At 42.4% G+C, this 117892-nt stretch overlaps 1 protein-coding gene across 2 annotated transcripts; it reads right to left on the minus strand.

The window, feature by feature from the left end:
- Positions 1 to 26897: 26897 nt before the first annotated feature.
- Positions 26898 to 107904, minus strand: CERT1 (ceramide transporter 1). Of its 2 annotated transcripts, XM_056848412.1 has the most exons (18): positions 107768 to 107904; positions 99815 to 99949; positions 80138 to 80254; positions 69503 to 69610; positions 61215 to 61353; positions 58583 to 58660; positions 47233 to 47390; positions 43749 to 43841; positions 41281 to 41367; positions 40449 to 40541; positions 39873 to 39950; positions 35847 to 35942; positions 35125 to 35257; positions 34933 to 35003; positions 32012 to 32140; positions 31085 to 31214; positions 28981 to 29117; positions 26898 to 27024 (listed from the first exon to the last, which is right to left on the minus strand). In XM_056848412.1, the coding sequence occupies exons 1-17, from the start codon at positions 107861 to 107863 to the stop codon at positions 28990 to 28992; spliced, it is 1869 nt and encodes a 622-aa protein (XP_056704390.1). In that variant the 5' UTR covers positions 107864 to 107904; the 3' UTR covers positions 26898 to 27024; positions 28981 to 28989. The 2 variants fall into 2 exon arrangements, with proteins under 2 accessions (XP_056704390.1, XP_056704391.1); XM_056848413.1 differs by lacking the exon at positions 39873 to 39950.
- Between the last annotated feature and the right edge of the window lie 9988 nt (positions 107905 to 117892).

Here is a 117892-nt window from a genome sequence, read left to right on the forward strand (position 1 = left end):
TTCAAATATCTTGGAACGACAATCCAGGCATCTGGCTCCAAGCTGGCCCATAATACCTATGTTGCCAATTTAGGGGAAAGATCAGCCCGTTCAATAGTAAATTTTCTCCGGACCAAAGGGGCACACTATTCCAGCCGCCCTTAAACACTTTCAGGCGAAAACTCTAGCACAAATGTTCTATGGAACACGACTCTCCACCCTCATGTCTTTTCCCCATGGAACGAGTGCAATCCAAGTTTCTTAGAGCTGCCCTGCAATTGCCAAGATGTGTATCAAATGCTATGATACGTTTAGAAACTGGCATGATGAAGGTGGAGGCAAGGGTTGTCTTGTCCTCTCTTTATCTCTGGCTGAAAATTAATGTCAACCCCAAGGGTCTTCTTCCACTGATTCTTTGTGATACCTTTAGGTCAAAGTGGATAATAGCCATTGAAGACAAACTAAATAACCTGGGTTTTACCCCCCTAGCACTACTTCAGTTAGGGTGGGATCAAGCTAAGTCAACTATAAACCAAAGGGTTAAAGATATCGAGCGACAAGTAGATCTAGCAAGAGTGCCCCTATTTATGCCTCCCCCCCCCTCCAAATTTATCCTTGCACCGGCAGCCTATCTCCATTACTTAGAGACAAACAAATATAGGAGGGCTTTTACCTTGGCTAGGTGCGCAGCCTTACCCTCTGCTATGTTAGAGGAGAAATTCAAGAAGTTACCCAGGGCAGAGAGACTATGCCCCTGCAAATCCGGGGATTTAGAAACCATTGAACATGTTCTCCTGAACTGTAATTTTTACACTATACCCCGTTCTAAGTTTATTGAGCCCCTCATACTGAGAATGGGACCCAACAGGGAAAGATAAAAGATAGAAAAGCTCCTACAAGGAGATAATCCCTCAATCACCTCTCAGGTAGCAAAATTTTGTACGGCTGCAATGAAACTTCGTTGCCACAGAGTAGTCTCTTAGTCCAAATGGCAGATGTAACTTGGATGTTATTTATATTTTATTATTTTTATTATTTTAAGTGACTTAAGACTTGGACTGTAAACCTTTGTCGGTAAGACCATTTTAGTCCATGTATCTTAGATCTCAGAAGCTAAGCAGGGTCAGCCCTGGTTAGTATTTGGATGGGAGACCACCAAGGAAGTCCAGGGTTGCTGTGCAGAGGAAGGCACTGGCAAACCCCCTCTGTTAGTCTCTTGTCATGAAAACCCCCAAAAGGGGTCGCCATAAGTCGGCTGCGACTTCACGGCACTTTACACACACACACACATCTTGTTTTATCTGGCCAAGGGCTGCAAATAAACTACCCAGATGTGGGATTTTTGCTTTTAAATTGTACATGTCAAGAAAATGCTGTCCTCCCAGGTTTTAACAAATTTGTTACAAATAATCACAGCACCCTGGTGCAACTTAGTAACATCTTCTATACTCAGCGAGGTGGTATAAAGGGACTTAGTGAAAAATCCAAACACAACTCAGTTCCTTATCCCGCTCTCCTGTAAAGCTAATCCATTCAACAAACTATTATCTCCAACTGACCACTTTCAACAGTCAAAACTCAACTGTCAGTTCTTAACTGACTGCTTCCCAGGACTTAGGTCCTGTTGGTTGTTTGTGTGTTTATTTTATTGTATTTTTAGGACGCTCTTTCAGACTAGGTCTGGCTCAGAGCGGCTTAAAAAGGTAAAGGTAAAGGTCCCCTGTGCAAGCACCGGGTCATTCCTGACCCATGGGGTGACGTCACATCCCGACGTTTCCTAGGCAGACTTTGTTTGCGGGGTGGTTTGCCAGTGACTTCCCCAGTCGTCTTCCCTTTACCCCCAGCGAGCTGGGTACTCATTTGACCCACCTCAGAAGGATGGAAGGCTGAGTCAACCTTGAGCCGGCTACCTGAAACCAACTTCCGTCGGGATTGAACTCAGGTAGTGAGCAGAGCTTTTGACTGCAGTACTGCAGCTTAACACTGCGCCACGGGGCTCCTTCAGAGCAGCTTGCAACCATTTAAAACAAAACAGCCATAACTTACAATAAAATTCAACAGTGATAAAACTACATGCCTTCCATTTTAGTGGCAAAGATAACGTACTACCAAAGGGTACAATAACAACAAAACAAGACAATAGTGGAAAGCATTGCAGAGATGGGTAGGAGAAGCAGGGAAGGCCAGCCAGATGGAAACTGTCGCAGTCTTCAACCAGCCTGGTGGAACAGCTCAGTTTTACAGGCCCTGTGGAACTGTTTCAAGCCCCACAGGACCCAAACTTCATTGGGTATATCATTCCACCAGGCTGGGGTCAGAGCCAAGAAGGCCCTAGCGCTGGTCAAGGACAGCCAGATATTGTTGGAGCTCTGCTGTCATTGCCTTCTATGTTGCTGGGTGGGTTTTATTCCTCTGTTCACCACAGCTTCTGCAGGAAGTATCTGCCTTCCTACCAACTCTTCACCTTATTCTCCATTAATACCTAAATAAATAGCAACCTAGGTTGTGCAGTCAGATGTTCTCCACTTCATTATTAGCCTCTTATGGTGAGACCGAACATTTAAACAAGTGCCGTGGGTAGGAGGACCTAAGCTCTGCACAGGAATGGGTGTGTTTATTTTATGTATTTTAATTTCATTTATGCAGATGAACATGTACAGCAGAACACCATATAGTGGGGCTACATACCTATTTATGGTGATGGAGGAAATTTCCATATTTTAATGTTTTGTTTGCAGTGCTACAGACATCATCGGTTGAAACAAAACCAAAAAGGAGTCGTGGGGCATTTTAAAAACTAACAGGTTCACTGTACCATAAGCTTTTGTGGCCTAGCATCTCCATGTCCTCCGATGTATGAAGTTAACCCTCAGAAGGCAGTTATATGAACACACGTGAATATGGGGGATGGGGTGAGTGGGCATGTGAACTGTAGGGTTACATGGCCATGAAATGCAAGAGGTACAGTCTGCAACATTTCTTTGCAAAGCTCAAAAATATACCATAGTACCCCCCAGACATCAACTATGGAATGTAATGAACCTTCTGAGCTGTATCACACATTTGGTTCCTACTATGATTCTTGGCTGGCTCACACTGAGTATGTGTGCCCAGTAAAAATAATATTAGGATATCTGAATGAGTCTTCTTTGTAGGCAAGTGAGACACTCTATGGTTCCACAGTGTGTGTCCCATATTGAGCCAAATAATTAGTTTGAAATCTGCCTATATTGGACACTGGTTAATAACTCAGACGAGGTATGCAGTTGGTGGTGGTGGTGGGAAACCCGTGATCTCATTGCAACTGAGTGGTTTCTGTGTGACCCACAACCCTGTAAACTCATCACAGGTCAGTTTGAAGAATCAAGTCATATCACGTTTTGTAAACCAGCCTGATGTTGATATCCAGAATGGCTAGACTGAATGCTAACCCCTCTATGGTTATGCAAGGCAGAATTTTGAATATACCATGCCCAGAAAGGACCTGTCCTTGCTCTTCTGGCTCTATTGATTCATTAGCTCATGCCCTTTTGGAATGCCGCTTTTATGAAGAACTTAGATCACATTATATCTCTTCCCTTTTAACATATAAATCTAATGCCTCTGTGTCTGACATAATTCCCTTTTTATTAAGTGACAGGGATCCCAAGGCTACATTGTCAGTGGCAAGATTTATTTCAGTCCTCATATCCCTCAAACATTAGATTTAAAATCATGCTCCTCAAGATCAATGGATCAAGGCGCTTCTAAGGGATAAAGGATATCCAGAATGCCATTTTTAAGCACTATAGCTAACTCCTTTGCCCTGACCTGGATGGCCCAGGCTAGCCTGATCTCGTCAGATCTCAGAAGCTAAGCAGGGTCAGCCCTGGTTAGTATTTGGATGGGAGACCAACAAGGAATACCAGGGTTGCTGTACAGAGGAAGGCACTGGTGTAGTGCCTAAAAAAAAAAACCCTATCCAGATAGGTCAGATCAAAGGATAACGCACTGGAGATCAGGAGTTCGTTTTACAGCTATGCCGTTTAACGGTACCAATTTAAACCATACAAGCTGGGATCAAATTTCTCCAGCCGAGACCCCAGAGAGTCACACTGCAGAAAGAATGACACAGCTGTTTAGAATTGCCCAAGCTTTATAGTCTTCTAACAATGGATTTCAATACGATACAATACTAATTTTTCTCATGCTGTCATCCTTAACAATTCTGCATTAAGCCAGTTCTTTAGCTGAACATGAAGTTCTCGTTACCAAGATAACACACTAGCGAAGCAGGGATGTTGCGCATTAAGGAATGTTAGTGTATGTGCTTTATGCAGACTAAGTGAATTTGAAAGCAAGAGAAGATGGGGGGTGGTTCTTGACACGCGTTTATCTACATGGGTGTCACATCTAAAAGGGAGGATTCCTGCACCTGCTTATGTACGCAGGGACAGTTAATAGTGCCACAGGTAAAGTACCTTTATTGTGGGCACTTCACTGGCAAACCACCTCTGTTAGTCTCTTGCCATGAAAACCCCAAAAGGGGTTGTCATAAGTAGACTGCAACTTGAAGGCACTTTACACACACACACACACAGAGAGAGAGCTAACTCAGGCTTTTCAAAGTAGAATTCACTGAGCACCTCAGTGCATATCTCAATGATAGAACTTGACCCTAGGAATTTTCTGCGAGATATTAAGTATCTGTGGCTACTGAGGTTAATCTCCCAGCCCTGACTACTACTATTTCTGGGCAGTCCTGCTCCTTATTATCAACATAAGTTATCTTTCCTTACATATAGACCAGTCTTCTCTCTGGGTGGCCATGTAATTATCACAGGCAGGAAATAACACAACAGTTAATTCCAGTGTTTTGCTGCAGGTAGGGTGCTCTGATGTCAAGCCATATAATCTGATTTGCATGTGATATATTTTTCCTTCATAGATGCAGTTCAGATAGATAGTTGAGTAAGCATGCAATCAATACCTTCACAACTAGCTTCAGGATAACCTGCTATTAGAGGCCATGACTTCAGGTAAGTGGGTGTAACATTTGCATGTGATCGTAAATCAGCTCCTTTGTTTTTCCAAATAAAGCACTTCTCGTTCTGGGCTCTCCAGGCATCTTGAAACTGTGCGTTTTACCATCACGTGCCCAGGGAGGCAGGACTAAAAACTTCACTTCCTGTCTTCCTGGGTGGGAGCTCAACCCATATCCAGTTTCCGTCCTGCCTTGTACAGGGAAGCAGCTTCGCCAACAGGCTCCGCCATTGGAGTACCCTTTTACCCGGGATTTCTGATCCTTCACCTTCAGATCCCTTGGCTTCTTCACTTCCTCATTCCTCCCCAGTCTTTAAAAAAAAAAAAGAGAGAGAGAGAGAGAGAGAGAGAGAGAGAGAGAGAGAGAGAGAGAGAGAGAGAGAGAGACAGTCTCCCTCCTGCTTCTTTTACCGTTTCCCCCCCTTTCCCACTCCTCCGTCTTCGCTCCGGAGAGCAAGATGATGGACAAACAGGGTGACTTGGATGAGGAGCTCCTCTCCGAGGGGGAGAACAACCGAGTCCTCATCGCCTCGACAGGGCGGAGTCGCGAGAGGGATTCCAACGGCCGCCTTTGCGGTTCCACGGAATCGGGCACGGAGAGCCCAGGCGCCTCAAAACGGCGCGCGCCGCAGGTTCAGGCGTGGAGGCTTCTGGCGCCACAAAGAGAGCGCGCTCGGCCGAGCCGCTTGAAAATGGCGTCCACGGGTTCCCATGCAGCGGCGAGTCGAATGGCGGCAAGCCGGACGTGAGTACCCCGCCAGGGGAAGGCACGTTTTTCAAAAGCGGGGGGGGGGGGGGCGCATGTATGTTTATCCCAGACTCTGCTTTCCTGCGGGGAAGCCTTTAATTTGTTTACGGGGGTTATGGAAAAGCAGGCGCAGATGCTGCAGGCATTTAGCGATTCCCTCCCTCCTCTGTTCAGGTCCTTGGGGAAATTATCCCAGGATAGTGCTACAAGTTCAGATTCTGGGGACCCTCAAGGCAACCCTGCTGAGGACGCCCTGAAGACTAAGGGGTTAAGCTGGAACACAAAGGTGGCGAGGAAATCCTCCCGCACATTCCAGACTGGGGCTTCTCTGGAGGATGACTCATCCATGATGGCCGATTCTGAAGGGAAAAGCAGAGAAGAAGGGGATATTTGAGTCTGACGAGGAATATCCGGTGGTTTTGGAGGAACAACAGCCTCGCCTCTTTGAGGCAGAGGATTTTCAGAGCCTCCTGACAAAGGCCCTAGTGGCCCTAGATCTAAAAAAAGAGCTGGATCTGGCCCCAGTTGCTAAAAGCACTAAGAAAAAAAAGGTGATAAGGAATTTTTCCCAGATCGCAGCCCCTACAACTTACCATTCCTTTCCTGGAATACTTCGAAAACCAGATCAAAGCAGAATTAGACAACCCCCTGGCCAACAGACAGTTTCCAGCCAGCGTCAAGAGGCTTTATGCCATGAAACCTCAGGCTATGGAGCTTTTACAAGTACCTATCATTGATGCCCCAGTTGCGGCAGTCCACTCCCCGGACCTGCCTGCTGAGGATGGCATGGGCGACATAAGAGTCCCCATGGACAGGAAGGCCAAAAATTTGACCAGGAAAATCCATGACTCCTCGGCACTAGCCATTCAAGCTTCGCCCTCCACTTCAATCATGGCCAGAGCATCCATAGTTTGGATTAGAAAGATAGCTCAGCTGTATTCAGGCGAGAACCGCAGGGTTGTAGAGGGCCTTAATCGCCTCTCCAAAGTGGCGGCTTTCATGGCAGATGTGTCCTTTGACTCAATGACCTTTGCAGCCTGCGGCCTATCTTCCATCATAGCAGTGAGGAGGTCCCTGTGGTTGAGGCCTTGGCAGAATGAGTTCAAACCAAGTCACTTACCCTTTTCCTACCCCTTCAAAGGAGAGAAGTCGTTTGGGGATAGGCTAGAAAAGATCCTGGTCGAGGGCAAGGACAAGAAGAAGGTACTACCAAAGTCAGCTAGAAAGGACAGGAGACCCACCACTTCCTACCCTACCTTCAGGTCCTTCCACGCACTACCACGCTTCAGGCCTGACCAGCGTAGGGACAGCTGGAACAGCTCCAAGGGCTCCTTTCGCAGGGGGAGTGGAAAGTTTTCGTCCCCAACAGGGCCAATGGCATTTCCACCCCAAGGGAGACAAGTTCTCCAAGGGCAATAAACAATGACGCCAGACAACTGGCAGTGGGGGGGAGATTGCAGCCACAAGTGGGTCCCTCCCCACACAGACGTTTGGGTATCCCAAGTGGTCTCTGAGGGATATCGTATAGAGTTGTGAGCACACCAAAAAAGCAGATTCCTGAGGTCCGCCAGATCATTGAAAAGGGAAAAGCACCAAAGAACCCTGGCAGCCATAACCCGTCTCATGTCCATTCAGGCTATAGAAGCGGTTCCCTCTGCGGAGATTGGCAGTGGGACTTATTCAATCCTCTTTACAGTCCTAAAACGCAACAGGGACTGGAGGGCCATCCTGGACCTGAAGCTCCTGAATGGGGCTGTAAGGTACAGAAGGTTCAGGATGGAGATGTTGAAGTCCATCATAGAGGCCTTGCAGCCAGGGGACTTCATGACGTCCCTGGACCTGAAAGGGGCCTACCTGCATATCCTCATTCACCCGCTGCACAGGAAATTTCTCCCCCTTTGCTACGCTGGGAAACATTACCAATTCAGGCCCCACCATTCGGGTTGGGGTCCGCCCCACGAGTATTCACCAAGGTACTTATAACCTTAGTGGCCACCCTCAGGCAAGAGTTTTTTCCTTATCTGGGCGATATTTTGATCTGCTCCAGATCGGTGGTGGAAGCGGAGGCTCACATGCACAAGGTAGTACAGGTTCTGTCAGATCATGGCTTCCTGATAAATCTGGAGAAAAAGCCAGTTGACATCCACTCAGAGCCTACGCCACCTAGGGGTCATTTTACACACCAACAGAAATTTAGTCTTCCCACCCCCGGACAAGATCCAAAAGATCAGATCTGTCACCCTAACATTGCTAAGGGCGAAATCGGGAAAAGTAATGTTTCTAACCAAGTTGATGGGACTAATGGTGTCTTGCCTGAGTTGTGTTCCCTGAGCCAGGTTCCACTCGAGACCACTGCAGAGTCTTCTACAGCCTCACCAGCAGCTGATCGCCAAGAAGTTAAACGAGAGCCTAGTGCTGGATCAGAGCTTCCGGTCCAGCCTACAGTGGTGGCACAACCCAAGGAATCTCAGCAAGGGATTGGCCTTCCTGATGGAGGATCAGATCCAGATTCACACGGACGCCAGCATGGAGGGGTGGGGAGCGACATGCCAATCTCGCATATCCCAAGGAACTTGGTCAAGGTCAGAAAAAGGTCTTCACATAAACGTCCTTGAACTCAGAGCCATTCGCCTAGCCCTGATCCAGTTTCAAGATGCACTTCGCCATCGTCATGTCCTCGTGAGAACAGACAATGTGTCAGCCAAAGCACACATAAACAAGCAAGGAGGCTCCAGGTCGTCAAGGCTTCACAAGAAAGCAGTCCTGATATTCACCTGGGCAAAACAGAACCTCCGGTCCATCTCGACGGAACATGTCAGAGGAGTCCTAAATCTCCAAGCCGACTGGCTGAGCCGCCAGACATTCGACGAAGAGGAATGGACCCTCAACAAATCCATCTTTCTCCAAATCACAGAGAGATTCGGTCAGCCAAAGCTGTTTGCTTCAGGGGAGAATCATCTCCTCTCACGTTTTTTTCACGAGGTACTTTCATGCACAAGCAGAGAAAATAGATGCTCTGGTGTCCCCATGGCCCTCAGAGCTTCTCTTCGCCTTCCCACTTCTTCCCATCCTTCTGAAGGTAGTCAGAAAGATCAGGAAGGAGAGGGCAACAGTCATTCTGGTTGCTCCATTCTGGACAAGAAGGCCATGGTTTCCCAGTCTCAAGGAGCTGTCGATTCAGCAGGCTTGGGAACTGCCCCTGATACCAGACCTACTACCTCAGGGGCCCCTGCGTCATCGAGACCCTCAACGGCTGCGCTTGACTGCCTGGAAGTTGAACGGAACTGGCTCTTAGACCAGGGACATAGCACGGCGATTGTCAATACCATGATCGAGGCTAGAAAGCCATCCGCTAGAAGGATATACGGCCTGTTGTGGAAGGCCTTGGTTCTGTGGTGCAGAAGAAAGGATGTCGATCCCCTATTTCCTAGTGTTTCCGAGGTCCTGGAATTCTTGCAAGGGGAGGTGGAACAGGGACTGAAGGCAGATACTCTACGCAGGCAGGCAGCAGCTCTGTCTTCTGTCATTCCTTCCATCAACGGCATCGCACCCTCCAGGCACCCACACATTCAGACTTTCCTGAAGGGAGTGCTCCAGACCAGTCCTCCAACCATCCACCGTTTCCCTACGTGGCGTCTCAATGTGGTGATGGCTGCACTCACTAGACTGCACTCACTTTGAACCCATCAGAGAGATCCCACTGAAGATGCTAAGAATTTAACGAAATCAGTTTCAGGGGTTTCAGGGGACACCCTGTAGGGGACTATACCATCTCCTTCGCCCGTTAACTTGCTCTCAACAAAGAACGTGTGTTTCCTTATTTGTTCATGTGGATATGTTTCCTCTTATTTCCTTCTCACACTCTAATAATCCCGGGTAGTGTTGTTGCTTTTTTTTGCATTTACCTGTCTCCTTTAGCTCGGCGAGTCCGAAAACTGGATATGGGTGGAGCTCCCGCCCAGGAAGACAGGGCACGTGATGGTAAAACCCACAGTTGCAAGATGCCTTCGATCCCAGAACAGAAGGAGCCCTCACATAAGTAAACAAGGCTCCGTTTCATCAACACCAATAAAAACCTGTAAAAGAACTTTGCGGTTGTCTCTTCTGTCTGTTTCTCCCAGTATATACCAGATCCAGCAGATGAATTCCACAGTTGATTTCTTGGGATGTTCTTGATTTTGGCCTCACTTGACATTGGGAAAGTCACTAACTTTTAAAGTCCTCTAAGGGCCACCAATCTAGATGACATGTTGGCGATCCACCATCAGAGCTCCCCTCTCTTTCAACTAATACAAGTAGTAATTATGGTAAAGGTGGTTAAGATTGGGATTGTTGTGCTAGGTCAGTGGGTAGACTAATCCTATTCACTACGCCCTTTTTCTTATGTGAATTTGACTCTCAGAGTGCTATTTTGCCCCAATAAGGAATCATTAATTTTCCTGCAATCTCTCTTACTGTAAGGCATCTGTAAGGGTCTAGTTCACAATGGGAAAAGGGCATGAAGGGAATTAATGCCCCTCCACTAGAACTATGGTACTAATCCAAATCAGCCACCCTCCCTAGCTACTATTTGGAGACATATGAAAGAAAACTGGTGATCCAAGCAACGATTTCCAACTGGTTTTATCCTAAATTATCTAATGCATTGTCTGAACCATTTATGGAGCATTTTGACCCACTTACTGTGATGGATATTGACAGGATCTTGGGATCTGTGATGGTCACCACTTACACACTGAATCCCTAATCCTAGCTGCTGAAATTATATAAGGCACCTGTGGAGAATCAACCCTCACAAGAGGCTGCTCCCTTGTGAGGGAGGGAAAGCTCCTCAACCAACTCCTTTCCTTTTATCCCTTAGACGCTCCTTGATCAATTGATCTTGAGCAGCATATATCTAGTGTTGGAGGGATATAAGGATTGAAACAAATCTTGCTACTGACGATGTAGCCTTGGGGTCCCTATCACTTAGTAAAAAAGGCATTATGTCAGTCACAGAGGCATTGGATTTGTATATTAAAAGGGGGGAAATATAGTGCGATCGAAGTTCCACGTAAAAGCGGCATTCCAAAAGGGCATGGGCTAATAAGTCAATACAGCCAGAAGAGCAAGGGCAGATCCTGTCTGAGTATGGTATATTCAGAATTCTGCCCTGCATTACCATAGAAGGGTTAGCATTCAATCTAGCCAAGCAAAAAGCTCTACAGAGACGAGGTGTTGTCAGATAATATGTATAGGCAGGCAGACCACGTGGAGGGGGTATTCCGAAGAACTGGGATGAACAGACGCGACGAGCACGAAAAGTAGTGCTGTTATAATCAAGCTCTTTAATGCACTTTTTAATTTTGGTAAAAGCTTCAGTTTTCCCAAGATCCAATAACATATCCTGCGAGAAGCCCAACAACGACAGTTTCTCATCTAAGATTTTTTGCCATGAGGATTTAAAGGGGTCATGCTTCAGAGAAGCTAGGAGCCCCTCAGTGCTAAAGCACAGTTTAAGGTGGAGTTTAAAGGCGGCCAACCACGCCCTAGCTTCAAGTGACATTTGGCCAAACTCAGAACGAAGAGTAACGCCAGCAACGCATCAAGGGGCATTTAGGAGTTTTCGTAAGAACTGAAGCAGTGGACGATCTATAGATTCATTGATGACTGCTATCCAGATGGCAACACCAAAGAGGATAATTGGGGTAATTTTCAGGTTAAAAACCTGAATAGCCCCTGGAATATATTTGCCACCTTTGGTGTGAAAAAAGTTGACAATAGCCCCAACCCCAGGTTTAATTTTGTTGGACACTGCTTTTTGATGGGCATTCCAATTTGGGTTATGGGAAAACAGAATGCCAAGGTAAACAAACTCCTTGACTTGGTCAACCTCAAAGCCATCTAATACCCAGCGAAAAAGAGGCATTTTTCTCCTCTTAGTGAAGATCATAATCTTAGATTTATGATGGTTTATTTTAAGACCTTCCCTAGAGCAGTACTCAGAAAAGGTTTGCAAAGACCTTTTCAAACCAATTCTTGTGCAGGACAGGAGAACTGCATCGTCAGCATAGAGTAGAATTGGGGTGGGATGACTTGCAAGCTTTGGGGGGTGGCAAAACTCTGAGAAATTGGTTGCCATATCATTCAGGTATAGATTAAACAAGAGAGGAGCAAGGAGGCAACCTTGTCTAACTCCCTTGACCAGTTCAAAGGGCTCAGTTAGTTCTCCTTGGTTGCCACAGCGAACCTGAGCTGTGAGGTCAGTATGAAATTGCTGAATAAGCCATAGTAACCTCCTATCCATAGTAGGATGTGATAGTTTCAACCATAGCCTCTCCCTTGGGATGGTATCAAAAGCTCCCTTAAGATCCATAAAACCCGCATAAAGGGTGCCATTTTGGGGGGAGGAATATTTCTCGGCTAGATGGGAGAGCACAGTGGTCCGTGACAGACCAACCCCTTCTAAAGCCAAGGATGTCATTACTCTCAACCAAGTCCAACAGCCTCTTTAATAAGTAGGAGGAATACAATTTGCCTAAGCAAGACAAAAGGCTGATTGGACGATAACAGCTTGGGTCAGAGCGCTGACCCTTTTTAAAGACTGGGACGATAATAGTATGTCTCCAAGATTTTGGAATAGATCCTGATGCATTAATTATTGTAAATACAGGAGCAAGAATGTTGGCCCACCATTCGCTGTTGACTTTAAAAAGTTCGTAGGGAATTAGATCAGGACCTGGGGCTTTGCCTGAGCGTAGGCAATCAATGAGAGGTTTAATTTCCTTAGGAGACACATCTAGCCAGGAAATCAACAAAATAGAGGTATAAGTCCCTGGTTTTCCACAGAGTAGGAGAAGAGGCTCTTGAAGTAACCTACCCAGACCGATGACAGGATACATGCGGGGACTCTGGCATAGCCATTACTTAAAGAATTCAGAGTCCATCAGAAGGTTGAATTATCATTTTTGTTTATAGCTGTAAGCAAGCTCCTCCAATTTTTATATAGGGCCTCTTTTTCCCTCCAGTTTACCAAGTCCTTGTAGTTCTTTTTAATAGTTAACAATTCCTTCAATACTGAAATAGTATTGTTTCTTCTGAATTCTCTCTGTTTCCTGGTTATTGCTCGTTTGAGTAGTCTACACTCGCGGTTAAACCAAGAATTTCGTTTTTATAAAGCATGCAAGCTTGAGGGGATTTCTTTAGTAAATAAAGGTTTAAATAAATCAATTAATCTGAAAAAAAAACATTTAAGACAGTAGCTGCAGACTCTTGCTCAAGAAGGGCAGCTTTCAACGAAGTCACCTCCAAAAGCTGCATTTTGCCACACACCAAGGAATCAAGCGCAGGGCTCCAGTAAACACAAGCTAGGGCTTTTTGGGATTGGTGCAATATTTGATGGTAGGACGGTATTAAGTGTTGAACACATAATTGGTTGATCGAAAGAGAGATAGGGAGATGGTCACTGCCCATGTAATCGCAGACTTCCATATTACTGATTAGAGGTAAGAGATCTAATGAAACCAGAAAATAATCGATAACACTGGCACCATTTTGGCTAAAAAAAGTAAAATCTCCATTAGGGTCGATCCGCGATCGCCCATTTACTATTATTAGGTTCCTCTGAATAGCGAATTGGGCCAGACTTAAGCCGGAAGAATTAATTACCGAGTCCCTGGAAGTTCTAGTATACCATAGGGAACTCAGGAAAGATTAATCAAAATTCCCTATAAGATTTTGGAAGAGAGTATTATCATCCGGCCCTATTCGTGAGTTAAAATCACCAGCCATAAGAACTGGAGTAGTTGGATGGTTGTTTTTGATGTCATAAAATAGTTTTCCCAGACAGGCCCAGTTTCGTGCAGTATTATTTGATCTAGCAGGAGGAATAAAAACAGAAAATAAAATAAGTGAAGAAAAAGTCAGGTTTACTCTGCTAGCACCAACTCTTCAGCCAAAAGAAGGTCAATTGAGCTTATGCTTAAAGAAGTGGAGATAAAGCACGCTAGTCCTGCATGAGGGCGGCCCACAGAGCCTTTGATTGCTTTTTGGGTAAAAGAGGTAAAGCATGGGAGAAAGATCTCATTTGAGGCCCAAGTTTCCTGAACAAGATGGAGTCCAAGTGTAAACAAGAATGACTTAGTCCTTCATGGTTTAAGACAAAATAGTTGAGCTGCTTCTTTGCTGTCAGGGAATATATAATCTCTCCCTGCCCACCCCCTTGTGGGTCATCCTTCTCTTCCTCTTCAAAGGGAAAAGATATTCTCTATCCTTTGGTCATTTGAATACTGTATTCCTAGATGCAACTCTCTCACTGAGGTGTGAGTTGGTATCTCTTTGTTCTCCCCAGGCTATTTGCATATCAATGGAACAATTGTCCTGTGTCTGTGAGATTACTCATTCCCCTGTAGCTTTCCCTTTGCTGCCTGTTAGCCTGTAGAAATGCAATTTGGGGCACGTAAAGAGTATGGACATGATTATTGAAATTACAATTCTGGGATATAGGGCATTTCTTCACTGATCACATTAATGAGTCCTTGGTATTTATCATAAATCAATCACTGACACTGAGCGCCTTCCCTCTGCCACTCAAAGAGGTGGTTATCTCCTATTTTTTTAAAAAAACATCACTACAGAAAAATGGTGTAACAAATTATTGTCTGGTCTCTAATTTGCCCTTTCTGGGCACCAGGGGTGGACCGATTCTTGGATAACTCATCAGCTTTGGAGCCTTTTCAGTCTGGTCTCCGGCCGAGCTATGTGACTGAGATAGTGCTGTGGTTTTAGCTGATGATCTCCACCTACATGTAGACAAAGGCCATGCCTCTTTGTTGCTCCTACTGGATCTATCCGCATCCTTTGATGTCACGGACCATGCCATCTTGCTGAGGCATTTGGAAGCAGAAGCAGGTATCAGAGGATGTGACTTGGACTGATTGACTTCAAATTGTTCCTTATGAACCAGCCTCAACAGGTTGCTACTGGAGACCATTTGTCGTCACTATGAGATTGGTCCTGTGGGTATTCCACAAGGCACAGTCCTATCCTCCATGCCATTCAATCACTTTGTAAAGACCTTAGGAGGAATTATTTGTAGTTTTTAGTTGGATGTCATCAGTATGCCGACAACACCCCGCTCTATATCTCAGTATCCAAATCTGGTGATGCAGAAGAAGTCTTGAGCCATTTCCTGACTGGTGGTCAAATGGGTGAGAGTGAAGAAATTAAAACTGAATCCTGACAAAATAGATGTTATGTTGCTTGGGAAGGCTGAGGTCTTGAAGGACATTCTGCTTTCCACTTTTGACGGGGTCCAGCAGACCCTTGCTGACATGGTTAAGAGACTAAGGGCTATACCAGAAAAACAAGTTTATGCCGTTGCAAAAGAGAGAGAGAGAGAGAGAGAGAGAGAGAGAGAGAGAGAGAGAGAGAGAGAGAGAGAGAGAGAGAGAGAGAGAGAGAGAGAGAGAGAGAGAGAGAGAGAGAGAAAGGGAGAGAGAAAAGAAATGCTTTCTTCTAACTTAATGTAGCCTGGAAGATGATCTATTGAAGACTCCAGTTGGTATAGAATGCTGCAGCTCAGTTATTATCAGGAGCTATGTGGAGCATGCGTATTACCATCCATGCTGAACACACTCTGTTGGCTGGCCATCAGTTACCAAGTTCAGTTCAAGGTGCTGGCTATCACATGCAATGCCCTTCTTAGCTTCAGAACTTCTTATCTGCAGGACCACCTCTCCTCCAATGTTCTGCCATGACAGCTTCAATCATCTAAACAGGGCCCTCTGAGTGTGCCACCTTGCAAATGAACAAGATCAACAACCACCGTATACATGAATTATCTGATGTGGCACTCACATTGTGGAATGTCCTGCCTATGGAAGTTAGGATGCCCCCCACAGTTCTGTCATGCAGCAAATTACATAAAACAGAATAGTTCAAGATGGCATTTTTATAAAGGTAATAGGTTAATAGCAGCCTGACTGTCCCAAGCGCCTCAGAGCCTCTGCCATGGAAACTTGCTGGGTGACCTTGGGCCAGTCACACACTCTCAGCCTCAACCCTGGCAAGTATTTGAATGGGAGACCTCCAAGGAATACGGGGTTGTGACGCGGAGGCAGGCAATGGCAAACGACCTCTGAACATCTCTTGCCTTGACAACCCTACGGGGTTGGCATAAGTCATCTGTGACTTGATGGCAAAACAAAATTCCTAGCATGGAATTTGCTTTTTTTCAATACCATGGCACAGAGTGTTAAGCTGCAATACTGCAGTCCAAGCTCTGCTCATGACCTTAGTTCGATCCCGACGGATGTTGGTTTCAGGTTGCCGGCTCAAGGCTGACTCAGCCTTCCATCCTTCTGAGGTCAGTAAAATGAGTACCCAGCTTGCTGAGGGTAAAGGGGAAATGACTGGGGAAGGCACTGGCAAACCACACCGTAAACAAAGTCTGCCTAGTAAACGTCGGGATGTGACATCACCCCATGGGTCAGGAATTACCTGGTTCTTGCACAGGGGACCTTTACCTTTACACACACCAAGTTGGTATTTTCATTTTTTCACAGTTACTCTGATCTCTTTTTGGCTTGGCATTGCCGTACCATCAGTGATACGTGGATTTAGGATTCTTTGTCCTGACATGCATCATTTAATGTCATTTGCCATTCTATTGCCTACTCATGTAGCTTGGGAGAGATCTTTTGGGAACTATTTTTTCCCTGTCAACACAGCCCACTTATGGTGACCCCACAGGGTTTTCAAGGCAAAAGGTTTTCAGAGATGATTGCCATTGCTTGCTGTAGTTTAAATACACGTTAGATGTTACAAATTCATGCAATGGGAGTTTTGTACTCCCAGACATATGGGTCTATAAGTCACCCGTACAATTGTCTTGTCCTGAAGCTACCCTGGAGAGTTGCTATTGGCTCTACTACAAAATTATGTATCTTGCACAGCTACATGTTATTTTGGAAGACTGGGATGAAAGAGAGCTGATGTAGAATAGTAGCTAAGAGTATAAATGAGGCCATCCTGGTTTAAAGTCTGCCATGAACTCTCTAGATGTCCTTAGGCCAGCCACTCCCTCTCAGCTTCAGGGCTGTTACAAGTCAGTGTGTGAACAATGCAATGAACCACATGAAAGCACAGTACACACATTAAGTTTATTATTAAAATTTGAGGAGAAGGATGACATAACATTCCACAGAACTGATGTGAGTTATTATGAGTAATTGCCTTAAATGCAGCCATTCTTGGCATGCAGAAGGTCCCAGGTTCAATCCTTGGCATCTCCAGTTAAAAGGATCAGGAAAGAGGTGATGCAGAAGACCTCTGCTTGAGTCCCTGGAGAGTCACTGCTGGTTAGAGTAGACAATATTGACCTTGATGGACCAATGACCTAATTCAGTATAAGGCAGTATAAGGCAGCTTCATGCATTCAACTCACTACAACCAATTATTGTTCTTCCACAATTAGGAGTAGCAGACACCCACCAAATAGATTGTTGGCAATTTAACAATACGTTTCAACTGGGTACTGCTTTCATCTGTGCTGTGCATTGTGGTATAACATACCTGGCCCTGGGACATTGTGTCCTCTGGCCTCTCTTTGTAATAACTCCTCCAATCACCCGTTCTGCTTTTAGTGTTGGGTGTATATTGAATGCCTGACCTGGTTGGCCCAGGCTAGCCTGATCTCGTCAGATCTCAGAAGCTAAGCAGGGTCAGCCCTGGTGAGTATTTGGATGGGAGACCACCAAGGAATACCAGGGTTGCTGTGCAGAGGAAGGCACTGGCAAACCACCTCTGTTAGTCTCTTGCCATGAAAACCCCAAAAAGGGTCGCCATAAGTCAGCTGCGACTTGAAGGCACTTTACACACACACACACGTATATTGAATGTAACACTTCCTGCACCTGATGGCTCTGGCTCAAGAGTGTCAGAAGAAGACAGGGAAGAGTTTGGAAGGGGGAATCAGAACAAGATCTAGGCTGGGAGGTATCATGGGAAGGATCCAAACAAATTCTTAATTATATCACTGCTAGGACACAGCAAGGAGAGTCTGGGGGAGGGAGGGACCAGAATGCCAAGAGGCAGCATTCTGAACCTCCTCCCCAGCTCCTCATTGCATTCCAGAGGTGTGTGTGTGATGTAGAACACCATCTCTCAGCAGTGTTTGGTCTGGCCCCCTCTACATACACACGAGATGTCTCTGTTGGATCCCAGGCATTTGTGTTTGCAAGTCCTTGTGATCCAATGGATAAATTCCTTTTAGTTGCAAATGCATGGGGAGAAATTTGCCCATTGAATCCATCGCCTCACAAAGATAAGACATTCTTTAGGTGGACCTCAGGGGCTTTCAAATGAAAGTGCCTGGGATCCAACTGAAAAACTGCTCCCTACGCAAAAGATTTCTGTTGGATTCTAAGGGCTTGCAAATATATAGTCCATGGATGCAGAAGACACTTTGAGGCTCTAGTCTGTGTCTGAGCTCTCCTCAGCAGTCCTGTGGGCCACAACAGAGCCAGGTGCAATCATATGGCAATCAACTTACTCCAATCAAAATCCCTTTATGACCCACCTAACTCTTTGAGTTAGGCACATTTGTTCTAGACAGCACATGATGCTACAGGTTAGCAACAGTTTAGTAACATGAAATAGTACAAAAACATTCTTTGACTCATAGTCATTTACACATTTCTGTTAGGAAACAAGCACCTTAATGCTCACCTGTTCAGGATGAAGCTTGCCCCTCTCAGAGTGCCAAAAATACTCTCGCTCTCTCTAGGAAATCCCAAGGCCCACCTTGATCAAAACTCTTGGATAAGAGCAAAGATCAAAGAATTGTATTTGGCCCCTGTGTCTATTAAATCAGAAAACTATAAGTTGACAAGATACTTTGTGCTTTGAAGGGATCAGAAGTACAATTGCCAGAGGTGCCAAGATGCTAATCCTTCATAGAAACAACATGTTCTCTTCCTGGCCAATTACGTCAAATTCATTACTGTAGTTGTTCTGTGTATTATATAACAGTCTTGCAAGATGCAAAGCATTTAAGGCAATTACTAATATGTATATAAAATCAGAAGATATTACTAAATGAATCCAGAGATCTATCAGAGGGGCCACCAACACACAATCAATAAGTATGCGAGAAAGTTTCAGTCATGCCAGATCCACAGTCATGCCAGATCCACAGTCATGCCAGATCCACATGCCAGATCCAAGCAGACTACTCCTCAGAATCTATCTAGCAAAATGACAGAGGAAAAAGCATTTAACCTAGCCAAGAGAAAACCCTTTTGATACTTAGGAACGTTCACTCAATAAAAATAGGATGGAGGAGTCGAAGGGGGTGCAATGACCAAAAATCCCTCTACGAGCCCTAATAAGGGCCAGCTGGTGATGTAAAGCTTGTTTCAAGGGCAAGTCTAGCATCCTGAAGAACATGGACTCTATGATGAAGTATTCTTATGTAATCTTAAACTGGTAAATTAACAAGTAGTTGTTATACAGAACGGTTTCAGTGTGTGTACAACACTGCGGTTGGAAATATCTGCTGCATCCTGCAAATTATCATCTATCCTATACATCTTGAGACAGCAGTTTGGGAGTTTCTACAACAACTTAAGAGATACATGCAGGAAAGGATAGTGTATCCATATTTCCACAAATTATACAGTGGGGGAAGACACACACACACACACACACACACACACACACACACACACACAGAGAGAGAGAGAGAGAGAGAGAGAGAGAGAGAGAAAGTGCTGTACAGATGTAAAGGCTTTCTACCATTTGTGTTAATGCTTCAAAAGAACCACTGCAAAAGAAATTCCCATTTGAGATTGTATGAACCAGACCAGTTGCTTTGCAAAAACCTTTTGCTCTCAATCATACAGTGGGAAGCCTTTCAGATTATCTCAAACTCCGTTCTATAGCAACTGTGGAATATTCTCACCAGAGCTCAGAGAGCCAATCAGCTTTCTTTTCATCATTTCACACCAGCTCAAGCACAAACTGCTCTGCTTCCATTGGCTTTTCCGCATTCAGAGAGACACAAATTTCTAGGGCTGATATTTAATTTCTGCCCTCCTTTCGGCCAATAAGATTAACATTTGCAGGAGTAACATGCCTCGTAAGAGAATGCCACTGAATCATCACAAACTCTTTGGCTTTCTCTAGTAGGAAAGTATACAAAACGTCGTGCAACATTTCCCCAAGTCCCAATGAAAATGTCTTTCAGTTCAGCCACTTCTGCACTATTTGTGAGCATATGTGAAGACTTAACACAGTTTGAATGTTCAGGAAACTAGTTAAGCTTTTCCCCCAGTTGTGTTTAGTCTATACGACTGCTTAAATCAATCATAAAATACAGTGAAAAGTTAAAAACCCAGGTGAAAAAGAATCATAGTGGGAAAGGTATCTTTACACCAAGCTTTCCGTATGTTGGAGGTGAAATAGCAAAAGATCTCATGGGTGACAATTAAGTGCCTTGAGATGTAGCTAAGAGCATTTTCATAAGTGAATTGTGACTAAGGACCTTTTCATAAGTGAATTTATACTAGGTGTGCTAAAATCTCCATTCAAAATGTTGCTTCATCAAACCAGCTCAGTTTCTGTATGGAAAATCAATCCTACTGTTGATGCCAGTGTTAGACATGCTGCTCCCACCTCTGAGTTTTGAGAAGTACCATGGGTGAGCACTTACCCAAATGGGTTCCCTTTGGAGCACTGGTGATTTAGGATTTTTTTAATTTTGTAATGTACATACTTTAAAAAGGTAAAGGTCCCCTGTGCAAGCACCAGGTCATTCCTGACCCATGGGGTGACGTCACATCCCAACGTTTACTAGGCAGACTATGTTTTACGGGGTGGTTTGCCATTGCCTTCCCCAGTCATCTTCCCTTTACCTCCAGCAAGCTGGGTACTCATTTTACCGACCTCGGAAGGATGGAAGGCTGAGTCAACCTTGAGCTGGCTACCTGAAACCAACTTCCATCGGGATCGAACTCAGGTCGTGAGCAGAGCTTGGACTGCAGTACTGCAGCTTACCACTCTGCGCCACAGGGCTCTTGTGTACATACTTTAGTTACAAATATATAGGTAGAACACAACTGGAGGCGTACAGGGACCTCTACAGGACAGATTTGCCGCCTAGAGAGAGACTAGACAAGATTCTCTGCCTTCAAGGTGCACATCCCAGCATTACCTACCCCCAAACCTCCAAATTTCAGAGACTAACCAAGGCTTTCGCAGGAGCACTAGATAGACAGGAAACCAGGTAGTGCCCTCAAGAATTGGGAGTTAATTCATGGATTGTCTTCACAATAGTTCACTATGAATCTATGAATCAGGATTAAGCTGTAGTCCTGCAACAGATGAAACAAGAAGTGAAGAGGAACGAGGATTGTGATCTACACACCAACAATTATCTTTTCAACTCTATAAATAAGCATAATAATTTTGGTACATCTTACATAGGATATCATTATGGAGTCTCACTTTGAACTAGTTCAATGAAATGTTTTTTATATGCTTGGTCTCCAAAATGCTACATTTTCCAGTGAGGTTTAGCTTCAGATTACATTTTAAAAAGCAAGACTACCATCGTGGGGTAGTGGAAAAGAACATCTAACCTCCTGATAACACAATATTTAATATTGGGATCCCCTAATCCATTGAATAAAAACCCTGAACAAAAAACTACTGCTTAAGTATAAAATATGGTAGCTGTAAAACAATGTTCTAAAACCATTGTATAATAATGGTGCTCAAATGCTAAAACAATATAGCTGCCTATTTATGAAATAGTCAGCTGAGTATGCAAAACAGGTATTTATCTAACCATATACAAAGTGCTTTTGTTAACTTCTCCCAATAGCACTTTGCTGGCTGTAGAACAATATTAATCTATAAAATGTTTAAGTGCCCTGATGTTATTCAGTTGAGTATAAAACTGCCAATTAGTTTTTATAAAGTGCTTAAGTGCCTTAAATGTTCTCAACTGAAATAATTACTCAACCACTAATCAACTGTATCACAGCTTGCTTCATATACATAACTTCTCGTAAAAAAGAAAAGGACCTGGCACCTTCTGTCCCAAGGGCGGTGCTAAGGACATCCTTAGTTGCCATCCTTTGCTGCGCACCAGAAATGCAGCATCTGGCTTCCTTTGGTGATAACACAGGAGAGGGGAGGAGTCTTCTTCCTCTGGTTGGTGTGCCTAGGTATTTGTCCCTTCTTTCCCTTGTGGAAAAAAGGGCCACAGTCTATCAGGTCACCCAGCAGCGACAGGGACGCTTCAGTGGGCATGCTGTTTTCGGCCACCCCTCAATTTGGCCCAGGATATGGGTTAACAGAAACAGCATCACACTGGAGTGAAAGACAGAACTGTCCATGTGTACAATGTTGGTTTTTCCTTCCAGCTGTACCTTGTGTCCAACAGAATACATTTTTGGATACTGATTTTCAAGGGAGGCTTTTTTGGGGGTAGAAAAAGCTGCCACGGGGAAGCAGCAGCCACATACATATAATCCTGCCCTCAGTGAGCCTGATTTACAGCCTCCAATTTCTACAGTAATCTTGCATCTTCATGTGAACTCATTAAGTGGTCTCACAACACATTTGGCTTCAATTTTCCTTTTGTAAAATTTAAGTGACCTGTGCCGCTGGATGGTTGTGAGGACCAACCCGTACCAAACAGCTAGCTCAATACTCTGAAATTGTTAAGAACAGTTTAATTAGTATAAATGGCATCAAACATTTAATCCTTGGTAAACTATTTAGTGTAGGCCCTTCCTCCACTAAGACACATGCTTTGTATTTGATTAGCATTTTAATTACACACGAAGCAAGCACTTACCTTCTCTATGCAATCATCCTTGGGTACAACGGTATTGAGAAAAAGCTCTTTAGAAAATAGGAAACTTCATGTATGGATTTGCCTTTAATATTACCATTATTTTTACAATATGGCATTGATCTAAGATACATAAACTGCAGCTGACCAGGTCAGTGAAAACCAGCCTATATACAGAACGCTAGAATCTAGGAATGTGGTTGGAATAACTGGGACTGGAGCTGATGGTTATATCAGAGGAAACAGGAATTATTACACATTTTGAAAGTAAAGGCTCATAACCTGAAAAACAGATGTGTGATTCTGCAACATCATGGAGTATGTGTGTGTGTGTAGCGACAATTTGTCTTCAATTAAGGGATTTGACTACATCTCAGTGTATAGTTTTCACATAAACTGGGGTGCAGGAGTGAACTCTGAGTTCATGCTCTTGGGTGCTCCATTCTACCATGCATGGAATCTCACAGGTGACCCTGCATCTCACAGTCCCTGCATAAAACTCTTTCTTCAGGTGGATCACAAGAACATCTTTCTCATGAACCACCACACAGAGTTAACATGCCATGGCGAAGTATGGACCTGAAGACAGTTGCTAGCTCTATTAATCCAAATGCTAAACTGAATGCTTTATGAAATTTCATCAGATAACCTGGCAATGGTTGCTAATTTACATAAAGCTTGTTTCAATGTTTAAAAGCAGCAGCTTTTTAAAGCACACACACACACAAAACACATTAAGCAGCCTTATACAGAATCAGACCACTGGTCCATCAAGGTTAGTACTGTCCAGACTAGCATTGCCACTCTAGGATCTCAAACAGGGCCTCACATTACCTACTGCAGGAGATTGTAGGGATTGAACCTGAGACCTTCTGCATGCCAAGCAACTGCTCTACAACTGAGCCACAGTTCCTCCTTCAGGAAAACACTTGAGCATCATAAGTAAGTACAAACACATTAATTTGTTTGTAATATAGTTTAATACTTTTCCACTTTTAAATACTGGGTTTTTAATTTGTGATTGTAACATGGAAGAACCAAGTTCATTTAGTCTTTAAAAGTTAACAGGATCATAAAGCTATCATAGAACAGTCACACTCTACACACTCAAGGTACTCTAATATGATTCATATTTTGAGTATGTAGATGAATAGTGGCAACTCAAATACAGCTTTCATCTATACAACAGTTGACAAAAAGATTGGTGAAAGTCTGACTTGACAATTTGATTAAGGAGAACTAGTACAACTTCTGATGAACCAGCTCAGCCCAATAAGGTAACAGGTAACTTCTTACAAAGGTGAACAAGCATCCTCATTCAAAGAAACATATAAGGTTTAGACTGAAAATCTTCACATCATTAAAATAATTTTTAAAAAATCAGGTAGAATTTAACAGCCCTTGTTCCTAAACTTCTCCTTCCCCCTACTGAACAACAGGAGTAAAGTCCAGCATTTGATGGAAGTCATTTGAGGTGGTAACAGATTTAGGTTTTCAAGGCCACGGATGCTGAGGACAAAGTCACCTTCGGAGAAGGCTCTTGTAATGAGGTGATTTGAGGTGGCTGTCTCAAGTGGCAACTTTTGGGGATCAGCCATCTCCCATTGCACCAGCCACCTGCCTGCCACCCTGACCTGCCTCCATGCTTCCCCAGGCCTCTTTAAAAACAGTGTGGGCAAACAGTGCATATTCGTTTCAGAACACTCACAAGAATCCTCCTCCTGGGAGAATCTGGCCATTATCTCTAGTTGCCTGTTGCCAGCAAGGGGAAGTAATCTTGCAGGAGTCCAGGAAGCCCTAAAGGGGCTAATTTGCAGATTTTTAAAGAGAGGTAAAAACAGGCACTTTGCTACTATTTTTAAAGAGGATTGGGGCAACAAAGAGGAGGTTAATAGGATTTATTTTCTGGGACAGCAACAGTGAGGCAGGTGGGCAGTGGCAGAAAGGTGGGAGCTACTGTCATGGCTGCCTCAGGTGGTGAAAGACCTTGGAATTGCCACTGCTGTGCATCCCCTGATTATTTGGTTCACAAAATGTAAATGCAAACACAGTACTGGAACATCAGTCATTTCCAAAGGCAAAAAAAGAAAAGAAAAAAGAGGACATTGATAACTCATTCTGCTAGACAGGGAATGACCAAGATAAGAAAGCCAATGAAAAGGTAGGGAAGAAAAGTTCTGTTCTAGAAGAAAGGGCATAATGTTACCCAGCACATTCTGAACCGAGCTGTCAATTTCTTGGGGTGGGCCTTTATGCCTGGCTTTAGCTCTTGCCATATACCGAAGCCTCTGATGATTGATTGGGCAGGGCTAGCTCGAGGAAAGTGACATCACTCGTCTAAAAGTAAAATGTATTCTTTACAAATAGTCTCTTCAGTGTAATTTTTATTTACAGAATTGCAAAATACATCACATTTAGTGCAAATGCAACTAATGATATTAAGATTTATATATATATATATAATATACTGCTTTGTAAACTTTCCATCTCTTTGTAAAATAAAGCTATCCAATTAAATTAAAGTTTCTTGCATGTATCCATGATAGTTATCAGAAATGTTAAATTCGCATTTAGGGCTGGGCATTTTTTGTTGTTCAAGTTCCCATCAGTGGCTACGGTGAATGAACAGGGTTTTCTGTTTTTGTTTTAAACCAGTTGATTGTAAAAGATTAAACACATCTGAGGTATAACAAACTTTATATAAAATGCTTACTGGTGATATCGTCAAGAGGTCTAATTTTTCGTCTCATTTGCCTTACTAGCAATATCCCATAGGCACTTTTCTACATTTTCAAATCATGAACAGTTATTTTATAATAAGGCATATTCCATGCACACCATTTAAAGAAAGGCAAATAAAGGGGATTTAAAAAGTATGACATCTGTGTGCATGTATGTAAAAGTCAAGTGTTGTGCATACTTTAGTGTACTAGAGACACCCCAAACATTTGCTTCCACAGTCTGCCTGACCTCAAAGATTGTAATCTGCTGTATCTTCATTAAAAGTACCATCTTTGTTTTCAGGCATCAGCTGCTCTATACGAAATAAGACTTTACGCTTTCTTTCTAAAAATATATCCAAATCTTGTCTCTCTCATGATATATATACACACAAGCTGATTAACCAGCTAAAAAACCCCATCAATAATCTCCATTTAAAAGTACAACAAGCCAAGTGAGGCGTATTCCTTAACGGATTACCCATCTTTTCTAACAGTTCACCCCTCATGTTATTTCCTGGTATTAGAGACAAGTGGATATTTGAAAATTAAGTTCTTTCACAGCAACTAAGGGGAACTTTGCATTTAGGATGTACGGTTTTATTCACAACTCTGATAGTTCAGATCATTGGGGCAAATATTACATGTGTGAATGGTTTCATTTGTGAGCTTCATAGCACAGCTTTATTCAACAGAGAAAAAACTTGCAGGGTCAGGAGAAAAAGCATATTTACTCTCTAAGGCGGGGAATGTTATCTTATGTACTTCAATTTGCTTCAAATAAATATTACAGTGTAACTCCTTGTAGCTTCAGGAACACCCAAAAGCAGCCCCTGCTGCACGAAGACGGGCAAGTCATTGCGGTAGATTTTTTTCCCCTGGCAGTCATACCCTCTTGTGCAGCATCTAGTTAGAAATCTCTGGATCATGATCAATAACCAAATTTCTGTAGCACATATTACACAACTGAAAAATACAATAGAAATATAAAGATATCTGGAAAAAAAATAAAGCTTTTCACACTTTCTCCATCAGAACCAAAAGGTCTTCATAGGAGCAAGACCATAGAAAAGGCAAAGTCATAAAGATCTTGACAGCCCTCGCGTATGAAGAGATGCTTTACATAACAAGACGATTTTTTAAATCATAGAAACCAGCAGCAATGGACTATGATTATACAAAGCAAAAAACACAAAACCCTTCTGGAAGGACACTGAGTTTACTGTTAACCTGAAAAAAGTTACAACACACAGGTTTTTGTGCATATAAAGCACATACAGTATGCTATATGTGCATTGTCCTTTGTGCTTTTTAGACATACACAAAAACAAGAGCTGTGCAAGTATCTTATGAAGTTCCACAGTAAACAAAAGCTTTCAAATTATTCAAAAAGTTAAAGCAATAAACCAAGTTGGTGACCCAAAGTTGCATTTTTCTCATCTAAAGCAAGCAAAAAAAGAAAAAAGAAAAGAAAAAAGAGTAGAGCCATATACATGTATCAACACATGTATTTATAATTGCACACTGATTCAGCAAGGTGAGCTAGCAGAAGAAAAGAGAAAGTTCAGCTTCATGGCACTGCAGTATTTCTTCCGCTGAGTACAGAATCCAGGGTTTGGGCCATAAGACTGTAGATCCTACGTTCCAGCTTGGAGCATTCATTTTGGTTCATTTCTCCAACGTGGAATGTTCACACAGCCTCATTCCAATCACTAGGAAAAATCAAGGGGGGGGGGGAGAAGCTTCAGTCCTGACCATGAACTAGGGACACTGCATGAAGTTAGGCGTTAACAGGTTCTCAGGCGAGTGCCAAATTATGCGGCTGCACTGGCCAGCAAATCTTCATCAATAGTTGTGCTGGCTAGCAGAAAGGTCTACAAAAGTGTATTTTTCCTCCCTAACTTCATACTACTAATTCCACAGTTACAGGAGCAAGCCACTAGAATATCCTACAGGTCAAATCTTTAAACTTTGCATTATGAATCTTTTATACAGTATTAAGAAAAACTGCCCAAAATCAAAGTATACCAAACATTCCAAAGCAGACCACTGCAGCAGAATTAGCCTTTCAATAACATTTTACAGCATTTCAATGGCCTATCAACAAAGCCACAATATTGATTCCCAAACCCCACCCCCTTCCTAAAAAACCCTCCTTACATCCAACTATAAAGTCTTCCAACAGCCTAGTCTAGTTTTTAAGTCAAGAGTAGTAGCCCTGCTGTGAAAACTTTACTTCAGGGAGGATAGTCAAACCCTCACGACATGAGCTCAATGAAGACCTGATTACTGGCCAAATGTGATTTTGGGCTGCATCAACAGAAATTTAGGGTCCAGGTGACATGAAATGATGGTATCTCTTTGCTCTGCTCTGGTTAGACCTCACTTGGAGTACTGTGTTAAGTTTTAACACCATAGTTTAAGAAGGATGTTGACAAGCTGGAATGTGAATTTGAAAGGCTGTCACATAGAGGATGGAGTGGAGTTGTTTTCTGTTGCCCCAGAAGGTTGGACCAGAACCAACTTGAAATTAAATCAGAAATTAATGTTTGGCTAAACATTAGGTAGGAGCCCCGTGGCGCAGAGTGGTAAAGCTGCAGTACTGCAGTCGAAGCTCTGCTCACGACCTGAGTTCGATCCCAGCGGAAGTTGGTTTCAGTTAGCCGGCTCAAGGTTGACTCAGCCCTCCATCCTTCCGAGGTCGGTAAAATGAGTACCCAGCTTGCTGGGGGTAAAGGGAAGATGACTGGGGAAGGCACTGGCAAACCACCCCGCAAAACAAAGTCTGCCTAGAAAACGTCGGGATGTGACGTCGCCCCATGGGTCAGGAATGACCCGGTGCTTGCACAGGGGACCTTTACCTTTACCTTTTAAACATTAGGTAGAACTTTCTGACAGTCAGAGTGGTTCCTCGGTGAAACAGGCTTCCTTGGGAGGTAGTGGGCTCTCCTTCTTTGGAGGTTTTTCAGCAGAGGCTAGATGGCCATCTGGCAGAAATGCTGATTCTATGACTCACTATGCATTTAGGCAGATTGTGAGAGGGAGGGCAGGAAGGGATGAGACAGTCCTCGGCTGTCATGGCCCTTTCTTATATGTCCAGGATAATGTGGCTCACCACTTTGGGGTCAGGAAGGAATTTTCCTCCAGGGATCCTGGAATTTTTTCCCCCTCCCTCTGGGTTTAGAGCAAGGATTACTGGGAGAATGGGGGGAGGGAGGTAGCTGTGAATTTCCTGCATCATGCAGGGGGTTGGACAAGATCCTTTCCAGTTCTATTTTTCTCTGTTTCTGCTGGTTAACAGTTGTATAGATTTTATTCACAAGAAAATAACTCAAATAACAGGGACTCACCAGACCTATTTCCATTCTAAAAACTACATCCATCCTCCACCCTGATTCCTCCCACCCCAACTCTTCTTCCAACTGACTACTCCCATTGCCTTGCCAACATTCCACCTTCCAGTAGACTCCCCCCCTTCCTTAAGCTTCTGTCCAAGAAATTCCCCCTCCACCCAGTAATACCCCGGGGGGCAGTTTATTACATAAGACTTAAGTAGCACTTTATTTTCAAATCCAGCACATTTTAAGAATATCATGTCTGTCTCCACTGGACTCAAAATTGTATACTAAATGCTAAGAAGATTTGTCCATGAAGGATTACATACCTACCTGCTAATGCTAAAACAAAATAGGCTTTCCCGCTGTTTTATCTTGCACATACGATGTGAAACGCTTCAAGAATTTGGGGTACTCTCGTTTTGCTACTGCCCGTAGTACAGAAGCTGGTGCCCAACCCCCAGGGTTCACTAAAATAAAGATCAGAATCAGCATAGTAGTTTTAAAGAGGAAAACTCTTATATTTAAAAGCATGGTTAGAATACAACACAATTTCTTCATATAGGCCAAATTATGTTGTTAAGACTGTGTGCTTCACTCCATTCCCAGATGAAAATTACTTGTCAAGTCTGCCTTGGTCTTTAGGATAAATTAAACTGTTTAGCACAGAATTCCTATACTGAGGCTGAAAACAGTAGCATAATGGATTATCTTAATCCCAGATATTTAAGGAAGGAAGACCTATCCACAAAAACATGTATTAATCAGTAATAGGGATAAAGTGTGGCCACTTTTTCAGGAATGTAAATCTTTTTTTTTTTTTTTTTTTTTTTTACTCAAGACACAACAATGACTAACAGTTCAATGATACTGTAAACTCAAATGCTGCTCTTCTCATAGACTCACTGTACAACCTTAGGCAAGACATATTCACTTTCACCCACCTGTAAAATGGGAGTAATACTTACAACAAATCTGTGAGACAGAAAAGGCCAAGCAAAGACTATTAGATATTCATGCTATCAAGCATTTCATCTTTTAGTAAGCTATAGCGTATAAATTCACTCTCTTTTATATCAAAGGTAAACAGAAGAGTGTATTTCTTAAGAAGTTTTATGTTCTACTCTATACAGCCTGGCTCATCAAGACAAGTTTTCAATGTAAGTGTCATTCTATTAATTCATTCGATTTTTATCCTGATCTTTCTCCAAGAATCTTGGGTGGGGGGTATAGATCTCCTCTCCCTGTTTTATTTTAACAACCCTATGAGGTAGGTTAGGCTGAGAGGGATACTGGCCCAAGGTCATGCAGTAAGCATTTCAGCAGAGTGGACATTTCAACCCAAGTCTTGCTGGTCATAATCTGATACTCAAACCACTACACCACTCTGGGAAGTTCTGTGTATCCAGAGAGATTAACATCACTTAAGTGCTGTATCTACATACTACGACACATGTGTAGATACTAGGAAGTACCAAATGTGATCCTTATAGTTCAATATGCAGAGGAACAATGTTTCCAGCAGGTTCCTGTAGTAGATATACATGATGAAATAAAATGTGTGGCTCTCTCACAAGTAATTATGTATACAAAGTTTACTATTCTATACAAAGTGATATCTATGCAGAAAGATAACTTTGTGTACAGTGACACAGTGTGGTGAAAAAAGTTAATGCTCTTAGTGTTTCCTCCACAATGCATTTAAGATAAGCTTTCTTGCTAGCTACCTTTATTAACCTGAACTTTAAACTATTTCTAAAATTCGACAGTATAAATAGAAACATTTCTAAGCTTCAAAAAGCCAGCTTTAGGTTCAGTATTAAAAAACAAACACCCTTCTTTTGTGAGTTTCATATGATTGTCAGAATTCGCCCATCATCTCCCTTTTTGCAAGGCCACTGTGACATTATTAGTGGCTTTTCAGGGGGCACGGGGGGGATGCTGAGGGATGGGAAATATCTGTTGTGAACTTATGCTACTTCTGGTAGTCTGGAGATGAAGAAGGCAAGCTGGGTATTAGAGAATTTGGGATGGGGTTCAGACAGAAAGCTTTTAAAGACCAGCTTTCAGTAGTGCTTGGTTTTAATTTCAATTTCAAACAGCTATCATACTTTCCATTTTTTACAAACAGTATTAACTACTGAAACCTTTTAAAAATGTGTTTTAATCAGATGTCTTCAAGATTTACAGAAAAAGGAAAAAGGCTCTTGCTTTTGAAATTATTATGTACATAATGATAGATCCAAAAACTTTGATCTTCTAATGGTGGAACAGACCTCTTTCCTTAGAGTGGCTTTACTATTAGCTGAATGGAATTTTTGGATCCAACTCATACAGCTCCAGCTTGGGGCTATATAATTAAAGCTGAGAAAGGTCCAGAATATTCAAATTAGTAATGCAATAAGAATGTAAACTTGCAAAAACAGTCACGCCTTACCATTTGCTACATATGTAATCTTGCATAGGATGTTGTCTCTGCTTATTTCCTTGTTCCCTTCAGGTGGGCTTACCAACGTCTGACAAATCATAGCAACATTTATTTTGGCACGGACACATCGATTGTTCAACTGTCAAAAATACAGATTTTCACTGTTAGGTTACTAAAATTAATTAAGGAACTTATTACAGCATGGACTGTCTCTCAAAGGAACGGAATCTGCCACGCAACCTCTCTTTTCTCCTGCCTGTGCTTTTAATAATCCCTTTACTTTTTTTTTAAACAGCACATAGGAAAATGGTTATTTCTCTAGCAGGCTTGAGTGCTGTGGTTTCAAGAGAAGAAGAAGGAGTTGGTTTTTATATTCCAACTTTCTCTACCACTTAAGGGAGAATCAAACCAGCTTGTAATCACCTTCCCTTCCCCTCCCCACAACAGTCACCCTGTGAGGTGGGTGGGGCTGAGAGAATGTGACTGGCCCAAGGTCACCCAGCTGGCTTCATGTGTAAAAAAAGGTAAAGGTCCCCTGTGATAGCACTGGGTCATTCCTGACCCATGGGGTGACGTCACATCCCGACGTTTCCAAGGCAGACTTTGTTTCCGGGGTGGTTTGCCAGTGCCTTCCCCAGTCATCTTCCCTTTACCCCCAGCAAGCTGGGTACTCATTTCACCGACCTCGGAAGGATGGAAGGCTGAGTCAACCTTGAGCCGGCTACCTGAAACCGACTTCCATCGGGATTGAACTCAGGTCGTGAGCAGAGCTTTAGACTGCAGTACTGCAGCTTAACACTCTGCGCCATGGGGCTCCTTTCATGTGTAGAGTCCACCGCTCCAAACCACCGCTCTTGACCACTACACCACGCTGGCTCTCAGTAAAGTTTCAGTAAAGATGTCAACATCTCTGGAGAATTGGCAGAGGGGACTTACAGGGGTGCTATCATGATCCACAGAGAAGTTGCAGACAATCCATGTTTCAGTGTCATTTTCATTGAAAGCTGGTATTTTTCTAATAGCAGACAAATACAACACATCACGTTGAGAAGCAGGCCATACTCTCTACAAGGAAAGGAATTGTTATTGTTAGTTTTCTTAAATCAGCATTTATATAGCACTTTAGCATACTCTAAATTGCTTTGCTTATAATGCTCATTCGGATGTCACACATAAAAGCACACCAACAACGTGGCTTGTTTGCACTGCTGGCAAGTTGCCTCCCCCTCTCCCCCCACAGGTGCTGAGTGCAACTGAAAGCTTCCTGGTTTGGGGATCCTAAGATCAAACTCTCCAGCAAGCCACGATGTCCAAATACAGGGGTCTGGGAAAACTGGGGCTTGCTTCCTCTCCACAAACTGGGATTCTACTTTCCACTTTGGAACCCTGGTTTGTGGGAAAGGTACAAACTGCAGTTTATCCCAGACATCTGCACATAGCTGTCTTAGCAAATGCAACTTTGGCTGAAGGCTTCCCAAACCTGGAAACGTTTAGTCATGTGCCATGCCAGAAGAGGAGGAAGTGAGTGTGCAAACACAGAAAAAGAAGTCATTTTTGTTCCTGTTGAGAGCAAACAGAAATTTTCATGAACTTGTAAAACCAGTTTATACTATCCCTGTATTGTATAGGAGGCCAAGAGAAAGCAGCTTTTCTAAGCTCGCCTGGTGAGTTCACAGCAGAGGTAAGGTTTGAACTTGAGGCTTCTGGATTCATCAAATGAATCAGCTCTCACCACAGAAGTGTAGCAACTGCTGGAACTATGCTAAAATCAACTGAGTGAAAAAAGTTACCTCCAATCAAAAAGATTACAAAAGTACTCTATTTTAATACAAATATTTACACAGAAACATGTAATAGTCACCATTTTAGAAAAGAAACTTCCCTCCTCTCACATATAAGTGAATGTGTAGCATCTAAGATGGTGCCTACTGCATCATGTGCGTAGTGTAAAATTGAATGGATGTGGTATTTCATAACCACTGTTTTATTCATAAATGCAGTTGATTAAATTTTCATTAATTTGGCAACAGCCGTAAGTAATCAAACAATAAAAATGTACTATTAGAGAAAAAGCAGGTTGCATCATAGTGCTCTGCTCTCGGTGATACTTTCTTCTGCTTTAACTCAAGAGATCCTTCTGATGTGATCTGCACTGGTGTGTTAGATGTTATCCTCTTCTGATTACTAGGGAAGATTCCCTCAGTTTAGTTCAATTCTTCTTTCATGGTTCATTTACTATGGGTTCTACATCTGGCTGCCTTCTAGCAAGAAAGGAGAGCCTAGAAAAAACTGGTTTCTGAGATCTACCCACACACACTTATTTAAAAATCTGTTTTCCAAAAGAAAACTATTTTATTTTGTGCATTGTGTAACGTAAGATCAGAAACAGCCTTCAAAACAAACCTGCTATGTTCCCCAAACTTAAAAAAAACTTTTTAAAGTACTTTGGGCACACACGAGATTACATTCAGGGTTGATACTAAGTTTTGCTTTGGGAGAATAATAGATTGTGACAAAAGGACATCAGCAATGATTCCTGAGATTTGATACAAGGTAACAGTCATCTGGAAGACACTGAAGAGTAGACTATGAGAACTCAAGTGATGAGACTCCAAGAAAGACCCCCAGGAAAGAAATGGACACCCTGTTCACATCCTTAAGAAAATGCTGGATATCTGCTTGTTGAAGGTGCACATCATAGTCTCAGTGCACAATACACCCAAAAGGAGACACATGGTGCCAAGTTAGAGGCACTTATTCAGCCCTTGTAAAAAATTCAGAACTATTCTTAAACGTATCATTTTAAAAGAGGAATTAAAAGCTCTGAACATCAAAAGAACCTAAGATTTGGATCCAGATTACATGTTTTTGCAAATACCTGGATTTTTGCTTGCACAGCATACTTTTCCTGCCTCTCTCCTCCTGCAGCAGCCAGAAGTGCCCCCCCTCCAATTCTGTTCCTGGGGGTCCCCTCTTTCCCAAGGACAGGATTTGGAGACATTTCAAACTGCTGTTGGTGGGGGGAGTGGGAGAATCATGCTCTGTTGGCAGAAATTCTTGTGCCAGCAGAAATGTGTTGTGTGTATGTGAGTGCTTGCACGCACGTGCATGCCAAGTACCATCAAGTGGCTTCCAACTTATGGCGACCGTATGAATGAACAACCTTCAAAATGTTCTATTGTTAACAACCTTGCTCAGGTCTTTCAAAATGAAGGCTGTGGCTTTTTATATTGAGTCAATCCACTTCATGTTGTGTTTTCTTCTTTTTCTGCTGCCTTCAACTTTCCCTAGCATTGTTGACTTTTCAGGTGTTTCTTGTCTCCTAACAATGTGACCATAGTACGATAGCCTCCATTTAATCATTTAACTTCTAGAGAGGTTCAGGCTTGATTTGATCTAGAACTCACTTATTTGTCTTTTTGGTGGTCCTCAGTATCCGGAAAACTCTCCTCTAACACCACATTTCAAAGGAATCTACTTTCTTCCTGTCAGCTTTCATCATTGTCCAACTTTCACATCCATATATAGCAATGGGGAATATTACAGTATGAATTATCTTAATCTTGGTCGCAAGTGACACATCCTTACACTTCAAGAATCTTTTCTAGTTCTTTCATGGCAGAAACATTTGTTTTCTAATATATGGGGCTTGATCCAGACTCAGGAAATAGGCCTTCTAAAGAGTGCTGATCATGAAGAATTGAATCCCATCTGCCCTCCTGTGTAGAACTGGGCAACCCGAACAGTTTTTCAGAAGCCACTCGCTTTTTTAATAGCTAGGATACTTCCTCTCGTTATTACATAACACAGGAATCTGAGCACATTTGAACAAAAGCGTACCATATACAAATAATTACCTTATGTGTCTGGTAGACTATGATTGCATTATCAGCTAAAGTTTCCACAACATGGAAGTTTTCAATAGTTGCTGGGGGAGGGGGAAAACAAAGCAAACAATGAGATTAATGTTTTTTTGTGTAATAATTCTTCATAAATAAGTAATTTTTCATATAATATCCAGACCAATAGAACCAACAAGGATTACTTACTTTCCCAGTCATTACGAAAGTCAACATTCCAGAAATAGTGGCAGACTTCATGCCCGGTAACCCCTTTGACTGCATGCGTGGCTTTCAAAGGATCTAGAACAATACCATTTTCTTCCACTTCCCTCCTGTACACCTTTGAACAAAGACAAGGATAAAAATGACGCTCATGTCATACATTCTCAAACATTTGCTTTGCTTGACCTCAAATGCATCCACTGCTTCAAAGCCCATTCAAATGGCCTAAAACAGGAATAGTGGGAGGTATGGGTTCAAATCCCATCGCTGCTATGAATCAGTAGGTGGGCCTAAGCAAGCAAGCAAGTATTGGTCTTTGCTCAAACTAGTCTCATTTCAGTGTAGTCAACATCACAGCAATCAAACATACTGCAGCCCTGGGTATGGTCAGAAGGCACATTATACAGCAAAATCTTGGTTTCACAGACTAGCCACAGTTCAAATAAACTATGGTTTTGCATTATGTCTGAGGAAATGTTGGTAAAGAGACCAGCTTCTGCAAAAAACAAACAAAACAAAAAACAAAAAAACCAAAGCTTGCTGTACACTCTGCTATATTTGTCAGTTGGAGAAATACCCTGTAATCAGGTGGCTTGCAGATTTAACCGCCCTTAAGAACTGGTACCAATTTAACCCATGCTTATATTAGTGCAATGAAAACAATTTAACATTTCCCAGATACAAAGTGTTAACAACGTCCTACTTGCCTTCATTTCACCTTCTTCAACTACCAGCTGCCAATTAGCATCACCCCCCACATCTTGTAGTGAATATGTCATGTGGTTCTGCACCATCTCTTCCACCTTTGCACACAAATGAAAATGCACATTAATGAAATTATTTCTACCACATCATCTGCATATTTTAGCCAATTTATGCACAGATTACTACAGAGAAAACCTGTAATTCCAAGAATTTCCCCCCATTATGTACTACAAATCATGAGGAACAATTCTCTTAACTCTGCCCACTTCATGCATCAACATCAAGTGTGTACCACAGTCCAGTTAAATATTACTACCACCCCACTACACATTAACCAACGATAATTTTTAAAAGGACTGGATTCTATGCAGTGCTGGCATTGAGAGACTGGTGAAAGCGGATTTTTCCTGCCTCCCTTATCCCCAGCAGCAACTTGTGAGCCTCTAAAAAGAAATGCTGAGGGTTGGAGGACTAACATGGACAAAAGGCCAGTCAACCCAGGTAGCTGCACCGAGAAGGGGAAATGACCTTAGTTTGCTTCTTCTGTGGCATGGCTTTCATCCATGTGGCCCCAACCCTCGCACTGCTTTTTTGAGGCTCACAGGTGGTTGCTGGAGAAATGGGAAAAATCTGCCTCTTCCAGTGTCTTACAAGGGTGCGGTGTCCAACCTAACTTTCAATTACTAGATAACCAAACAAATGAAGTAAAAAGATCGGCTCTTGCAATTACAAAAAATAGGGACAAAGGTTTGTGCTAAGATGCATGTTATCAAAGCACAGAAATCTGATCCTTCATTCAAACATGACAAATTCTCCATACTGTGAATACTTTCCATAGAACAGCTTGGCATGAGAAGATACCATTGTCAATGCACAAAAGGTTTTGTTTTTTCCCCAGTTTCACTGGTTGTATAATTGTTAAAATTCCAAGACCAGAGAGCTAGAACAGTGAAAACTGGAAGTTTCCTAGATCTTTAGAGCTGCGGCCCTGACTGTTATAATGGATTCACCGTATGTTTAAAAATTCTTCCTTGTTTCTGGTTCCATTATTAAGTTTTATACAGAATGTCGTCAGAAATGCTTTTGGGAGGATGATGTCTCAAAGACATGAGACTGAGTATTTAAGGATAATTTCAGGAATCAGGAACCTGTTTTAGGGTAGCTTTATTCCCTTTCTTTGTGAAATTGAGGAATGGTGCTACTGGTTTTCTGCTGCTGTTATAAATAGCAGAGGAAGGCCTGAAGGAAGAAGTCCTTTCTAACTGTAGAGCAATTAAAGAAAATCCTTCAGAGATAATGTTAACAGTTGATTAGACAGTGGGAGCTATCAGTGATTTGAACTTACTGTAAAGATAGCTTGTTGTCACACTGTGAGCATTCCCAATTTAAGATTCTTTGTATATCAGAATATCAAATCCCTCACCACCACCAAGAGGACAATGAAATGTGGAGGTTGCATTCTAAACTTTGCCCGGACAAAGGTAGCCTAAAGCACAATAAAAGCTAAGCATTTTGGAAAAGAGATATATTGAGAGATCTTAGAAGAAATTAATAAATTTAGGTTATACAAATTAACATGGGTTTGTTTTTCAGAAGCGGACAGTAGCATGGAGCACACAAGGCAAGACAGAAAGAATTAAATCCCTTTCTATGCTTCCATTTGTACCTGGTGTTTTATTTTATGTGAGTTCCCTTCACAAGGCAAATGTATTCTGGATATGCTCAAAGGTATTTTGCCAAGATGTCAGAGGTTTTTTTTCTTTTAGAGGAATATCATAAATATAAAATTGTTAAGGAAAACAAGAGTCATATCCAAAAATCTGCTTGAGTATAACTTAGAAAGTCTCCAAAGATCCCAAATAATTTCTCAGTACCCAAAAAAGATGGGCTGCCATTCCTGAAGGGAGGGGGGGAACGTTCCTTTGGAGCTGGCATGACCCCATGCTGGCGTAGGTGCCACCTTATCACTCCAGTAGGGTTTTCCCAAAAAGGAAAGCTCGTGCTGGAGTGTGAGAGGGCATTCCTGATGCATTCCTGGGGGTGGAACTGCCTTTAGGCAACTTCCAAAGCCCTTTCACCCCGGGAACACCCCCCTGGGTGGAGGTGGGGCTGTGCCCCCTTTTTGGTGGCACAGCCTTGCTGTTTTCAATGGGGCATTTCCACCTTTTTATTTTAAAAAATGCTTTTTTGTCTCCATGGCAGCCAGGAAGCCTCTGAGGAGGCGGCGTGGCTTTGCTGCTCCCGGCCACCACAGAACTACCGCCCCTTCAGGACTGCGCTCAAAGACTTAAATCAGAGTAATAACTTTCTGCTGGCATCATGGTATTCCAGTGTATCAACAGACAGCAGCATTGATTTTTTCTAAATGCTCCTTCTATTTCCCTCTACCCCTCCCAAAGATTCTTATAGAAGGTTCTCTTACTTAAAGCATTGTGTTTCAAATGTTATGTTTCTAGTGCATCAAGGATGGTATTATAATTTGCTTTTAGTGGCTTGCCATCAAAACTATTGCCAGTGTAACAGTTATTATTGGAGAGGAGAGGAGAATGATGTCAGCTGCTTTGGGTCCCCATTGGGGAGAAAGGGCAGGGTATAAATGAATCACAAAAAAATTAAATAATAAAGTATTACCAAATGTGCATTTTATTTGTATCTGAGCACTTTCAAATCATTTTTCTCCACTCAAAGTGGCTTAGAATATTGTCACCCTCATCCAACAGAAAACCCAAGTTAACAAATCTATCTGTTCTCACAAAATAATGCACAGGGGAGGGGAGGGGCAGTGCAGGTGGCAGCAGCTCTGCCCTTGCTGGCAGCCGTCCCCTCCCAAGAAGGCAGCCACTCACTTCCATGATGTCATTTGACAGCCTCTCCCTACCTTTTAGGGAAAAAAGTACTGGTATACCAGCGTGGTGTAGTGGTTAAGGGCAGTGAACTCTGATCTGAAGAACCGGGTTTGATTCCCCACTCCTCCACATGAAGCCTGCTGGGTGACCTTGGGCTAATCACAGTTCTCTCAGAACTCTCTCAGCCCCACCTATCTCACAGGGTGCCTATTGTGGGAAGGGGAAGGCAAGGCAATTGTAAGCCACTTTGAGACTCCTCAAAGGTAGAGAAAAGCAGGGTATAAAAACCTACCCTTCTTCTTCTATAAGTATGGCATTATGGTTTCCCATACTTTAATTCACAAAACCTTGATGGGTTCAGTTCCTATCATATGTGCAAAAAGTTCCAATATGGTTGCTACATCTCCAACATTTAGGGTTGGTCCTCCTACACATTTTCTGTATTCTTGAAGGGGTACTGTACCATTTGTATATTTTTAATAGACCTCTCTAAAATATATTTCTATGAAATGTTCAGTGGGTTCTCTAAATATGGAATACCCAGATCTTTTAATTTTTTTTCTTGAAACTTTCTGGAATTTACTTCTTATTTACAAAGAGTGCACAAAGAAAAAACTTTGTTGCACTTAGTTTCTTTCTAAAATAATGTTTTCTACCCTTAAGTTAAACTGTTTATTTCATAACCCAAATATCAGAACAGGATCTCTTAACAGAAAACAACAACATGAAGAAATTACAGGAGCGAAGGTAGTTTTGCATCTAACCCAAGTCATCTTCTTTCTTCTACCATTCCTTCTGTTTATCCCTACATATCCACACTATTAATGGAATGTTTCTTCCCTACTGCTCCAGGAACAAACTACAAAATGGCAGTCAACTGATGCATGATGATATTTAATGGCAATACCACTGCACTGCTTGCTTTGCTGTATTATGGAAAACTTAATTCATGGGCTACTGTGGTTCCAGCTAACTCAGCTTTTTAGTCTATGCAGCTTGTTCAAAAGACAGGAAGGGCCATGGAGGTCAGTTCTGGAACATAAGCAATATCTTTGGGAGAACATTTGTACCAGGTTTTAAGGAAGCACAAATGGTTAATATAACAAGAGGCACAGAGATAATAAAGAAGATGGCATACAGCACAGAGATACATAAATCCACTCTGTGTAAGTTATACAGTACCTGAGAGCTGAATCTGTGAACATCATCAGAGGCACTGACTAGATCAATGGAAGACATGGAGGGAGAGCGACTATAGGGCTAACAGAGACAGACAAAGAAAAAACCAAGTAATCAGAACAAAGGCACAACAGAGCATTCAGTACCAACTTCCAAGCACAAGATAATGAAGAAAAGGAAAAACCCAAAAGCACCATAAGCAGTGAGCACGGCAGCAAATGCTGACTTTAGCCACCTATTATGTATTATGCTCCAATGTGACCCTGCGAAATATGTATATTCCCAGTAATGCCAAAAACAGTTGCTTAGGATATACGATAAGCCTTCTGCCGGATCTTTAGGGGGATACAAAGTAAGATGTGATACTCTGTATGCTGAAAATACAGGCACCATTGCTTATCAGAAGAACTCACAAGAAAGGCTACCCTCTTTCCTCCAAAGTCAAAAGCATTTTAAATGACTTTATTCACTCCAAGTAGGAACCTCCACGGATTACATCACAACAGTTCAGTTGCATTAGTCAGAATACAAGGAACTGACTTCAAGAACATGTAAAGGAACACCTGGAAATCATCTTACCTTTTGAACCAATCTGTGAGTCCCCACACCAGAATATGCATCGCCAGATGGCAAAGATGATGGCCAGTGTAACCTGACTTTTTCACTCTGGGACTAGACAGAAAGGAAACATTTACTAGCATACACTAGCTGTTTCATGTTGAGACAGCATAATGAAGTTTAGGCATAGTGGCGCCAAGGCTTAGTCTGACCACTCATGAAAGCTATCCTGTCCCACCCTCTTCCGTTTGGTTACTGGTGGACACAAACCATAGCTTGCCATGACAACCAAATCGTACAAACTAGGATTTGAGTAAATGAGGAACTGAGAGAGAAAACTGGAACATGCTGGAAAAAACAGGCAGCCCACCAAGTCTGTTCATGATAGCCAAGACATGCTTTGGCTGTTCTGTCTGAAACAAGCCAAGGTGAACAGTACCTGTATAATGTCTGCGGTTAATCCAACATACTACCCCACATTACAAATGCAACGCCTTAACATATATAATGGTTGCACTGTGTAGGTACATACACATAAGATGTCAATAGGTTTTAAGCGCAAATTTTGAAGAAAAATATTTAGAAAACAGAAAAACAGAATTTAAACAAATCACTAATCAAAGTTTACTATGCTCAGTCACTTAAAGTACTAAAGAAATGAAACCATACTCTCAAACATTCTTATTTCAAAGTGTTCTGCCAAGCTACAGTAGAACACCACTATAAATATTAGATGGGGCACATTAACTTACAGAGTTGGGTACTGGATGGTGCTGTGTATTCTTGAGATTTTAATACAGTTCCTCTGTGACATGTTGCAGCACTTAACTGTATATTTAAACATCAAAATTACCTGCTCTTCTATTTTGTCTTGCCTATCAAGAGCAGCTTCAACGGCATCAAAGAATTCTTCTTCATTAATCAGACTGTTGGGACCTTCCTATGCAACGATCAGTGAAGGATAAGTCAATAAGAGATACTGTATAGCTCTGGCAAAAACTCTGCTTCTAACAGATTTCTTTCTGAAATGGCAACACCATGTTTCAAACTCACTGAACACCATTATCTTTCCTATTTATTTTAGACCTTAAATTTTGAGGGAATGGAGAGAACACGGGGCTCTGCTACTTTTTAAGGTTGCAGTTCAAGTTAACCAAATATAAGACCAGACTTAAGCTGCAATCACTGATCAAAAACCAACTTACTAAAGAGTAGAGGGTATAGCCATTAATATGACATAATGGCACAGAAACAAAATAATATGCAACTAAGCAAGCATATGTTCGATGCATTCAAGGATGTTTTCTGAAATGGTGAGGCTCAATGTTCCCCTCTTAGTTTTAGGACAACAGGATAGCAATGTATACCCACTTTGTGTGTGTTACAAGTAGATAAAAGTTGGAAATTACTACTACTAATACAGAGTAAGAAGCAGCCAGAGCTGTTTTAAACCCCATTATCTTAACTCTTCCACATTGAAATCAGTAGCACTTAACTGTGCTTGACTTGAGTCATCTCATGGACACGCTGCTCAGTACACACTACCATTCTTGTCTAGTAACAGAGCCAGCTGGAAACAGACATGGACTAGTTTCTTCCCAGTTATTTTACATAAACGGCATAACCAACACACACACACACTAATCATGATACATATTTCAAAGTTCTTCCTTGCGTTCCATTAATTTTGACAATTTGGATTTAGAAAAAATAATTGACAAATGCCCATTTTGTAAGTTTTATGCAATTAGGACAATGCTTTGATCCGGGGGGGCAACAATGCTTGCCTATAATTTTTCTCGGAGGTTTTCTGCTGGCAGTTTTCTTAATTTGTTTTGTAATGCTGTAGCATATACTTTATCGCCACTGAGCAGCTTGGGGGTCTTTGTGACCCAAAGCAGCTTGCTTATTTAAAATAACTAACAGTCCTCATTTATATGACAATGTATAGTACAACACCCCCCAAGTTGTTTCACACAATTCATATATGGCCTGATTCACAGACGAGGGATTCCCAAAATGCTGAACAAAGTCTTGGTTTTTTTCCTGCTCCACACCTAAATGCAGGCAGCACACAGAAACCTGGGGGACAGAGGTTTGCTTGTACCTTCTCTGCCCCTATCCAGACCTCCCTCTTGCTTCAGAACTAGTGGGGATATTATGGGAACTGTAAACAGGTGACCTCAACTCTCCCTGCTTACCAGATGAACTAGTTGCCATGGGGAAACAGGGCTGTGAGTAGTATGATGGCCAAGGCTGCAGATGATACCAAATTATTTGGTAAAAGACCACGAAGAGGATCTCTCCAAATTGGACCAGTGGGCAATGAAGTAGCAAATGAAGTGCAATGTAAGAAATAATAAGGGATACACACAATGGGGCAAAAAAACTTCACATATGGATTGATGGCCCTGATCTAGTGGTGGCTGAATAGGAAAGAGAGTTGTTGTGGATAGTTCAATGAAAAGTGTCAACTGAGAGTTCAGCAGCAATAAGACAACAAATTCTATCAAAAAGAAAAATTCTAAGGAAAGGAACTGAAAGTAAGGTGGTGAATATCATAATATTCTTGTATAAATATATAGTGCAAATGCATTTGGAACATAACGTACAATTTTGGTAGCCCTTACTTATGCCTTCTCTAGCTCTGTGCAAACAGGAAAATCAAGAGAAAGGCAAAAAGAGTTTAGGGTGTTTCAGCTTAGAGATAAGATGACTAAGTGGGGGATGTGATAGAGGTTTAAAAAATATGCATGGTACGGAGAATGGGGAGATAGAATTTTTAATCCTTCTCACAAAGTATTAGAACTCCAAGGACACCAAGTGAAGTTGATGGGTCAAGATTCAGAACAGACAAAAGGAAGTGCTTCTTTGGAATTTACCACAATAAGATTTATTGAAGGCCACTACATTAGATGGATTTAAAAGGGGATTAGACAAATTCATGAAGGATAACTACTAGATCAGTAGCTACTAGGTAAGATGGCTAAATGGGACCTTCATATTCAGATGTGCCATATAGCTGCCAGCAACAAAGGGGTCCTTTGACATCTGAGTCCCTGATGTGAGCCTTCTCTGGCAACTGGCTAACCACTGTACAAAACAGGAAGCTGCACTAAGAGGACTTTTATGTGCTACTTTACAGTTCAGTCAGTGAATAATTAGAAAGTGAAAACTTGATAGTAAGATGTATAATGTTAGCATGCCTTAAGAGATACAGAGCCATACCCTTTTCTTGATCCAGCAGAAGTCGACACTGACATTTTGCATCTGGGAATTCAAGCAGGATATTTAAATCAGTAAACTGCATACAGTTCATACCTCATAGTCTGGCCCTCCAAAATGGGACTTTTTTTTAAGTTCTATCATAGCATTTTTGTACGCTTCTTCAATCCTCCTCCTCTTGTCAATTTCCTGTGAGAACACACACAAGGACAGAAGTTTATTACCGAAACAAACACTGAAGCAGACATTGAACATGATCTGATAGCACCTTTGAAAATTACTAGATCTTGCCATAAGATGCCAAGGCAGAGAGGAATGTTGGGATATTGCTAACCGTACAATGAAAATCTATAAGGACCTGATACAGTGGCCAACAGGATCTGTTTAGTAAGTGAAAAATCATGGTTCATTTGCTTTTTATAGCAACTAATACATCAGCTAAGAAAACGCTAAATAGTTATTACCCACCCGGAAGAGACATACAGTTGAATACAAACACAATATATGGACACAGAAAAACAGATTAAAACAATTTTGCTACAATTTAGATATTTAACATTTAAATCCCACCTTCCGGCCCAACCAGAGGCTAGCATCTGAATAATCACTTCAATTGTTTTACTACACATCTGTTCTTAACTTTTATTTGGTTGTACCCTATCACTAAATTTAGTCATTGTACCAGAAGACTGGAGAGTAGCAAATGTTGCACTAATTTTTAGAAAGGGGAACCAGGAAATTACAGGCCAGTTAGCCTAACATCTGTTGCCAGCAAAATAGTAGAAAATGTAATCAAAGATAGAATTACTAGGCATATAAAGGAACGAAGCCTGCTGAGGAAAAAATCAACATGGCATCTGCAAAGGGAAGTCTTGCCTCACCAACTTTTTGGAGTTCTTTGAGGAAGTGAACAAGCATGTAGATAACTCTGACCTGGTAGACATTATATACTTGGGCTTTTGATAAGGTACCTCTTCAAAGACTCCTGAATAAACCTAACAGTCATGGGATAAGGTGACAGGTTCTCTTAGGGATTAAAAATTGGTTAAATGACAGGAAGCATAGAGTAGGACAGTTCTCACAAAGGAGGGAAGTAAGCAGTGGGGTCCCACAAGGATCAGTATTGGGACCAGTACAATTTAATTTGTTCGATAATTATCTGGAACTAGGGGTGAGTAGCGTAGTGACCAAGTTTACAGATGACAAAAAATTATTCAGGATGGTGAAAAACAAGGATGACTGAAGAGCTCCAGAAGGATCTTCACAAATTGGGTGACTGGCAACAACATGGCAGATGAAGCTCAATTTTGGTAAGTGCAAGGAGATGCACAATGGAACAATAAATCCCAATTTCAAATATAGGTTAATGTGGCCTGAACTTGCTGAGACCAAGAGGGAAAAAGATCTTGGGTTGTTCTAGACAGCTCAATGAAAGTGTCAATCCAGTGTGCTGCAGCAGTGAAAAAGGCAAACTATGTTGGGGATTATTAGGAAAGGGACTGAAAATAAAACACCTAATATTATAATGCCCCTGTATAGATCTATGGTATGGCCTCATATGGAATACAGTTCTGGTCACCGTATCTCAAAAAGGACATTGCAGAGCTGAAAAAAGCACAGAAGAGGGCAACCAACATGATTAGGACGTTTCTATCAGGAAAGGCTGAAGAATCTGGAACTTTTCAGTTGAGAAAAGAGATGACTAAGGGGGACCACGACATAGGTTTATAAAATTATACACAGGGCGGAGGGAGTTGATAAACATATCTTTTTCTCTCTCCCCCAAAATACTAGAAGTTGGGGGTATTCAACGAAGCTGATGGACAGTAGATTCAAGGCAGACAAAAGGAAAGACTTCATTACACAGCAATTAAAATGTGGAATTTGCTGCCAGAGGATATAGTGATTGCCATAGGCAGAGAAAGCTTTAAAATGAGACTGGACAGATTTGTGGAGGATATGTCTATCAGTGGCTACTAGCCATGGGGACTAAAGGGAACCTCTATGTTCAGAGGCAGTAAATCTCTGAATCCCAGTGCCAGGAGGAAGGCCTCAGCCTCTACGCCCTGTTGTTGGCCCTCCAGAGGAACTGGTTGGCTACTGTGTGAGACAGGATGCTGGACTAGATGAACCATTGGTCTGATACAGCAGGACTCCTCTTATGCTCTTATTTGGTTTCCTCTAAGAGAAAGAATTTTAAAAACCATACAGAGGCAATAGTATGTATGGATAAAAATAAATAAATAAATAAGTTCTTGAAGGTTTTTATGCTATTTGAACTCCAGAGCAACATATCAGGAATTACCCAATTGGGAGCATTTACTCTGGTTTGGATTCTATGAACTGAGTGTGCTGGATCCTGCTCCACCTTCTCATCTACCCAGAAACCCTCTGAAGAATGGATGCTGGGGGCTGAGGACATCTTGTAGACAAAGTGTCACAAAGCAGCAGGTGGGGTGGTAATGTGAAGTGAGTAGAGGAAGTGTGGCAAAATCACCTCTCTTCCACTCCTGTAGCAAGTATGGCACAGCAAGCTTTTCCATTCACACAGATGATGTATTTTTACTCAATTCCTTGTCTTTTCTGCACCCCCCCCCCATGTGCCTCATGGCACACAAAGCTCCTTTGACCCCCAGAACTGGCTTTTCGGAGATCCTGGGGGACTTCTGGGAGAAGGGAAATGCAAGTAAAAATCTCCTTCTATTGATGCCTTCTACTTGCAGTTTGCAGGATCTGACATATAGGGGACACAGAATTAAATATCTTTGAGGTAAAGACTAGCCTGCTTCACACATGGCCTCTCTGCACTGAAACTAAAGGTCTCAAAGATATTTTTTTTTGCTGGTTATTCCTCCTATCAGCAAAATATGTGTGTGTGTGAGAGAGAGAGAGAGAAGAGAGTGTGTGTGTGTTTGGTCAAAGGTTGATATCAAACTTCAGGTACACTATTTAAATAAGGGTGTAGAAACAGACAGGTAAAATTGTTCAAAGTCCAACACATAACAGCACTTTATTCATTCCTTTAAAACAGTTCTGTCAAGAATTTGGTACTTCTTAAGACATCATGTTAATCAAGAGAATGTAGAATGACATTGTAGAATGTCAAAAGAAATATGTGCTTTTAATTTTAAGTTGTGGATTCATTCCTACAGAGTATTTACGTGCAGTTAAATAATTCTCACTAAAAGCCCCAGTATTAATTCCTATCATAAAATGTTGAAGCACACTTCCTAGCATTACTGAAATAATAGCTGTAAACATTTCCAAATGTTTGAGCAGCCCTAATAGTAGGTAGAGGGCCTTTTCTGGGTTCTCAATTAGAACTGAACATTCCTTACCATTCCTGCTTTAATCTTAAATACCAATTTGTAAGAAAAGAAATACTAAGAATAATGGCAACAACCAATAGAGGACAACCAGGTGATGGATGGATGAAAGACTGAGGTGCAACATGCTATTTTGCTGATATTGGAACCCCTTTTGCCAAACACATATTTAAAGTACATCACTGCGTGTGAAGCTCTACCATACTCAATACAGCTTACAGCCAAGACAGACACCAGAAGCTGTAGGACCTTACCTTATCCAGTCTCTTCTGCCAGCTCTCTTCACGTTTTACCATTAGCTCAATACAATGGGAAAGTGTAGCAAGGATGCCAGCTGTTGTTGCCTTGAAAGTTATAGCTTCCCCTTTAAAGTCTATGCCATTGATTCCTTTGGGTGTTACATATGGAAACACTAAAACAAACAGATTAGGCATTTATCAGTACAAACGTCTGTTACTCAAATGAAAATGCTGCAACAAAAAGGCATGTACTGCACTTTTGGCCTGGAATTAAATATAGCACCCATTGGAGTTCAGTCATTTGCACAGCAGTGGGGGAAAATTCTACAAGAGAAATGCCCCTCTGCAGCTTCATCTTTGCTTAGCGTGTTCTCTCAATTCCTCTTTCTATGCTGCATAACTCTGCACTGAAATATCATCTCTGCTGTATAACTCTGCACTGAAATATCATGTGGGTGGCAGGAGTGGTAATACTCTTTAACAACAGCAATTTGACAGCTTAAAGCGGGACTTAATTAAAACAGAAACACCTTAAAGCTCAGTAGATGCAGTATGTCAAAACCAAAAGCTGCACTCCAGTCTAGTAAGAAATGCTACAATTGTCCTAAGGAAAGTAGTCATGTTCCTAATGATGACCTGTGTAACAGAAGGGCATTATCTTAATATACCTAACCAGATTAATTCTCCTTAACTGCAGTGGTTTTGAATACCTCATATTGCACCAGCTACCTGTTGCTAAGCTTGTTTAATTTTTAAAAAGTATTTAAAAAATATGAGACAGACCGCAATAAAAATATGTGAACATAATAAATTAAAGGTGGTAAAACACAATATTCGAGTCATGTTATGTGCTGACATAGGGGCTGTCTGCCTACAGTCTTTTAGAGTGTATTTCATAATATGTCCCAGGGTATGTCCTGGGACATAATTAGAAATGCTTATTTGCATTTTAGCATATGGCATAACTTGTAATAGTTCAGCCTAGGCCATCCCCATTGGACCACTCTGCAGAGCTTCATATACATTCCTACTAATTGCACTTTTGAGGATGGCCAACATAACCCCCCTATTACTGCAAAAAAACACAGAAGGCGGACCTTGAGAAATGAGGCCACTTACAGTGCCATCCTAAACACAGGCATACACTTTCTAAGCCCCTCTAAGCTTACTGTGCTTAGGATAGCAGAGTCAGGAAGTTAATGGTGGAGGCAAGATCTCAAGCAGGGGCTTCCTAACTCGCAACTCATATTTCAACTACTATATTACTAAAGTTCAACAACAGCTTTTAAAAGGCATGGGCATTTCTGCCAACAAAAACAGTCAACTTCCTTCCCTTCCCCTGTAACATTTCAGAGGTGTGCTTTTATGTTAGAGGGAAGTGGTAGCTTTGGAAAATTCTGCTCAAGCAATAAGTCAAACTAATATGAAAACCAAAAAGTAATTATCATCCAAAAGGGGGGAAAAAAGCAGCAATGAACTGATAAATGAAACAAAAAAGAAAACCACAGGATACATTGCTTCAAGTTCTTTTGCTGGTTGTATTTTAGAAAATAATAACTTCTGAAGGTTTTTGCCATAGATGACAGCCTTATACATAATTAACTATGATCAACAAGAACAATTATACTGATTAAGTTACAGAAAGCAGCAGAGGATGATGCATGCATAAAACAGACATGTCTCTGCAGCTAGTGCAGCATCCGAAGTCATATAATCACATTGTGTTACAGTTAAAGCCCCAACACCATCCCAAGCAACGGACAGATTTCTGCACCTCTGGGTTTAAAAGTGAAGGAAGGGACAAAGGCAGAAGGTCCTACTCTATTTTAACTGATCAAAGAAAGGGAGAGCAGGAAGTATTGTGTCAGTGTTTAAGCTCCTGTGGCCATTTTTTTACATGCCCGGGGTAATGCCAATCGCCACTTTGAGGTCAGGAAGCAATTTTCCTCCAGACCAGATTGGTCAGGGATCCTGGCGTGTTTTTGTTGCTATTTTCCAGGCATGGAATAGGGATCACTGGGGATGTGTGTGTGTTTGTGGGGGGATAGTTGTGAATTCCCTGCATTGTTCAGGGGCTGGACTAGATGACCCTGGTGGTCCTTTCCAACTCTAAGATTCTATGTCTAATGCCTCCTGTAACACAAACATTTGTTAACTCATATCGTGGATCATAGTGTCTAACAGGGCACTTTTAGCCTGGGCCTGGATGCAACTTTTCTGATTTTTTGCAATGTCGCTATTTCTCAGTGACTAATTCATAAGCAAAGAGAAGCCTCTGCTGGAGAGCAAGCTATATTCCTCATGGGCTAGAGCAACTGAAGAGTTGTCTCATCTCTCTGATGTTACTGATAAAATCCTGAAAGACAGATGTTTGATAATTATTCACTATTTAATTTCTGCCTTTGATGTCATGCAGCATGATTTTCATTTGCTTTCTGATGCCTTAGTCATTGAGGAGAGATACATTGCTCAAGTACTTAAATGTATTTTATCACTGTCTCACAAGAAAGGTCCTTCGTTTATAATTAATTAAACTGAATGGCAATATGATTTACAGTTGACAAATAAACAAATGCAAATTGTACTTTGTGCTGCTAAAGCTTATGTTTTTGGAATACAAAAGCAGCATGATACAGAATTTACCAAAGTAAAGATTCCATAAATTGCTTCTAGATGGACTGTACATTTTTAATTTTGAAACACATGCTTCCATGTATGAGACTAATTGGAAAGTTAAAAATTTGGGTTTGCTTGTGCCAAATGGACTATATTTGGCCTGTCACAACTAGATAGTCCTTTTCAGTATGTTTTTTTCAGTATGTTTTCTTCTACAATGAGATAAAACATTCTGAAGGATGAAAAAATGAATGGATTGTGGGTATTTGTTATATACTAAGATTCTGGAAACTAACCGTTTCACGAATGATGATTTGTGTGAAAAAAGTTATGTATGTGTGCATCCTGTGAAATCTCCATACTGTTTTATAGAACCTTCAAAAATGGTTCCTATTTGGCTCTGACAGGAATTATCACGAATTTGAAAGATTTGACAATTACATTATTCCTTACATCTGATCCTGTTGAATGGATTCTGGAAAAGTGGAAAATGAGTGGTATACACTGGTCAGAATGGTTAAATTTTCAGAAGCTGGTCAGAATGATTCAATTTTCTGGATGAAGCCTTGTCTCAATTGAGTCCATAATTGGTAACATTGTCATATACCCTAACCAAAGCTATGATCAATCTGTAAGAGGGAACTGTTGGAACTATGTTTGGCTATTTCTATTAGTTTAAGTGCTTATTATTTTTTATTTCATGTATTTTCCATTCTCATAGTCCAGATTATTAAAAAATAATCAATATATTTTTATGCATTCCATGGAATGTTCTGATGTTTTTTGTAGAGTCGCAGAGCATCTACAGGGCATCTTTTCTCTTAAGAGTTATTCAGTTTCAGCACTAACACATACAACTTTGCATTTCCAGATAAGGGAATTTTGCTGGAAACTTGATAATCGTTTATTTTCTTCCTAAGGTTCTGCTAATCTTTTATAGACTTATGACTTTATAGGCTAGCTTCATTGCATTTCCAGATAAGGGAATTTTGCTGGAAACTTGATAATCGTTTATTTTCTTCCTAAGGTTTGGCTAATCTTTTATAGATTTATGACTAGCTTCATTGCATCTATTAAGGAGTAGAAATGGGGCAGCCATGCTTTTCAGACCATAAGCAGGCCTCGTGGCTTAAGAAATCTGTGTACTCAGACACATTTGTTCAGCTAGCCCGTGACCTTTACTGTACTTTGCTCATCCACTTGGAACCAGATACCTGCGCCTACTTGGAAGTGGCACCAACTTGTGACTGACTTCCCTTGAATGGAGATTGTTTATCTAAATTTGGAAGGTTGTTTCGGAACACTGACAACAAATGTACGGTAATTACAAAAGGAATGGACTGGTCTACGCAGGCAGGCAGAAAAGCTTACCATCAAGCCTTGAAAGACTGCTTTAATGGATATCCATGCTTGCAAATAAACCTCTTTTCATCTTGAACCAGTTCTATAGAAAAAGGAAGTATTTCCTTAGAGTCCACTTTATTTCTGTTGAAGAATAATTCCTCAGGGATTCTTCCTCTTTTAGGTGGAAATAGGCTGGTCTGTTTAAGGTAATTGGGCAACCACCACTAGTTAGGAACCCAAGATCCTGACCTACTTTTATATCTTTGGATATGCTTCACTGGATACAGATTACCTACCTCCAGCACAAGAATTTAAATCAGTGGCTGAATGAGTAATAAAAGCTTCAGCACTCAATATAATGAAGTGCTTGAGAAGGTCACAACATAGGATGTTTTGGCCTGGATGTGTGTGTTAAGTGCCGTCAAGTCGCTTCCGACTCATGGCGACCCTATGAATGAAAGTCCTCCAAAATGTCCTATCTTTGACAGCCTTGCTCAGATCTTGCAAATTGAAGGCTGTGGCTTCCTTTATTGAGTCAATCCATCTCTTGTTGGGTCTTCCTCTTTTCCTGCTGCCCTCTACTTTTCCTAACATGACGGTCTTTTCCAGTGACTCTTGTCGTCTCATGACGTGACCAAAATACGACAGCCTCAGTTTAGTCATTTTAGCTTCTAGGGTCAGTTCAGGCTTGATTTGATCTATAACCCACTGATTTGTTTTTTTGGCAGTCCACGGAATCCGTAACACTCTCCTCCAACACCACATTTCAAAGGAATCTATTTTCTTCCTATCAGCTTTCTTCACTGTCCAGCTTTCACACCCATACATAGTAATAGGGAATATGATGGCATGAATTAATCTAGTCTTGGTGGCCAGAGTCACATCCTTACACTTCAAAATATTTTCTAGCTCCTTCATGGCTGCCCTTCCCAGTCTCAATCTCCTTCTAATTTCTTGGCTGCAGTCTCCCTTTTGGTTGATGGTGGAGCCAAGGAATAGAAAGTCTTGAACAATTTCAATTTCCTCATTGTCAACCTTAAAGTTGTGTAATTCTCCTGTAGTCATTACTTTTGTTTTCTTGATGTTCAGCTGTAGTCCTGCTTTGGCACTTTCTCTTTTAACTTTCAGCAATAGTTGTTTCAAATCTTCACTATTTTCTGCCAATAATGTAGTGTCATCAGCATATCTCAAATTATTAATGTTCCTCCCTCCAATTTTCACTCCACCTTCATCTAAATCTAATCCAGCTTTCCTAATTATATGTTCTGCATATAGATTGAAGAGATAGGGAGATAAAATACAACCTTGTCTGACACCTTTGCCAATTGGAAACCATTCCGTTTCTCCATATTCTGTTCTAACTGAGGCCTCTTGTCCAGAGTACAGGTTGCGCATCAAAACGATCAGATGTTGTGGCACACCCATTTCCTTTAAAACCAGCCATAGCTTTTCATGATCCACACAGTCAAAAGCTTTGCTGTAATCTATGAAACACAAGCTGATTTTCTTCTGAAATTCTCTCGTACACTCCAGTAACCAGCGTATATTTGCAATATGATCTCTAGTGCCTCTTCCTTTTCTGAAACCAGCTTGAACATCAGGCATTTCTCGTTCCATATATGGTAGCAGCCTTTGCTGTAAGATTTTGAGCATCACTTTACTTGCATGAGAAATTAATGCAATGGTCCGATAGTTGTTGCAATCTTTGATGTCTCCTTTCTTGGGAATTGGAATGTAAATGGATTGTTTCCAGTCTGTGGGCCATTGTTTTGTTTTCCATATCTGTTGGCATATTCTTGTCAAGATTTTGATGGACTCCGTTTCTGTGGCTTGGAATAGCTCTATTGATATCCCATCTGCTCCTGGTGATTTGTTTCTCCCGATTGCTCTCAATGCAGCTTTCACTTCACTTTCTAAAACTGTAGGTTCTTCTTCAAAAGATTCTTCTTGGAAAGAATCTTTTATCCTTTCATCTCTTCTGTATAGTTCTTCAGTGTATTGTTCCCACCTTTTCTTTATTTTGTCCTGTTCAGTTAATGTATTTCCATGCTGATCTTTCAGCATGCCTAACCGTGCTTTAAATTTCCCTTTGATTTCTTGGATCTTGTGGAACAGATCTCTTGTTCTTCCTTTTTTGTTGTTCTCTTCTATTTCTTTACACTGGCTATTATAATAGGTCTCTTTGTCTCTACGTGCTAGTCGCTGGAACGTTGCACTTAGACTTTTGATTCTATTTCTGTCACCTTCTACTTTTGCTTCTCGTCTATCTCTGGCAATTTTAAGAGTTTCCTCAGACATCCATCGAGGTTTTTCTTTTCTTTTGGCTACAGGAATAGTCTTTGCACATTCTTCCTTGATAATATCTCTAGTTTCCACCCATAGTTCTTCAGGTTTACATTCACTTGAACTTAGTAATGCAAATCTGTTCCTTACATGGTCTTTAAACTCTTCCGGAATATTGCTTAGATTGTATTTTGGTGCTATGAATGTTTTGGTGTTTTTCTTAAGCTTTATCTTTATTTTTGATATTAGCAATTCATGATCTGTACCGCAGTCGGCTCCTGGTCTTGTTTTGGCCGAGAGAATAGAGCTTCTCCATCTTCTGCTTCCAATTATATAATCTATTTGATTTCTATACTGGCCGTCTGGTGATGTCCATGTATACAATCGTCTATTTGGTTGCCTGAAACATGTGTTTGCAATGAACAGATAGTTGTCTTCACAGAATTCTACAAGGCGTTCTCCTGCTTCATTCCGTGCTCCTAGCCCAAATCTGCCAACAACATTTGATTCTGCTTTGTTTCCTACTTTTGCGTTCCAATCACCTATGATTATCAACATATCTTGTTTAGGTGTGTGATCAATTTCTTCCTGAACACTGGCATAAAAACTTTCAATTTCTTCCTCATCAGCATCTGTAGTTGGGGCATAAACTTGAAGGATGCTTATGTCGATAGGCTTTCCCTGAAGTCTGATTGATATTATTCGGTCAGACTTTCAGGCTTTCCCTGAAGTCTGATTGATATTATTCGGTCAGCCTGGATAGCCAGCTGTTATTCGTGGTTACCATCAACTCTTCCCCACAAGCCCTACCCAATTCAGAAGACTTGGGAAATAGCATGGTTGTGTCTGTTACTTGGTGCCAAGCCTTGGAGTTGCAGCAAGAGATTCTTGGTCCTTCCGAAGAGTCCTGAGCACAGCGCATTTTTCAGAGAACTCAGGAGAGTGGTGGAGAATGTGCAATTCATTTTTTTCAGGGACAGCTGATTACTAGGAAGATTAATGCCACTACTGTTCAATGGGCAACTGCACTTGTGGTCCCTTGATACAACATAAAGCCAAGGGACTTGGTAAAATGAACTTAGGTATTATATACCGGTAGTATGCTCAAAAATAATGGCTCAAGTTCAGTTCAACACCCACATATAATGAATAATGCATCAAGTATCTTCTCAAAAAAGTTGGGAAATGACATTCATTGGAAGATCTCAGGAAATTAATGGAACTGGACCTGAAAGAATGTGCTAATTTAGTATTTGCTGTCTTAAAAGAAAATTTATTTGATACAATTTAAAATGCTGCTTGGAGATCCCCAATACACAGGTGACATCCAAACCTGTTCTCACTTTAAGAAGCAGTTGCTATTATAAACGTGTATCTGGAGATGGGAATGAAGGTGAAAAAACTTAAATTCAGTCCAGCAGGACAGAGGAAACAAACTAGTAGAAATGTTTTTCCTGAATGATCAGTTTTGCGGTGCTGGGTTTTTTCTTGATGTGACCATTGCTTCTGGAATCTCAGATAATGAGTGTTACTAGGAGTGCCTTTTACCAGGTTAGGCTGATCCATTAGCTGAACCACTTCTGTATCAAAAAGACATTGGCACCATCATTTATATCTTGGTAGCTTCTAGAGTACAACAGTGTAATGTGCTTTCCATTTATGCTGCTGTATTCCTGCTTAATTTAAGTGAATTTTAATATGATGTTTTAATGTGATCATTGTTTTTTACTTGCTTATGAATGTCATTGAAAACTTAGGATTATGCCATTAATAATTCTTAACACTAGTTGACGAACTAGTCAAGCCCCACACCAGCACAGACCTAGGAGTAGTGCAGGGGCCAGAAATGGGCACCACTAAGGAGAAACATGGTTCAGTTTCCATTCTAAGCCCCCTCAGCCATGTCCCATGCTCCTTGAACCAGCATAATGCTATGCCGGTGAAAACACTGAAGTAAACACAACAACTGCTCTGCAATACAGCCGTGGCTCAGCACAGGACATCAACTAAACCTGCAGCCAATCACAGCTAGGTAAAAAGGTAAAGGTCCCCTGTGTAAGCACCGGGTTATTCCTGACTCATGGGGTGACATCACATCCTGACGTTTACTTTGCAGACTTTGTTTATGGGGTGGTTTGCCAATGCCTTCCCCAGTCATCTTCCCTTTGCCCCCAGCAAGCTGGGTACTCATTTGACCAACCTCAGAAGGATGGAAGGCTGAGTCAATTTTGAGCCAGCTACCTGAAACCAACTTCAGCTGGGATCAAACTCAGGTTGTGAGCAGAACTTGGACTGCAGTACTGCAGCTTACTACTCTGTGCCACAGGGCTCTTGAAATAACAGCTAAGTACTACATAAACTCCAGCCAGATAAACAATGCAGTATGAGGCTACATCTTTCTGGTATCATGATGGGTATACTTAGAGCATACACACACCCCAGTGTGACGGTACAACTTTGGTGATGGGCACTTTGCTCTAAACATCTTTTGCACAAACATCCAAGGAGAAAAAGGGTTATTACAGCATCTCTACACTGCTCTGCTCAGAACTCTAATTGTCAATCCACTTTAGAGAATAGACATCCAAATTGAAACTAGTGTGAGAGCTAGTGTGGTGTGGTGGTTAGAGCAGGGAATTAGGATCTGGGAGACCTAGGTTTTAATCCCCACTCTGCCATGGAAGATTGCTAGATCAGTCCTATACTCTCAGCCTTACTTACATCACAGGGGTGAAGTGACAATAAAATGGAGGAGAGGAGAATGATGTAAGCTCCTTTGGGTCCCACTGGAGAGCAACTCGAGATGTAAATGAATGAATAAAATAAACTTTTACTCCTCTTCCAACTGAGTAAGCAAGGGAGGAGGATCTCAGGCCTCAAACCTGGACTGTGGCAAATGCCCAAACCACTGTAACATGGACCTACAGTGGATGAGGGGTGGAGGCATGGGAAATGGAAGAGCACCATCTGCAGAATGCTGCAGCCCACTTGGTGTCTGCCGAATATTACTCTATTACTGTCCTTGTAGCTTTTTTGATTTAATCCAGACAGCCTACCAATAGAGGAAGGATGGACCCCATGCACAGTGCAGCATTAATCACTCAGGAGCCTATGATGTGACCAACAGATGCAGCAACCAGTGGGCGTCTACATGATCTATGTGGCTGCCATTTCTAGCTTGAATTCTTCACTGTTGCAATCTATTTAACAGGCAATTGTTTAACCAGCATGGCCAAGCAGTGATTAGAACAGCTCCCACTTTCTGGTACAAAACAGTCAAACTAGACTGAAATAAATACAATCCAAATACAAAAATTTAAAAAGACATACTAAAAAACACAATTAAAAACCTTCTGCCAGAAGTCAAAATCTAAGTGATAAGATAAATATAATCAAAAAGGAAAATCCAGTGATGCTGCTCAAAACCCAATATCTGCCACCACAGCAAAATCCAAATCTTCCACAATCAAAACAACCACCCTCAATCTCTTACTAGTTTTCAATACCTATGGTTTTCAGGACACGCAGATATTAAATAGCATTGAAGACAAAGAGCTAACCATTGTGAAATCCACATGTCCAAGGTCAGGGAAAAGAGTTACAATCTCTTAGCACTATCTTCTGGACTCTGCCCTCCAGGAAGGATTGGAACCACTATTTTGGAGGTCATCAGCTACTACAATGAACACAGTTTCAGGGCCATAACCAGGCTGGAAAACAAACTGACAGGGATCTAGAAACCGGGCTAAAAAACTCAGGTCCAAGAAATGTTTGTCAGGTGGTCTCAAGTGGATGGGAAACACTCTCTTTCAAAGATACATTACCTTCCCAACCCAATCAACCCCACGTCAGCCATCTGGATGTAATAAACAAAGTACAAAGATCAAACAAACAAGCCATGAGTAAGCCTCATATCACCTTTGCCTCTGGATGCAAAAGAGGAAACAGGGGAACTACAAAAAGGAGAGGGAATGTTCAGACGAACAACTAAGAAAACTCCAAACTAGACTGGATTAGAATTACTTTGGCTGTTTTTGCAAAGTCACAGTGGACAACCAAAAGGTAGCCTGCCAGCCATCCACAAGAGAAAATCCTTGTTCTGGTGAAGCTGCTTATGCATGACCCAAGTTTTAAAAAATTGAGATGCTTTGAGAGAACTTTTTGACTTTGGCTTAGAAAAGATGAGCTGGAGAAGGCAAAGGGCTCCTGAAAACGATGCCTTGAAAGGGACTGCATTAATTAATCCCTGCTTGTTCCTTATCCTACTTATTTTATTTTTAATAACATCTCAGAAAGGATGCATTGCTCTGAGCCCTTTTCATTCTTTTGCTTGGAGAGTTAATTCATGTTGAAATTCTCCCCCTTTTCAGGGGGACAAAAGACTGGCTAGTTCAGGTAACTGGGCAGCTAACAGTAGACAGCCTTAAGTCATGAGAACTCCCCCAAAACGACGTCTGTGACAAATTAATTCTGAACCTTACACCCATCCCTTCTGCTTCATTGCCATAAACTCCTGAGCATAGCAAGGAACTAATGATTCAATCACTTCTAGGTGCCTCCCGCTGGAGCAAGTCAATCACCTGAATCTCCTTAGTATAGTAAACAGACTTTCCCTAGCAGGTGAGAGCACCTAAAAGCAATCATGTCAAGCCAACTGAATCATCTTTGTACTGCAGAGAAGATCAGAGTTTTGACAGGACTACCATAAATGCAAACGGATAACAAAATTTAAGCAATCTGCGTGCTTAACTCTAGGTCACCAGTTTTCTGAGTTACCAAGAAAAACACATCAAAGCAATTTTAAACTTAATGATTTTGAATGTTAAAAGTAATCATGTGATCCAAGTGAGACCAAGACTGGCTTAACACTTGTTTGCCAATCAGATCCTACATATATTGTGTCTATAGCGCATCTGTTAGTAACTGGGAAAAATGCAAAGCAAATGAGTTTTTGGACACTTAAAACTCTGAAGTGAAAAAGTTAAAAAATAGATAGATTGCCTTTTGATGGCTGTTCCTACTCAGACAATTGATCTCAATCTATATGCACTTTTGAATTAGTCCCTAGGTTGTTATTTTACCACTGAAATATGTAGCTTATCATAAATTTACATGTACTCACATTTTTCTTTACTACAGTTATGTAAAAACTCCCCATCAGAGCGTGTTGTGGGAAAGTCATCTTCATCATCTTCTACCACTACAAGAGAGAGAGAGAGATTTTTTGAAGCATCTAGTTGAAAATCACAAGAACAATGGGGTGGATGGGGGGTGGGGTGAAGACACCTTTAATGCCTCAATAACATCTGAAAGAAAGGTCAGCCAGCCAGTCTTCCTGCTCTTAGTGGAGATTTTTTAAAAAGCTGCTTTCCTAAATGGAAATAGGCTTCATGCAGCAAAACAAGATGGACACTTTCTCATATGTTAAAATGCACATCGCTTTTTAACATGTTTATGTGCGAAAGGAGAAGTAGAAACCCAAACATAGGAGGTAGCATGGCCATAGTACTTGGGGATTGCTTGAATACATTAGTTCAGCAGAGCAGTTACAGGGATCTTTAATCATATGCTCTAGTGCTTTATTCATTTCAGATGAGTCACTCCATGACTTCAGACACGTAAGAAATGTTACGCCTTTGGATTCTCAGGAGAAGGGAAAGCAATCTTTGGCTGACCTCATCACTACATTTACAAATTTACTGTAAGTATGTAACACATACATACATGGCTGCCCAGTAACAGTAAAAGCAAACAGTGAAATTTCCTTCCTGCTTAACTGTGTATTTTAATATTTCTGCTGCTAAGGCTAATTCTATTCATATCTTCTTGGAACCAAGCCTCACCATATTCTGTGGGATTTCTTTCCTAATAAATATGCATAGGACCAGACTGAAATAGCTTTGGATTTCTTATTTTAATATCATGGATGCATTGGTTCTTTGTTTCTACAAGTGCCTTTTTTTCAAGGTGAGCTCGCATAGCAACAGTGGGCTTGCATTAGGTTACTGTACAAATATAGTATACCAGGTCCAAGCATACATATGCTGTGATAAAAGGTCAGCTCTTCAATGCTTCTGTACTTTCAAGAATAAATACATGTGTGATTAATCTAAAATATTTAAGGTCACCTTTCTCCTGTTAGGACACAAGGTGGGTAATTTATGGTATCAGATGTAAAAAGAGTCTGAAAAGAGCAAAGGAGTCAATAGTAAGTGAGCCAGAGACTCGAGAATTTTCTCAACATGACATTGGGCTGGATCTAACCATTTTTTTAAAAAAAATCTCATTCCCATCTATACTGCAGCCAATGTCCCATGTGACTACTTTACTTATTTATTAGACTTATAACCCGCCCTCCCCAGCAAGCTAGCTCAGGGCTGGTAACATCATTTAAAAAATAAAACAATATACAATATAAGTATACAGTAAAATCCATAATAAAACCATCAACAAAATTCTAAAAACCTAACATGGTGGCACACAAGTCTAAAAGCTGTAGGGGACCGTACGAGTGGCAACCCTTTGATATTTGTTCTTCCCACTAAGGGGAAAAGGGGGGGAAGCCAGTAGATGGTATAAATAATATGAGCAAATATAGGCGGCTGTCCTCAATTGCAGGCCTGGTGGAAAAGCTCTGTCTTGCAGGCCCTGCGGAAAACTTTCAGATCCTGCAGGGCCCTGATGTTACCAGGCAGAGCATTCCACCAGGCCGTTGCCAGGGCCAAAAAAGCCCTGGCTCTTGTCGAGGACAGCCGCACGCTCTTAGGGCCAGGGACCATCAGTAAATTTTCATCAGACGATCTTAATGTCCTTCGGGGGGTATACCAGGAGAGGCGGTCCCGAAGATACGAGGGTCCCAGACCGTGTAAGGCTTTAAAGGTCAAAATCAGCACCTTGAACCTGATCCGATACTCCAGTTGGAGCTAGTGCAGATGGTAAAGCACTGGCTTTATATGCTCTCGAGGCAAGGCTCCCATCAGGAGTCTCGCTGCCGCATTCTGAACCAGCTGGAGCCATCGGGTCAGTCTCAAAGGCAGCCCTACATAGAGCGAGTTACAGTAATCCAGCCTAGAGGTGACCGTCGCATGGATCACCATGGCTAGGTCAGGGCGGGAGAGGTAAGGCACCAGCTGCCGGGCCCGGCAGAGATGGTAAAAGGCCGCCTTGACCACAGCGGCAACCTGGGCCTCCTTAGATAGGGAGGCATCCAGGATCACACCCAGACTCTTGATGGCAGGTGCAGATGTTAGTTGCACGCCGTCAAGAGTCAGGAGCCGGCACCCCAAACCCAAGCTGCCCTGGCCGAGCCACAGGACCTCTGTCTTTGCTGGATTCAACTTCAGCCGACTTTGCCTCAACCATCCAGTCACGGCCTCCATGCCCCCAGCCAGTGTGTCCGGGGCAGAGTCTGGGTGGCCATCCATCTGTAGATAAAGATGGGTGTCATCAGTACGCTGACTAGCCCGAAACTCCGAACCAGCTGGGCAAGGGGGCGCATATAGATATTGAACATAGGGGAGAGAATCGCTGTACATGATGCTCAGCATTGCCTTCTTTAGTGGTCAAAGGGGAGCAACTCCTCCCTTTGTCAGGAGCAAAAATCTGAATGAATCCATCCCATTATCTGACTGCTAAGAAGATTCCCAACTAGAGACTGAAAGCATCCTTCAGTGAAATCCTTTTGAATTCAGGTCACTGAATCATAGAGTTGGAAGGGGTCATACAGGTCATCTAGTCCAACCCCAATGATATACCTTTATCTCTCTGAAGTTCATCCTTGGAGACAGCATCTGCACAGGCATCAAAGTATTTCTGTAATGTATCAACTTGTCTGCACAAGATATCTCTGAAGGTTTCCATTTCAGCAAGCTTCTCACGCAAGCTGTGACCCTTCTGCAAATTCACGCGTTAAAATAAAATATTGAACATGTATTACTAAGTTAACTCAAGAATAAAAGTACACATTGACCGTAGCATACACACATTACCATGGTAGAACAGTTTTCTGGTTATTATGCATTACACCATTTGATCCTGTAGACCCGCTGAAAACATTTTTTAAGCAGCCCTTGACAAGTTTTCTTTGAATCGAAGATCCAGCACAGAAAGTTTAGGAGCCAGACTCATAACAAATTCAATAAAACCTTGGTCACCTGGCTCCTCCCCCTCAGCTACCATATACCTGACTTTTTCAGAGCATATGCTTGCCCCAGTTGGCCAGACATGATGCCTTGGGTCACTGCTAGGCTGCTGATAGCCCCTGCTGCTAGCCAACATAATTCTCAGGTGCCTTCTTCCCCTCAGCCCGGCTCAAACCATCAACAACCAGCTCTGCCAGAGGGCTCTGGGGCAGCTGACCTGCTTGCTTGCCTTTTATATAGGACAACTTTTTGGCTTCAGGGGAAAGGAGAAGGATCCTGCCAGATGTTGCAGCTGTTCCCATGACATTCCAAATGGAATGGTTGCTGTGGATTCTTCTGGGAAGGGGTTAGGACAGAGCAATAAATACTTCAGTAACTGGCACATCTGATTAACTAGCAACCCTCCATTCCCCGTGAGTGCCAGAAAATACTGCATAGTAAAAGTGCTTTTATCAGTCCTTGCAATTAACTTTAATGTTACCTCTATATATTATAATGAACTGGAATTGACTTTGCAAACAAAATATTTCATGTTTTATACCATCCTTCAACTGATACAGGTAATAAAAAAACCTAGATAACATTCATATACTGCTTTTCCTAAAATAAGATTTTCTCTCTCTTTTTCGAACTGTTACTTTTTGCCACCAAGATACTGTTGATCATGCTATATTTGAGCAGGCAGTGGCCCCTGATTGGATGCCACATTCACTTATTCTGTATTCAGTTATGTTTTGCATAGGATTTAGCCACCTACAGCTATCTCTGCACTGGCCTTGCTTTGTTAAAATTTATCTCTGTATTTGGGTGAGCACTTCATGCTTCTGAAGACTGCGTCTCAATACATTTGATCAGATGCCTAAAGGTTTTTTGTGGTTTTCTGTTGGAACAACTGAGTATGGGTTTCTCACTGTTAAGTGCCACAGAAACTGGTAGACAAATCTACTGCTGTATCTTCTATTTTTCAGAAGGCAAAAAAATGGAAAATTGGGTACAGAATCAGCTCGATTGTTTCTAGGAAACTGAAGGAGTAATTAATTATAAAAGCAAGTGTGTAAGCATGGTAAAAATGATTTTTTTTGTAATGAGAAAAGATACTTTAAAGAATAGATAAATAACCCAGCGAGCTTCAATAACCCACCTATGGACTTTCCCAAGAGTTCAGGAAAGGCGCTGTCTTGTTTCAGAATCAAGTACTGTTAGTTAATTCAGCCACGGGTATGATTTTTTTCACCTTTCTCCACTTGTTGAAATTAGCAAAGACCTGGGCATTCATTATAGTTCATGTAGGGTCTAAGGCTGTAACCCTAAACACACACACTAGGGAGGAGCCTCATTAAGCTCAACACTTACTTCTGAGTATATATGCTCAGGATCCCCCTGAAATGAGATTTTCTTCTCTCTCTATGATAGTCCACCTGCAGAGAGGCCCCCACCATCAAGGCCCATGTATACACCCAGGGCTTGGCATGGCAAAAGGCTGGCAGGGCTGGAGCCACACGTGCCAGCAAGCCTGGAGATCAACTGGTGAGCAGAAGTGAGCTTGATGCTGCCGGCGCCAAGTGCACAGGCTGGAAAACGTGGGGTTGCACATGTCTGGTGGGGCAGTTATGGCCAGAGGAAGAGAGACCTAGCTAAGCAGTGGCTGGCTGTGAGGACAGGGGTGAAGAGGAAAGGGAGCAAGGAGGTAGAGGGAGGAGGAGGTGGTGATTCAAGAAAGGGCATGGAACTGGGAATATCTAAGAGAAATGGGGGGCATGGTGGAGCTCCAGGTACCACAAGCAAATTTCAAGGAGCAATGGAAACTGCCTTTGTAAAGAGTTTTTTTTTTAAATCATTATGATCAGGCTACAAACAAATCTCAGGTAAGATACAGTATTTGAGTGTGATCAATGATGCTAGAGCTGCTTAAGTACTGACATATGGAATATAATTAGCTTTTGATTTTGAGTCAAAATATTACAGATCCTAGACTATATAACTAATATGCATGTTTCATTTTAATTTACAAACTGAGATATTCAAAGCAGTATATATAAACTTTTGTTTTCTACCTGAACATCCATATTGCTTATTAAACTCATAAATTCAGAGGGATTGCCCAATGTGATCCCCCCACTGTGTAAAGGTAAAGGTCCCCTCTGCAAGCACCGGGTCTGTTACAGGCTTTGACATATTAGAGCACATGAACTATGGAATTAGTGTAGTACATATGCAGAAATATTCAATGTAAAACCAAGCTACACGTATGAACTACAAACTATACAGCAGAGGATTAAATTTCCTTTTAAAAGGAAAGAAAGCCTGGATATTCTTGGCCAGAGGCTTATGTTTCTGAATTACTCTGTCAAAGATTTCAGTGTTAGTGCAGATTTGCTCGTCGCACTTTCTGCCTTTTTCTATGACCTTTCCCAGCCTTTTCAATGGCTAGAGAGCAAAGCCTTCGCAGCACTTCCTACATTTTTTAAGTGTAGGGGCTGGGGGTGCAGGGTCCCGGGGCCTTCTCTCCTCTGTCGCCCGCACTGGCTGAGCCCAAGGAGCCTCCTCGGCCTCAGACCAGTCAGAGGGAGAGTCCGAGTCACCCTCTCCCCCTGACGTAGCCAGAGTCCCGCCGCTCTCAGCCTGCAGCAGGCACTCTGACCGCTCTCCTCCCCGGCCTCAGCTCCAATAGCCTTTATAAAGGCCAGGCTCTGCCCTTTCCTCCCCCTGCTCCGCCCCCTTGAGTCCTAATGAGGGCTCTGGGCTCCTCCCCCTTGGGAGTCTGCCTCTCCCCTGCAGCCCCGCCTCCCGGCCAGGGCCGCACTGCTCCGCCCGCGTCCCCTCCCAGCCGGTTTCTTGGGGGCGGGGAAACAATCGCCGGAGCCGGGCGGCGTGAGAACGCTGCTCCCTCGCCCGGGCCGCGCCCGCCCGCTTGTCAGCTGGGCCGCGGGGAGGCCCGCGGCCGGGGGGGCGGCCGGGCGACCGAGTCCCTCGTGGCTGCCTGCCAGGTGGACGCCGGCTCCCGCCCCTCGGCCCCTCTCTCCCTCTCTGAGGGGCCAGCCGTCTTTCCCTGCCCCTCCAGCCCCTCTGCTCCCGTCCTCCTCCCCGGCTGCTCCGTCTCCTGCTGCAGCGTCTGTGGGGGAGAAAAGAGAAGCAGGTAAGGTTTCGGCCCCTTGATTCCCCTTGGTTCCCTCCCTGGGTCTCCCTTTTCCTTGTGTACCCCTGGGACTGATAGGGTCCTGTAGTCCCAGGCGGGCTGCCACTGGGCCCGTCTCGGGACATTAAGCTACAGAGCAGTGTTCGCCGCACTTCCTGCCTTTCCAATGACTTCAAGTGCAGAAATGCTCTCCACCCATGCTGACTAATGATGTAATGTAAACAATATATTGTATTTTAAGATTTAAACATGAAGACATTATGCTAGAAATTAATGAATAGGCTCACTCTCAACGTATTTTTCTGGAGATGAATATGATGATAAAATTGATTATATAGAGTATAACAAAACTTAAAACTGACTGTTTAAGAAATAGAATGTTTAGCCTCCTGGAAGTGGAACTCCTTATATGTTAGTCTGTAGTAGAGTAACTGAGCATGTGCGGTAACATTCCTAAAACAGTGCAGAAGCGCTGTTAATCCAATGCATGGAGTTTTTTTCAAGACAGCCCCTTTTCAAGGTGATTGAAACAGTATAAATACAGGCAGGGAAAGGGCTAGAACTTCAGACCTCTAAGGGAGGCTCAGAAGATGGTGTTGGTATGTATGGCTTTACAAATATATTATTCTAGAATGTGAATTAGATACTTTGAACTAAATCAGAGTTCTTTAACTGATGTAGAACTTGCTTGCTTTACTGTATACATTGTTACTGAATTTTAAGACTTTGTAATAATTGCATACACACACACACACACACACACACACAATCCTGCTTAGTAGGTGACTAACTGAATAAGATAACATACCACTTCTCAGGAAGGGGTCAATTCTAAGAGCATAGTCACTCAAAAGGCACTGACCCGCTTCAGTCATTCCTGACCCATGGGGTGATGTCACATCCCGACGTTTCCTAGGCAGACTTTGTTTACGGGGTGGTTTGCCAGTGCCTTCCCCAGTCATCTTCCCTTTACCCCTAGCGAGCTGGGTACTCATTTTACCGACCTCGGAAGGATGGAAGGCTGAGTCAACCTTGAGCCGACTACCTGAAACCAACTTCCATTGGGATCAAACTCAGGTCGTGAGCAGAGCTTTTGACTGAGTTTGATCCCGATGGAAGTCGGTTTCAGGTAGCCGGCTCAAGGTTGACTCAGCCTTCCATCCTTCCGAGGTCAGTGAAATTAGTACCCAGCTTGCTGGGGGTAAAGGGAAGATGACTGGGGAAGGCACTGGCAAACCACCCCGTAAACAAAGTCTGCCTAGGAAACGTCGGGATGTGACATCACCCCATGGGTCAGGAATGACCCAGTGCTTGCACAGGTAGCCTTTACCTTTACCCCACTGTGTACTCTCCTAGTATTTAACAAAATACTTGGATTATTGAGCTGTTTAGTTTCTTTCCCATTTATTAAGCCCAAATTTAATCCACATACAAGTTTGCATACCACTTAAAAAAGGTACATGTAAGAAACTAACATCTGTGCCTTGGCAGCCTTGACTACTTACCAGCAGAACCCAGAGCACATGCTTCTATTATTTATTATTACACTAAATAATTTCTATGCCAGCTCAAAAGGCTGTTAAGAACACAAAACACCTGGGGTTTGTGGAGCTCTGCTGTTTTTCCTAGCAGTTGAAGACATAAGCTCTCTGTGCCCTTAACAGCAAAAAAAAAAAAAAAGACAAGTGGTACAAGGAGCTTCCACAACAGAAATTTCTAAGAAAGAGATAGGCACGGGGTCAAGAACTGTGTGTATGGCTAACTATCTTTTAAAATACTGTCTTGGGACACACACACACACACACACATAGATATACACACATACACACACACGTATAAACCGTCCAAAATTAATAATTTTTAATCTTAATCAACTGGGGGGAAACTTGGCAATTGCCGAAGTATTATTAAAATCCACCCCTGCTAAAAGAAACCTCAAATTATCCAATTCACACCTAGAGTCCCAAATAAAACGTTTTATCCATCTATCTCTTGTCACATTGAGCAGGCCACAACTGAATAGAAAATGCTGAAGGGTCTCTATTTGATCAGAACAACATTGGCACACTCCCTTAGAATATGGCACCTTGTTCAAATGACCCAATAGCTTCCCTGACGGAATGGCATTCCATCTAGCCAACATAAACAATCATTTCTAACGTGGGACTAAAAGGAAGTCAAAGTATGTTTGAAGAGATCGTGGTAGCATTAAACAACATGCTGTTGTCATGGTGCTTCTAAAATCCAGTTTTCACAAGCAGCTCAAGATTAAAGAACTGCTGATGGCCCAAGGTCTTTTAAACCATGAAAAGACATTCCTAAAATCTGAATACGCCTTTCAAACAATTTGCTCCACGAGCTCTGATAAGAATCAGCTTGCCCTCAGTGTAAGTATCCGTTCAACTCTGAGGAGAGCAAAAAATTTAACCCAGAATCTAAGAACTGTGGCCCATATCTGAGCTTCAAGAGATCTAAGGCCCAGTTCTGCATGCAGAGCAACTCTTGCAATACAGGTAGGAGCAACAGTAATTTCATGGAGAAAATAGTTCATTTTCCACAGAAATGGAACAGAGAGACTTTACTTTTTACACAGGATGGGAGAAGACTACCAAGGTCAAGTATTTGGGAATCTGGATCTCGGCAAAGAATAAAGAACTGATAATCAATAATTATTTTAAGCTATGGGAAAAGATAAAAACCGATATGATCATCTGGTCTAATAAAAAACTTTCACTCTTAGGACGTATAGCTACAGTCCAAATGAATATTTTACCAAGAATACTTTTCCTGTTCCAAAATCTACCTATAATTTCACATATCAAATACTTTAATATTTGGAGGAAAGATATTTTAAACTTCATTTGGCAAGGGAAGAAACCGAGGATTGCATATAAATACTTAGTGGACTCTAAAATTAGAGGAGGTTTTGCGTTACCAAACTTTCAATTATATGCTGAAGCGGCTGCTTTAGTATGGCTAAAAGACTGGATTAATTTATCTAATACACGACTGTTAGATTTAGAAGGATTCGACAATATAAGTGGATGGCATGGCTACTTGTGGTACAATAAAATTAAGATACAAGCATCATTTCGTAATCATATAATCAAGTCCTCCTTATTTCATGTTTGGATGAGGTACAAACATATTTTGGAACCAGTAACACCGTTATGGATCTCACCTCAAGAAATGTTAACTTTGCGCCCACTTAGACCAGACAAGTTTTTAACCTATCAAGATTTGATTGTTTGGGATGGAACAAAATATTCATTAAAAGACTTTCAACTTTTAAAAGAAGACTTGCAATGGCTCCAATATTATCAAATTAAATCTGTTTTTTTGCAAGATATGAAGAATGGATTTGTTAAGGATAGGTCAGTGTTTCACAAACTTTTGTTAGATAATAAGACTCAACTGATCTCAAAAATGTATAGTCTTCTTCTGACAATTTACTGCGAGCAGGAAATAATAAAACCAACAATGATTGACTGGGCGCAAACTGTGGGGCACAATATAGCCTTAGATAAATGGGAGAGACTATGGTCAAAGGATTTGAAAGGAATAAATGCACAATCAATTCGGGAGAATATTTATAAAATGATGTACAGATGGCACCTAACACCTAAGAAAATTGCAAGGATATATAAGGTGACTTCCCCTAAATGTTGGAAATGCAATAAAGAAATTGGTTCTTTTTATCATATGTGGTGGACTTGTGATAAAGCTAAAGACTTTCGGAACATGATTTAAAATGAAATAAGAATAATTCTTCAAAGAAATTTACCCAAAACACCGGAATTGATGCTACTCAGCATGATCCCAGATGATGTGATAATACAAAGGACATTTTTGATCTATGCTACAACAGCTGCAAGACTGCTGTATGCAGCTAAATGGAAAGGGGCAGATATTCCTGGAAAAAAAGACTGGATTATAAAAATGTTTGAACTGGTAGAAATGGCGAAACTTACAGCTACTTTAAATCAAAAGGACAGTGAGCAATTTATGGGGGAGTGGGAGGTTTGGTTGAAATACTGTAAACACGAATTAGGACTGGGAAAAATGGAAGAATACTTATTAATCTGATCCATGTGATAATAACAATGTTAATAATTAATATTGATTATCAGCATACAATAAGGTTGAAAACAGGACCTTGGGAACTGTGTGTGGAACTGTTGATTATTTAATCTAGAGACCATGTCATTAATAAAAAGGTTAAACAGAATGGGAGCCAAAAACAACCCTTACTCCCTTCTGTAAAGAAAAGGAATTGGACAGATGCCCTTTAGAACTATAGCGAACTGGGGCAGCCGAGGGTTCATAAAGTCTTTACATTAACCACAAAAGTCTCTGATCAATTGAGGTCCTCCCTAATTTTCCCCATAAGCTTTTCCTTGATACTGAATCAAAGGCTGTTTGTAGTTCTACAAAGCCCACATAAAGGCACCTTTTAGTAACAGCCGTATATTTCTTAAGCCAAATGATATAGGAACATACAATGATCAATTGTTGATTAGTCTTTAATGAAGCCTAACTGCTCAGGACCAATAATTTAATCCCATTTCTTATGGATAGGGACAATTATTGCCCTTTGCAATATATTAGGGATTTGACCTGTCTGATTAATGGCAGTAAAAATGGGTGTAATCTATGACACCATGTGAATACTTCAAAACAGTATCAGTAGAACATCTTCAGTAACTTCCTTAGGTATTTCTAAAATACAAGCAAGCCATTATTATATTCGTTATTTGTCACTCACCTTGAATGAGGATGTGGATGTTGCAGAATACCCACTTGCTCCAGACACAAGGGACACCATAGAGCCATGGCGCCGTAAGCTTGATTCTGATCCATAGCCAGATTCGGTCTAAAGAGAGCAAAATATGCATTAATTATGAAACACGAGGGAAATACATATAAAAGATTTTCCAACACTGATTCACATTTGCTTACTAATTCACTTTGATCAAGGTAATAAAAACAAACACTACTTTATCAAGTATGCAGTACCTGAAAGATATTTGGTACTAGAAAGAAAAAAAATTGTAATTTGCACAGTTCAGCCAATGAAAAGTCAATTATGAAAAAGGAAATTGCTTCTAATACACAGGTTCAAGAAGCCGGAGAAAGTATTGTCAGGTGGCATTTCTCCCATTTCCTTCTCTTCTCGCCCACAGTTCTAGCTTTTTTACCCCTTCTCCCACCCGTCATCCACCACAACTGTGGCACAATTGATGGGCTTACAAATTCTCTTCTGCCCCAATTCACAGACCTTGATCTGCGCAACAGATCTTCTACTCAGCAACAATGACTGCAGATCTAGCAAAAGGCAACCAGGGGAAGAGACTCTGGGGAGGTAGTGAAGATTTATGATGGACCACTCCTGCATGAGCATGTTCAAGGAAAACATGACCATTCCACACTGCCTCTTATGTCAAATGTTGCTTGCATCACACAAGAAATTTCTAAATGCTATTCATTTCGAAATTATCAGTTTGCAACACTCCATTACTAAGCAGATTATCTCAAAATGTATGTAACCAGTCCGTATTATTTTGAGAGGATGACTATCAAAGGTAGTTTTCTTGCAACTACCATAGGAATATTTGGATTCATTTTAATGATAAAATTGTGTTATGCAAGTGAATCCTCACAAATTTAGGGGTGTTTTTTTTTTAAATGGCTGCTTATAACTTAATAGGAACCATATTTAAAATCACTCACTTGAAAAATACCATCAACAGCATTTCAAAATAGTAAGATATGGATGACAACCACATACAATTGCAATCTTTGCCTTGAAAGGTTTCCAACACAACTTAATCTGATGAATGTGCATTAGAGAAAGAGGGTTTAATGTATAAAATGTGATTAAATTATACCTAGCAAGGACAAAGTAGTCAGAGCTTTTTGAAAAGTAGGAGAAATAAATGTTTAATTCAAGAACTGCTTCAGACAAAGTGTTACCACAGTCTAAAAACCACTGAAGCATTTATCTACTGGAAACGTTACAAAAACCAGGAAAAGGATAAAAGATGGTTAGCTTACTGCATAAAGATGTGTACAATGAAGAAGTTATTGGTTGAACAACAGGTTTCACCATGTCAGATGGTGGTGCAGAATAAGAGACACTATAGAGACTTGGTGTGAATTCAGCATCAGAGGAACTGCACGCAAAACATTTAATGAATCAGAATTGCCAGCCAATAAGTCTTTTGTTCTACCCAGACTCAACTAGTAAGCATACATGCAAGGGTCCTTTCATTTCCCCTTCTTTCTAAGAACATTCCAAAAGAAAGGAAGTGGACGCACAGGGACCCAATTTGAGTCAAATTAAAAATGCTGCTAGAGCTTCTGAATTCTCTTGTAACAAAAAAACCTCTGAATTTGTGTCAAGCCAATTTTCTGAACAAAATCTGAAGTCGAACACATATATACGCTTCTACAGTAGCACATTCAATTGATAATCTTATGCACAGAGACTACAAAGAAGAATGATTTAATTCTACTCAGGAATTGCAATAAAGAACATGTTTCTCTTTTGTAGCTACCAAGCAGCACACACAGGAGACCAACTGCAAACCTAAGTAGAGCCATACCCATCACTTTCAGTTGGCTCCTAAGGGGACAGCTCTGATTAGGATTGCACTGTAAACTGTACAGTGTTGATATCTGCACACTTCCAGACAGCAGTGGCAGTTGCAGACAGACAGACATATGAAAGAAAGCTCAATCAGTAACCTGGGACTGGCTTTACAAAAAGAAAAGAGTATCATTTTTGAAACCAGTGCATACAGGAATTAATACTACATATAAAAGCATGCAGAGACCAACACCACCACCACACATACATATCATGCAAAGCCCCACCATTCTATTACTGCAACATCTAAACCAGGGCAGGTCCCTGCTGCACTTTTTATATCTTGCCGAGCAGATCATTAGCTATTCACTGCAGAAATAACTCCGTTTAAAAAAAGAGATGAAGAACGATGATATAAGCTTCTTCCACCCAAGTATAAATATACTCCAGCAGCTATAAAAAAAACAGGCAGCCACAGTCTCCTCGCTAGAAAAGCAGATAGTTACTCTTCTGAAATTAAAGAATTCGCTTACTGTTGTAGCAATCAGTATTTAACATTAAACACTTATGCCAATTACCATGCTGAACATCCAGAAGCAATTTCACAGATATCCATGCATGGGGTGTAGCCTGAAAGCTACGCACAGAACTGACATTGTAAGCACACTGCAACATCTTCACCAGGCTTTTGCATCTTTGGACAGACTCCATTATTCCTTTCTGAAAGCTGTCTCATAGGTCAACAGACAGGGGTGAAGAAACCCCACATGATCCTTGTGAAGTAATTTGTTGGCTCAGGCAGAGGTATCCATCGGCAGCAAGACACATCATGAAGGAAGCAGCATTCAGCAACACAAAAGCTAAATGCATCCAGCCAAATCAAGCCCTCTGTGCTTAGTCAACTGTCAGACAAGGATTTCCTTAAGTGGGTCAGTAATGCCTCAGAGAAAAGCACAGGTGTATGGGAAGCATCACTGCTTACACAAGGCACGTTCCCTACTCTATGGGTTTCCCATGTTAGAAAAAAACATTTTAACCCCTTGTGGAACTGAACACTCCCACTGAAATACATTTTTCTTAAATTATACCATATACTGCATCACAGCCACAGAAAGTAAGCAGCTAATCTTTTATAATAACACCACACCTAAGAATGAGAATACTTGGTTACAGATAGTGATCAAAATTCATATGCAAAGTTGATACGTGTGTCATACAGACAATTTTATGCCACCTCTTCCAAAAGGCATACAGCTACATTAGTGGCCATAAGTGAAATACGTTGGAGGAAAAGCAGTTTGTGATCATGAATCTATAGAGATGTTCTAGAAAAAAATAAAGCTTCAAAACTGTATTTCACCTTCTTAAACTTAAAGTTTCCACTAGGTGGTGTATGGTTATTTCTTCTTAGAGATTTAGTAGCATAATCTTTTTATCAGGACCAAACAAAAACACAACTCAGATGTACCCAAGCAAATGGGATAAGAAGCAAAAATATGGCTATTCTCTCTTTGAGAGTAACAGCCAACTGTTAATCAGACGTTTTCCCAGCATTAGTCGGAAACAAATGTTCCTTGTAAAGCAGAGGGCAGTTTTAAAAGGTAGTCTTTATATTAACAAAGCTGGGGATTAAAGGCTAGAAAAAAGAGAACGCACGTGCATAACAGAACTTTAGAAGCCTTGCTTGGTTCAGCTAATGTATCTCTCCTGCCAGCTAAATTATTCTGAAGCATTAGACCCAGTAATCTGTCGGGGTACAATAAATTATAGTGGTAGTAATTATTACGATTATATATACAGTGCTAATGTAGATGGTGTTCTACAGAGTTTCACTGGCAAAACATGTAGGTCCTTGTCTCCAAAGACTTTTGCCACTACTGTACTGCAACCCAAAAAATCTGTGGCTTGCAACAATCACACCACAGACATTCTCAGGGATTCTCAGCTATGAAGAAAATTATTAAGCAAAAGTCATCCACCCACAACTGCCTGTTGAAGACTAAGCTTGCTAGATGGAAGAAATGTTGAGTTAGTTGAGAGGCTGGGAAAAGTAAGTTATTCAGTTCCTGAGAGTTATATCTCCTGCAGGAGATGTGCCCAGATGTTGACAGGCTCGCCCTACAGCAGGAGCATCAGACATCTGTATTTAAAGACTGCACTATAGTAGCTAGTGGAGTACAAGAGCAGAGACCTAGAAGGTGATATCTGGGACAGCTGTCTGACCCTTCTTGGTGTGTGTGTGTTTAGAATTCTTTCTTCCTTTCTTCCATCACAACAAAACAGTGCTTGCTTGCCTGCCTTCTCTCTCAAAACAGAGGAGCTGTTGCTAGGGAAGTGCACTTGGATACTTCCAGGCCGAAAATATATATAAAAAACAACTTATTAGTATTTTTCCGGTATATCCTGTGCAGCTAAAACAGTATTCTGGATTCCTGAACTCTGAATATTGTTTCCTGAAAAATCCCCAAAATATTTGTGTATATCTGGGGCATCCATTTTAAGGCTCCCAGGCTGGTTTTGGTTCCATTTCTCAGGGCTCCTGGCAACAGGAGAGAGAGGAGAGGGAGACAAATGTCCTAGGCAACAGGATCAGATGACAGAGGGAGCCTTTGAACTGTCTGCTTAATCATGACAATTCTTACACCCCTCCATGGCTCTGAGCACTGAAGAAGAGCTGATTTTATATCCTGCTTTTCTTTGCCTTAAGGAGTCTCAAAGCGGCTTACAATCACCTTTTCTTCCCCTCCCCACAATAGGCACTTGTGAGGTAGGTGGGGCGTTCTGAGACAACTGTAACTGGCCCAAGGTCAGCAGGCTTCATGTGGAGAAGTGGACAAAAGAGGGTTAAAAAGCAGGCCTGCCCACAATTTGACTCCACTTCAGAGTCAGATTTTTTGGAGTGCTCTCAGTCTTCTGCTTTGGATTTACCTGCTGCCTGCATGAGAAGACCTTGTTCTGTTTATGGATTGGACAATCTTTAAGACTGGAGTAATTAGTTTCAAAATATTATTTCAAGTTTTTCTATTTTTTGCAGGAGGACAGGGGGTCATAGTGGGGGAGGCAGCCTTCCTCTCCCCCTTTCAGTGGCTCTCTCTCCACCTGTTCAGAGGCCTGCCCTACAGCAGCTTTCACCATCCCCTTCCTCTGGCTGTGATGTTATGATGAAGGGCTTCATAAGGCCCCCCTTCATTGATGTTGCTGCTGAAGTGCCACCAGCAGAACTGCCTGAGGTAGGTGTCAGTACTGGGCAGGGGTCTGAGCCTCAGGCTCCTCCTCTTCCAGCTGTTCTGACTCAGTACCAAGAGGATTAGGAGCCTGAGCTGTCTTTTGGGCTGAACTTGGAGGATGAGAGCCTTCTGGTCTCAAGTTCACCTTAGGGACCCAGAAGGTGCAGGAGGAACCAAAGCGGAGATTGGGTGCTTCTTCTCCTGTTCCTTCTGCGTCCAGCAGGCCATCTGAGAAGAAGGAAGAAGTAAAAAGCTGGAGGTGGTACAAGAGGAAGAGGTGGAGGTACACCCCCCCCAATGAGCTGTAACCTCAACCCACCTCCTTTGTGCCCCCCAACACAGAGGGTCTGTCCCATTGCTGAAGGTGGATCTGGTGGTGCCTGCAGCTGCTTGGTGCCCTTATTTCTCAAAGGACTAGAAGCACTTCTAGAGGATGGAGGATCTCCATTTCACATAGTGCCAGCTGTGTAAGGCTAGGATCAGTCAAGGGAAAGACCTGGCTCACACCTTGATGACTGGGCCCAGGAACTATCTGAAGTAACACCACCAGGCATTTGCAGGCCAAGAGAGAGACGTTGCCTCCAGCAGATGACGAGAAAAAGCAACTCTCCTACTCCCCACACCTCTCTTTCTGGGCAGGGTTCTCCCATGGCACCTCCTGAGATGTCCATGGAAATGGAGCGCATCAGGGATGCAGTTGGCACCTCTGGGAATGTGAGGCGCATGAGCCTAGCTTTGGTGGACGCAATGGTGAGTGACTACCTAGCTAAACCTTAGGAGCTGTACCTAAAGCAGCTTACATTGTCTTCTACATTTAAACCTTACAACAACCCTGTGAATTAGGTTAGGCTCAGAATATGTGAGTGGCCCAAGGTCAACCAATAAATTTCCATGGCACAGTGGGGATTTGAACTTGGGTCTCTCAGAAGCTTTTCCTTCACAAATATGGATTTTGTGCTCTTAATACTGCCAAAGACTTGCTCCACGTAACTCTGATTAAAGCAGAAAAATTCACCTACAAAGCTCCAGTAGGCTGACAAGCTGCTCATGACATTAAAATTTGTAGGCAGGACCCACTGGGCCTGTTAAAATTTGTAGGCAGGACCCTTGCAGCACATAAAAGGAAAAAACTACAGCTTTAGTACAGGAAACCTTAATAATCTTATGAAGGAACATGAAAAGCAGCCTCTCACGCAAGCTGACTTGCATTGGCAGTGTACTTGATGCTCTCATGACTGCAATCACATGGCTGTAAAAATGCCCTTTGCATGCTTTTACAATCCAGTTCCCCTTACATATAACTCTATACTTGGGTACTGTCATTCTTCTACATACGAACACATCAGAATTTTCTGCCATGGGAATAGGGCATATTTGTCTGAATAGACCTTATGGCTAGATATCACCCCATAACAGAACTACAAAATCTTAGTGAAACAATTTATCAGGGATTACATGCAAATGGCCACTAGATGGAGGCAATTAAAAAGTTTAAGACCTGCTTGGGGTTATTATTGGTCAAAGTCCAAAAGTAACCTTCATCCTGCTTCCATTACATTCCAGTTATTCTGAACTTAATGTTTTCAAGGTAACCTAATTTTAAACGTTTAGAGGCTTACCAATGTCTGCCTTCAGCAGCAAATCCTGTACTGTTGCAGGTTTCTCAACCCAAAATCTTAGATCACACTCATAATTAAGATTTTTTTTTTTGAAGACAGTTTCAGACCTAAACATTTCATGGTAAAGCACATACAAAGCTGCAGTGAGTTTAAGACATATTACAAGTGGTTAAAAAAACCTTACGCTTGAAGGTGTCAGTGATACTTGTCCTAAACACATGAAATCAACACATTGATCTTAATACTTCAAAACAGTTGAGGTTCATCACAGTTCGTGGCAACCACGTAATACAGTCACAGAAAATATAATTAGGCTCCAAGACCTGCAGGTCTGAGAAACTTAGCTATCTTTTAAAATGGCTTGTGAGGCTGTGACTAGGCATGCAAAAAAGCTGCATGGTAAAATTTCAGAAGCTAGGGGGTCAGGTGTGAGGGATTCGGTGCCCTGCATAGCTCTTTGCCCATGCATATAAACCGTGAAAGCAGAATTAGACATAGCAAACGTTTGTACTGAATCCACTGTTTTGTGTGCTTTATACTGCTTTGGATACTAATAGGCTACGGTAATTACAAATAAACAGAATTTAGAAATATGCTTTACTTGCCAAGTTCAGGTCCCCCCCCCCCCAAGGCACAGATCTGGGATATTTAAAACTTAAGCAAAAAGAGTACTAGTACACACACTTGAATGAAGTACCATCAGAAACTTACCTGCCTCAATTCAAAGTCCAAGCACAGACAAAGAATTTCAATAGCTCAACTCCTTTAAATATATATTCTGTTTCAGCCAGTGTTACGTGCTTCCATAACAGGAATGCAATTATTTCAACAATTAAAAAATCTCAAGCGCTACTAACAACCACCACGAGAAGCCCCATCTATAAGATTCAGCAGAAAAAAATAATAGTTTCGCATAAGATTCATGCACTATAGCCCCCTCCCCCCATTGCTATGCAGTTATGAGTCTTCTGGACACACCCTCAAGGGGCTAAAGTCAAATTGCACTCATGTGTAACAATGCTTCAATTACCCTAAAGAAACAAGAAAAAGGCCTTTCTGGAGAGAGAATTTAGATCACAGAAGCAGCAAACCAGGAGGCATTTAACCCTTTATCTGCTCCATGTGATTTGCGCATATAAAGGTGGTTGGTTAACGATTACTTTTTCCTACATTCAGGAACATGCAGAAGAAATTTAGTGTGAACAGAGCTGCTTACAGGTATGGGCCACAATAGTCAGCAGCCATTTCTGGATTCACATCAGCAGTTTCCCCATCTGATTACATCTTGGAAACTGCTGCCAGTTTCTGCCATCTATACAGAGGTTCATCCATAATATGCATCTTAAGGGGGGGGATAGCATGTCCTGATATTATCGCAGAGAAATCAAAATTATGTTGTCCCCCCGCAACTTGCCTTGTCATTATGGAAAGTTTGAGACACCAGCTTGCTTACTTGGGAGTGGGTTATACAATCGTGTGTGAGTAAAGTGCTGTCAAGTAGCAGCCGACATATGGCGACCCCTTTTGGGGTTTTCATGGCAAGAGACTAACAGAGGTGGTTTCCCACATGGATAATTGGCTACGCCTTTTTGCACTTTGCAAGATATGCTTCAAAAGCAGCGTCAAGGGCTGTACCAAAGCCCCCTTTCCTTAACAGCAGCACTTTATTGAAAGATTTACCACCAAGTTAGCTAGCTTCTAGGTCACTTATGTATAAGACTGTGTAGCTCTTGCCAGAATACACTGTTCTACCCAACTATGCAAACTGGCATACCAAAAAATGCAGTAACTCCCAGGATTGCAATAAAACCTCGTGGAGTCATGGAAGTTATTTCAGCATGTCCATTCAGATTGTATTTTATACCTGATTATCCAGCTTCACCTGTGCAGGGTGACATTCACTAGAAGACCATTTTAATGCTACTTATAATTCATGCAACAGTAACATTTATTGCTCAATACTACCCTTCATTGAAGCAGACAACTGTAGTTAGCATAATCATGAGCTAGAATCCAAGGAGGAACTACAGCCATACCAAGAGCTTGAGTGTGCCAAGTGAAACTCCCCCTCCCCTTTGAATGACACATATTCAGGCTGTATCACAAGCAGCATTTCAAAATCTTCAGAGACTTGACGTGCTCTTAAAAAAACCACAAGACCAAAGCCCTGTACAGCATGCAAAAACAAATTTATAGCGGGGGGGGGGGGGAATCACCTTCCCAACTTAAAATTCCTCAAACTGACAAATATACAAACATACACAAAATTTTTAACAATGCACTCTTATTTGGATTCTCCTCACACAATTTTAACAGGCAAAAATGATTCCAAGTTTCTCTTCTTTGTACAAAAAGCACAAAAAATGATAAGGTGAAACAGCTCTTAAATTTGTAGGGAGGTTGGGTATATTCTGTCATTTTATTCCATATTCAGTAATATACTTATATCCTTCCTCATTTCCTTAGATTCAAGACAGCTGACAGCACAACACGCAAGGACACAACACTTACAAGACCCATTAACAAAATAAGAACAGTGCACTGATTAAACTCACACAGATTAAAACACATACCCAAGTCTGCGGAAACAATTCATGACCTCAGATACAGAATTGTCTTCCTAAACATGGCCAGTGAAGGCACCCTCTGCACCCGCTTTGGGAGGCTATTCCAGAGTAATGCATCTACTACAGAGAAACCCATGACCTACCTATTTGTTTATGGGCATATCTGATAGAACTGAATGAGTTGTGCTTGCAGATCAGTAATATTTCAGGAGCAGGGATAGTTGAAGACACTATTATAAGCCTCGCCCTAGTTCAGTTTGATCTTGCCCCTTCTACTTTCCGCTTTCTGTTCTCCATTTACAAAACATTTTTATTCAGTTTTTGGGAATTTGTTTTATTTTTGAGTTCAGCAATTTAAAAAGTCTGTTTGTTTAACGTTCCTTCTCCACACCCACATCATTTCTCAGAGATCCATTTATTTTGGACTGTTAGAAAAATGCAACATCTAACCAACTAATCATAAGATTTAGTTAAGAATGTTTTTGGCACCTGACCTTTCATTAAATTAAGAGAGCCCTCTCCATAACACTGAACACTGCTAACATCAAACCAGTAAGACCTTTTAGACTGGACCTTCTTTACAAAAACAACCACTGTGAAAAAAAACACGGTTTAAACCCAAATAACTTCTGAAACAATTTATTTTTGAACTATACCATCAGCAGCCAATTTAATCTCCACAGATAAAGCTGTTATTTTATCTGTATTTTATTATTTATTAGTTTATTGTGAATTCAGTTTGCCTCTCTCATTGAGACTCAAAGTGGATTACACAGTGTAAATAAGTAACAGTCCATACAAAGAGATATCTGAATAAGCACATTGTAGGCTGATACAATCAATATGAAGAGACCCTGAATGAGCAATGTACTAGGACTAAGATTACCAAAACATAGCACACTGTTGATAAAGAAAAAAACCCGTATTACATCAGTAAAAAACAATGAAACAGTGTTATAAATGCAACCAACTGATATCCTATACAAAATGGTATAATCCACCATCCCTTTCCTGTACAATTCTGTACAGTGCTTTCCTGTACAATTCTGTTACAATAAAGCTCTGTTACCTTTAGCCTCTCATTATGATTTATCATTTTCATCTTATTTGTCAATAAGCAAAATCTTCCATTTCACTCATTTCTATAACAGCATGTAATATAGGCCCTGACCTCAATAGCCCAGGCTCGCCCAATCTCATCAGATCTAAGAAGCTAACCAGGGTCAGCCTGGTTAAAATAAATGCAAACCAGACATAGGAAACAGCACTATTGCTAGTGCTTGAGCACACTACCACCTGCTTTACATAAGAAATGTTACTTAAGTTGTTCAGAGGTACCCTGGAGGATTGTCCATAATGATGTACCATTATTAATTACTAAGAAACAGAAAGCCATACCTTGTGCTGTTCAATTGCATCTATCCATTGTTGTCTATGATCTGGATCTTGAGCACGTAGGTACCAAACGCTATCATTTACACTAATGTCAAATCTGCACTCATCAAAATCATGGGGCTGTGGGGAGAAAAAACAAGCTAATTAAGGCAATTAAAATACAGCATAAGGGAGATAAACTACAATGGACTATAAAATGTCCGAAATATTAAGAGTGATTTCTTCCAAGTTGACCAGCTTCATTTTCTTTGACATCTCTTAATAGTTCAAAACATAATTTCATACCATATCACCTAAGAAACAGATAGTACCAGCAAAATTCTACTATGTAGAATAAAAAAAAAATGAAACCAGAAATCAGAATACCACCTTTACACTTAGAAAGTTGTTATATAGTCATAACTATCACAAGGTCTGTACAGAAAGAAAACCCTTCAAAGGAAAAATTCTAGCAAGAGTTATGTTAACCATTTTTATTCATATATTGCTGTATACATAATAGGAGTATTCAAACAGATGATTACTATAGTGCTATCAAGCTTTCGCAAGAAAATTCAGAATACAAGGCCATTAATATAGATCTAGAAAACAAGCCATCCGTATGGGTAAAAGTATCTCATCTTAGACCTCCTCCTAAGATGCACTAAGATTTCATAATTTTCAACAGCAGCATTATCTTACAAATCAGGATGCCTGACATCTAATGCTTCTGCGAAGGATCAAACAGTACTAGGGCAAAAGCATAGGAAGGAGACAGAACATCCGGGTAACACTGGAGAGGCTTGTGGTTTGGTAGTACACGATTCGCCTGATTCATGAAAAACCTCAGGAAATGTTGCAAGCCTGGAGAGGTTCCCAGATGCAGAATATCTTGCAAGCAAACCCCTGAGCATGGCTTCTTGGAAGAGGATACTCATTATCAATTGCTATATAGTTTACACTTCCATGCACTTGACCAGTTTTGTTTTTTGAAAATGAGGCTGTAGCAGTATAAAACTTTCTCAGTATCATAAATTATTCAAAGTAGAAAGCCATAGTCTTATACCTTCAGTAACTGCCTGGCATTATTTTATTAACGCCTAGTTAATTAAAAAACGGACAGTACCACTGACAAGTCTCTTATTTTGAATATGTTGGAAGAGACCTCTTATGGTGAATACCTTTCCCCAAATGAACATGCTATTACATTGTGCATAACTATAAATGAATACATTCTATTGATCTCAAGACCCAAGTCCTGGTTTTGTTGCTATTTGGAATAAAACTGCACATGCACAGTTCCTCAAAGAAAGTTGTAGGTGTGTGTGCATGCATAGAGATTTCCATGAGGTTACGATTATTTCAACCATGGATTTGTCATCTCTTCCTTTCAGGGCTTGCAAAAGGAAAGATGAAATGGCATCAAGTGGTTTTTCCTACAGCTGCAACGAAGAGTTTGCCAAATGAAACTATACTCATGAAACTGAATGTCTAGCAGCGATCTTGTCACAGACTGAATGTGTTAGGTGATTACTAATTACTAATATGTAATTAATATGATATGGGTTGTATTATACTAAGTTAGGGATCCACCTTTACCTTTCCTGGCACCCAAGAATTTGTAGAAGGTGGGTGGGGCCAGGTAGGGCTTTTTAATGCAGGCAGTCGTTTTAGGCATAGTACTTTATCTGTGCAGAAGCAGAGTGATATTCTCAAAACACAGGAGGGCTTGATTCGAACTAAACACTATTGGACTGAAGGTTAAAAGCCTTAATGCAGGGTTAAAACATTTAACAGAATTTTCTATAGAAGTCACCAAGTCTTCCCAGTTTTAATGTATTGTTATTATTCAGGTGGAAGTTGATAACAATATCCGGTTTTGTTCACTTTTCCAAAAATCATTTATGTTCCTATTAAACTCTGGCCAGAATGTCTCTTAATGTATACATATGCAATGAGCTCTCACCAGCTCTTCAGTACCAGCTGTCATTGTTACAAGTAATAGTGCAGGTTAAAAATGGCTGGGCTCCGGAGAGAAGGGCTCATGTGAAGGCGAGAGCCAGGAGAATAAAAGCTTTTCTCTCTCTTCCTTTTGCATAAGTTCATTAGTTGCCTGCAAAATGAAGACAGGTACTGCCCGATGGGGGGTTTCTGAGCTAGCTCAGTATATATACTTATTGTGCGCGTATGCAAGAAAATGTTTTAAAACAATATGTTAATTTTAAAAGGCATCCTATTAAACAGAGCTTCTGCCTGAAACATTGAAGGGCTATGGCCAGAGTGATGCATAATTTCACTCCCTGACATTTTCTGGTTGGCCCTGCCTCCTTTGGCACCCATTTTGTTGTTCTGTCCACTACTCTGTGTCAAAACTCTAAAGGTGCCCGCAGGCTGGAAAAGGTTGAGGACCCCTGTACTAAGTAACCTAACATAATAAGAAAATTAGGTGTCTAGACCTGAGTAAAAGTTAGTGATATCAAATTAATGATAAATGCATTGATACCTCCTACTGCATTCTAATATGTGATATGCATTACAAGCTGTACCTGTGCACTTACAGTTTGCCAGCAGTTTCAAACAACTCTATCCACACTGTACTTACATTTTCTGACATCCCTCTCTTTTATACATAAGCAGGATTACCACCACCACTGGTGGTATAGAGTCATGATATACCGTATTTTTCGCTCCATAAGATGCACCTGACCATAAGACGCACCATGTTTTTAGAGGAAGGAAAACAAGAAAAAATATTCTGCTGAATAAAGACCCCCGTCCGGTTTCCAGGGAGTCCCTAGAAGCCGGGCGGGGGTCTTTAAACTGCTCTGCGCTGCCTGCCTAGGCAGAGCAGAACAGTTTTACCTCCCCCCCCCCCACTTCCCGGTCCGAGGCTCAGCTATTGGGCGGGGACCCGCCTGGCTTCTAGGGACTCCCTGGAAGCCAGGCAGGGGCGGGTGGTCTTGAAAGGCCCCAAGTTCAATCTCCAGCATCTCCAGTTAAAGAGCCCGGGCAGGTAGGTGATGTGAAAGACCCCCTGCCTAAGACCCTGGAGAGCTGCTGCCGGTCTGAGTAGACAATACTGAATTGAATGGACCAAGGGGGGGGGGGTCTGATTCATCAGAAAGCAGCTTCATGTGTTCATGTGTATTTTGGAGGGGGCTGTGAGCTCAGTGGCGGAGCCTCTGCTCAGCATGCAGGAGGTCTCAGGTTCAATCCCCAGCAGCATCTCCAGTTAAAGGGACCGGGCAGGTAGGTGATGGGAAAGACCCTTTCTGCCTGAGACCCTGGAGAGCCATGGGGAGGGGGCTGTGAGCTCAGTGGTGGAGCCTCTGCTGGGCATGCAGGAGGTCCCAGGTTCAATCCCCAGCGGCATCTCCAGTTAAAGGGACCAGGCAAGTAGGTGATGGGAAAGACCCCTGCCTGAGACCCTGGAGAGCCTGGGGAGGGGGCTGTGAGCTCAGTGGTGGAGCCTCTGCTGGGCATGCAGGAGGTCCCAGGTTCAATCCCCAGTAGCATCTCCAGTTAAAGGGACCAGGCAAGTAGGTAATGGGAAAGACCCCTGCCTGAAACCCTGGAGAGCCATGGGGAGGGGGCTGTGAGCTCAGTGGTGGAGCGTCTGCTGGGCATGCAGGAGGTCCCAGGTTCAATCCCCAGCGGCATCTCCAGTTAAAGGGACCAGGCAAGTAGGTGATGGGAAAGACCCCTGCCTGAGACCCTGGAGAGCCATGGGGAGGGGGCTGTGAGCTCAGTGGTGGAGCCTCTGCTGGGCATGCAGGAGGTCCCAGGTTCAATCCCCAGCGGCATCTCCAGTTAAAGGGACCAGGCAAGTAGGTGATGGGAAAGACCCCTGCCTGAGACCCTGGAGAGCCATGGGGAGGGGGCTGTGAGCTCAGTGGTGGAGCCTCTGCTGGGCATGCAGGAGGTCCCAGGTTCAATCCCCAGTGGCATCTCCAGTTAAAGGGACCAGGCAAGTAGGTGATGGGAAAGACCCTTGCCTGAGACCCTGGAGAGCCATGGGGAAGGGGCTGTGAGCTCAGTGGTGGAGCCTCTGCTGGGAATGCAGGAGGTCCCAGGTTCAATCCCCAGCGGCGTCTCCAGTTAAAGTGACCAGGCAAGTAGGTGATGGGAAAGACCCCTGCCTGAGACCCTGGAGAGCGCTGCCAGTCTGCGTAGACAGTACTGACTTGGATGGACCGAGGAGGGGGGTCTGGTTCAGCAGAAGGCAGCTTCCCGAGGAGGGGCCCGTGGCTCAGTGGCAGAGCCTCTGCTTGGCATAGCAGGAGGCCCCCAGTTCAGTCCCCGCGGGGCGCCTCCGCTCCCACCCGCCCCTGGCCCAGGTGAGCCCGGCGCTGCCAGGCCTCCACCTCCCCCCCACTCGCTGCACGGAGGCCGGGCGGGGCGGGCGGAGAGCAAGGCCGGATCCCCCCGCCGGGACGATCCGCCCGGCCCCCCTCCCTCCCCCTCCCCCCTCCTTCCTTCCCTTCTGCTTGCCTGGCCTCCGTGCAGCAGGGATCGCCGAGGGGGAAGTGGGAGAGGGGAAAAAAGGAAGGCCGGGGGTGGGGTAGGCTTGAGGGGGAGACGCCGCCTTCACCCGCGGGGGGGGGAAGCCGGGGGGGGAAGCCGGGGGGGGGGAGCCGGGGCAGGGGGAGGGGTCTGCTTACCTCCAGCGCCGTCCGCCCAGGAACCCAGCAGCAGCAGGAGCCGCCCCACCCCGGCCCAGGCCTCCTTCCTGTGAGGACTCCCGGGAAGGGGGGCGGTGGGGGTTTAAGCCTCCCCCCCCCGTGCTTCCCGGCCCTGAAGCGCCCCCGCCCAAGCTGAGCGAAGGCGGTGTCTCCCCTCAGGCCTACCCCACCCCCCACCCCGGCCTTCCTTTTTCCCCTCTCCCACTTCCCCCTCGGCGATCCCTGCTGCATGGAGGCCAGGCGAGCAGAAGGGAAGGAAGGGGTAAGGAGGGAGGGAGGGAGGGAGGGAGGGAGGGGGAGGGAGGGAGGGGGGGAGGGAGGGGGAAAGGAGGGAGGGAGGGGGGCCCGGGCGGATCGTCCCGGCAGCGGGATCCGTCCTCGCTCTCTGCCCGCCCGGCCTCCGTGCAGCGAGTGGGGGGGAGGCGGAGGCCTGGCAGCGCCGGGCTCGCCTGGGCCAGGGGCGGGTGGGAGCGGAGGCGCCCCGCGGGGACTGAACCGGGGGCCTCCTGCTATGCCCAAGCAGAGGCTCTGCCACTGAGCCACGGGCCCCTCCTCGGGAAGCTGCCTTCTGCTGAACCAGACCCCCCCCCCTCGGTCCATCCAAGTCAGTACTGTCTACTCAGTACTGTTCTGAGGCTCAGGAACGGGAAGCGTGCGGGGAGGGGAGGTTAAACTGCTCTGCGCTGCCTAGGCAGGCAGCGCAGAGCAGTTTAAATACCCCGCCTCCCAGCTGGCCTTCCAGGCGGGAACGCCGGCTTGCGTTCGGGCGCACCCAGCCGGCTGGCAGGAGGGGTGGGAGTCCGCACATTCGCTCCATAAGACGCACCGACATTTCCCCTCACTTTTGAGGAGGAAAAAAGTGCGTCTTATGGAGCGAAAAATACGGTAGTTGCTGTTCCAAATATTCAGAGCCACTCATTTCTGGGGCACGCAGGTCTGCCTCTCCCAGTATGACACCCCCTACTGCTTAGATGATCATCACAGGGCCTTCTACAGGAGCCTCACCCACAAACTGCCTGCTTGTCAACCACCAGGGCAAGGATATTTTCAATGGTTGCCCCTTCTCTCTGGAATCAGCTCCCCGGGGATGTTTGTGTCCTGCGGGATCTTTCAGCATTCTGTAGGGCATGTAAGGCTGCTTTGTTTTGTGCAGCCTTTGGCTAATGAGACAAACTTGGGAGTAACCAGTTGTTTTAATTCTCCAAGAAATTTATGAAGTTGATATTTTAAGTGCTTTTATTGTTCTATTTACCACTTTTATTTGCATTTTATTTGTATTTACTTTATTTTGTGTTGTATTTTTAAATGTTGTAAACTACCCTGAGTCCCCCGGGGGGGGGGGAGATTAATTAAACAAATAAAGGTAAAAATAGGAAGAACAGTTTCCCAAAAAAGACTAGTTTTGGTGAGAGATGGGGGCTTTTTTACAACGTAAAATAGGGTAGACACTTTAAACAAAATCTTACTTCTATAAAGCAGACCATTTTTATTTATTTGTTTGTTTGGACTTGTATGCTGCCCTCAGTCCCTGGCTAAAGGTGGGCTCTGGGTGGGTAACAACAAATCCATACAAAATTCAACAAGACCATAAAGAATCATCCATTAAAACCATACAAAATCATTAATAAATAAAACGTCAATACATAAAACAAGATGGCGCTGAATTAGCATGAAGCCACTGAGGGCCCCCACATAGTTAATAACTAAAGGTGGGAGTAGGGAGGCCAGCACAGATGACAACTTGCGGTTGCCCTCAATTGTAGGCCTGGTGGAATAATTCTGTCTTGCAGGCCCTACGGAACTCTTTCAGGGCCCACATGAAACTATTAATTTAACAAAATTTACACAAACAAACTTGTGTTGGGGGGGGTGAATTCAAAGTTTCTTTTAAACAATATGTGCTTATTTGCATTTTCTCTTAAGGGCCTCTATGCCATTTTGTTGGTCCTCCAGGGTGACTATCAGTGTTGGTTCAAATTTGTTGGCTACCGATTCTTTCACACCAATTCAAGGTGCTGGTTATTACTATTGAAGGCCTATACAGTTTGGGACCATGGCAAACAGTGAAAGGCTGGTTTTGCTCATATGAACCTGCCTATGGTTTAAGACCTGCTGAGTCTGTCCTGTTTTATGTGCCTTTAGCTAAAGTGAGATTATTAGTAATAGGGCTTTCCTGGCAAACTAACTAGGCTTTGCAAATCTAGTCATAGGAAGTTCGTTTTAATTCCAGCTTTCCAATGAGCTCTAAAAAAACTGCTCCACTTAGGAGCACCCTCCCCGATGTAACCCACTGAAAATACTCTTCAATTATTTTTTAAAATTCTATTGTTTTCTGAATATTCTGAATATGCTTTAGACATTAATATTTTCTGAAAAAGGTGCTAAAAATAAACCAGATATAGGATAATTAAACCTTGTGGTACCCTATAAATCAATAGGTGGAATACTAGTCTCCAAGCAACATTTTCTGAACTCTGTCAGGAAGAAGTAGTGTCCCTTAAGCTCCATTCCTGCCAGAGGGCTATCATGGTCAGTGGTATCCAAGTTCTCCAAGAAATCTAGAATGAAAATAGGGATGCAGACGCCATCAGTTGTTCACCACAGGTCATTAACAAAGGCAGTTTCAGTCCTGAAATATGGTCTGAAGCCAGACTAAAAAAAGGTCAAGACTAAAAAAATGGTCAAGACTAATACTATTGGAACTGAGTTTTTACAACTTCACAGAACTAGCAACTTTAAAAAACTGCATCTCCTCTCTCCCTCCAAAGGGGTCCAAAACATCTACATGCCGGTGATTTAATGAGCAATAATTGCTTAGAATGTCAGTTTTACAGTAATCTTTAGAAGAGAATCAGAAACAGCATCCAATTCAATTATTCTTTCTCCCCTCATTTGAGAGCGGAACATTTTGAATTAAGAATGCTAGTACCAGCCTCTGTAGTTTGCTTTGTGTAAAAAAAGTTAAGTGAACAGTCAAAATTAGCTAATCTCTCAAGATTCTGAATGCAAAATTCACAATTAATGTCATATCATAGTTTGCTGATACAGAAGCAAGCATGGGGAATCCCTCAGGCTTATGTTCCCTACCACATAGTGGAAAAATTAAAAACCTTTGTGGCAAACTATTGTTTTGCCTTTTCATCTAAATTACAAGCTGTGGTTTGTTCCTGCCCTCCAAATGGGGGTCAAACTATGTTTAATCAGCCAAAATGACAAATTACAGTGTGCCACAAAAGTACAATTTTCTAGTGTAAAAGTGATCGAGGAAGGGAACACATAAGCCAGAAGATTTCCTAAACATGTTTCAGTAACAACCTATGTTTTGTTCATTTATGAAACATGCCCAATCGTGCCTAAGTAGAGTTATACCCTCCTAAATCCACTGAAGTCAATGGTCTTAGAAAGGTGTAAACCTGCTTAAAATAGAAGTGTTAGCAGTTCAGCAGTAGGGTCAGTTACTAGGGAACTGAGAGAACTCAATGAAGAATATTTAATATACTGACTTTTTTTTAGCAAAGGAAGAGCTTCAGCCTCTTATAATGGAGCAAGAAATAGGCCAACCTTTCTCTACCCTAATCTTATGCAGTTTATCTGCCAACAGCCTTAGGCCTTCTTGAATATTCTAAAAAATGAACTGCTAGCATGCAACAGCAGAATTTGTTCTTTATAACCATATGCATCTTAATCTTTACAGCACATGCAGGGCAGCAAGCAATGTTCTCTCATTTAGATCAGCAAATAAAAAGACAGCCACCTGTGAATTATTGCAAATAATTATTGGAACCAGGCACCAACAATCCATCTGCTAATGCCCGTCCAAAAAAGACACTCTTTTTTTTTTACAGCTCAAACTACAAAGCCAAACACCACATGCCACTTAGAACACAACATTCAGCATCTGGTCCCCGTTTGAGGGGCCAGTGTTATTAGCACAACTTGCTAATTAATATACTTTTGCTTCTCCTTCTCTGGAAATTGCTACTGAAAGAAGGGGAAGAGCAATGGCTTGGAAGTAGATAACTCACGTAGTACATCAAAGGTTTGAGGTCCCATCTCTAATTAAGAGATCTCAGGTACAAGTATTGGACAAGCATCTCTCTCTGCCTGAAATGCAGACAACTACCACCAGAAATCAGCAATGATACCGAGCTAGTTGGATCCATAGTATGAGTCAGCATTAGGCAGCTCCCTATTATTTATGGGTGTGTGTTTAAACGACTTAAGTTCTCAAGGAACATTCAGATCTTGTGGCAAAAATCCCAAACACAAACACTCAAAATCACTGGGCTATTGCTGAAGACTGTTGGTCTAGGATCCATAGGTTTGAACCCCCACTCTGGCATAGAAGCTTGCTGTGTCACACTCTCAGCCTAACCCACGTCACAGGGTGATTGTTAAAGAGACAATGGAGGAGAACAATGTAAGCCACTTGAGATCACCAATGGGGAGTAATGTGGGGTCTAAATGATGTAAATAAATAAAGTTAGTATTAGCATTCAAACTAAATACTGCTTCCAAACTTTTAGGAGCTTGTAAATTATGTATATGGAAATTTTTTATGCTGATTCTCCAACAACCTGCTTTTTAAATTAACCAGCTAAAGGCTCTGTGTCCTTAACTCACCTTAAGGGAATTCACAGTGGGTAGCCGTGTTAGTCTGTCTGCAGTAGTAGAAAAGAGCAAGAGTCCAGTAGCACCTTAAAGACTAACAAAAATATTTCCTGGCAGGGTATGAGCTTTCGTGAGCCACAGCTCACTTCTTCAGATACTTCAATATCTGAAGAAGTGAGCTGTGGCTCACGAAAGCTCATACCCTGCGAAAATATTTTTGTTAGTCTTTAAGGTGCTACTGGATTCTTGCTCTTTTCATCTTAAGAGATACATTGTGAGGGCACCATTTATTTCTTTAGCACATTTATATGCCACCTTTTAGAGACCTGTTTGAGGTATCTTACAATTAAAACAAAGGCCAACCATTAACACACAGCTGTTAAAACAGTAACTCAAATATATACATCAAGCAGCCTAAAATGATATTGATAAAATCGTCCTAAGGCCAGATGCAAGACTGCAAAAGAACAGAAAGATATAAACCCCTTTGTTAAAAGCCTGTATAAATGTTTCAGCTGTTATCTAAATGAAAGGAAAGTAGGTGCCAGGCAAGTCTTATGGGGGAGAGTATTCTCACGGTGAGGTTCCACTACTGCAAAAACAATGCCTTTGGTCACCACTCACCTCTGCTGCAAGTAGCATAGAGACCAGAGCTTCAGAAAAGGACTTAAATTGGCAGGCTGCACAATATGAATAGAGGTATACTTCCAGTTCCCTGGCCTCAAGCCATTAAGGGTCTCATAGATAAGAACCAACACTTTGAACTGTGCCTGGAAACAGATGGGAAGCCAGTACAGATCTTTCACCACAGGTATGATATGATGCCTTCGTCTCCTGTCATTTTTCATTAATTTATTCTTTGGAAGCTGGTGGCTTTACTTAGCATCTCACTGTGCTGTAAAAGGGACTCTGCTATGTGAATTCACCCTTAATTTACCACTGAACCAGCAATAAAAACTTGCAAGCATACTGTCAGTTTTATTTCATGGTGAAATGCAATCAGGGCTACTCTTTAATGGATATTTCACAGACTTCCATGTGACATTTTAGAACATATTGTTGGACCTAGGAACTCTAGAAATATAAAAAACAATAGCAGTAAATAAATTAATACTATATGTAGTAATGAAATCCACTGAGATTACAAAATATATTTGCACATTTTTCACAGGTTCCATAAAGCTCACAGATCTTAGCAGGGTAGAGTTACACTGCAGCCAAATTCAATTTACAACAGTAGGTTGCATGTGTGTTAAGTGCCATCAAGTTGCTTCCGACTTATGGTGACCCTATGGCTTAATGTCCTTTAAAACGTCCTATCGTTAACAACCTTGAAAACTAAAGTCAATCCACCTCATGTCAGGTCTTCCTCTTTTCCTGCTTCCTTCAACTTTTCCTAGCATTATTGTCTTTTCTACTGAGTCTTGTCTTCTCATAACGTGAAGAGAGTACGATAACCTCAGTTTAGTCATTTTAGCTTCAAGGAAGAGTTCAGGCTTGATTTGATCTAGAACAGGGGTGTCGAACCCATTTGTTAGGGGGGCCGGACATGACATAAATGTCACTTGGTCGGGCCGGGCCATGCGCATATAATAAATAAGGAAGGAAAGAAAGAAAGAAGGAGGGAGGGAGGGAGAGAAGGAAGGAAGGAAGGAAAGAGGAAGGGGAAGAAAGAAAGAGAAAGAAAGACCGCGGGAGGGCCTCCACCCCACCCCCGGGCGCACCAGCGGCCCTGCGCGACCGCGGGAGGGCCTCCACCCCATCCCCAGCCTTGCACAACCACGAGAGGACCTCCACCCCACCCCCAGGCACACCAGCGGGCCCGTGGCCCTGCGCGACTGCGGGAGGGCCTCGGCATGACTGGGCAGAAGCCTTCCTCACTCCCTCCCCGGCCAGGCATGGGCCCCAGGAAGCCCAGAAAAGGCAGGGGGAGGGGGGAAAGGCGGACTAGGTTCCTCAGCTCTGCGGGCCGGATAAAAACCCTCCAGGGGCCGGATCTGGCCCACGGGCCGCACGTTTGACACCCCTGATCTAGAACCTACTTGAATTTGATCTAGAATTTGTTTTTGGTGGTCCTCCGTATCCGTAAAACTCTCATCCAATGCCTCTAGTTCAATATTTAGCCTTGTTTGAACACTTGCTGGTAACCTAGGCACCCAGTGACTCTCACCATAACTTGAAGCAGCAATAGGCAGAGTTGCTGCTGCTGGAAAGAAGAGGCTACATTGCAAAGAAAACAATGCAAACAGGGTATGGGGAAATACGATGGGGCAGAAATGGCCCTAGCAGGACACGCTAATGCAGGAATCCCAAACCTTTTTGAGTCTGCAGACCCCTTTGGTATTCTGACACAGGGTAGTGGATGCAACCACAAAATGGCTGCTGCAGTAGGTGGAGCCAACCGCAAAGTGTCAAGGAATTCTGCATAATTCTAATAGTAAATCTTAAACATCGACAGGATGCCTTTTAAAATGAGCATATCATTTAAAATTATTTTCTTGCTTACACACAGCTTACCTTTTAGTTATTTTTTAAAAAAACTGTATAGCCAACCAAATCGCCAACAACCAATCAGAAATCCTGCTGGGCAAAAGCCCCATCTGGCTTCACCCCTTTCTCTAAGCACTCGGTGGCCACCAGGAAAGGTGTAGGTGGGTGCCATGGTGCCCATGCATACTACGCTGTGGACCTCTTCCCTAAGGTTTGTCACATTATGGTGGTAGGAAATCCCCACTAACAGATTTCTGCTTTTTGAAAAGATGAAACATATACATTGCAGAGCAAGCGATGCAGCACTTGCCCTCAAAATATTTAGGAGTACCACACTTATCTCCTTTGAGTGTTTGGGTGTAAAACAAAAAGAATTACGTCAATTGTTCCACAAAGTATATTTATTAACAATGCACTTAGAAAAAAAATTATCAATGTTAACCAAAAGACGGCCTCAGAGATTACACCTTGGAACCAAGTCAGTCCTTGTTTGCCCATGTTGGTAAGAATAGCTAGACATTTAGAAGCTGCTGCTAATATTAAAAATCAAGAGGATATTAGAAAGTTCAGAATTTCTGTCAAACTAGGTCATAGTTTTTTAAACCTGTCAAAGAAACTGTTCCTGCTCTACGAACTTTAGATGTGAAGCAAAGGAAACAAACCCCAGCCTTTGTTGTAAAGAGGTGATATCCTCTGCAATGCAACATCCAGTATATTTATACAAGGTTTTTACTGCTTCCACCCCTACTTCCCCTCTAGTTCCATCATGACTCCCAAACAATGGCTTCTCTAAATAATCCAGAAATAAATTAGGTATGGGGCAGGAGATGATAACTTTTTCAAAACTCTAAAGTAGTTCTGATAAATTATTTTATGCTATCATCTGTTTTAACATGATGGTCTGAATGTGTCAGTTTCACTTGAAACAGGTGGTTGCCACTCATATTTATATTAGGACTATAATTAACTTGCATACTATTGTATAAAATTCCACAAAAAAATTATGAACCGTATCAGAGTGACTGGACTGACACTGATTTATCACTGAGCAGTGCAAGGATGCCCTAAAAAAAAAAAAAAAAAGATTCCACAGCTACTGACTGTTTACATCAGGGGTAGGGAACCTCAGGCCCCTGGGCCGTAAAAGGCCCGCAAGGACATTTTCAGTGGCCCCCGGGAGCTCCAGGGCCCTGCCATTGAAACACAGCCCAGCACGGCTCTTCCCAAAACTGTTCCGGAAGCCGCAGTGTGCAGGAACGCTGCGGCGCCCTTTAAACCTCCTCTAGCAGCCTGTCAGCTGTTGGGCAGCTAGAGAGAGGGGAGAAGAGGAAGACGCCAGCCGCAGGCGTGCCTGCGCGAGGCAGGAAGCCTTCAGCCCTGCTGGGCCCCGCTCGTGCGCATGTGGGGTGGGAGAAGGCGGTGTGTTGGCGCTCTTCCCTGCCACCCCCCTCGAAGGCCTCCGCCACTGGGAGCAGCACTGAGCCCAGCCCGGGGGACGACAATGGCGGCGGGCTGGAGCTGGACTTGTGGGAGCCGCCTGAGGGGGACAAGGAGGAGGAAGGCGGGGAGGAGGCCCGTCCTCATTGCTGCTGCCCTCCCTGTGGCCGCTGTCATCCCCTGGGCTGGGCTCGGTGCTGCTGCAGCTGGCGGAGGCCTTTGAGGGGGGCGACAGGGAAGAGCGCAAACACACCGCTTTCCTCCCCGCGTGTGCGTGCATCAGCAGGGCTGAAGGCTTCCTGCCTCACATGCACACAGCTGGCTTCTTCCTCTTCCCCCTCCCTCTCTCCACCCAACAGCTGACAGGCGGTGGGAAGGCCAGCAGCAACGAGGCTGGGCCTCCTCCTCCAGGCTCCAGTAGCAGCTCCTTGCCGCCTTCCTCCTCGTCCCCCTCAGGCGGCTCCCAAAAGTCCAGCTCCAGGCCGCCGCCGCCATCCTCCTCCTCAGGCGCTTCTCCCCGGCCATTTTTGCCTGCCGTCGCTGCCTCCTCCTCAGGTTCTTGTGGAGGGCCAGGCGGACCCTCAGCAGCAGCGCGTCTGCCAGAGAAGGGCCTGCCATCTCCCTCCGTCCTTTCTTTCTCCCCCTCTCCCTTCCATTTCTTCCTTCCTTCCCCAGTTCCTTCCTTCCTCTTGCTTTCTCTCTGTCCCTCCCCCCACTCTTCCTTCCTTCCTTCCCCAGTTCCTTCCTTCTCTTTCCTTTCGCAGTTCCTTCCTTCCTCTTTCTTTCTCCGTCCCTTCCCCTTTCTTCCTTCCTTCCCCAGTTCCTTCCTTCTCTTTCTTCCTTTCTCTGTCCCTCCCCCCTCTTTCTTTCTTTCCTTCTCCCTCCCTTCCTCTACTAGGGTTGCCAACCTCCAGGTGGTGGCTGGAGACCTGGCAACCCTAGCATCTCCCCCCCCGGAGCTCTACATCCGGGATGGCCCCCCGAATGATGTTATAAATATGCAAATGGCAGGAAAAAGGTTCCCCACCCCTGGTTTACATGTTCTTATGAAGTGATTAAATTTAGCACTGTATAGTCCAACAAATCCACTTTGGCCTGGATCTAGAAACACAAAAGCAAAGTTCTGCTTGGTTAAAGTTTGCTGCAGCCCAAAGTACCTCAAAAACTGATCTGGACTTTTGTCAAAAGCTCCTCAGGATCAGCATGGATATGGGAGCTCTGGGGGAGGGTTGCCACATGTTGCCCATGCATGTGGAAGTGCTTTTGGTCTCCCGCAACAGGGGATTTAGATACAATTAATTACCGTTGTATGGTCACAACTTTATGTACTGGTCCACGACACAACACAAGGCACTGTACAGAATAGTTTCCAAATTAACAGAAATTAACCTAATTCAATTTGAGGTCTTTACAGTTTTATTTTATAAAAGCCCATTTTCTTCACAACTGTAAAATGAACTGCAGCAATATTGTTGTCTTCATACCTAATCCCTCTGCTACCACCTTTGTCATCCAACATTGTGATTGACAAATTTTACCAGTTTAATTGGTGGTACTATAGTAAATGAGTGAATCTTAAATAGAGGGACAACTGAAATGTATTATCAATAGGCGCTAGAGGGAGTTTGGGATCCACCTGCTTTCATGAACGCAGATGCTATGGGATAAAGCAGATGTACCACTTCACTAGCATTCTAAGAGCTTTGGAAACTGGCAATAAAATATTCTCTGACTTGCCTATAAAAAGTTATGTCACAGAGTGAAACCAGTTTAATAATAATTCCCCTTCTCCGGGTAATCACGGAAGCTATATCTCTGTAAAGCAAGGAATCCAACAGAATTCTCAGTGTCCTCCCCAAACCACAATTTTTGAAGAAACTCATAACTGTAAAACTTGCTTAAAATTATGGTTGCAATGTTTAATCAATTAAAAACTTGCAGTCAATAAAATGTGTACTCCAAAAGGTCAAGCAATAGATTTTCAAAACAGTATTTTTTACTCATAAATCCAAGGGTAGCAAATGCCTTCTTAGAAGAAACATTCCTTCTCCCCTGTCACTCACTAAGAAATAACCTTTTATAATTTGGTGTCTATTATGACAGATCCATTCATCATCTACAAAACAAGATGCTCTCCCCCCTTCTTGACTACAGTTTTAATCATCAGAGTGATTTAACCAATTAACAGCAATAGCCATGCCAATTATGCTCTTGTAACACCCAAGTTATAAAACTGTAATATATATAAATAAGGACTGCCTCTGATGACTATTTGGACACTAACTGGTCCTCAGTCCAGTAGCTAAATTACTAACTAGGACATGCTGTTTTAATATAAGTTATCAATGTTAAAAGATGTGTGAGAGATATTATTTAATTTCCAGACACAATATGATGTTTCACCTTTGAAGTCCTAAACACCATTCATCTTGAGCAATTAGGGTTCAGTTCTGGTTCAGCACTATATTTTAATGCCGCAGTTCAGTTCTGGTTCAGACACTAACTTTAAAAGGTGGTTTGGTAAACAATTTGGGACATTATTTATTTAGAAAATTTCTATGCTGCTTCTCCATAGAACTTCCTTGAGGCAGCTTACAAAATAAAACATGATAAAAACAAAACCAAGCATTAAAAGCCCAGCATTAGGCAGTATATTTAATAAACATTGCCTGCTTGCAATTTAACTCTGTAAAATGGACAAGAAAGGGAACTCCATTTGAAACGGGATGGAGTGTTGATCAGATTTAGCAGTTTTAACTTTATTGATCCCTTTGCTACCCTGCCTGAGACCTCCTGGGATGCCTGAGACCTCAGTCCCCCCCTCTTCCACTAGCCACTATAAGAGGACACTTTCCTCCCAAGATAAAATTACTGGATATTGCTTGCTTGATTTTTTCCCCTTTTAGTAAATATGTTTGCAACGTAATGTCACAGTTTTTCTTTCCTAGCTCCTGGTTTTTATGAATATTATTTTGCCACAAGTGTGGGACCCGCAAGTACTTACATCTCATTTCCCCCTCCCTCAGTACATTCCCTTTCCTGAAAACCCCTATAGCCTATCCCATTTTCCTGCTTCCTTCTCTCCTTTTACAGTTGCCAACCTCCAGGTGGGGCCTGGAGTTCTCCTAGAATCACAACATATCCCCCATGTACAGTTCACCCTCAGGTTTGCCAGCTTCATGTTGTAAAAGTCCTGGGATGGAGCCTTGGGAGGACAAGGTTTGGGAAGGGAAGCGACCTCAGCAGGGTATAATGCATCAGAGTCCACTCTCCAAAGCAGCTTCTTCGGTGGAACTGGTGTCTGCTATTTGGAGAGCAGTTGTACTTCTGGGTGATCCCCAGCCCCCACTTGGAGGCTGGCAACCCTAGTTCACAAGGAGGAAATGGCTATTTTGGAGGGTGGAGTCTTTGGTATTATACCCCTCTGAGGTCTCTCCCTTCCTCAGGAGGCTCCACCCCCAAAAAAGAATCTCTAGGTATTTCCTAACCTGGAGTGGGCAACCGTATCTCTTTTCCACCCAACCTACCTTTATCTGCCCCTCTGCTTAAGCTTTCCCTCTCCTCACACACACCCCAGCAGCCTCTACCTAGGAAAACTGTGGCCCAGTTGTGTGGTGCTAGCCACTGGGCCAGGCCCATTTGCATCGTAGGGAACCCTCAAGGACTTATAAGGGGGCACCTCACATTCCCCTGTATCCCCCTCCATTCACAATTTCCTTTATCCCTTCCCCTAGGAACCCCTACATCCTCTCCCCTTTCTTGCCTCATTGTCACTTTCTCAGTCATTCACCAACATATATTTTATCTGCCTTCCATCTTCAGTTAATATTTATTATTTATTTACTTCATTTATACCCCATCTTTCTCCACAGTGGGGACTAAAGAAGCTCACATTATTCTCCTCTCCTCCTTTTTACCCACACAACAACCCCGTCAGGTAGATTTGGATGAAAGTATGTGACTGATCCAAAATCACTCAGTAAGCTTCCACAGCAAGATGGGGACTCAAACCTGGGTCTCCCAGATCCTACTCTGAAGCTCTAACCACTATACCACACTGGCTTTCATAACATGGCTGCTGTTGAACATTAGCAAGCAGCCAGGCCTAGTTGAGTCATGCAAGTCAAGTAGTATCAAGTCTCCCAGAATTACAACTGAATTGTAGATCACAGAGATCTGTCCCCTTGGAGAAAATGAATGCTTTGGAGGGTGAAATCTATGGCATTATATTCAGCTGAGACCTCACCCCTCCCCAAACCCCATCCTCCCTAGACTCCACCCCAAAATTTTCAGGAATTTCCCAACCTGGAGATGGCAACCCCAGTCAGGCCCGGCCCCAGTGAGTCCTCCCTCAAAGGCTAAAGGCCTGGAAGGGACTCTCCCCCTGCCTTTTTACTCACAGAAACCTAGCCTGAAATACTGCTGTCAAGCAACAGCACTGAGGGAACCTGTTGCTTAAAGCTACAGGTACTCCTTTTATCAGTTTAGGGTTTTTTAAACCCCAATGTATTTTTTTAATTTCATATTTTTCTGCAAACCTGGTATGTTGTTCAGGTTTGTAGAATGATCTGTCTGGCCTGTTCACAGTTCCAGTCACTGAATTTAAGTATCCATAGATTCAGCCAACTTTGCACTTAGTATATAGATATGATATTGTGTACATTAAAAAATACTACCTCCTTTGAACCTGCAAACAAACAAAAAAGAAAAGAAGCAACATGCAATTATTATATTTAAAAGGAAAGTCTCCTCTTTCATACTGGCTAGATGAGACAGCTAAGGGAAGCTTTGGGCAAGATAACAAAGTGATTCATTTATTGATCAGCTTAAAATAGCTAAACTCTATCCACCTACTGCCTAACAGTTTGGGGCCAGGCCATCTGAAAGACAGCCTTTATCCCTATGAAGGTCTGCTTCTCAAGCTCTTCTCTGGAAGTGCCAACATCTGGAAATTACCCAGTAAATTCAGAACAAACGGAGGTAACGTTTTAACTCAAAGAATAATTAACTTGTGGGATTCACTGCCATAGGATGTAGAGATGGCTACTCATTTTGTTGCCATGAAAAGGGGATTAGACAAATTCATGGCAATAAGTCCATCACTAGCTGTTAACTTAAACAGGAAGCTGGGTTAGCTGAACCACTGGTCTGCTTCAGCAAACTGCTCTTATTTAACTTTATGATAGCAAAATGTCTCAATTACACAGCATCATGGTAGAACATTTTAGATAACCAACAACAAATAGTCTCCAAAATTTCTTCTTTCATTTAACTTCTGAAGAACAGTAGCTTCTGCGCTAACTCCAGTGACAAGCAATTACATTAAGCCATGCCCTTTGATATATAGCCCATATTCTTCATACCTGTGAAATAGACCTTTGTAGTGTCTAGTCCTCCCATTTTAATCAACTGCAATGACATACAGCATTTGCAGAAAGATCTATCTAGCATTGCTATATTATGACCAGTTCATATATACCAAGCAGCAGTTGCTGCTCCCAAGTGGATCCACAAACTTAGGGCCAAACTAGACGTGAAGGGGTACATGGTTCCAACCTGTGGATGCCATTGCAATTTTAAAGTGATTTAAAAATGATGTGAGGACCCGATCCTGCTTGGGCCTGCAGTGTGATGAGCTGAGGTGTTCTTGTTTCCATACGCAGCCATCTGCCATTCTCTCTTAAGTATTGGGAATATTCCTAATTTTTCTTATAGAAAGCCAAGACATTGATACTTTTACATTCATAAATATACCAAGTTGTACAATTTTACAAGCTAAGTTATAAATTATGCATTTAAAGGTGTTAAATCAGTAAATCAATAAGTTTGATAGTGTTGCACATATATTAGTCTCTCACCAAACTTCAATTTAAAAAAAACAACACACATTTTTTGCCTTGGCTTTACATTTCCAGAAATTTTATCAGGGAGCACCCATTCTACAGTGGTTCTTGTACAGAAACTGGTAATGCATGCAGCTGGCCTTTAGTGACTTTGTCAAAATGCATCATAGGGGTCAAAATGAAAAGTTACCTATGAGCAGGCCAGGCTCAAACAATCTGAAACTCATGGTGGTGTTTTTGGAACAACATTCCTGTTGCCAAAGAGAGAAGCCACTTTTTAAATAGAAAATTGTGTCTAATAGTGGCAACTGCTGCATTAAAAACAACATCAAAGCACATCAAAGTTATCTTTTTGGGTTCTAGCCAAGGCCTTTTCAGAATCAATATGAAATTGCTATTTATCTCAATGTATTATCCCCCAGGCAAAACATAAAATTTCCAAATGGCAAAAAAAGTCTACCCCTGCTATAGCCCATTTTAAAAAGCTGCAATTTCTTATACAAGTGTTTCCTACCATACTATACTGAAACAAGGTTTTACAGAAAGTTATTCTGCTTTTTGCCATATTTGCCAACTTTTATCATTCTTTAGAAATGCAGTATCTAAGACAACTATGTAACCAGAAACAAGCTACTTACTGTAATAACAGCTTTACTCAGACAGATTGAACCCCTGCAGCCATATTCCGTTTCATCTTCAGACTTGTAGTAGCTTAGAGTGTTGTTTTTCAAGACCACCCATCGGTCCTGCCACCCATGGATGTAGTTGGTCCACTAGATAGAAAAAACGAAAACATTTCAGCAAGAAGGAAAAAGTTGTAAAGTACAATGTTTTCTTCTACAGCACCATCTTCCCATTAAGTCTGTGTATAACATTTTAGTTCATTCCAAATCAATTGTATATTTAAAATCCATTTCAGGCTTTGTAAAGTATTATACATAGAATCTAGAAAAACAGACATGCTCACTGTGTTTTAAAGTTACGGTACTCCAATACATCAGTGAAATCATACACATGTTTACTGAGAAGTCCCACTGAGCTAAATAGGGCTTACTCCGCCAGTGAGTATGGCCTATGACACATACATAAAACACTGCACTAGTGTATTGGTGCATATTTTTTCTTCCTATAAAGTCCAATTGCCTTTTAAAACGAAGCAAGGCTTATACTAGAGATGGAAAATGGCCATTTACAAGCAACATTATCTGCTCAGTACATTTTTATTCCACCCATCAAGGAGCTGCAAAGTACATTGTTCTGTCCTCTATTTTATCTATACAACAACCCTGTGAGGTTATGTGGAGAGTGACTGATAAGGTCACACAGCAAGCTACACAGCAAAGTGGGGATTTCAATCTGAATATCCCAGATCCTATTCTTACACACTAGTCACTATACCACACTAGCTAATGGGGGCTTGGAAACAAAGCACTCCATGTAAAAGTTTTAATGTCTAGGATCTGGAAAGCACTTTTAACCCCATCCATCCCCACACTCCAGATTTCAAACCATTCTCCCCCCCCTTGCATTCTATTTCCTTGTCAATATATTCACCACTAAGCAGCACTTAGTTTCAAAAACAGAACTGTGTGTATAATAAAATATGTATGGTTTATTCCATGTAAATACACTATTTCACCTTGGCAAGAGTGCAATTAAATATAGGGTAACAAGGGTATATCATGAATTAAGAGGGAGCTCAACATCTGAGATGGAGATGTGGCTCTGAAAGTGAGTGCAAAGAAAAGATTAAACAGAGAAGAAACAGGGAAGAGACAGGTAGCAGGAACCAATGATAATGATTGGCTATCACACCCAGTCAAAGTTTGTAACAGTGCTAAAATCTGCCAAAGCTATTCTGCCACAGAGTAAAAAGCAAAGACAAACCTGTTTAGCTAAATCACACCTGCCCAGCTAAAATAGACAAAAGCATTACTAATGAAAGATAGAATCCACATAGGATAGGGAACAATCTTTGATTTGAATTGTGACAATTAACTAGGACACTAACTGAACTCACACATGCAAACATTAGAGGAAATAATCTGAAGCATCACATAAAATGTGTGTGAACTAATGTATCAAAACCTTTTGTTTAATCACAGAATGTCTATATTACACAGTTGGATTTTGTGTGACCTCAATGCCTAATGAAATGTAAACCTGTATGAGGTCTATTAAATGCCATAATACAAATGAAAGCATTCACTATTAAGTTCAAATTTAGGAGGTTTTATTGAGCAACCCACAGTGAATGCTACTAGGTCTAATTACTGCTAGCCCGGAGAGGTAAACCATGTAACTTCCTGGGGTGCAGAATTCCACAGGCATACCTTACCTATATAAGTCTCATGAAACACTCCACACACAATGACTATACGTTTGAAGGAAATGCAGAGAGACTGTTTAACTGCTTGGCTTGATAGCCCTTGCATTCCAGGCTATGAAACAACTCCTGAGCTCTTCCATGAGTAGAGACAATTAAATGAGAGGAAGTAGAGGTAATGAACATTAAAAGGGAAAGTGAGAAAATAGTATAATGGCCAACTTGATCATTGTAAGTGATGATACTAGGATATGGTAGCAAAGACCTTGGGTCAGCTCTGGATGTAAGGTATTGGAAAGTACATTAAGACAAAGGAAAAGTTTTATTAAAATTATACACAAATAGGAAAATGGGAAAGAACAAACATTAAAAGAAAGATCTAAAAGCAAGATCTAAAAAAAGTGACAAGTTGAAGAATGGAGAAAGGCTTTCCCCAAAAGAGTGTTTCAAGAATGAGAAGCTTTCTAGTCTACTTTAACTTGCATTACAGGCAACAAGCCAGTAATTTGTCTGTATAAATAAAAGTTACCAGTCATCATCATCATTCCTTTATTGGCATAAAAACATAATACAACCAGTCATTTCTATGGATTCAGCATTCCTGAGTTTTAGCCCTATAACATCTAGCTGTAGCAACCTAATTATCTCTAGCATCAAAACAGTTTGCATTACCGGATCAAAGTCTAATATATGATTAATTAAGCGGCCAGTTTTAACATGAAAATTTAGAACTACTTTCCAGATATATGTTTCCATTTCAGAAGGAAAATCCAGACCCATCTATTCATCCATCCACTCACAATCACTTTCACAGGTTTTTCACATTAACTCAAAAGACTGAGCCACTAGATAATCCACGTAGCTGGCTGCATTCATTTTGAGCAATATGAAATAACTTAGAAAACATTAATCTACTAGAAAATTCAGCATACATTCTAGACGATTCTCTGTTGCTCCAGAGACTAGGACACGGTGTAATGGATTTAAACTAATTGAAAAGCAATTCCACCTAAACATTAAGAAGAACTTTCTGACAGTGAGGGCTGTTCGATTGTGGAATGAACTGCCTCAGAGGGTGGTGGATTCCCCGTCTTTGGAGGTCTTTAAGCAGAGGCTGGATATCCATCTGTCAGGAGTGCTTTGATTGTGGGATCCTGCATGGTGGGGGGAGGGTTGGGGTCACTGGGGAGGAGGTACCCAAAAAAAGGGCTGAAAAAGCAGAACTCGGCTTATACGCGGGTCAATACGGTAGGGGAGGGGAGGGGGAGGAGGGAGGAAGGAGGGAGGGGGGACCTTACTGCCATCGCCGCCCGGGAGCCTTCCTCCAGCCGGCAGGGGCCTGGAGGGGCCGGCAGGAGGCCCCTGCCGGCCGCGCCGCCGCCGCCCACGCGCCCGGGCGCGTTCTTTTAGCTGGCAGGGACCTTCCTGGGCCAGCAGGAGGTCCCTGCCGGCCGCGCCGCCGGCTCTCAGGCACTCGGGCGCCTTCCTCCGGCCGGCAGGGGCCTGGAGGGGCCTCCTGCCGGCCCAGGAAGGCCGTGCCACCGCCGATTCGCCGCGTCTCCCGGTAAGTAGGGGGTTCAGGGGCTCTTCCCCCTCCCCCCCCTTGGATGGCACTGGGGTCGGGAGGGCCCGGGAGGCCGGCAGGAGGGCGACCTGGGGCAGGGGCCCTGCGGCCGCCATTTTAGAGTGCAGCATTGCCGGTAAAGGGAATTTCTTATTGACCCTCGGCTTATACGCGGGTCAATAAGAAATTCCCTTTTCTGGCCTCAAATTTGGGGGGTTGGCTTATACTCGGGTCGGCTTATACCCGAGTATATACGGTAGTTGTTAATTTCCTGCATTGTGCAGGGGGTTGGACTAGATGACCCTGGTGGTCCCAACTCTATGATTCTATGATTGCAAATTACTTAACAGTGTCATCTCAAGGAAACTTTCCTGGGATTAAGTCCTATTGTATAGGATTCTGAGTATACCTGTTTAGGATCGCTCTCTTAATTTGTCAGCAGGGCTGGAAAGATATCAAATTGCTAGCAGCTTGCTCACGAGAGGAGAGCTGACAAAATTGTTAAGGACAGCAATGAATTGATCAGTGAGTCCCTTGCATGATGTATATTACAGAAACCAAAATAGTGTCCCCATCCCATAAACATAGACTTCAAGAGTAATGAAAGAATCCATTTAATTGCATACCAATGTTAGTATAGTACTTTATAGAGAAGTGTGCAAGTAAAGTATTCCCCTGGGAGAAGCGGGCTAGACCCACTCCAACAGCTTTTAAACACATCCAAATCTAACAGCAAAGAAACAGAACACTCATACTTCACTTATTGTTAGAAGGATGTGATCAATGAAGTGTTAGAAGCTACTAATACAAAAGTTTAAAATAATGAAATGCAAAACACTGAAAGCTACATAAATTGCTTTCCACAAGTTTTTCCTAAGATATCACTCCTTTCAGAAGAACTCTAATGCAGGTAGTCGCATCTCCATGGGACCATGAATAGAAATTGCAAAGCAGAAGCATTCCTACATGTTTTGCAATTAATTATTAAATGAACAAAATTCAAAGTTAGTAAGCACCACACAGAAATCACTAGAAGTCACCACTGCTGAATTATACATATACAGTATGCAGTGTTAAGTTAGCCATTATCACAAAGAAAAGACACTGGGAGTCATTACTGGTAACACTGGGAGTCATTACTGGTAATTTAGTTAATCAGTTCTGCACATCCCACTACTTAAACAGTAAATGGAGCTATTCATAATGTGATGGAAAACAACTTGGACAGACAAAACTGCAGTGCAGTTTTTTGGAATACAGAATCCAATGCTTGTAATTATTCTTAACAATGCAGTCAAATGAGAGGAGGTACAAAGAGCAGCAACTAAGAATCAGAAGTATCCACAATGAATTGATATGAAGAAATTTACATGATTATCATGATTTTTACCTCACAGGGAAAGATTGTATCACATGATACCCACCACTATAAATTGTGGGTGGATGAAGTAAAGAAAGAATACCACAATTTAACAAGTAAGCAAGCCACGTAGGTTAGAGACAAGGACGAAATCCTTTTTAAAACTCTACATTTTACAGAACTGATAGTAAACATATGCCAGTAAATTTAAATCTAGCCTTAAATAATGTAGAGATGTTCAGAACAGTATTCTCCTTCCAAAATCCTTAATATTACAAGAAGCTGTGAGTGAACAATAAAGAACTCATTAGTTCAAGGAGTTCCTAATTCCTGAATATCAATTCAGTTCCTGCCACTGTCAAGAGTGCTAGATTATCCACAGGTTGTATCCTCATCATATCACCCATATCCCCATTTTGTTCAATACTAAAAAAATTTAACTGTGCAGGATCTACCCTACCAAGATTTTGAAGCACCTTTTTTGCTCACAAGGACTCTATTATTTTTCTTCATTCTCTTTTAATCATATCAAGAATCTTAAACAGGCTTACACAAGAATAGAAGTGTACGTTGAAGGGGCACAAGCAAAAACCTACAAGTAACAAACTACTGACATAGTCGGCACATGTACAAAAGTCCACTAAGGCATAAATCACTTAGCAATGAAACTTCTAAACAAAAACAACTAAACAACATTCAGAACATTTACAGGAAACAGGTTTCACTACATCTTGAAATTTAGAATTCCTACCATTTTGCTGATGAGAACAAGAAAAAGTATCCTGTTTCATGCTAGCTCACACAGCAAAACCTTCAAGAATTATGTGCCACAGGCATACATGCATTTTAGGGTTTAATGCTTGATAGCCATGTAGTGGCAAAGAGCTGAACTAATATTAAACAGTGCTACAAAGTGAATCATTTTACAGGACTTTGATTACCTAACAAGAACAGAAAGGTGCTGAATTGCTGAGTAACTATTATATTCCAAGACAGAACAAGGCTATGCATACAATCTTCTTGCCTGCCTGGACAGTCTAATCCCCAAGGGTTGCCACTGAAGCTCTGAAGCTCACTGCAGACCTTTGATCTTTAGAGTTCCTCTTCCCGCAGCACCAGGACACAAGGAACTGGTTAAGGCCAATAGGCATTTGCACAAGACTCAACCTCCTTACTACTAAAATATGCTATGTTACTAGAGTTCTGTGCTGCAGTAAGGACACATAAAAGCCATTTAGCAGCTGCCATTAATCTCTAGAAAATAGTCCAAAGGGCTGCAGGTACTTTCAATCTGAGACTGGAACTGTATGTCATGGGTAATATTCTCATTACGCAGTTCAGTCCTCATAAGTAACATTCTGCCTTCTAACACAGCAAATGACTGACAATTTGCAGACTGCATGCAAATTCTACATAAAATTGTGAACACCAACTACACAACAATGGTTTTCTCAGAAAAAGCAGGTTTCATGAGTTAAGAAGCCCATGACATTTTGCTTGTATTGGTTGCTTCAGTAGACAGAAGACTCAGAAACACAGGAATGATATTGAAAGATAAATTACTTAGTATATACTCTAATGCTACAACAGTCACATAGGTTTTCAAGCTACCTTTAGTAATTCTGCGTAAACTTGAATCTTTGTTTGACGTAGGTAGGCTTTATTAAAGCAATCTCATGCAAAACTACACATTTTTAATGGAAAGACAGACAAAGTATACAAATACTGACACCTTAAAGAAAAGGCCTCCAAGAGATACAGTTTCTTTCTTCTTCATCTCTCTACACTCAGTTGTCCTGTAGCAGGTCTATTTTATTGCACTGTTTTGATGATTAGAGCAAAGGTCAAGCCACTCCTCTCTGATGTTACAATTATGCATTATGCGAGCACATCACATGATTCAATTTCCTTAAAGGGGGGAGAAAAAGAAACAAATAACTTGGACGCTTTTTGCTTCCAAGGCCCAGGCCAAAGTTAGCCTTTTCCCTTCGTGCAGATTCAACGAGCGTTCCCTTATCCGGGGCTGTATCATTATTCAGCCCAAGCTGTGCTTACAAGTGCAGTCTGGGATAGGATTTCCAGGCTCTTGCGAAGAACCTGATGAATGGATTGATCTTTTTTCCTTCACTGCATCAAACAGGGGAGAGAGAGAGAGATAAAAAAAGAAACACCCCCAACGAGCAGGAAGGGTATTTTAACAAAATATTGTCGAAGGCTTCCACGGTCAGAGTTCATTGGTTCTTGTAGGTCAGGGGTGGGGAACGTCAGGCCCGGGGGCTGTATAAGGCCCGCAAAATCATTTGGTCTGGCCCTTCATGGGTCCTGGCAGATCTCTAGCTCAGAAGGATGCTGCCCTGCCTGAATCTCTTGGGCCCAGCTGGGGACAGCAGAGCTCAAAAGTGAGTCACTCTATGTGGCAGACACTCGGTGCCGTCTCCGGTCGTGCCTTTTGGCTAAATGTTTGACCAAATATAGCAGGCTAATTTTTAAGTTGACAATTCTGTATGGCCTGCGAGTGATGTTATAAATATCCAAATGGCCCTTGGCGGGAAAAAGGTTCCCCACCCCTGTTGTAGGTTATCCGGGCTGTGTGACCGTGGTCTTGGTATTTTCTTTCCTGACGTTTAGCCAGCAGCTGTGGCCTGCCACAGCTGCTGGCGAAACGTCAGGAAAGAAAATACCAAGACCACGGTCACACAGCCCGGATAACCTACAAGTATTTTAACAAGTTCCTTAAAAAAAAAAAAACCACCGAAGGAAGAAAATGGTGGGTGGTCTCTTTGGAAAATTATATTCCCCAAGCAGGCTGGCTCCTTTTACTTGGCAAGGGAGGAGGAGGGGGGGGGGAAGTGGACGAAAAGCGAAGTGAATCTCTCCCTGCAAGCATTTAAAAGGTCTCCCAGCAGCGCCTTCCCGGAATGCGAAGGTGGAGGCTTAAGAGAAGGCGCTGCTGCTTCTGCTTCTTGTCTTTTTCTCGGAGAGGAGAGGAGAGCTGCGGGAAACCTCCCGCTCACTGGGGAGGAAGTCATGCTCGCACCCCCCCGCCCCAAATCCGAGCCGCCTCCAGCTAGGGCCGCCAAGGCAGGCTCCCACAATCGCTGCCCCTTTGCAGAGGGAAGCCACAGGCGTGCCCACTCTCAACGCCTCCCCCTCCCCTCCTCTTTTCCCTTCGCCACACCAACCCCGGTGACGGAAAAAGGCACCGGCCGCTTCCCGCCTCCGCAGTAACTCAGGTGAGGGTGCGTGGGGGGGGGGGGGGAGGAGGCAGAGAGACGCCGACGGCGACGACGCCCCCCCCTCCCTAATAGAGGAGCGTCAGAAAGAGCCCCGAGGCGGCTTACCTTGCTGAGGACTCCGCAGAGCTCAACAGGCGGCCCCGACTCGGTCTCAGGGTCCTCTTCGGAGCCGGAGGAATTCCAGCTTTGATTGTCCGACATAGAGAAGGCGCGTCCCTCGGCCACCGAGCAGGGAAAGCGACGGGAGCGGAGGAGGAGGGAGCAGGAGGAGGGGGGGCGGGGTGGCCTCTACCTGACTGACACACCTCTCCTCCTCCGCGGGGCTTCCGCCGCTGCCCGCCCCAGCCTGAGACGATCGCTTTTCCCAGCCCTTCTTTCCGCCTGTCCCCTTCTGGCCGCCGGCGGCACCGCAGCGCCTCGGTCCTTCCCCCTCCTCAGTGCACGCGGGCCGCCCCCACCATCTGTGCAACGGTCACTTTCTCCGCAGGGCCAGCGCTCTTCCCTCTTCCCTCTCTCTCTTTTTCTTTTTTTCCTTTAATCCGCCCCTCAAAGCAATACCGCTACTACCGCCGCCATCTTCCTCAAGGAGCTCGCTCGGCCACTATTTACCAACTCCTCCTCACGCTCCCCTCCCGGTCAAGAGTAGACGGCTTCCGTTGCCCGGTGGGAAATGTAGTCCGCGGGGAGGTGGCTTGCGGCGCGCTGCATCCTGGGAAAGCGGGTCTTCCCTGCGCCTGTGAGCGTTGCAGTCTCGGATCGGCCTCGGTGGACGTTAACGTCCCTCCTTTCAAAGTTCGGCTGGCCGCCATCTTGGCGCAGCTTGATTGTTGCGCTGTCGGGCGGCTGGTGAGGCAGCTGAGACTGAGGTGTGTGTGTGTGTGCCCCGCTTGTGCCCCGGCTCCTCTTTTTCTTTCCCCCGTTTGGGAATAAGGAGAGGGAGATTTTGACCGACCAGGAAAACACGGACGCCAAAGGGTCGTCTCAGAAGAAATTCTAGTTAAGAACTACCTGTTCAGAGGTCTTTTCCCATACAGGAGAATCTGGGCTTTAGTAGTTCTTAGAAAAGGGGGTGAGGATGGGGGCTGCAGTTACCGCCCATGCTAAGAAATTAATGCAGCCCTATACTGGATTTAGGTTGTTCAGCAGAATAAGCCATAGTATAATATCCTAAGTTGCCATCACCAGGTTGGGACATTCCTGGAGATTTTTTTGTGTGGGGGTGAAGTCTGGGAATGGTGGGTTTTGGGGTAGGGACCTTAGTGGGATATAATGCCATGGAGTCCACCCTCCAGAGCCATTTTCTGCAGGAGAACTGATATGTGTAGGCTGGACGTTAGTTGTAATTGTAGCTCTCCAGGCCCCACCTGGAGGTTGGCAACTGGTCCTTTTATAACGACTAACCAAAATCCCATCATGGCTTGAAAAGCATTTTTCTCTTTTTTCTCCTCCTTTAAAAAAAGCCCAACTTCATGACACCTTGACTTGAAAGCGTTCACACTGGGGATATTTTGGTTGATCCTAATAAAACATATTACATAAGCCTCCAAAATTCCTACTCCCTGTTACTTGGGAGTAATTCCCATTGAACTCTTTTGTCTGACCAAGTCTCCGCAATTGCATCTATCTGTGATTATCTTGCAATTGTTCAGTTTGTAGGGATGTGAGAGATCTAAAGTCTCTAATAGGCTTATAATAAGGATGGGTGACTTCTGAACAGAGGGGGTGGGTGAGTGATAATATTCTTCAGACTGTGAGTCCAGGAAGTGCTTTTTGCTGTGCTAGTCAACCGCTTCATAGATGGTCAGTGTTACCTATCTGAGAGTGGCTTTGTTGAAAAAAATGCAAATCTGAGAGTGGCTTTGTTGAAAAAAATGCAAATCTACAAGAACAAATAAATATCTCTAGCAACTTTTGAAAATTATTTTAACTGCAAAATGTTTATTGTATCTGAATGCAAATTTGGTAAGGCCTGACAGGGGCTGGGTAAGATTTCTTTGGGGTTGTGTACAATTCATGTACTGCAGGTTGGCGGCTGTGGAGCAGTGATTCTCAAATTGGTCTTTATTTGTGAGTACAGGGACATTTTCCTCCCCAGCTAGCAAGGCAAAGACATTATATCATGAGTCATTTAGTTGGCCACTGTTGAAAATGGAATTCTGAACTATAATGGGTGGTTGATTTCCTCTTAATTATTTGTGTGTACAAGTCAAATGGAGGAAATATTATCTGACTTGTAATGGAAAATTAGTAGGTTGGGGGCTATTATAGTATAATGCCTATAGTGGTCCTTTTGCTCCCTCTGCATCCATTTTCCTGTCCGCCTGTAGTGTCCCACCTCTGTTCTCTCTTTTCTCTTCCTGTGGGTATTTAAAATATGAGTCCTGCTTTTCCAAAAGACTCAAAGTGGCTTATTTCAAATAAATTAAAAAAACACACGCTGATAACCAATTACATTAAAATTCATTGCAATAGTAATAACTCACACAAAAAATACATAGCTGCTTCTACAAAAATGTAGAGAAATATGAAAATTTCCAAGATAATTACCTAAGTCAGGGCTTGCATGACTTTCAGAAGACTCATAGCGAAGGGGCCTGACATCATCAGGAAGGCCATTCCAAAGAACAACTGAAAAAGGCTGATTCTTAATCCAGGCAAATCAGAAAATGGTGAGCATGAAATAGTTAGAGATCTGAGGGTAGAGATGCAAAATTTCTGGAAATGATTCCAAAGCCCCTGCCGCCCAGCTGGGTGGCAGGGGGTGCAGGGAAGGGGGCGGGAGTTTTGAACTGCTCTGCGCAGCAGCGCGGTGCAAAGCCCCAGCTGGGAGGCGGGGAGTGCAGGGAAGGGGGCGGGAGCCGCGCGTGCCAGCAGAGAGGGCTACGCGTGCCGGAGTTGGCACGCGTGCCATAGGTTCGCCAACACGGTTCTAGATGCAGAAATGCATCTTGGCTTTAAGAGCTGTATATGTCTACAGTATGCTCACTTTGTCTTTGAAAGCATTTAACCCATTCTAAAAGAGAAAATATTTAATAGTTGTTTTTTTAGTACTCCTCAAAATTTCCACGGTTTCCACTAGAAAAATTAAAAAAGGGGCCTCGGAAGAAAAAACAGGAAAAACGTGTTTTTTCCCCCCTCAGAAATTTTTTGGCCTTTTTTCCTGGGCCTTCACATCTCTATTTGGGGGTAGTTGCACATGAATTTTGTGTGCCTTGGCGGCTGCATCAAAATCCACTAATGGCTTTGTTTGAGAAATATTGGCAAGTTAGTGAGTTCATTGCTCCTTTGCTGGGAGTAGGGAACATTTGATTCTTAATAGCAGCAATGTTATTGATGTTAGTGATGCAACAGGAGTAATATCATTTATATTAGTTCTCCTTTCCAACTGAAACTAAGCACTTGTGACTGGAATGAATGCATATTCTTCCCCTGTTTATCTCATCCTTACCTTCTCCTCTGATACAGGAGGGCTCTGTTCCATTAATGTTTATGCTAGAATAATATTGCTGTTAGTCTTTACAGTGCCACAAAGCTCCTGTTTATTTTTCTTCCCTTTGTTATCCCACTTATGTCAAATGTTAGAATAAACTCCTTAGGTCCTGTTTTCTCATTCACTTTGAAGTGTCAGGCACATTGATGGCGGTATTTGAACGATAAAAATAATAACAATAAAGCTAGGCAGTAGCACAACTTGTAGCGAGGCTGGCATTGTTATTTATTTAAGTTATCTGTATTCTGCTTTTCTTCCCAATTGAGGTCCAAGCCAGCGCACAACATCGTTCTCCTATCCTCCATTTCATCCTCACCATAATAGTCCTGTAAAGTAGGTTAGGCTGAAAGAGAATTACTGGCCCAAGGTTACCCAGAGAGCTTCCATGGCAGAGTAGGGATTCAGAGCTAGGTTTCTCAGTTTGTAGTCCAAAGGCTTTAATTATCGGGTATTTCTGTAATTTGTGGAGCTGCGGTGTCTGTTTGTCTGTTCAAAATATCTCTAAATAAATATTAAGATCAATAACGATGGCTTGATAAATTAATCCTATAAATTAGTTCATCTTAATTAACTGGAGGGATGGTACAAAGATAGATGTCTTGTTAACAAAGTAGGAAGGTGAAACTTGGCACAATTATACTTTGTCTGTAGGCTGTAAAGTTGAAACGTGGCACAATTATACTTTGTGTGTATGTAAAAGGGAAAATTGCATTCTAGAATTTTTTAAACACGAAGTTGAGACAATTTCCCCAAATTTCAGAATTTTTTCCAGCAAAGGTAAGTCAAGTATTACATTCAGTGACTCTGATATAAGACTTGGAGTTCACTAAAAATTTGTGAGGGGTAGGGTTGCCAGGTCCCTCTTCGCCACCAACGGGAGGTTTTTGGGGTGGAGGCTGAGGAGGGCAGGGCTTAGGGAGGGGAGGGACCTCAATGCCATAGAGTCCAATTGCCAAAGCGGCCATTTTCTCCAAATGAACCAATCTCTATCAGCTGGAGATCCGTTGTAATAGCAGGAGATCTTCAGCTAGTACCCGGAGTCTGGAACCCTAGTGAGGGGGTATATTAGAGACCCATACCTCTCTACACACCTGCCTCCCAGCATTGTCTCTGTAAGTCACCCACTGTCCTCAGAATTATGAACTTATACAGGCTCCCTCCTAGCCTGTGGATAGTAGCAAGATGCTGACCTCATTAGCCCCTTCAGCTATTTTTAAAAATAGCTTTGAAGATAGCTGAGTATGCCCACTAGCCATCCCTGTCTGCTCACTATAAGAGACAGGGAGCTGGCTAGTCAGTGGTTGGGGCTGTGCCTTACCTCTCCCACAGCTGTACTGAACTCACTGCTGCCAGTCAGCTGTTGCAGCCACCTCTTTAAAGAGTTAGGCCATTGGGGTGGCCTTGGAGCAATTCACAAATCACCCTTCTGAAACATGGAGAGGTTGCTTTTTAATTTTTTTTAAAATGGGAGGTTTCCAGAACCATGGAATATGAATTTACAATAACTTTTTATTACCTTAAAATTGATTGTACATTAAAAGAACTTTTTTCTAGAAGTACTAGTGCTCCAAAAGCAGAAGGAAAAACAAGATAACTAAGTCTCTTTTTCCTTTTGTTACCTAGATCTGCCTTTCCCCTTATATCTCCAAAATGGCAGGATCTAGAGAAATATTTTTCAGAAAAAAATGAAACTTGGGAAATTACAGAAGATGATTGTCATAACATTATGTCATTATAACTAGAGTCAATTGTCAATTTAAAAAACCTAAACCCCTAGTGGTAAGGGATTGGCTGTACCCCAGAATTTGGGACAGGGAAACTACATGGAAACCAGCCACATGGAACATCAATGCTTCTGCACTTTTTCAGCAGCTGCAGCAGCAAACAGTTACGCCTATCCCAGTGTGGAAAGCTCCTATTTTAACCAAAGAAAATTTGAATGCTGGCAACTGTGTATGAAATTTATAAATCACAAATGAAGATTATGGCTTGGAGCCATCAAAGAATTTCCACACAATGTTGCGGATTGTGACTTTCTTACCCATCTACCCCTTCTGCCCAAAACGACACTCACAGGGTGCATTTTAGGGGCAGTTTGAGCTGTAGGTGAGAATGTTGTACTCTTTTGGTGGTAATCTTTCTGTCCATGGAAATGCTTTGGTGGATCCAAGCCTGAATATAAACTATTAACTTCTGATAAACTGAGCCTTATACACAGCCAGTAATGTTTTGAGTTGTGTTAACAGAAATGTACTATTTAACACAGAGTAACTACTGTCCTCTGCTTGGCTTTTGTTGTGCCTTCACTGAAATTACTCTGTCTGATTTTGGTGGTTGGCCACACCTTAAAGAGGATGTAGACAAATTGGCAACAGTTCAGGAGAGAAAACAATAGATTAAGAGATCAGAATGCGAGACGTAAGGAAATGAGAAATTGCTATGTCTAGTGAAAAGATTATTAGGGACAAAGGAGTTGATTAAAGGTTGCCACAAGGAAGTAAGGAACCACTGTTTTCCTTATTTTCCTTATTATTGCATCTGGGATTTGACCACACAAGCCTAAGAGTACTTTCCTGGGAGTAAGGTCCATTGAGTAGACCTGTTTAGTATTGCACTGTTAATCTTCCAGCTTTTAAACATTGCAGGTAGAGGGGCTGTTACGTTTCTGCTTTGAAAAGTTTTGGAAAGCATTATTCAAGGATAATTTTAGTGTGACCTTTTCTTCTAAAATATGGAGAGGGAACTTTAGCCTTCCCTTCCAGGTCATTTTCCCAAGCTGAAATGGCTGTGAGGATCCGGTTTACTCCACTGTGGGACTCAGACTCCCCATGGCCATTTCAGTTTGTGAAAATAGTTTGAGAGGGTGTGATGGAAGAGTGATGCCTTAGTTTCCCCCTCCCCCAATCCATCACAGCCCCAGTAGCATAGACCAAGCAGTTTCAATTATGATGTGTTTGCAAGCTGTCAGTTAGGCTAAATATTGAAATAACCATACTGGCTAATGTGCTGCAGTTACACATGGGACATGGGGGAGTAACACAAGTATCTGAGATAATTTCTACTCCTTTTCTCCCTTCCCTTTTCTGAAGTGATTCACGCCAACACCTTCTTTCACCAACATAAGAATAAGTTTATTGTCTTAGAACAGCTTATGAAGAGTGGTAGCGTGGGCAAGTAAAAAGGTGTACCAATATAGTAGCTATTTACAGTTAAGGGGAGCTGAAGCTCTGCTTTAGAAGGGTTATGGTATCACACACTCAAGGTTACAGAAATGGCAGACTTTATGTTGGAGAGAAAGAGATGGATAAATTTTACATGGAATGGCTCGCTAAACCTAGGGATCTCAGACTCTTGAAATAGTGTCTCTTATGATTTCTCCCTCGATACTCTCACAAAGTCACTAACATATGGTTTCTCAGAGGTAACCTAACCTTCCTATCACAGGATCCCTAACCTAACTGCCTCTCTATAGGCACTTGAGGCCTATCTATCTAGCTGCATTGATGTCTGAGCCCTATCTAGCTGTATTGATGTCTGAGACTTATCTGAGGAATTGTGTAGCTGTGCCCTGAGAAATACTGATGTAGAGAAATCTGGTGTAGAGCAATGGAGGCAGCTTCTGACTAGCTAGCATTACTAATCTACATTCAGCATTAATAGCCTAGTTACTGTAATAAGAAATAGTCCCCGCCCCTTCTTTTATAAGGACCTGCACATCTGAGGTTCTGCTCCAGAAAACATCACCTTTGGAAGTTATGTGGACAGTTACCACGGGGTAAAATTCCTTTTTCAGTGGTGGTGCTGTGATTGTGAAACTTCTTTCTGAGGCATGTTTGCCTGGTCCTGACATTATTTTCTTTCAGAGCTGAGCTAAACATTGTCCAGTTCTCCCAACCTTTGCCTATTATTGTAACTTTCTCTTAGTACCACAGTTGTGTCTGTTTCATAATTTAGTTGGTACTGAGGTGCATTTTTGTATTATTTATCATGAATTGCAAGCCTCCTTGAAGGACAGTCTTGTTGAAAAGGCATAATGGTATTTCTAAAAAAGGATAAGCGGAGCCTTGATTATGAGAGAGAGTGTGTGTGTGGTTGTGGTCGTGGCTGTTCACTGTGTGCTCCTAATTGTGGATGCTTTCACAGTACAGATAATAGACTGGTGAAATTGACTACACACCTTATCAAGCAACTTCTAGTCAATGTCACTCCTAAGGGAAATTAAAAAAAAAGAACAAAGAATGGTAATCAATAGTATATTTTGAGAGCAAGTGGCAGCCTTGCACAGCTCCCTGGTTGCATATATGCGTATCATTGCATAAGAAAGAATGGCTGCTATTGATCTGGCCAAAATAAACTGTAGAAAGCTTTGAAGGGGTTAGGCTGCAATGTGGTCAGGAGTTTTCACTCCTATTGCTGTGCAACCCATGCAGATTCCTTTTTATCTTGGTAAGGAAAAGATGTGTACTTTTTGAATTTAATTTTTTTGTAGTGAAGAGTCAAACTAGACCAGGGATTCCCATGAAGCCCCCGGGAAGCTTACCTTCCCTGGGAATCTAACCTTACTCTCAGGGTTGTGGTGAGGCTAAAAGGGAGGAGGAGAACCATATATGCTATATCCAGCTGTTGGAAGAGTGGGATTAAAATTTAAATAAATAGATTTTGGGGAGTTATTACTATTTTTAGAAAACAAATGAAAAGTCAGAGTTACAATCTGTTTGGCTGCCTTTTCCTTTGTAAATTACAGCTGCTCTAATTGATTATGTTTTAACATAATCCTCTTACTCCTAAAACATTTTGTGTAATTTTTCTTATGCCTGCAAGCTAAGATTTGTACTATAACCTATTTTTCTGGGAACCTAAAGGGGATCATGTTCAAGCTGTTGTAAACCGTGAATGCAATAATTTGTCATGGGGGACTAACCAAGGTATGCACATTGTATGAGCAACCAGAAAACCATTAAAATTAAAGTATTTGCTATTTGTCCTGTTGAGGCAAATGGTGTTAAATTTTAATATCAGCTCAAATAGGCTATGGAATTTTTAAATGGACCTAGCAACATCAGCCATACCATCTTAGGTTCATTCACTTGTTAATCTTCCAACATTATATATGCCATCAAGTGTCAGCAATGCCATTTTACTCTCTACATCGGACAAACAGGTTAATCCCTGTGCAAAAGAATAACTGGACATAACTTTGACATTAAAAACTACGGCACTCAAAAACCAGTGAGAGAACATTTTACTCTTCCAGGTTGTTCCATTGCTGACCTAAGAGTGGCAATCATCAAACAACAAAACTTCAAGGGGAAATATCAATGTGAGATTGCTGAACTTGAGTTCATTCACTAGTTCAGAACAACACTCCCCCCACAATAGGGACATAGGGTTCTTATCTCACTACAGTGCTAATTTTCTGCTCCCAAGCATTTCCTCTCAGCTTTAATAATTACAATGTGCATTGTAGCTTTGAATCCTTTACAAGCATTCTTTACAACACCTCTCCCCCTCTGATTGAGATAAAAAGACCAAGATCTCCATTCCTACTCATGTCTGAAGATATATCCTGAATCTTGTTGGTCTCTACAGTACTACTAGATTCGAATCTAACAGTTTCCCGTTATAACTGTATAAAATGTTTAGACTCACTGTGATGGCAGTCTCCTACAACAAAAGCTGAAACAATGTCATAATTGTAGCTATTGAACTGAAAGACCTAAGGTGAACCAGGCCTGCTGATTTCCTGAGCACATGCAAGCTAATCACACCATCCTCCTTGTCAGTGTTACTATTCTTGCAGACCAGTGGGAGATTGAAACTGACAAGAATCCTGTGTTCTACCAAGGCTCTTCTAAATTGCAAAACTCCAGGGACTGGAAAGAATGCTCCTGATAGTCCAGAAGGATTATGTGACTTGCATGCAGACACGGGCCTCTCTTGGATTTTTGTAGTGTCTGAGAGTAGAAACTTGGAAAGAAACTGGGGCTTATTAAACCAACATTGGTAAACACCTTTTGCTGAAATGAGCAGGAACTTCACTATTAAGTTAAAATCCAGTTTGCTGCCTATTGAGAAGAGAAAAACGAGCAGTCCCGAATACAGCGCCGTCGAGTCCAATAAAGTATTTATAAATCTACATGAAGAATATAGCAAATGTTCTGAATTCAGCAAAATGAAAAGTTTGATAAATGATAATCCAATATAAAAGCTCTTAGTAAATTATGTAATGGTATGAACCTCCCAATTTTGGCTAATGTAGCAACTTCAGATCTGCTTGATCACTGCTGCTATAGGAATTTAGCAGAAGATCAAAAATGCATAAGAAAAAAATCTCCAGAATCTCTAGCTTATTCTTCCAAACTGTCTAATTTTCAGAATCAGCTAATTCCTAGGTTTCTGTGACATATGAAGAGGCAAAAATGGTGTCAGACACGTCCAAAAATGAAAGGGGTCATTTCCTTATGATTACTTTTAGCATAAAAGGGAAATTTTAGCAGTTTTTTGAAGATGGGGACATACTTCTGTTTTGTCTTCTAGAAAGGCTAAGGAGGATTGTGTATCGTAGGTAACCATATCCTCCACCTTTACAGTACAAAAATAGTCAAGTGAAAAGGTGTACAGAGTTCTTGAGACTTGTTAAAGGAATGCCTGCTATTTGTAACCTAAGCATAATTCTCAACTATATTATTATTAGAAATTAGCCATTTTGGTCCCTTTCATTTCTGAAATGTGAGAATGCA

This window comes from Euleptes europaea, chromosome 4, assembly GCF_029931775.1.
Source record: "Euleptes europaea isolate rEulEur1 chromosome 4, rEulEur1.hap1, whole genome shotgun sequence".
NCBI classification, from domain to species: Eukaryota; Metazoa; Chordata; class Lepidosauria; order Squamata; family Sphaerodactylidae; genus Euleptes; species Euleptes europaea.

Coding starts and splice junctions, on each gene's coding strand:
- CERT1 (XM_056848412.1), bottom strand. CDS start 107,863: ATGTCGGACAATCAAAGCTGGAATTCCTCCGGCTCCGAAGAGGACCCT. Junction 80,255..99,814: donor TGAGTAAAGCTGTTATTACA/GTAAGTAGCTTG, acceptor TTCTCCCCACAG/CCCCATGATTTTGATGAGTG. Junction 58,661..61,214: donor TGAACTTCAGAGAGATAAAG/GTATATCATTGG, acceptor TCTCTCTTGTAG/TGGTAGAAGATGATGAAGAT.